The sequence below is a fragment of the Desmodus rotundus genome, chromosome X (genome assembly GCF_022682495.2).
Source record: "Desmodus rotundus isolate HL8 chromosome X, HLdesRot8A.1, whole genome shotgun sequence".
NCBI lineage: Eukaryota > Metazoa > Chordata > Mammalia > Chiroptera > Phyllostomidae > Desmodus > Desmodus rotundus.
Genome location: NC_071400.1, coordinates 61,945,106 through 62,089,284, shown reverse-complemented (window position 1 = coordinate 62,089,284; position 144,179 = coordinate 61,945,106). Strand labels below are relative to the sequence as shown.

The window sequence follows — 144,179 nt, the reverse complement described above, 5'->3', positions numbered from 1 at the left end:
CCCGCGGGGTTCGCGCCGCTCTCGCCCCGCTGGAGCCCGGGGCCGGGTTCGGCCTCTTCCCTCCACACGGGCCCTGCGGCCTGGCCGGCGCCCGGGGTCTCCACGTCGCCACCCACCGGGTCCAGCAGCACCAGGAAGAAGTCTCCGCCGCCGCCGCCGCCGCCGCCGCCGCCGCCGCCGGCCGCCAGATCGGGCCTCGGCGCCAAAGGGCTCGGGCCCGAGCCCGGGCCCCGGGAGGCCGCGCGGGCCTCCTCGCGCCGCCGCCCGGGCCCGCCATCTTGGGGGCCCCGGAGCAGCAGGAGGCGGCGCGCGGGGGCCTGGCCAGCCCGCGGGTCAGGGCCTCCGTGGACTCGGCCGCCGCCCGCGGGGCTGCCAGCGCCGCCGCCCTGTCGCATCCCGCGAGCCGGGAGCAGCCTCGGGATTTCCATCTCCGCGTCTGAGAGGCTCTGCTGGAACCAGAGCCGCGGAGGAGGTGCGACCCCGCCCCCTGCCGCGGGCCCGAACACGTTCCTGAAAGGAAAAAAAAAAAAAATGTGCAATGCGCAGAAACTGGCCCTATCAGATATTAAAACGTGTTTAACGCCACAGTGATTTAAATATTGTGGTACTGGGTCTCTGGAACAGAAAGAAAGCCCAGAGGCAGAGCCTGGTATGCATAAATAAATTCCACACTTAACAGGAGGAGGAAATCCAGCGGATCTTCCCAGGGAATGGGGAAGAGACGGTTCATTCGGTAAATGGTGCTGGAATACCTCCATGGCCATCTGCTAAAGGCAACTGAAATCCGTACCTCGCCGTATACACCAAAGCAAGCACCCCCAGCCCCTCCCAGTGCTAAGCACGGTGCTTAGTACTGCTCCTGTGTGCAAAGTCCTTGGCTGGCTGGCTGGCTGGCTGGATTGATCCATGAGAGACTATGCCTCAGAGAATACAGTTTGGGGCAACGTTACTCTACCCTGCCGCTAGGACTTGCTACTGCAAGTGATGTCGTCGTCGTGGTGGTTGGTTGTTTTCCTGGCCAACTTCCACATCCAGAATTGTCTTGCGCAGGAAAGTGTGGCACATACTTAAATGTGTGTTGTTCTGCCCATGCAGAAATTACAACCAATAAGAGGCGGGGCCAAAACAGACTAGCACTGTTCAGCCTAGAAATGCAAAGCCTGAGGGATGGGACAATGTCTCCTGAGATCTGGAAAACCCAACTGTAACCGAAGGCGGGCCCGGCTGCCTGCGGCTGCGGAAAGCCCGTACTGGAGAGACAGGTGCTGATGTAAAGCAAAGTGGCTTATTTGCAAGAGCTGGCTCTCCGGGAGATGGGGGACTCCTGTCTCAAAGCCCATCTCCTGGAAGATAGGGGACTCCTGTCTCAGAGCCCATCTCCACCTCTGAGTGAAGGCCGAGGTGTTTTATGAGGAGGGAGAAGGGAACAGAACCAGGAGATCAAGGGAGGGGGTTGCAAAGTTCTCTACGTGCAGAGGAGCACGGTCCGTTCCTATAAGGCAGGTGGTGGTCTGGTGTGCATCATCCGGTTTAGTCATGCTGGCTTCGGGGCCCTGGAGATCCGTGGTTCAAGGTCAGCAAATCCCCCAGAGCTGTGATGCCTGAGGGTCGGGGTCTGTAGCTTTTGAAACTAGTTCCTAGGACTCTTATGCAAACATGCCACATATTGGAGTCAGCACTTACAGGAACACCATCAAAAGAATGGTGGGGTGGGTTACAATTTCCCACTGTTACAACACCACTGCCTGGTTCTCTCTATACAGCGCACAACCTAGGCCAACTCTGCCCTTCCACCGGTGGTTGCTGCACGGACGTCTTCTGTCCAGTCTCACAGCACAAGGAGGACAGGCCTCAGCTTTCGCTAGATCCTTGAGCACAGGGAGGTCTCTGGGTGGAAGTACCACTTAGATGTGGTAAGGCTAAGCCCTGAGTCACTGCAGTGAAGTCTCCTGAGAAAAATGCACAGGTGACCATGTGCAATGCACCCCCCCTACCGCCACCCCGTGAACCTGCCTGCATTTAGTTGTGGTGGCCCAGTCTCACTGCGCTGGATTTGGCCTGTGATGCCTAGTGATCTTATCATTGATGATGTTGATCCTCCAGTCTGTCGTCATCAATAAGTTGGGAAGTGATGTAAAGATAGGGTGAAATGCTAGCAAGACATGTTTAGAGAGATGACTTGATGATGGGGTACCTGTAGTTTAAAGAATCCCCGCTTCCCCCCGTATTCAATGACTATGTATACTTGCTGATCTGTTGATTAGAAGATCACGTGTTTCATCCATAACGATTCAAACCTCATCAAAATTTCTACCTCACATAGTTTTCTTTGTAGTACATTTATTTGAAAGGAGCGTGTTTCACATCTGCGGTACAGAAGATTGCATAAAACGTATGTGCCAGGTTTAGACACTTTATAAAAGCAAACACCCGTGTAACCGGGACCAAGGTCAAGAGATAGACCATTGCCAGCCTTCCAGAATTCCTCCCAACCACGTCCCACTCCCTCTCCTATGCACAGAGTCATTGTCCTGACTGTGTGATGATCATCTCAGTGCTTTTCTTTATGGCCACCCCATTTTATGTGAAGTTACAGCAACAGAATTATAGCACGTGCTTCCTCTTCTAGCTCCCGTCTTTCCTTCTGTGTCATAACTGAGAGACTCCTCCATGTCGTTCATAGTAGCTGTGGGTCCTCTGTCTCCGTCGTTGACTAGAATTCCCGTGTATGACATTAGCAAAGAGACAAGGGTAGGATTATGCCATCTGTAGTAGATGGACACTAAGGGTTGTTTTCAGTTTTTGGCCATCGCTCTGAACAGTTGAATGCTGCAACTAGGCAAGAAAAGGAACTAAAATCATTCCGTTCAAGAAGAACGCTGTGAAGCTATGTGTTTGGAGATGACGTGCTCGTGTATGTAGAAAATCTTAAAAACTCTTCACCAAAAGTATTAGAACTAATAAATGAATTTGGTGTAGTTTCCGAATATGACATCCACATACAAAATCCAGTTGTACCTAAACGTTAACAACCTACTCTAAAAAGTAAAAATAAGGGAATAATACTATTTACAGTAGCGTCAAAAAGTACACGATATTGAAGACTGAAGTTAGCTAAGGTGGTGTACATGGAAAACTACAAAACGTTGATGAGAGAAATTAAGACAAAAATAAAGTGGACAGATATATTTATGGATGGGAAGATTTAATGTAGTCAAAGCATCCATTTGTGAAATTGGACCCTTATCTAACAATCTAACATCATTCACAGGAATTAATTCAAAATGGGCTAGGAACCTAAGTGCAATACCTGAAATTGTAAACCTCCTAGAAGAAAATATTAGGGAAAAGTTCTGGGCATCAATCTGGCCAATGATTTTGTGCGTGTGGATATAACACCAAAATCACAGGCAAGCAAAAACAGAAATAGGCAAATGTGGCTACGCCAAACTACAAAGTTCTGTGCAACAAAGGAGATAATCAACAGGGGGAAAAGACAACCCATGGAATGGAAGAAAGTGCTTGGCAACCATATATCTGATCAGGGGATAATATTGAAAATACATAAGGAATTTCTCCGACTCTGGAGAAAAAAATAACTGAAAATGGGCAAAGTACTTGAATAGACATGACTACAAAGAAGACGTACAAATGGCCAACAGCTCTGCGAAAAGATGTTTAACATCACTAATTACCAGGGAGTTGCAAACCAGAACCACGATGACATATTGCTTGTTTGTATACCGCAATTAAAAATTTATCCATGCATTTCCTGACTGGGGGTGGTAGGGGGAAATGGAGACAAGTGTACTTGAACGACAATAACAAATGTTTTAAAATTTATTACAAAGATATAAGTATTGATGAGGATGTGGAGAAATCGAAACCTTTTCCACTGTTGGTGGGAATGTAAAATGGTGCAGCTGCTATGGAAAATAGTGTGGAGGTTTCTCAGAAAATGAAAAAGAAAACTCTCCTGCCACATAGCAATCCCCCTTCTGGGTAAGTATCCCCAGGATTGGAGTGAAGATCTTTAAGAGACATTTGCACCCCCATGATTATTGCAGCCTTGTTTACAGTAGCTAAGATGTGGAAGCAACTTCAATGTCCGTCAACAGACAAACCGATAAGGAAAATGATGAACATGCAGACAAAGGAATGACATTCAGCCTTAAAAAACACGAAAATCCTGCCAGGTGGGACACAACAGATAGCCTTGAGGACATTATGGTAAGTGAAGTAAGCCAGTCACAGAATAACAAATGCTGTATGATTCCATTTATATAGAATGTAAAATAGTGAAACTCATAAAGGCAGGTATTTACTTCTATTGAGACTTGACTTTTTAGGGCAGCCTCAGTTTCTCCGTAAAGTTTATGGCCACGTACAGACATTTCCTATAAACCCTGCCGTCGTGCGTGCAGTCTCCCCCGTTGTAAACATGGCCCATCAGATGTACATTTATCACAACTGATGAACCTACTTTGACACTTTAGAGTCACTCAAAAGCCGTAGTTTACATGACAGTCCACTCTTGGTGGTGTACATTCTCCTGGTTTGAACAGAAGTATGAGGACATATATCCATCATCGTGGTATCATGAAGAGTATTTCACTGCCCTAGGATTCCTGTGTCCTGCCTATCTACCCCTCCCCCCAGCCCCCGGCAACTACTGACCTTTCTGCTTTCCCCATAGTTTTGGCCTTTGTTGAATCGCATTTAGTTGGAACCCTACACTATGTGGCCTTTTCAGACTGGCTTATTTCACTTCATAAATACATTTACAATTCCCTGGTGTCTTTTCATGGCTGGATAGCTCATTTCTTTTCAGCCCCAAATAATTTTCCATTGCTCGTAGGTATCATAGTTCACTTACCTGCTGAAAGACATCTTGATTGCTTCCAACGTTGGACAGTGATGAAGAAAACCGCTTCTTAGAAAAGTGTGCAGGTTTTTGTGTGGATATGTTTTAAAGCTAGTTTGGTAAATACCAAGGATCGTGATCGCTGGATACTATGGTAAGAGTATGTTTAGTCTTGTAAGAAGCCACCGAACAGTCTCCCAGATGGGCTGTGCGTTTTTGCACTCCTCCTACCAGCAAGGAACGAGAGTTCCTGCTCTTCCACATTCTCGGCAGCATTCCACGTCACTAGCATTGTGGACTTGGCTTTTCTCATCGCTGTGTAGTGGTATCTTATTTTGTTTTAGAAGGCAAGGTTTTAATGGTGTTTGCCCGGTGCTAGTCAGATGGGGAAACGGGAAATCGCTTTCAACATGTACAGAGTTTTAGTTTTGCAAGATGAATCCACTTTTAGAGATCTGTGTGCCTATAGCTAACAATAATGCATTGCACACTTTCAAATTTGTCAAGCGGATAGGCCTCCTGTTAAGAGAACAGTTGATGCTTGTAAAATACCATGAATGTGGCTATGGCACCGTGTAAGCCCATGGATGGTAGTATTTGCAGAAGCATCGCATGCAGGGAAGGCGAATTCTTCTCCAGAGTAAGTGTCTACTGTAGTGAGCACAAAAAGCTGCCGTGACATGATGGAAGCTGTTAAATGTAATCAACCTGCCAACAGGCCCATCACCCGGGGAATAATACTGAGCTCGGTACTCTGTGTTGGTCCGTGTCTTTGGCAGCCTGGGAATTCAGCAGTGGCTGTAGCCAGGTCTGCCCCGTTGGGAGAAACTTCATGTTGCTGAGACTGCGTAATCCATATCTCTGCTATTATGTCCGCTGTGTTCGTAAGCCCGTTATACAATGACAGAATGGCTGGGGAAAGGGGTGGACAGCCACAGAATGGGTCATCCTATTCATTTACTTATTAAAATCCTCCTTTAAATACATCACCATTCGGCAGGCACTCACATGGGATACAAATACCTTCACTAATGTGGCCTATTCAGAGTGGTTGGTCTACCTACATGTCTCCTCCTCAGACCTCCTTGTCATTCATTTTCTAAACATTTTCCTTCCAAGCTTGGCCTATTCATGTAGCCACACTCTTGGTGGCAGCCATAACTTGGGATGCGATTCCACGTGTCGCCATTTCTTTTCACAAACAGAATGAACAGTCCAGTGCGTTGTTCTAAGTTGTGCCCACTGGAAGGCTTTTCCTTTAAAGTGTCCTTCATTGGTATTCCATTACAGTTGTCTCAATGTGCCCCCCTCCGGCCACCCCCCCACTCCCACAGTCAATTGCCACACTGTTGCCCATGTGTCTGGGTCATTCTTCCATGTTCTCTGTCTAGTCCCTTCCCCTTCGTTCCACCATTGTCCCCTTCCCCCTCCCGTCTGGGCACTTTCAGTCCGCTCCATGTTTCACTCATGCCTGTGGTTCTGTTTTGTTCGTTACTTTATTTTGTTCATTAGATTCCACTTATAGGTGAGATGCTATGGTATTTTTGTCTTTCACCACCTGGCTTATTACACTTAGCATAATGCTCTCCAGTTCCATCCATGCTGTGGCGAAGGGTAGGAGCTCTTCCTTCCTTCCTTCCTTCCTTCCTTCCCTCCTTCCTTCCTTCCCTCCTTCCTTCCCTCCTTCCTTCCTTCCCTCCTTCCTTCCCTCCTTCCTTCCTTCCTTCCTTCCTTCCTTCCTTCCCTCCTTCCTTCCCTCCTTCCTTCCTTCCTTCCTTCCTTCCTTCCTCCCTTCCTTCCTTCCTTCCTTTCTTTTTTCTGCTGCTTAGTATTCCATTGTGTGCGTGTACCAGTTTTTTGCTCCATTCATTTACTGATGGGCACTTACGTTGTTTACAGCACTTGGCTATTGGAAATAGTGGTGCTATGACCATTTGGGTGCATGGGTCCTTTTGAATTGGTGACTCGGGAGTCTTAGGGTGTATGCCCAGCATTGAAATCACCGACTCAAAGGCAGTTCCCTTTTTAGTTTTCTCAGGAAACTCCATAGTGTTTCCCACGGTGGCTGCACCAGTGTGCATTCCCGCCGCACTGCACTAGGGTTCCATTTTCTCCACGTCCTCGCCAGCACTTGTTGTTTGTTGATTTATTGGTGATGGCCATTTGTGACAGGTGTGCAGTGATATCTCATTGTGGCTGTAATTTGCATCTTTCTGATGACGAGTGATGTTGAGCATCTTTTCCTAGGCCTGTGGGCCTTCTGTATGCCCTCCCTTGAGAAGTATCTATTCAGATCCTTTGCCCATTTTTTCATTGGATTGTTTGTCTTCGTGGTGTTGAGTTGTATACGTTCTTTACATGTTTGGAAGACCAAACCCTTGTCCGATGTACCATTGGCAAATATGTCTTCCCGTAGAGTCGGTTCCCTTCTCATTTTGATGATGCATTTCTTTGCCCGTGCAGAAGCCTTTAGTTTGATGTAGTCTCATTTGTTTATTTTTTCCTTTATTTCCTTGCCCTGGGAGTCATATTGGCAAACATATTGCTGTGTGGGATAGCGCAAATTTTCCTGCCTGTGTTTTCCTCTAGAACTTTTATGGCGTCACAGCTTATATTTAACGATAAGGAGTGATTAAAAAAAAAAAGAAGAAGAAGAAACAGCATTTGCTTTGCTTGGCTATACATCCATTGTCATCCCATGTATCCAAGGGACCCCAGGTGACACACAATCTCTACCCAACCTTCCTGCTACATTCTCTGCTCTCCAGCCACACTGGCCATTGGGGCTTCCATCCCCAGCTTCTGCTGAGCCATCTTTTAGAGCTCAGCTCCAGTCACCGCCTAGGGAAAGCTTCCTCTCATAAAACCCCTTTACTCGCCCTGGCTGGTGTGGGTCAGTGGATTGAGCGCCGGCCTGCAAACCAAAGCATTGCCGGTTTGAATCCCAGTCGGGGCACATGCCTGGGTTGCAGGCCAGGTGCCCGGGGGTGGGGCGTGCGTGACAGGCAACCACACATTGATGTTTCTCTCCCTGTCTTTCTCCCTCACTTCGTGTCTCTCTAAAAGTCAATAAATAAAATCTTTGTACAAAGGAAGCTCTTTACTTCAGCTTCTTTTGTCTCATGCTCTCAAGTATTTCGTGAATGTGCTTGATTCATGGACACCTATTCACATTATTATTTTCTCCCGCTCCTACAAGACCTTAAGCTCCACTTACAAATTCACATTATTTTATCTTCCTTATGGTAGAACCATACCTGAGGGTTGGTTGAATAAAGTCATGAAGATATCCAAAAATAAATAAACTGCCCTTCAGGAGTGCTCCCAATAGAGGCTGTGTATCTCAGCTGTCCATTTGGGGATTATGCCTGCATATCACACAGACTCATATGAATCGGTGCCAAGTGTTGTGACCTGTAATCTGATGTAGGGGATGGCCCATGAGTCCACACGTGCACCAGGAAGAGGAAAGGTAATGTAGCAGGAGTGGGGAACGTGGACACTTGGGTCATTTCTTCATGTGAATTACTGGTGTCTTCGGGGCATGCTTGAACCTTATGTAGTTTATCCCGCCGCCATTTGATGGTGGAGTTCTGTTGTGAGTAACAAACTTTATGTCTGAACGGGTCAGACGGCTACAAGTTCATGAGAGGTAGTTCAGGTGGGTTACCTGGTGGTCCATGGCCAAGAATTCAGTCTCTACTAAGGCCCACTAGCAAGCCAACAGAAGTTTCTCTAAAGGAGAGTAGTAATGCCCCGCTGGTGACAAGACTTTGCTCCAAAATTCCGAGTTTCTTTTCTGTCAGTCACCTGTAGGAGACTGCTGAAGGTTCCAAAGAGCATTCCTGTTTAGCACTGACTCCTTAAGCACTTGGATCTGCTGGATCCTACGACACAAATTGCAAAAGCAGGCAACTTTCATGACAGCTTCGACCTTCTGCAGGACCTTCTTTTGATCTGGATTTGGGGGAAAACCAGCAGATTTTCTTATTCCTTGGCAAACAGGCCAGAATAGTACAAGCCAGTGAGAAATGTAGAGAGGCCCGCTCATTATTGTGTCACTTCCTTGGGTGCAGGAGAGCCCAATACAACGGTTCGCCCTTAACCTTAGAAAAGCTACCTAGGCATGCCCTAGATCACGGGAAATCTGGGAGTACCTCCGAGGCAAAAGGCCCCTATGTTTTCGTTGGGCTTATTTTCCACCTTGTGATAGGCAAATTCCTTACCAATACGTCTAGGACAGTTGCTACTTCTTGTTCATTAGACCGAGTCGACATCATTGTGTGGAGCCAGTGTCGCGTGTTGTTGTGGAAGGAAAAAACAGCCCAGATGCCTGTGAACTGAATGATGACACAGGGCTGGGGACTTAACACACTGCTCGGCAGAACGCCGAGGTCAGGTAGCTAGCGTTGCCAGCTGAAAGAAAGCTGCTTTTCTAGACGGTGGCAAACTGTTTGGTGTAGCGGTTGTGACAATTTCCTATCTTAACAGCAGCAGAGAGAGTTCCTGCTGGTACACATCTTCACCTTCCCCACGAATTGCCAGAATTTAAGTCATTGTTTACTTTTAATATTAAGCTATTGCGTGCTCTCGTGTCTCTTAGCCTTTTAGACTTTTCTCTCCTGTGAAAGGTCTGTTCAAATTCAACTCTCACCCGTGTCTCTGCTGTTTGACATCGTGTACTTACTGATTTAATGAATTCTTTATGTGTTTTAAATGCCGGCCCGTTGGCGGTTATATGTTTGGCCAAAAGAGTCCCTTGCTGTGTTGTTTGTGTTTTCGTGTGCTTTGTGCAGCGCTTTGGGAATAGAAGGTCTCAATTATAATATAGTCTAGTCCCCCCGTCTATGGTTTCAGTTACCTGTGGTCAATTATGGCCTAAAATATGAAGCGGAAACTTGCAGAAATGTATAACTTACAAGTTTTAAATTCACATCATCCCGAGTAGCATGATGAAATCTCACGCTGCCCATACTCCTTCCTGCCCAGGATGTGACCATCCCTTTGTGCAGCGTATCAAAACTGTGCACAGAGTCCGGAAAGATATTTTCGGGGTGTGGGGGGGGAGAGAGAAAGAGACCACATTTGGGAAACTTGTATTACTCTGTATTGTTGTAATTGTTGTATTTTATTAGTGGTCATAGTTGTTAGTCTCTTACTGTGCCCAATATGTGAATTAAACTTGATTGCATGTATATACGCATGTATTTATGTGTAGGAAAAAACGTAGTCCATACAGATGTTCAGGCATACTCTGGGTGTGTTGGAATGTATCTCCTGCGGACAAAGGAGGACTACTGGAGTCAAATCTGTCCATCTTCCCCTTATGGTGAGCGCTTCCTGTTTTAAGAAATCTGCCCCAGTCCTGGGGCCATAACACTGTTCTCTATAGTGTTTTAAAAAACACTTATGGTTTGGCCTTTCCCAGTGAGGTCTTCATCCACTTGCAATTGTTGTGTGTGTTGAGAGGGGTTCTGTTTTCTTTCATCCGGATACCTGGTTGTCTGAGTAAACCATTTACGGAAAAGTCTGCACTTCTCCAGCTTACTTGCGGCACCACATGTATCATAAATCCTGTGTCTGCGTACGTATGGGTCAGTCTCGGTTCATCTGCCCATTTGAAGTGCCGCACATCAGTGTTAATTACTACAGCTCTATAGCCAATCCCGATATTTGGAGGAGGCCAGTTAACTCCACCTTGTGGGTCAAATCGTCTTGGTTATTTTCAGCCTCTGTTGACTCCATTTAAATTATTAATCATTAGAAAAAGTTCAACCATCAGCTTGTTTGAAGTTCTAATTATGCTTGCGCTGAGTTTGTAGATTTGACTTCAATATTGAATGTTTGATTAATGGAGATGGTCTGTCTGTCCATTTACTAGCACTACTTAATGTGTCCCAATAATATTTTCTATTTTTCCCATAAGCGGACATTTTACCCTAGGTACTTCCTATTTTGAAAAGAATATTCTTTTGAAATTTTTATTTTCTAAAGTTTTTGCTAGTCATTAGAATGCAAATGGCTTTTATATGTTGATTTTTGTCCTCAAATATCCAAATACTTTTATTGAGTTCAACATTTTGTCTGTAAATACCAGGAGAGTTGAATGTACACAATCACATCATTTACAAATATGCCAGTCTTACTTACTTGCATTTTGTCTTTCTTTCTTTCTCTCTCGCTTTCTTTCCTTCTTTGTTTCCTTCCTTCTTTCTTTCCCCTTCCTCCCTCCCTCCTTTCCTTCCTTCCTTTCTTTCTTCCTTCCCTCCTTTCTTTTTGCTACTGTCTCTGGGTGATAGTGGACATCCTCACCTGATGCAGCTCTCAAAGAGGAAGCTTTCAGTAACTGCAAGAGTGATATTTGTAATAGATGTGTTCTGGAGCAATCACGATCCAACCAGGAGACAGAAAGTACACACCGGACACGGGAAATTCAACATAAAGAATTACTAAACTGTGACAAATGTATAACTTATAGGGTATAATAAAACATTACATGGTATTTCAGGGCTGAGGAAGAGTCCCCAAGGAAAGACCAACTTGCAATGGGGGCCCCTCCCCAAGGATGGAGGTCACTCCTCCCTGGAGAAGGTGTGGGAGATGCCACTGCAAGGCAGAGGAGTTTGCTGGTTTGCCCGTGCCAGAGCTGGAACTCAGAACCATAGCTGGTGTACAGTTGCAGGGAAGCAGGAAGCAACCCTCTGGAGCATATCAGTGTGGCCATGCCATAGCTAGTGGCCAGTGTGTGGACATGTAGCAGGAATAGGGGTCCTGGTGGAGCTGGAGGCCTGGAGATAACACTGTCATGTACACAGAATCAGGAGGGCCTTAGTGTTGGGAGGGCTGTAGCACTGGGAGCACTACAAGAGATAAGGCTGGTATTGGTAGGGGTGAGGCGGGAGAGCAAGCAAGCACAGGGAAACAGTGAGTAGGTGGCTTGGAGCATAGGATATCCCTGTAAAGAGGGCCACAGAAAGCTGGTCACCAGGCCACATCAGGACTGCATGTTCAATGACAGGAGAACAGTGGTTATGGGCTCCTACCTGTGAAAGGGCACCCAGGATATCCTCCCACCCACACCTCCAAGAGCCAGATGTCACAGGAGAGCCACTTCCTCCTTTAGTGTCCCTCTAGCCTCTTGTATGGCCAAGTCCAGCATCACACTCACTTTGAAGAAGACATACTTGAAGGAACTTGCCCATTATCTGACAGCACATATTGAAGGGTGGATTTAGAGCAGAGAGGCAGTACACTGATAATCAGCTTCATATCCTGTATGAGTGTAGGGGAGACCCTTCCATTCTCAGTTTGTGTGAACAGTAGACACCCTACCTGCCAGGGTTATCGCCAGCTCGCCCAGGGAAGAGTATCTGTCATCCTGTTGTTTCTCTGTACATTCTTGGGTTGGCCAAAGAGTTTGTTTAGTTTCTTCCATAAAATAAAAGATACACGTTTCATTTTTCACCAATAACGGTATTGGTTTGGATAGTTTGAGTGTGTCGGCTATCTCCTTTGTGGTATAATGTGGATTGTTCTCCATTAATGTCTCGATTTGATTGCTATCCGTTCCAGCTGGTCTACCCGGCAGAGCATCGTCCAGCGAGGAATCTCCAGCACGAAACTGAGCAAACCACTTTTGACACGTTCGCTCAGTCACAGCGCCTTCTCCATACACTGCACACATCTTTTTGTGTTTCAGTTGCTTTTTACCTTTCTTGAAATGATGAAGCATAATCTGCCAAAAGTGTTGCATATGTTCTTCATCTTCAATGATAAAATGGCTACGCAAAAATTCGCCAATTTTGATAAGTTTTTAAAACTGCATGCTGACCATGACAGCTGTCACCATACAGTCTAACAAAATTGTGTCGAGTCAAGTTAAAGACAACTAAGTGCTACTCGAGCCATTGTAGAGAAAAAGAACAAACCAAGTTTTGGGCCAACTCAATAATAATTAAAGGAGCAGGACTGCCTCTTTCGGGAGTTTTAGTGGACTGCTTCGGAACGTCGGCGGCCCCTCGGACCCCTGACTTCAACCGAGTTTTGCTGCAAAACACAGGCTCTGGCACAGAAGCATGTCGTGGTGTCAGGTCAGGGAGCCCGTGAGCCCTGCACTGAAGTGTTACTCAGGGCCTGCTTGCTGCACCCTGAAGGAGAGCCTTGGTGTGTGCTGACGTTGCCTCTTCCACCATGAGTGTGAGTAGCTATCTTTTCCCTCAGGAATAGACTTGTTTATACCTGGAATGCCTCTCTGCTCTCCTGGTAGCTGCACCAGAGCTAAACGGGGAGAGAAGATCCTTGGATTTCACTTAAAGTCGTGCCCAGGGGAGCCCTGCCAGTGGAGGAGCAGGGCAGAGGATTCCTGTGTTAGTCTCACAACGTGTATACTTTTACCAGTGTTGGCAATCTGAGTGCTGTAATTGCACTTTTCTCAATTTCAGACTCCAAAGCGCACAAAAAAACTGATGGGAGAAAACGGCACATATTTTTGCCCTTCTTAAGTGGCAAACCATCCACGCTTCAGTGATTGAACTGCCAACTTATACTGAGAAAGATCGACGTTCTAATGAAAAACTGCTTTTGGTGTGTCTATATTCAATACATAGAATGTGATATCAGTAAATCAGGAGAGAAAAAAACATTACTAACAGTGAAGAAAAAAGTACATTCATAGCATCTGAAGTAATAGTTGGGAAATCTGACCCCAGACGCAAAAAGAGCACCGCACATTAACATAAACAAATAGGATGCACGGTGCCAGGTGGTACTGGGAGGATCGGGGGCAGCACTCAGTAAAGCGTCCCTCCGAGTGTCTGGCCACTCTGCTGCACGCCTGAAACTAATACAGAATAATATGAGTGTGAGTTGCAATTGAAAACAATTAAAAACCAGTAGAGAAAATATGTTTGGAAGTCTGATTTACTATTCACTTTAAAGAAAAGCTAAGTGGCTAATGAACTGCCAAAGAATTTTCAAGCCAAGAAGTTCTTTGTTTCCAGAGATCTTCGGTTCCATGTTTTTCTGTCTCTTACACCTAAAAAACATCCCTCTGTGTACTCACGAAGCCCTTATCACCATCAAAATAGTGGCCGTAACCATCACTTTCCAGAGTTTCTTTCTTCTCCTGTGTATTGCTTTCTTCCCTGCCCACCCCACCCCATCCCTAGGCAAACCGCTGCTTGGCTTTCTCTCGCTAGACAGAGATTAACTTGCATTTTGTTGAATCTTATGTAAATGCAATCATATACTATATTCTCTTGTTTGTCTTTTTTTAACACAACACAATTATTTTGAGAATTACCCATGCTGGTATTGTAAGCAACGATTCATTTCTTTTTGCTGCCCTGCCATATTTCAGTGTATGGTTGTTGGGTTGTTTCCAGTTTTTGACTATTACAAACAGGGCCGCTGTGAATATTCATGCACAAAACTTTGGACGTATGCTCTCATTTATCTTAGATGAAACTCAAGAGCAGTAGGATGTTAAGCGTGTTTAACATTGCAAGAGACTGACCAAGTGTTTGCAAATGTCCCAAACCACATGCAGTCTTATCACACGCTCGTGGACCCTTGATATGGTCAGTCATTTTACTCTGAGTCATTCTAGAACATGTGTTGTGGTATATCATTTTAGTTTTAATTACCATGCCCCTAATTACGTATAATGTTGAGCATCTTTTCATGGGCTCAGTTGCCCTCCTTTTATCTTATTGGGTGACGTTTCTGTTCAAATATTTGTCTGTTGTAATTGTGCTGTTGCTTTCAGGTTATGGATTTTCTTTTTTTCTTTCTCAAGCATTTTATTTTCTTCCAGAAATAGTTCTTTTATTGTATTTGTTTTCCATTACCATTTAGTCTCCTTATACCCCCACCCCTGCAATCCCCACACTGTTGTCCATGTCCACGAGCCCTTCTTCCCTTTGCTCAATCCCTCCCCCCACCCCTGCCCTCCCCCCTTAGCTGTCATGTGCTCTGTATCTATGACTCTGTCTTTCTATTGCTTGTTAGTTCAGTATGTTCGTCAGACTCCACAGATGAGTGAAGTCATATGCTATTTGCCTTTCTCTGACAGGCTTATTTCACTTAGCATAATGATCTCCAGGTTCATCAATACTGTCGCAAAGGTTAAAACTGTCTTTTTCACGGCCGAGTAGTATTCCACCATGTAAATGTCCCCTAGTTGTGTTATCCACTCGGCTACTGATGGACACTTGGGCTGCTTCCATATCTTGGCGATTGTGAATAACACTGAAATGGACATAGGGGTGCTTATGTTCTTTTGAATTAGTGTTTTGCATTTCTTAGGATCTATTCCCAGAAGTGAGATCGCTGGATCAAAAGGCAGATGCAGTTTTAATTTTTGGAGGCATGTCCATACTGCTTTCCACAGTGGCTGCACCAGTCTGCCTTCCCACCAACAGTGCAGAGGGGTTCCCCTTTCTCCACATCCTCGCCAGCACTTGTCATTTGTTGATTCATTGGTGACAGCCATTCTGACAGGTGTGAGATGGTGTCTCATTGTGGTTTTCATTGGCATTTCTCTGACGATTGGTGACATTCAGCATCATTTCCTATGTCTATTGGCCATCTGTATGTCCTCTTCGGAGAAGTGTCTATTCAGGTCCTTGGCCCATTTTTTAATTGGGTTGTTTGTTTTTTTGGTATTCAGTTTTCTAAGTTCCTCATGCATTTTTTATATCAGCCCCTTTTCAGATGTATTGGCAAATATGTTTCCCATCCTGTGGATTGTGTTTTTATTTTGTTGATGTTTTCCTTTGCCGTGCAAAAAGTTTTAGTTCGATGGAGTCCCATTTGCTTATTTTTTCTTCTGTTTCCCTTGCCTGGGGAGACATATCTGATCCAATATTGCTATGAGCGATATCTGAGATTTCGCTGCCTATGTTTTCTTCTAGGATTTTTAAGGTTTCGGTTCTAACAGTTAAGTCTTTAATCCATTCTGAATTTATTCTTGTGTTGTGTAAGAAGGCGGCCTAGTTTCATTTTGCTGCCCGTATCTGTCCAATTTTCTAAACACCATTTATTGAATAAACTGTCTTTAGCCCATTGTATGTGCTTGCTTCCTCTCTCGAATATTCATTGAGTGGAAAGGGGTGGGGTCATTTCTCAGCTCTCTATTCTGTTTCTGTTCCATTGATCTCCATGTCCGTTTTTATACCAGTATAGGCTGTTCTGATTACTATGGCCTTTTAGTATGGTTTCATATTAGGTAGTGTGATCCCTCCAATTTTGTTCTTCTTTGCTGTTGCTATGCGGGGCCTTTTCAGGTTCCATATACAGTTTTGGAATATCTGTTCTAGTTCTGTGAAATATGTCATTGGAATCTGGATAGGATTTGTGTTGAATCTATAGATCGCTTTGGGTAATATGGACATTTTAATGATGTTAATCCTTCCTATCCAGGAACACAGTGCTTCCACTTATTTGTATCTTCTCCAGTCTCTTTCTTCCGTGTCTTATAATTTTCTGAGTACAGGTCTTTGACATCCTTGGTTAGGTTTATTCCTGGGTATTTTATCCTTTTTGAAGCTATTGTGAATGAGATTGTTTTCTTAATTTTGCCTTCTGTTACTTCATTGTTGGCATATAAACATGCAACTTATTTCTTGATATTCATTTTGTATCCTGCTACTTTGCTGGATTCATGTATCAGTTCTAGCAGTTTCTTGGTGGAATCTCTGGGGCTCTCTGTGTACAGTATTGTGTCATCTGCCAATACAGACAGTCTTACCCCTTCCTTTCCAATTTGGATGCCTTTTATTTCTTCTTCTTGTGTGCTTGCTGTGACTAGGACTTCCAGTACTTCGTGAATAAGAGAGGTGAAAGCGGACATCCCTGTCCTGTTCCCGATCTTAAGGGGAATGCTTGTGGTTTTAGCTCGTTGAGTATGATGCTGGCAGTGAGTTTGTCATATATGGCCTGTATTATGTTTAGGTATGTTCCCTCTTCTCCCACTTTGCTGAGAGTTTTTATCATAAATGGGTGGTGGATTTTATCAAAGGCTTTACCTGCACCCGTTGATATGATCACGTGGTTTTTATCCTTCATTTTGTTTACGTGGTGAATCACCTTTGTTGTTCTGTGGAATGTTTTACTAACCTTGCGTTCCCAGAATGAATCCCACTTGATCGTGGTGTATGATCTTTTTGATGCATTGCTGTATTTGGTTTGCTGATATTTTGTTGAGGATTTTAGCATGGATGTTCATCAACATACACGGTTTTGCCTATAATTTGGGCCTATCAATTTCTTTCGTCGTAGTGTCTTTATCTGGTTTTGGAAATCAGGGTAATGCTGGCCTCATAAAATGAGTTTGTGAGCCATCCCACCTCTTGAATTGTTTTGAAATAGTTTGAGAAGGGGAGGTGTTCATTCTTCTCAGAATGCTTGGTAAAAATTTACCTGTGAAGCCATCCAGTCCTGGGCTTTTGTGTGTTGGGACTTTTTTTGTTTTTTTATTACTGCCTCAATTTCAAGGGAAGCCTAGGTGAACAGAAGTCTTATAACCAAAGATTTATAGGAGAAGCCCCATCTAGACTGGTAGGAATGGCAGAGAAGCAAAAAGTGCTGGCCCTGCAGCTACATGCCACAGCTGAGAACCCACAGAGAGATTTCCCCTGCAAAGTTCCTCCCTGAGGAGAGAGGGGTCTGAACCTCACACAGGGCTCCCCAGCCTGGAGCATCAGAGCTATAAGGAGGTGCTGACATAACATCTGGATATGAAAATCAGTGGGGATTCTGTCCCCCAAGGAGGACAGGAGTCTGCTGAAACCCAGTCACCCTCTTAAAGGGCCAGCACACAAAATCTCATGCATAGCCACTCACCCCAGGCTCCAGCAGAGGGAAGGTGTCTCAGAGTGAACTGGAGTCATACAAGGGGAGATTGGGTTGTGTGGCTCTTGGGAGAGGGCTGGAGGGACAGCCACCAAGGTCCCTGTGCTGAGTCCCTCTCCCACACCATTCAAAGATGTCATCTTCCCTGAATGGAGCACACCCCTCCATAGAGCATCAGCCTGGGGGAAGAACTAGCCCCACGCTCCTTACTCCCCGTGGCCCCGCTCTGCCGAGCTCACACCTCCTGGAGGAGTCTGTTGCGGTGGCCAGACTGGGCCCATCGTGCAGATTTTCTTGGAAGGCTCTCAAGGAGGTCTGGGCAGACTCTGGGTGGCAGAGATGAGCAGGAAAAGCCCGAGCTGTGTGCATCCAGGACAGGGGCCGTTTTTCCCTCACATGTCCGAACAACTCCACCATTCCTGTGCAGAACCCTCTGTCTGTAAGACCAAACCTTTTAGCCTGGTGAACTCTGCTGGCCTCACCCTGATGACTCCCTGAGAGCCTGCCCTACCACGAAGGTACCCTGGCCCCTGGTGCCTGGCAACTGGCCTTGGTATATGTACCCTGAGACTTTTGTTGAGTGGCCTCAGACCTAGCACTGGCGCTGAGTTTGAATCTGCACCAACCTGGTGAACAGCACTTGCCTCTACCTGGTGACACACTGAGAAATGTAAGTTAAATCCACCATGAGACATCACCTCACACCTGTCAGAATGGCTATTATCAATGAATCAACCAACAACTGCTGGCGAGGGTGTGCAGAAAGGGGAACCCTCTTGCACTGTTGGTGGGAAGGCAGACTGGTGCAGCCACTGTGCAAAACAGTATGGATTTACCTGAGAAAAATTAAAAATGGAACTGCCTTATGACTCAGTGATTCCTCTTCTGGGTATATACTCAAAGAAACCCGAAATACTAATGCGAAAGAATATATGCACCCCTATGTGCATTGCAGTGTTATTTACAATAGCCAAGATTTGGAAACAGCCGAAGTGACCATTAATGGATGAGTGGGTGAGAAAGCAGTGATCCATATATACAATGGAATATTACTCAGTCATAAAAAATGAAATCTTAGCAATTGCACCAGCATGCATGTATCTAGAGGGTACTATGCTAAGTGAAATAGGGCAGGCAGAGAAGGACAGAGAGGATATAATTTCAGTTATGTGAGGGATCTGAAGATCAATATAAACGAACACACAAAACAGAAACTGGCTCGTCGATGAAGAGAATAGACTGGTGTTTGCCAGAGTACAGGGGGCTTGGGGGACTGGTGCAGAAGGTGAAGAGATGGAGAAGTACAGATGGGTAGTTTCTTTCTTTTTATTGTTGTGCAGTCCAGCTCTCGTCTATTACAAATTAAGCCATTATAGACATTCATCTACAGGTCTGTGTGGGCATATGATTTTATTTATCTCTAGGTGAAAAGTTTACAGCGATCATATGGACTCTTTAAAAAAGGATTTTATTCATAATTCCTTTTTAAGAGAGAGGGAACGGGAGGAAGAAAGAGAGGGAGGGAACATCAGTATGAGAGAGAAACACCTGTTAGGCAAACCGGGAATCGAACCGGCGACCTTTGCCTTTGTGGAACAATGCCCCACCGACAGAGCCACACCTGTCAGGGCCATATGGGTTTTTTAAACGGCCTTTTTGAGGAATAATTCACATGCCATGCAGTTCGCCTATGGAAAGTGTATAACCTAATGCTTTTTAGTATACACACACATATACATGCATGCAATCACCACCACAGTCAACTTTATAACATTTTCATCGCCTCCAAAACATGCATGTACCACTAACCCCTCCTGCCCTTCAGCCCTAAGAAACCACTCATCACCATTCTGTCTCCATATGTTCCCCTACTTTGGAATTTCTAATGAATGGAATCATAGAAAACATCGTCTTTTGTGACTGGCTTCTTTCACTTAGTATGTCTTTAAGGTTTTCCTAGTTCTATACGTATCTGAATAACATTTCACTTAATCATATACAACAATTTGTTTTTTCTAATTGTCCCTGATGAACATTTAGGTTATTTTCACCTTCTGGCTCTTTCTCTGAATAATGCAGTAATAAGTACCTGTGTACAAGTTTTTGTGAGGACATGTGCTTTCAAAACCACTAGAGTGAAATTTCTGGGTCATAATTTTAACTTGCTGTTTAATTCATTGAGGAACCATTCCCGGAGAAACCCTGGTTCTTCTCGCCAACGCAGTGAAGAATGACACCTCAGTGAGCCTGTGGGTGTGAGCAACGTTTATTAGTGAATGGGAGGGCAAAAGCAAGGGTGGCTACAGCAAGGGTGGCCAGAGGCCTGGGTGGCCAGCTCCCAGGTGGCCAAAAAAGGGTGGCTAGGGCCTGGTGGCCTGAGGCCCCACCGGGTGGCAAGAGAGCCACAAGCCAAGAGAAGAGCGTGAGTCCTTTGTTCTGAGGACTTACCTAGTTGGCGGGATGGACGTGAGGGAGTCACGTTTTGATTGACGGGTAGAGGTGTTGTCAGTTTTCCGTGGAGATGTGACTGCTTAAACGTAGGTATCCGTGGGGGTCTGTTAGCCGCAATCCTTATCTTGCTTCAGACTGCCTTTGCTCATTTTGTGAGGGATGGAAGGCAGGTAGTTAACCAAAGTTGTTTATGGGCTTTTTCTTTTGAGCACTGTAGTCCCCCTCCGCTTCTCTCTTCCAGGCCTAGGGATGAACCCACAGTCTCAAGGTTTTCCTTTTCCCAGCTAGTGGAGATGATACACACAGACTTTGGAGGGCTTCTCCCCACCCGCCCCCCATCATAGGTTCCTTGTGTTGTTAGGGATTCCTGGCAACCTTATGGGACCAGGCTCACGATTACCGGGTCCTCGTTTGAGCTTTTGCTTTGAGCCTCCCGTATGAAGTTCTGTGTTAGATTGTAATGGCGAGGGCCCTGCCTTTATTTCCCTTCTGGCCACTCATTCCTAGCTGCTACCTCAGCGTTAAAAGGCATTTCCTGGCACCCAGGACGCTGGCCACCAGCCAGCAACAGTAGCACAGTCTCGGGATTCTTCCTATGCTGTCTCCTGCAGCAGCACTGCAAGACTCTTTCCAAAATGGCTGCAGCATTTTAAATTCCTGCCAGGAGTGTACGAGAATTTGTTTTTGCCTCCACATCTCACCAACACTTTTTCTCATCTGACTTTTTGACAGTAGCCATCCTTGTGCATATAACATGGAATTCATTGTGGGCTTGAATTGCATTTCCTTAATAACTAATGATTAAACGTCTTTTTGTGTGTTTACTGAACATTTGTACATTTTCCATGGCTAAATATCAATTCAGATTCTCTTGACATTTAAAAATTATTTCTTTTTCTTACTTGTGTTCTTTACGTATTCTTGATATGTCTCTTATCCGATACGTTAACCTCAAATAGTTACCAGTATTCCCATTGGTGGGTTGTCTTTTCACTTTATTGTTGGTGTTCTTTGATCACAAATGTTTTAATTTTGATTAATTCTAATTTATCTATTTTTCCTTCATTAGTCATGCTTTTGGTGTCATCTATAAGAATTATTTGCTGAATCCAAGGTTATAAACATTCACCCCAATGTTTTCTTCTAAGTGTTTTATTGTTTCAGCTCTTACATTCATATATGGTGTTAGTTTCTGACTTCCTTCTTTTCCCCACGGCTATCCCAACACCATTTGTTAAAAAGACTATTCTTTTGGAACTTTTGGATTATCAGTTGACTTTAGACTTTTGGGTTGCGTTCTGTGCTTTTATTCCATTCCATTTTCTATATATCTATCTGTTTGGTCCATACCACACTGTCTTGAATTACCATTGCTTTGTAGTAGGTTTTTCAATCAGGATATGTGAGTCCTCCCCCTTTGGGTTTTTTTTTTTTTTTTTTCCAGGATTTTTAGCTATTCTGGGTCCCTCACAATTCCATACACATTTCGAGTCAGTTTGTAAAATTATACAAAAAGTAAGCTGGGATTCTGAATGAGGTTGCATTAAATTTGAAAGTTATTTTGGGGAAGTATTGTGATCTAACAATGTTACATCTTTTGACTGATGAACCGGGTATGGGTTTTGGAAGGACAAAGCCAGCCCCATCTGCTATTGTGGCACCATTCGCCTAGCAGGCAGTTAACCATGACTGCCATTTCACTCTGCTGAGCTTCTGCCCCCAGGACTGGAAATTACTGGAAAGCAAGAAGAGAGCGTAACTGCCCTCTCCCTACAGCCACAGGCAGGAGATAACCCTGGAACACACTGCAGCTTCCTGTTTCAACTCCCCAACAGCCCAGGGCCACACAACAGCAACCCCCACCCTTTTTAACCCAATTGCTGATTATAATCCAATGAAAGCTCAAAGCCCCCACCCTTCAATGCTGGGGTGTCTCTCCACACCATGCTCCTCTCCTTTCTTGAAGAGTGAATGCAAACTTTACTCTCTCCACTTTCTTGTCTTTGTGAATTCTTTCACAGCCTGCGCCACCGACCACCCTAACAGTTTTCCCATCTATTTAGATCTTTCATTTCTGTCAACAGTCTTGTGTAGTTTTAGGTTATAAGTTTACCACGTGTTTTGCTAAGTTTATTTCTGAGCACTTAAGTCTGTTTATTGCGAATGTAGGAAAAGAAAGTAGATTTTTGTATATTGATCTTGTGTTTGGTAAACTGCTTACCTTGTTTATGCGTTTTTTTGATAGTTTTAATTGATTTCCTTAGGTTTCCTATTTACACGATCATGTTACCTGTAAATACAGGGAGTTTGACTTCCTGCTTTCTAGTTCGAATGCCATTTCTTTCTTCCTTTTTTGCCTTCCTCCCTCCATTCTTCTCCCTCTCCCGTTCTTCCTCTGTCTCTCTCTCTCTTTTGTGTAGTCCCCTGACTAGACCCTCTAGTGCAATTGGAATAGAATTGGTTAGATTAGACATCCTCATCTTCTTCTTCCTGATCCTAGGGTGAAAGCATTCTATTTTCATGAGCAGTTATGACTACTTGGGGTGATCCCTTTGTAAGTCCCATACGTGTCTAAGCGCTGTGTTGCACACTTGGAAGCAGTCTCGTATTTATGTCAGCTATATTTTAAACATTTCTAAAAACTCGTTTCATTGAAAACCAGCACCTGAAATCTGAGACAGAGAATACAGTTGATATCTGCTTACCTAAAGCAGAAACTCTTAGGTTCGCAAACTGCTAGAAGCATTTAAGTGGCATTTTGATGATTGCTGGAGGCTACTCAAAATAAAGTCAATAATAAGGTCATACTTCTCTGTGTCATCATACATCATCATACAATGAATCTGCATACAAGCCCTTACCATTTCTCTAGAAGAGGTTATAAAAAACCTTGCGTGATATTTCCTTTCCCCAGTGTCCCATAACTTAAGTACTATCATGTGAAACTAAGAATATTAAATGATATAAAGTCAGTATACCTCATGTTACAAAGGGGATAAGAGGTGAAAAAGAATATATTTGCTTAATTACACAAAGACATTCAAAGCAAAATTAGGGAGAATCCTCATGACAATTACAGTCCTAATTCCTGCAACTGCTCACATGGTTTTATCTGGTCTTGACTACTACCTTCTTTCACTCTTCTCCATATTACCATGACCTCAGCAAGCGCCTCAACCTCACTGTGATTAATTGTTTAAGGAGGTGACCTAAACCTTCATTCTGAAAGATCTTAGGCCATTAGTAGTACTGCATTGGGTCGCTGTCTTTCATCGATTTAGTCACACATCGTGGTAAAACTAAGAGAGGCCCTAAGATCTTCTGTATTCCACACACACTTCTTACCACCACTGTATGGTAGCAGTCCAATTTCTCCTTGGTAGTTAGGAGTAATCACATCAGCCAGCACAGTAACTCTGTTTTGACCTACGGATTTAGAGGTAAGAAACCCAAAGCGGCAATGCGGCAGTGTTTGTTTCTATTATATTTCATTGTTTACGCTATTACACTTGTCCCCACTTCCTCCCTCTTTGCCCACTTCCACCTAGTCGCCGCCTCCCCCTCCCTCAGGCCATCACCACGTCATTGTCCGTTTCCTCGGGTCATGAAGTCATGGGCCATGGGTCATGGGTCATGGGTCATGCATGTGTGTTCTTTGGCTAATCCCTTCACCTTCTTTCCTCCAGTCCCCACTCCCCGCCCTGACAGCTGTCAGTCTGCTCCATGCATCCACACCTCTGTTTCTATTTTTTCATCAGTTTATCTCGTTCATTACATTTCACATATAACTGAGATCATACGGTGTTTGTCTTTCACTGCCTGGGTTATTTCACTTAACATAATACTCTCTAGATCCACCCATGCTGTCGCAAAAGGGAAGATTTCAGAGCTCTTACCTTTTGCATCGTGACAATCTTAGTTTCTATTTCCAAAGAATCGTTGTTTTCTCTTCTGGTGAAAGCATTTCTCCATTGGAAACAAAGACTTCTAGGCCATCAGTAAGGTCATGAGGACAGGGAGCGAAAACTGTCTTAACTAGCCACTAGGGGTAATAATGAGAGCTACTACTCCCATTTCCACTCCTTAATACCTGGACTGTTGACTCCTGGCTTTGCTAGAGATTGCACCATATATTAAGCTCTCATTAAGAACCTCCTAGAGAACCCTGTAAGGTATTGGCACTAGTGTGCGGTTGCCTCTCGCACACCCCCTACCGGGGACCGGGCCTGCAACCCAGGCATATGCTCTGACGGGGAATTGAACTGACAACCCTTCGGTTCGGAGGCCAGTGCTCAGTCCACGGAGCCACCCAGCCAGGGTGAATTCTGTATAACTTTTAAGTAAACAAGTTCTTTCCTTTCCACCTAACTCAGGCATTGGGAGTTACGTTTTCAGCGATGGGCCAAAGAGCCCCAAACCTGTTTCGGAACTGCAGAGACCAACGTTCTGTTATACTTTGACATTCCAAAGGGGATGTTATCACAGATGCAAAAAGACAATAGACAGCCTCAAAATGAAGGTAAAGATTGACTTCTGTCAAGGAAGATTCTAGCCTAGGACATGACTACGCACCATGAACTGCTTTTTACTTAAAAACTTTCATTTCAGATCATTCCATGTGGTTACTTTGGTCTCTGAGTTTGTAAGGTGGCCATGCAGACCTCCCTGAGCTTGTCAGGTTTGGTATGTGGCCCCTTTTTGTTCACAGTTCTGAACCTGGAAACACTGAAGCTAAGTTTCCTCAGGGCCTCAGTGCCTGGAGGTGACTGTGGGAGGTGCCTGTGGAGATTGCTGTCCATTGCCAAGGACTACCCGCCACACCCTAAATACTTCTCTTACTTGCCTTAGGGTACTTATTCTAAGCATCTCCACTCATTTAACCTTCTGACAAGGGGATCAGTGGTTTTCTTGGAAGAGAACCAGAGAAGCATCCACGTGTGGGAGAAACATTGATCGGCTGCACATCCCCCAACTGAGGACCTGGCCTGCAACCCAGCCCTGTGCCCTGACCAGGAATGGAACTGATGGGGGACACAAAAGTTGAAAAATTTTAGTTTTAGATAATAGTCAATAAATTTAGTAATTAATGTACATAAAACACTATTGTTTCAGGAACTGAAGGTATGACCCACCCTGACTCCAGGAGTCCACAAGCAGTTCCACCTTGTGCCCCAGGAGGGCTGCAAGCGATGAAGATGGTGTCTGAGTCATTGTGTGAGACATCCACCCCCTAGGACACATAGGAGACCACCTCCCAGGACACAGATAAATAGCACAGTCCAGTACACAGATAAAGAATCACAGGTCAACAGATGAAAGAATTCTGCAGCTTTTTATCTGATTAACCTTCTCCCTGAATTCCAAACCCCTTACCTACACTTTTCTTCTGCCTATAAACAGGGTTGATTTGAAATGGAATGTAAGACGGTCTGTTAGGGAATGTAACCCACCGTCTTCTCAGATTGAAGGCCATCCGAAGAAAGTGCCCATAAAGATTCAAAAACTAAAAACTAAAAGAAAAAAAATAAAATCTTTAAAAAAAGAAGTAGAATTGCCCATGGTTTCCCAATAATCCATGGTACTCTCCCATAAACTGCCTATTTGTTTAATAGATATTACTGCCACTTATTCCTAAAGTTTCTACTTATTTGTACACATGGACAAAGAAGTTAACAATAGCATTAGAAATATATCATTGGCATGCTTCTTATTTTTCCCACATAACTCAGGATCATTGCTTTGTGAACTCTGCCAAAACCAAAACATGAGTAAACCTGTAAATAATTTAGGTCATATCTCAACCCTCTCGGTCTCTATCTGAGCCTTCAAGGAACTCTTACTCCGTTCCCTGTAAGTTAACTCGTAATGAGTGTGTTCCACTTCTCATGACTGGTTTTCTGGACAAATGGAACTCTATGCATGCCCAGAGTTAATCCTCAACCTCAGGAGATACCAACTGGCAGATGCACTCATTTCCCTAGATAGATTGGAAAATACGTATGTCTCAAAATTTTGCAGATTCCATACCATCTCCTTCATCTCCGGAGTGGAGAAACCATTGAAAAAAAAATAGAACATGTAGAAAAGTTAGATAAAATTCACCTTTTCAATCTAAACACATTTCAAACATATGTCATTAATATTCATGATGTAGCCCTGGCTGGTGTGGCTCAGTGGATTGAGCGCTGACCTGTGAACCAAAGGGTCCCTGATTCGATTCCCAGTCAGGGCGCACACCTAGCTTCCTGACCAGGTCCCCGGTGTGGGGCGCATGAGAGGCAACTGCACATTGACGTTTCTCTCCCTCTCTTTCTCCCTCCTTTCCCCGACTCTAAAAATAAATAAATGAAATCTTTAAAAAAAAAATTGTGATGTAAGTTATTGCGAAATCCTTACACTTTTTGAGGACGTGAGGGCCTTGAAAATAAAAACGGAAAGATGGCTATGGTAAGCACATTAAAATGAATTACTCCTGACTGCATGCTTGGTGCTCAATTAGTAGGTGATATAATCGATATATATGTTCATAGAAACAGGCAATCATCGAAGCCAACATAAGCAGCATTTCAGGTACTCTAAAATCTTTGAAAGTTTTGCCAGGTACTGGACAGGTTGACCCTCTCTTCCTGCATCGGGGACTGCTTGGAAGACATAATTTTAGAAGGATAATGTTTATCCTATTGGTTTCTGTTTTGAAATAAATGTCACCTTAAATCCTCTGCGGTCAAGCACAACAAACTCTGGTAAAATGGAAAGTAAACCAAATATAGGCACAAATAAAAAGGAAAGATACTTTCAAATTATTCATATCTGTGTATCCGTAGGAATAACTGGTTTTTATGGAAATAGATTTTACATTACAGTGCCTATTCAGCCATTAAAAAATTCATTTTTCTTTGGTCTTTGCAAGTAATAAAAACATTTATTTACATGTAATTTTTTTAAATATATTTATTGATTATGCTATTACAGTTGTCCCATTTCCCCCCCCACTCCACTCCATCCTGCCCACCCCCCTCCCTCCCACATTCCCCCCCTATAGTTCATGTCCATAGGTCATACTTATAAGTTCTTTGGCTTCTACATTTCCTACACTATTTTTACCCTCCCCCTGTCTATTTTCCACCTATCATCTATGCTACTTATTCTCTGTACCTTTCCCCCTCTCTCCCCCTCCCACTCACTTAATGACAACCCTCATGTTCAAACTAGTTGTTTGCCTAGTTTGCTCTCGTTTTTGTTTTATGTGTGGCCGTTAATAACTGTGAGTTTGCTGTCATTTTTACTGTTCCAATTTTTGATCTTCTTTTTCTTAGGTAACTCCCTTTAACATTTCATATAATAAGGGCTTGGTGATGATGAGCTTCTTTAACTTGACCTTATCTGAGAAGCACTTTATCTTCCCTTCCATTCTAAATGATAGCTTTGCTGGATACAGTAATCTTGGATGTAGGTCCTTGCGTTTAATCTTGGGTAATGTAATTATGATGTGCCTTGGTGTGTTCCTCCTTGGGTCCAGCTTCTTTGGGACTCTCTGAGCTTCCTGGACTTCCCGGAAGTCTATTTCCTTTGCCAGATTAGGGAAGTTCTCCTTCATTATTTGTTCAAATAAGTTTTCAATTTTTTGTTCTTCCTCTTCTCCTTCTGGCACCCCTATAATTCGGATGTGGGAACGTTTCAAGGCGTCCGGGAGGTTCCTAAGCCTCTCCTCATTTTTCCGAGTTCTTGTTTCTTCATTCTTTTCTGGTTGGATGTTTGTTTCTTCCTTCTTGTCCACACCGTTGATTTGAGTCCCAGTTTCCTTCTCATCACTATTGGTTCCCTGTACATTTTCCTTTGTTTCTCTTAGCATAGGCTTCATTTTTTCATCTGTTTTTCGAATAGATTCAACCAAGTCTGTGAGCATATTGATAACCAGTGCTTTGAACTGTGCATCCGATAGGTTGGCTATCTCTTCGTCGCTTAGTTGTATTTTTTCTGGAGCTTTGAAGTGTTCTGTCATTTGGGTCTTTTTTTTTTTTTTTTTTTTTTGTCTTGGCGCGTCTGTTACTTTAAGGGGCGGAGCCTTAAGTGTTCACCAGGGCGGGGTAACGCTGGTCGCTGAGCTGTGACGCTATACGAGGGGGGGAGGGGCCGAGTGGGAGCAATGGCGCCTGCCTCACTCTCCTCCGGATTTCAATCCTTCACTACCATACCCACAATCAAACTGGGCCACTCTGGTGCTGGTTCCCGAGTAAGTGGGCCTGTGCACACTCTAGGCCCCTGTGGGTCTCTCCAACAACCTCTTCTGTGAGGCTGGGAGTCTCTCCTGCTGCTGCCCCAACCCCCAGGGGCGCCTTCAATCAGAGGTTTGAGGCTTTATTTCCTGGAGCTGGAGCCCTGGGTTGCATGGTCTGCTTCGTTGCCCGCCGTTCGTCAGGTTTATCTGTGGGCGAATTTGGTGCCGCCGGGTGCTACCCGCTGCTCTGCCTGCCCCGCTCTCCGCCCCTCTGAGTCCGGCCCTCTGGGTTTATCTGCGCAGATGTGGGGCCGCGGGGTCTGCTAGTGCTCGGACTGCCTGCGCCATTTGTCCCACACTCCGCCAGTCTCAGTCCCGCCACAGCCACGCGAGTCCTCTCCACCCCGGTGCCCGCCTCCGCCCCTCCTACCAGTCTGGATGAATGGTTATTTTCTATTTTCTTGGTGTTGGTCCCCCTTGCTGTTCGATTCTCTGTCAGTTCTGGTTGTGCGAGGAGGCGCAGTGTGTCTACCTACGCCGCCATCTTGGTTCTCTCCCTATTTACATGTAATTTTATATCTTCTATAAAAGTGCATCTAACCCTATGATGTATTTTATCTGTCAGTATATAATTATAATTATACCTATTTTATAACACACATTTTCTGATATACATGTTGATGTACTATATTATAATACATAATATCGATACTATATAATGATATAATATGTATGTATATTCTTTAATCCATTTTTCCACTCTTTAAGTGTGGAAGAGATACACAGTTTTTTTCCAGATAAATAGTCAGCAATACAAGGTCTCCAAACCGTAGAGTAAATGGGCCACGTGGCAAATTAATTGTAAAATAACACTACATTATAGAGCAAGTACGTAATGTTAACAACCCTGCGATCGTCTGGCTATTTAAAACTGTACATGATTGACTCTTCTCCTGCACTATTGCCGCAGTCAAAGGCACATTTGCACAACAATTTTAGCAAGGAAGAGAATTCTTTATTTTGTCTCAGTGTTAGGGTAAAATTCATCTAACTAGTTAATTTATTTTGATTCCTTGGACAGGTAGTCTCATTTCTATCTGGAGCTGTCTGTTGGTGACAAATGAAAACCAAGAGATGCCAACAGCAATCACTATTTGGCTTCACAGATATTTTCTTGAAATTTTTTATTCTTAAATCCATAGAAATAAAACGAAGATAGTCACTTATGACAGTTTTTACATTTTGAAAGATTTCACTTCTGTTACTGGTCATCTTTGTCGTGGTTAAGAGGAGGGCCAATAAATGACGTGAATCATCAGAAGTTTTCAAAATGCGAATGTATCCTAATTGGCAAGATGACTCTCATGGATTTTCTAATGGTAGAAACAGGAAGTTACAGAAGACGTATAAAGGGAATCTCAGAGCTCTGCTGTCCAGCTTCATTACCAGTTGTTCCTCGTCCTTTTGAAAGGTAAGGAGTTTATATCCAGTTGTTTTGTGGAAACTTATCTTTCCACTAGAATTGAAATATACCAACGTTAATCGGAACGCAACATTTCTTAGAGGTTGTAGACAATCCGAGGCATCACGTGGCTCAGGGAGCGTGTTTTGCTTGAAAATGACATAATGGCTGGTGAAGATGACGTGTAAAGGAAAGCCAAAATTGAAACCTGACCACTTCCAGGAGTACCTCCCATCCCTGACAATCATTTTACCGCACCGCATGCTACATTCTTCGAGTTCGTTTCCATTGATGTGTCGGGGCCCAACTTGCCTGCATTGTTGTGCTCTAAGCAAGGTAAACCACTGCTGCTTATAAACAGGTGATAACCATTCTGAAGGTATCAGAGCATCTCGCTCAATAACTCTTGTGGAGGCCGGGTCACAGATGATATGCTGGAACCTCAAGTTTTTAAAAACTGATTGAAATGCTCTGCCTCGTTTGGTTTCCAGGAAGGCGATGCAACCGGCACATTCTCTGTGCCTGGAAAGCCACTTGTTCGCGTGAACCAGGAGCTCTTCTATCGATCCTTTCCAAGCCGGGTTAAGACGAAGGAACATCCACTGTTTAAGTGTGGTGTATACATCTATTTCCTTTTGCATTACTAGTAGATTAGCAGAAGAGACGAGCAGATTCATGAGATCTATTCTGAGTTCTTTGTACAGCTCAACACTCGGATGTGTCATCAGATTGTGGAGAAGCCATTCGAAGCACCCTGTCTTCACAGAATCTAAAGCATAGGTTTCCGCTGCGGCATAATAGCCACAAACAGTTTTCCCATTCATTGTGTCCTCCATGGTCTGTTCACACTGCCGAATTAAGTCCTCTACTTGAAGCAGGTGTGCTGTTGCCAAAACTCCTAGAACTCCAAGGGGCTCCCTTAGGACGTATTTGTCCCTGTACAACGAGCCTAGTACAAAGTGTAGGGATTCTGCATCTACATTCTGGTCATTAATCTCCAGGTCAATAATCTCGTTGTGAGAGCCTTCCGAAGAACCTGTAAACATCATAGCAAAGTAACCCGACTGACATAAAAACTTTTTGTGTAAGCACCATACTTTCCCCAGAGCACGGATTTTAATGTCGCTGGTTTCCCCACTCAAAAATAAAGTTTGGTAAGCACACTCGGATGTGATCTTAAGCTTTTTACCATGGTTTGGTGGGACGACTTGCTGTAGCTCCTGGTCCCGATCTAGAGACCCGGGGCTGTCCTCAGACTCTGGGCCCACGGATGGCCTGCTCCACTTGCGTTTGCGGTTGCCAGTGACAAAGCTGGGGCCTGCTTGGGCTTCTGACTGATGCGGATCAGTTAGGGCTGATTCTCTGTAGCTCAGGATCCGACTGCCCGAGGACCCCATGGACGAAGACTCTTAGAGCTCCCAAGGAGACTGACTGTTGGAGAGACTTAGTTGCCATGGCGTTGCTGGGTCCTGACACCTCCGCCTAGGCCCTATTCTCACTGGGACCCTATGACTCAGTCCCACACGTCACACAGGAGGCCCTGCATTCTTCATCGTTCGCCCTGCCCCACAGTCCCTGTGGCCCCGCCCCCTGCCTTCAGTCTTCCAGGGAGCCTGGCCCCTTGCCTGAGCCCCAGCCGCAGGCTTTCCTAGAGAATGTTTCTCTATGAGGGAAATGACTGAACCAAAGGCTTTTTGATCAGAGGGTTAAGTATTGTAACGCGTTCACACACTCCCAATAGCAGCGTAAGAGGGAATGAAGTGTCAGCAGTCCTGAACACAATCCTTTACCCACCACTCGTAGCAATTTAAAAGGTGCACACTGGTATCTCATTTTATTCGCCGTTGATTACTAGAAGTGCAGGGAGAGACTTAAACAATTTTCCAGTAAGCTACATCTTCATAGTCTTTGCAGACTTCTGAAAGGTTTACATATATTTTCTCCTTGTGGATTGCTAGAAGCATCTTTTAACAACTTTAATTGCCATTTAATTTTTAGGGCGTTCTTGTCTGTATAACATGTTCATTTTTAAAAAAAGATTTCATTTATTTATTTTTAGAGAGAGGGGAAGGGAAGTCGAAAGAGAGGGAGAGAAACACATCCATGTGTGGTTGCCTCTCATGCGCCCCCTACTGGGGACCTGGCCTGCAACCCAGGCATATGCCCTCACTGGGAATTGAACCGGCGACCCCTAAGTTCGCAGCCCGTGCTCAGTCCACTGAGCTACACCAGCCAGGGCCAGCATGTTCATTTGTAAGAAGCTGAATCAGATTTTGCAAATATCGGCTTTTGTATCTCTGCTTAGAAAGCCTTTCCTTATCTGCAATTAGATAAATATTGTTCTATATTTCCTTGCTGAACTTCCATGGTATTATTTAATCCTTTTTAACTTCTAAATACTAACGTTTAAAGCATTTGGAAATTGTCATAATTTCAAGTGACAGAATCAATACACAAAAGAGTATGTACTTTATAGGACAAATTTTTACAAGTAGAAAAGCACACGTACAAGTTATGCACAGGGAAGATACTGAAAGTAGTAGACAAGATCCTACCGTACAGTACCTTTGGATATGGCTAGTACGGGTAGTATCAGAATGAAGCCCACGCAGCAGGTACAGTGGGGCCCATCAACAGTGAGTGACGGGCTGCGTGGCGTTCTCCATCCTTCTTAGCTGCAGATTGTGTGGGTCTTGCTTTCTCTTCATGCAGTGCCAGCTCCTTTACTTCATCCCAAAGCAAGACACTTCCTTTCCCTTCCAAAGAGTAGGAGTGATAGATTTGGACAAAGACAATGAATTGTCCCACACTGGTTTTACAGAGTGACTTTTGTCTGTCTCATTCACTGTCTGAACCCCAGCTGTGGAGAAGACCTCAGAAGCGATGTGCTGAAGCCATCGGGCCCGAGGGCTACTGTCAGGACTTATCTTCTGAATCAAGAAGTTGTAAGGATCCACTTCTGAGGCCCTTTCCAGGGAAGACAAATGCATAAATTAGTTTTCAGCGCAAGGAAGATGAAGTTCCCCCTGTCTTTTATGCAGGGTCAAATCCTCAGAGTGACTGCTCCCCCGACACAGCTGAAACCTGGGAACTGGGGCGTGACAGCCTTGCCTCTGAGCCTTGCACCACTTAGAGCTGTTCAAAGCTTTCATTTTTAGGGTCCAGTTGCTGGGAGAAACCAAGAAACTACAAAGAGGCTTCCAGCAGTATCTCTTTGGAAATTGTCTCTTGATCAAGTGTCTTAACTTCCCGAGAGTAGCAGTAATTGTTTAGTAGATTTGAAGAATTTAGAAGCCAGCGGGGAAAAGGCAAGTGTTTTTTCCCGTTATATTAAGATGTAATTGACATAAACACTATATAAGTAAGTGTAGTGTGTACAGAATAATGACTTAACAGACACGTATTGCAAAATGATTACTATAGGTAAGTTTAGTTAGCATCTGTCACCTCTTACAGTTACTAATTTTTTCCTTGTGATGAGAACTTTTACGATTTACATTCTCAGCAACTTTCAAATGTACCATACAGCAGTGTTAACTACCGTCTTCATGTTGCACGTCCCATTCCCAGCACTTATTTATCTTACAACTGGAAGTCAAAAGGTACCAACTTCCATTACAAGGCAGGTGCTTTTGATGGGTTTCAACAAAATGTATCATGGCATAAAGCCCAACAGGCTTAGAACTGAAAACTAATTCCAAGTGCCGTACGATCCCACTCAGATGTGGAGTCTACTGAACAAAATGAGCTGACGGACAAAATGACTAAGAGGCATGAGTACATGGAAGAGACTGACAGATGTCAGAGGGAAGGTGGGGAGGGGGCACTGGAAGGGATTAGCTAAAGAACACGTGTGCATATATGGGCATCCCAGGGACACGGCCAACAATGTGGTGAAGGCCGAGGGGGCTGGGGCTGGGTAGAGGGGCCAAAGGGGGGAAGATGGGGATGTCTGTAGTAGTGTTAACAATAAAAACTAGAAAGAAAACTAATTCCATCACTCCCCAGCAGTGAAGTTTGAGCAAGTTTGTTAAGCTCTCTGGTCCTCGGTTTACTTGTCTTGTGAAGATCAGCTGTCTTTAAACTATTAATTGGTAGGCAGCAAAATTTCTCTTTTTTAACAATACCTTACAAGGTTACAATATTCCCACAATCTATGCAATGTTACGATGTCATCGCGCCCTGGTATTGCAGATCTAGAGTAATGTGGTTAAGGGAAAGGATTCCTATTACTAGCATTTTATAAAAGGGGAAGCCAGAGAGAAATGGCCAAGAGGCAGATGTGCTGTTCACATAGGGGGACAAGGGGAATGTCATAACCCAGAACTCAGAAATAAGGGGTGTTAGGTTGCTCCCTAAGGTTGTGCTACAATATCAGAGCAGAGACATGTAAAGTTGTTTTAAGGAATAAGACTGCTTCCCCCATCTGCAAAACATCTAGTCTTGACTAAAGGTATTATAAAAGCTACAGACAGGCCTGGCTGGTGTGGCTCAGTGCACTGAGCACCGGCCTGAGAACCAAAGGGTCTCAGGTTCGATTCCCAATGAGAGCACATGCGTGGGTTGTGGGCCAGGTCCCCAGTAGGTATGTTACAGAGCAAGGCATGGGTGGTTCCTTCACGATAAATTATTACAGAAAGGATTCCGCCTTTCTGTCTCTGGAGGTTCCTTCCCCCACGCCTCTACCTGCTAGGTTCGCAATGCCCGCCGCCAGAGGAAGGACGTCTCTCAATGCCAGAGACTGGTGAAAAGGAAAGGAATTGTTTATTTAAAAGTTACACAGACTTAGAGTAATGGCCTAATGTCTTCAATAAGATACTAAAGTCCTCTAGAATACCCACAGATGCACAGTCCTTCCCTCTCCCTGTGCCCAGTCCGGGGTACCGTGTCTCAGGAAAAGATGTAGAAGTCCGTGATTCAGGCTCCCGGCACCATCCACTGTGTGGCTGCTGCAATCTCCAGTTAATCCAAAGCCGTGTGGCACCTTCTCATGGCCCACCAGCAAGAGTCCTCTCTCCCCTTTCTCTATGGCTGCAAAGTCTCTCCTGCTGCCTAAGCCGTGTGGCAAGAAGAAGCACTCCAAAACCTCGTGGTCCTCTTCCTTTCCCTCAGAATCGCGGGGTCTCTTTTCCCCACTTCAGAACCACATGGACCTCTATCTATCTACTTGCTTCAGAGCCTCGTGGTTCTCCCATTTACTTCAGAGCCTCGTGGTCTCTTCTTCTCTCCTAAAACCTTGTGGTCCTCCCCACTACTTTGAAGCCGTGTGGTCTCTCCTTCCCTTCAGAGCCGCATGGTCTCTTCTTCTCCCCCCAAAACCTTGTGGTCCTCCCTACTACTTTTGGAGCCGCGTGGTCTCTTCTTCCTATGGCTGCTGGGCCTAGGTTTAAATCCCAGCACCCATCTTCCTTTGCAGCCCATTTCTGACTCCTCCTACAGTCAGTTACACCTGCCAGCATCCCTGTATTCTTCCAGCTTTACTGGGCTGCCATAGTAAGTCTGGGCAGGTGTGGCCCCATGGCGTGGAGCCAATCATCTCCACGCTCTCATGCAGGCCCTGTAACCAGGGGGAGTTACTTCCCAGTCCCATCCTGGGTGGAATTTTGTCCCATCCCCCTGGCTCAAAGCAGGGCCACAGCTACTTAACACATCCATGAAACCAGTTAAAGGTTATAGATATGTTAAATGACTGTGCCAGGGGTTAGCTGCAAAGCTCTTGCTACCCAAAACAACTCTGAATGGCCCTGTTCCATGTGTCCCATCCCCCCTGGCTCAGGCCTGTGGGGGTGAGGACATCCTACATACATTTTTCTAATATTTCCTGGACACCCTGAGTCCTGGACCCCATTACAAATCCCTTCTTGGGGCCCTCCTCTTGGCTGCACCCTGCTTCAGGTAGGGGTGTGGGAGAGGCAACCACACAATGGTGTTTCTCTCCCTCTCTTTCTCCCTCCCTTCCCCTCTCTAAAAACATACATCAATAAAATCTTCCATCAAAAAGCTACAGACAGAATTTGTCAGTCTGATGGAGGATGGTTGGTCAGCCCTGGAATAAAACATGGGTAAGTCTCGACCAAGCACTTGCAAGGGACGAGTAAATAGAGGCCTAGGGATGTTGAATTTTTGTACTTTCAGTGGTTAAGCTTTTCAGGCTGTTGCCATCAGACACTAAACAACATGTGAACCAGATGTTAGCTCTCCCCACCCTCATCTGTCTTTGTGTTACCACATGCAACAGTGTGTTTTTACTGTGTCAGCCTGACTCTGGAAATGGGCTCTCCTTCCTATACGCACACATACACATACCCACAGCCCACTTGCTCACATCAGCGCTGTTTTCTGCAGTGGACAGTGGGGTTGACGCTCCCACGTCCCTGTTACTGCAAAGTCATTTGTTGAAGCAAGTCAAGGTAATGCCATTCTTATTGTCAGTGAGTAGTGCATGTTTGAATAACATTTAAAATGTTTTCTGCATCTTACGATGTTTCGGCATCTTCAAAAAGCCATTTGGCTGCCTCTCAAATGCAAGCTGTGTACTTGACTAGAGGGAACCGGTCCGTGTGGCTTGGGGAAGGTGGCCCAGCCCTGGTCTGGAAAACTGACAGGCACAAGGCAGCACACAGGAGCCAGCGCCACAGATCCGCTTTCCGTGGGGAGCCAGGCCTGCATTGTACCTGGGGTGCTCTGAGGCTTGCTTTTGCTAAAAGTCTCTCACCCTGAATTGAGGCAGCAAATGTTTTCTGCATATCTTTAAAGTAACTTCCTAAAGTCTGTGTTAATCCTCCCAAGGATGGAGCGTAACCAGTTTGGCCGCTTTTCCCCTTGCCTTTGCAACATCCTTTTCTTTGTTATGTGTGAGAAGTAAACAGCAACATCCTTTTCAGTGCATAATAAATGAGGACCTTCCTTGAAGTAATGCTCCCAGAAAAGCAATAAAAGCCTGTCCAGGTGGGGCGCTCTCTCACTCAGAGTGGCCATGCCCTCCCTTTTCTCCACAGGACCTCTGCAGTCTGTGTGGATTTGTCTGCTGCATGCACGGCACCCCTGACACCTCTGGACCCACATCACTTTACCCCGCCTTGCCTTTTCCCTGAGAAGCCCCATAAAGGCTTTTGGCCTAGCCTCTCTCCTTGTTCCTTCTGCTTCCTGGCCAAAACTGGGAGTTCCTTGTGTGGTCCTGCATGGTGAGCTGTGTCTCTTGTTTCTAGGGGAACTCTGAGTAATGTCAGATTTTTCTTCCAACGACACTGACCCCTCCATGTTGTCACTCAGTCTCTTGTATAAATTAAGACCAGGCACAGAACAGTTCAGGAATGAGTGTGTGACCCATCGCTGCCCAATGTGCTGATGGGTGATAGCTCCTTGAGAGTTTACTGCCAGAAAAGTTTCCTTCCCCATAAAAAAGAGAACCCGGAAAAGATGGTCCTTTCTGTCCCTGAACATTACCTTACCTGGATATGAAGGCTGGATCTGGGACAGCCATTTGGGGACCAGCCTGAAGAGGAGGCTACCACTGCGGACAGCAGAGCACGGAGATTGAGGAGACCTGGGCCCTTGACACCATTCCCAATGCACTTTATAAGCAACTTGTCTGGACCTCACCCTACCACTGGAATGCCTGTTATACAAGGTTGTACGTTAGTTTGAATCAAGGTGTTCTGTTGTTTGAAGACAAAAGCGACTTAACAAACACAATAAACGACGTAGAGTTTTCTGAGGGAGGTAGCTACTCTCTGGATCATAGGACAGACACTTTGCCACTTACAGGCTGTGTCATCTTGGACAAAGGATTAATTCTCTCTATGTCTCAGTTTCCTTACCTGTGAAGTGAGGACAATACCTGTACTTCACATCGTTGCTCTTGAAAGCTTTAAAGAAGCTAATGAGTGTCCAGCTCTTTATCACTATTATAAAGGTATCCTGGACACAAAAAACAACATCAAGTCAGTCATATTTGTATCCTGTGATATTTCCAAGGTTTTATCCTTCTACACTGTCTCACATGCAGCAAACCCCCTCACCTTGCTCCCAGCCCCACCCTCATAAGAATAAGGGTGCTCTTTTACATAACTACAGTGTAATTATAAAATTCAGGAATTTCCACAATGACACATTATCTGATATAAATCCCATACTCATCCTTTGCCAATTGCCTTACTGTTGTCCTTGCTGTCACCTTTATTTTCCCATCCAAGGTCACATACAGCACTGAGATATCACATGTTTTCCGTCACCTTTAATCTGGAAGAGTTTCTCAGCCTTCCCTAGCCTCTGATTCATTTTATTGTTTTAAAGAATGTGGGTTACTTCACTTAGCATAATGCTCTCCAGTTTCATCCATGCTGTTGCAAAGGGTGTAAGCTCCTTCTTTCTCTCTGCTGCATAGAATTCCATTGTGTAAATATACCATAGTTTTTGGATCTACTCGTTTGCTGATGGGCATTATGCTAAGTGAAATAAGCCAGGTGGTGAGGGACAAATACCATATGATCTCACCTTTAACTGGAACATAATCAATAGAAGAAAAAAGCAAACAAAATATAACCACAGACATTGAAGTTAAGAACAATCTAACAATAGCCGGGGGGGGGGGGGGGGGACAGTAGGAAGAGGGGATTACAGGAACTACTATAAAGGACACATGGACAAAACCAAGGGGGAGGGTGGAGGTGGGGGAGGGAGGTGGGTTCAGCTGGGGTGGGGTGGAGTGATGGGGAGAAAAGGCATACAACTGTAATTGAATAACAATAAAAATTAAAAAAAAAAAAAAAGAATGTGGGCCCTTTATTTGGTAAAGTGTCCATAAACTGGGATTTGTCTGATTCTTTTCCTCCCTCCCTCCCTTTCTGTCTGTCTTTTATTTATTTATTTTTGGTTTCTTTACCAAACCAGGAGAGAATGGATTGGAAGGAGTGAGAGTTCACCGAATGGTAAGCAGAGCTGGAGAACAGCACCACAGCCAGGGCGGTGGCTCTGATCTGGTGGCGGAAGTGAATTGGCGGCCCCCTGGAGCTCTGCTGAGGACGTGACTCAGCTTCTCTATTTTCCTCCCTGTGACTTTCAGGAATCCAGTGGGCAACGGGCCTGGCTTCATGGGCCTGCAGCTACGCATCAAAGAGCCCCGGCTTGATTTAATGCACTGCTGTTGCCATCCCTAAATTATTTTTCAAGAGTTTGATTGTATTGCATCTTTGAAAATTGCTAAGAGAGTAGATCTTAAAAGTTCTCATCACCAGAAAAGCAACTGTAAGTATAGAAGGTGATGGGTGTTAGCCAAACCTGTAGCGCCTGTACTCATATACCTATATCAAATCATTCTGTTATGTACCTTAAACTAGTACAATGTCATTGTCAACTGTGTCTTAATAAACCTGAAAATGTTTTCTTAATTTTTAAATTAAAAAATCGACTGCCACAAATGTACATTAAAAAGTGCTTAGTAAATGTTATTGCTCTTTCCAATTAAGAAAACTAAAGGTAAAGTCACTTAAAGAATAAATAAAGATTGCCATTTATTGATTTTTAGACAGAGGGGAAGGGAGGGAGAGAAACATCACTGAATGGTTGCCTCTCACATGCCCCCTACTGGGGACCTGGGGTGCAACCCAGGCACGTGCCCCAACTGGGAATCCAGCCTGTGACCCTTTGGTTCACTGGCCGGCTCTCAATCCACTGAGCCACACCAGCCAGGGCTCGAAATTCTTAATAATCTTCAACCCTGCATTTTGATTTTATTAGGACTTTAGTTTGTTTTAGCGCTGTTTTAGGTTCACAGCAAAATGGAAGAGAAAGTGCAGAGATTTCCCATGTACCCCCTGTCCCCACACATACATAGCCTACCTCTAAGTGACACATTTTTGGAAGGAACAGCAGGGAACGAATGACATATCCCTTTCGGTGCATTTCACCAGAAGGCATGTGATATTAATTTTTCTTAGCATTGTGCATGTGAATTTTGATCATTTGATTAAGGACATGTCACCCACATGTCTCCACTTGAAAGTCAACATCCCCCACTCTTGAAATGAGTAAGATTATACAAGAGATATTTTGAGACTGAAACAGTTTCCCAAGAAGTGTTCCCTAAGTTTTATCCAATGGTTTTAGCATCCATTGCTGAGTCATGTCTGAATTAAATATTTTTTGATAGTTGTAAGATGATGACTTTCAAAGTCTATTGTCATGTAGTTTTTCCTCGTTTTTCTTTTTTAAATATATTTTATTGATTATGGTATTATAGTTATCCCAATTTTTACCTCTTTCTCCCTCCATCCGGTACCCCCATTCCCTCCAGCAAAACCCCTCTTACTTCATGTCCATGGGTCATGCATACAAGTTCTTTGACTACTCCGTTTTTATACACTTCTTATCACCCTTCCCCCCCATCTATTTTGTACCCACAAATTTGGGCTTCTGAATCCCTGCACCTTTCCCCCCATTTTCCTCCTTCTCCCTCCCAACTGATAACCCTCCAAATGATCTCCATAGCTATGATTCTGTCCCTGTTTTGCTTGTTTGCTTAGTGTCTTGTTAAATTCAATTATTGATAGTTGTAAATTTATTGCCATTTTAATGTTCATCCTGTTGATCTTCTTTTTCTTAGGTAAGTCCCTTTTGCATTTCCTATAAGGGCTTGGTGATGATGAACTCTTTTACCTTGACCCTGTCTGGGAAGCACTTTATCTGCCCTCCCATTCTGAATGATAGCTTTGCTGGATAGAGTCATCTTGGATGCAGGTCCTTGCTTTTCATCACTTTGAATACTTCTTGCCAGCCCCTTCTCACCTGCAAAGTTTCTTTTGAGAAAACACCTGACAGTCTTATGGGAACTCCTTTGTAGGTAATTGTCTGCTTTTCTCTTGCTGCTTTTAAGATTCTTTCCTTAACCGTTGGCATTTTTAATCATGATATGTCTTGGTGTGGTTCTCTTTAGGTCCATGTTGTTTGGGATGCTCTGTGCTTCCTGGACTTGCATGTCAATTTCATTCATCAAATTAGGGCAGTTTCTTTCATTATTTTCTCAAATAAGTTTTCTTTTTTTAAAGATTATATTGATTTAGTTTTAGGGAGAGGAAGAGAGGGAAAAAGAGGAGAGAAACATGAATGTGTGGTTGCCTCTCGTGTGCCCCCTCCCCACACTGGTGTCCTAGCCCACAACCCAGGCATATGCCCTTACTGCGAATTGAACTGGTGACCCTCTGGTCCGCAGGCCAGTACTCAGTCCACTGAGCCACACCAGCCAGGGCTGAAATAACTTTTTATTTTCTTGTTCTTCCTCTTCTCCTTCTGGCACCCTTATGATTTGGATGTTGGCATGTTTAAAGATGTCCCAGAGGTTCCTAAGGCTCTCCTTGGTTTTTTTGGAATTCTTTTTTCTTCTTGCTGTTCTGACTGAACGCTTTATCCTCCTTTATGTTCCAAATCGTTGATTTGATTCTCGGCTTTATCCTCTCCACTGTTTGTTCCCTGTAGATTTTTCTTTATTTCATTCAATGCAACCTTCATTTCTGCTTGGGGCTTTTTATGGCACTGAAATGCCCAGTGAGTTCCTGGGGCCCCCTGATAGCTGCTGTTTTGAAGTGTCCCTATGATAGGTGGCTTATCTCCATTTCATTCAGTTCGTTTTCTGGGGTTTTGTTCTTTTCTTTCATTTGGGTCATATTTCTTTGTCTCCACATTTTGGCAGTCTCCCTGTGTTTGTTTCTGTGTATGAGGTTGAGCTGCTTTGACTCCCTGTCCTAGCGCACCTGTTAAGTTGTATGGGGCAGAGCCTTAAGAAATTGCCAGGGTGGGGCAATCCACGTCACCTCTCTGTGGCTCTGTGTGGGGGAGGGCTTGCAGAGGGGACAATACTGCTGCCTGGCCTCTGGAGTTTTGCTCCGGAGGAAGCTGTCTCCCCACTTGCACTTCATTTTCTCCCCAGACGCCACTGGTGCCCTTCCTGCTGTTACCAGTTGTTGCATGCCAGACGGGGGTGTGTCTGTGTGAATTTTAAGCCTGTTGCAGGCCCTTTCAGAGGATGCAGTTTCTTCCACTGCCCCAACCCCCACTGGCTTTTGCAGACAGAAGTTACAGGGACTTATCTTCCTGGCACTGGGACCCGACTCTGGAGGTGTCCTTCCCGTTTTTTATCCACCTATGTGTATCGGGACCACCCATTCCCATCTCTGCACCTCTGTGCACCACTCCACATTTTCACACCTCTATGCATCTCCACCCTTCCGAGCTTCTGGATGAATGTGGCTTCTTTAACTCCTTGGCTGTTGGACTTCCATACAGCTTGATTTTCTGACAATTCTGGGTGATATTTGTTTTGCGGTGTAGCTGTATTTTTTGCTATACTTGTGCACAGAGGTGACGCGTGTTTCACCTACGCCTCCGTCTATTGTTACGTATTTCTCTTTTTGAAGTATATTTTATTGATTATGGTATTACAGTTTTCCCAATTTCTCCCTTTCTCCCCCTGTTGTTATGTATTTCTAACCCTACACTATTTTATGGTTATATTACATATAACCATAAAATAGTTTTATGAGTTATGTGCATTCATTTTATTTATATTAATTTATGTTTATATTATATTTATAAAATGTTATATAAACACACACTTTATGTATTTATAAAATATAAACATATATAACTTTATATATAACTCTATTGCTTGATATATTATTTATTGTTATACATAACAGGCCTTAGAAATTCATTTTGTAACTATCAAAATATACATCATGTATGTCTACTTCTACCTCAATACCTAGATCTATATCTATTTTTCCGCACCTCCACTCCCATTTCAGTTATAGCCCGTCACTGTTATTCACATTGGTATTCAAATTGCCCCAAGTTTGGCCAGTGAGAACCTCTTTAAAGTGGTCCTGTGCCATTTTGATACATTGTCCTTCAGGTTTCTGTACTTCATAACTTTCTAGCACAGCAATCTCTTCCAGGCTCCTCTTACAGTTTCCCTCTCTTAGTCCTAGAATCAGCTTTTCTCCAAGAAGTTCTGGTTCTTTTCATTGGGAAGAGGTATTTGGAAATGACGATCTAGGTGCTATATTAGATTATTTGTGCCAAGATGGCACTGATTTCTAGACCCTCTTAGTGGACAGACCTACGACATAGACTTTTTCTGATAATGTTGGAAGAGGGTTTCTTGTTGCATCTTACCTGCTTCCATCCTCCTCTCCAGCTCCTCAGTGTTCATACTAACTCACACGGACATGAATTCACTGTGTGGCTGTCATGACTTCTCTTTGTCACTAATGCTCCTAAGTGGAATTCCCTCCCTTCGTGGCCTAGCTGGCAAACACATAACCATGTTTCAATCTCTGTTTCAGATTTTGAGAGAAGATGGTGGCGAGATAGATGGGAGCAGAGTTAACTTCCCCCTGCACCTGGGTGAAACACCTACCCACTCTACTGAGAAACAAAGCAAACAGCCAAAAGCAGCCCAGCGTTTATGAAGATAGGAAACCAAAAAGTACAGAGGACACTGAGAAAACAGAAGGTAAGGGGATTGTTTCAGGACAAAAAGGTCCCTGGGACCAACGCAGGGACCAGGGCAGCTGCAGCCCCAGGCCTGCCCTGCCAGGCCTGCTGCAGGACTCCTGGGAGAGAGCCGGATTAACGGCCCCCTCCCCTGCCAAACAAGGCCTGAGCAACACTGTGAGAGACGTGGTTGCCTGAAGTCGCAGGGAGGGGAATAAGGACAAAGTGGTAAACCCAGGGAGACCGCGGGCGCTGGCTGAGGAGATTTTGAAAGTTGGGCCGCCTGGGATCCTGGCCCGGACAGTCCCCGGCCTAGCAGGAGAGGTGGGCTGTGTGAGAGGACAGGCCTTCCTTGTACGGAGAGAGCCACAGGAATGAGCGGGGGATTTTTCCCAAAAAGAAAAAGGCCCTCTAGGGCACTTTGAGGAATTCCCCTGCAGCAACAGCTCCAGTCTCCTCTCCACCCCGCCACCCGTCGGGGGACTGTGCGCACCTCTTCTCAGAGGGAGCTGAGACTACAGACACCACCCGGGGTAGGGTGCCCAGCAAACAGGAGTGCACCCAGCGACCAGGGAGTGTGCCCATCCACTGGGGAGTGTCCACACCTCATTTCAGAGGGAGCTGAGACTACAGGCACCACCCGGGGGAGGGTGCCCAGCGACCGGGAGTGTGCCCAGAGACTGGGGAGTGCCCGAACTTCATCTTGGAGGGAGCTGAGACTGCAGGCACCACCCGGGGGAGGGTGCCCAGCGACCCGGGAGTATGCCCACCCACCGGGGAGTGTCTGTACCTCATCTCAGAGGGAACTGAGACCACAGGCACCAGGAAGAGTGTGAATCAAGGAAGGCTCTGCACGCACACGCATAGCCCGGAGAAGTCCTATCATAAAAAAAGATGGGGTAGAACTTGGGAACACCAGGATTCCTCCTGGAAGAGGAGACCCACCAACAAAGGAAACACCAACAGATAAGAAGAGAAGGAGGTGAAGGAGGGAGGGGAAGCCACACAAAGTCAACCCAGGACCTATCTGAAAATACAACTAAATAGTGAAGAAATTACTAAGAACAAACAACTGAACAAGAGCAAGAGAAAAGCCTCAAAACCTTGTACACATGGAAGAACCAGCTCCAACACTACCTACCAACACCTGCACAACAGAAGATAAGAGGTGGGGGACAGACTGACCCTCAGATAACCAGCTGGTGGGAAAGACCCACCAAAGAAAGACCCAACAAGAACCAACAACCAATGACATACACAGAGCCAACAAAAACCACAGCCCAAGATCAGTAAGATGGGGAGATCAAAGAGAATGTACACTGAATCTCATAGGTATTCCACCACAGAAGTTTACACCAAAAACTCACGCAGAATTACCAAAAACTACAGGGAAACTACAATGAACTCACTGCAACCTGTATCAACATGAAAAAGGAAATAGAAACTATCAACAAGGAACAAGAGGAAATAAAGAATAAAATTTCGGAACTGAAGAACAGTAGAAGGAATCAAAAGCAGGATCGATGAAGCAGAGGACCGGGTCAGCGAACTGGAGAAAAAGGTAGAAAAAAACACCCAGAATGAGCAAGAAAAGGAAGAGGCTCAGAAAGAATGAACAGGGGTTAAGGGAAATGCAGGAAAACATGAAACGCAATAATATCCGTATAATAGGGATACCAGAAGGAGAAGAGGAAGAGCAAGGGATAGAAAACCTGTTTGAAAAAGTAATGATGGAAAATTTCCCTAATTTGATAATAGAAAAAGTCATACAAATCCAGGAATCACAGAAAGTCCCAAACAAGAGGAAAACAAAGAGGCCCACTGCAAGACACATCTTAATTAAAATGGCAAAATTCCAAGATAAAGAAAGAATCCTAAAGGCAGCAAGGGAAAAAAAGGAAGTAACATACAAGGGAGCCCCAATAAGGTTAGCAACTGACTTCTCAGTGGAAATGCTCCAAGCCAGAAGAGAATGGTAAAAAATATTCCAAGTAATGAGAACCAGAGGACTGCAACCAAGACAACTTTACCCAGCAAGGCTCTCAATCAAGATAGAAGGCCAAAGAAGGAGTTTCCCAGACAAAAGAAGTCTAAAAGAATATACCTCCACCAAACCAGCTCTGCAAGAGATGCTAAAGGGGCTGCTGTAGGACAGGAAGGAAAACAGAGAAAGAGGGAAGAACACAAGTACAAAGAATCGGCAATGAATAAATACCTATCAACAATGACCTGAAATGTAAATGGATTAAATGCTCCAATCAAAAGGCATAGAATAGCTGAATGGATAGGAAAGCATGACCCAAACGTATGCTGCCTACAAGAGACCCATCTCAGGACAGAAGACCTACACAGACTGAAAGTGAAGGGCTGGAAACAAATATTCCAAGCAAAGGGACAGGGAAAAAAAGCAAGGGTAGCAATACTCATATCAGACAAAATAGACTTCAAAAAAAGGGCCATAAAGAGAGACCCAGATGGCCACTTCATAATACTCAAAGGAAAAATACAGCAAGAAGACATAAACATTGTAAATATATATGCTCCCAACATAGGAGCACCCAAATACATAAAAAAAATCTTGGAGGACTTCAAGAAAGATATTGACAGCAACACAATTATAGTAGGGGATTTTAATACCCCACTGTCAAACATGGACAGATCTTTTAAATAAAGTATCAGCAAAGATTTTGTGGCATTCAACAAGACCTTGTATGAAAGGGACTTAACTGATATATAGAGAGAGCCTTTCATCCCAAAGAAGTGAAACACAAATTCTTTTAAAATGCACATGGAACATTTTCAAAGATAGACCACATGATAGGACACAAAGCAAGCCTCAACAAATTCAAGAAAATTGAAATCATATCAAGCATTTTCTCTGACCATAAGGGATTGAAACTACAAACAAATCTCAAGGAAAAACCCCAAAACATTAAAAAACATGGATATTGAATAGCATGCTATTAAACAATGAATGGTGAAAAATGAGATCAGAGAAGAAATCAAAAAGTTTCTGGAAACAAATGAAAATGAACTCACAACAATCCAAAACCTATGGGACACAGCAAAGGCAGTCCTGAGAGGGAAGTTTATAGTGATACAGGCCTACCTAAAAAGAATAGAAACAGCTCAAATAAACAACCTAACCATACACCTACAAGAACTTGAGGAACAATAACAAAGACAACACAGAGCAAGTAGAAGGAAGGAAATAACCAAGATCAGAGCAGAATTAAATGACATAGAGACTAAAAGCACAATTGTAAGGATCAACAAATCCAGGAGCTGGTTCTCTGAAAAGATAAACAAAATCAACAAGCCCTTAAGCAGGCTCATCAAGAAAAAAAGAGAGAGGACCCAAATAAACACAATCAGAAATGAAAGAAGAGAGACTACAACTGATACCACCGAAATACAAAGGATTAAAGAAATTACTATGAGGAACTGTATGCCAAAAAATTTCAAAACTTAGATGAAATGGACAAATTTCTAGAAAAATATAACCTTCCAAAACTCAATGAAGAAGAAGCAGAAAGCCTGAACACACCAGTAACGCCTGATGAAATTGAAACAGTAATGAAAAAAGCTTACGACACACAAAAGCCCTGGACCAGACGGTTTCACAGGAGAATTCTACAGAACATTTAAAGGGGAGTTAACCCCCATCCTCCACAGATTATTTCAAAAAATTCAAGAAGATGGAAGACTCCCAAACTCGTTGTACAAAGCCAACATCATCCTAATCCCAAAACCAGATAAAGACATAACAAAGAAAGAAAACTTCAGGCCAATATCACTGATGAACATAGATGCTAAAATCCTCAACAAAATAATGGCAAACCGCATCCAGCAATACATTAAAAAGATCATACACCATGACCAAGTGGGATTCATCCCAGGGATGCAAGGATGGTACAATATTCGCAAATCAATAAACACAATACACCACAAAAACAAAAGCAAAGACAAAAACCACTTAATCATATCAATAGATGCAGAAAAAGCATTTGATAAGATACAGCACCCATTTCTGATAAAAACCCTCAACAAAGTGGGAATAGAGGGAGCATTCCTCAACATAATAAAGGCCATATATGAGAGACCTACAGCCAACATCATACTCAATGGACAAAAACATAGAGCTTTCCCAATAAGATCAGGAACAAGACAAGGATGCCCTCTCTCAACACTCCTATTCAACATAGTACTGAAAGTCCTAGCCACAGCAATCAGACAAGAAAAAGCAATAAAAGCCATCCAAATTGGAAAAGAGGAAATGAAACTGTCACTGTTTGCAGATGACATGATAGTGTACATGGAAAATCCAATAGACTCCACCAAAAAACTACTCAACCTAATAAATGAATTTGGCAAAACAGCTGGATACAAAGTCAATACTCAGAAATCAAAGGCATTCCTGTATACCAACAACGAAACTGCAGAAACAGAAATCAGGAAAAAAATCCCATTTGATATAGCAACAAGAAAAATAAAGTACCTAGGAATCAACCTAACCAAGGAGGTAAAAGACCTGTACTCAGAAAACTACACAACACTGAAGAAAGAAATTAAGGAAGACACAAACAAATGGAAGCATGTACCATGCTCATGGATTGGAAGAATTAACATCATCAAAATGGCCATACTACCCAAAGCGATTAATCGATTCAATGCAATCCCTATTAAAGTACCTATGACGTATTTCACAGATATAGAACAAACATTTCAGAAATTTATATGGAACCATAAATGACCCCGAATAGCGGCAGCAATTTTGAGAAAGAAGAACAAAGCAGGAGGGATGACAATACCTGATATCAAACTGTATTACAAGGCCACTGTAATCAAAACAGCCTGGTACTGGCATAAAAACAGGCACATGGACCAATGGAACAGAACAGAGAGCCCAGAAATAAACCCAAGTCTTTATGGTCAATTAATATTTGATAAAGGAGGCAGGAGCATAAAATGGAGCAAAAACAGCCTCTTCAACAAATGGTGTTGGGAGATCTGTACAGGTACGTGCAAAAAAATGAAATTCGATCACCAACTTATGCCATACACAAAAATAAACTCACAAAATCAAGGGGGATGATGGGGGAGGGAGGGGGTTCAGCTGGGGTGGGGTGGAGGGATGGGGAGAAAAGGCACACAACTGTAATTGAATAACAATAAAACAATTAAAATTAAAAATAAAGACTTAAATATAAGTCATAACACCATAAAAGTCCTAGAGGAAAACATTGGCAGAAAGATCTCACACATTCCACGCAGCAACATCCTCACAGACACATCTCCTAAAGCAAGGGACATAAAGGAAAGAATAAACAAATGGAACCTCATCAAAATAAAAACCTTATGCAGGGCTAAAGAAAACAGCATTAAAATGAAAAGAGAACCAACAGTATGGGAAAACATATTTTCCAAGGACACCTCAGACAAGGGCCTGACCTCCAAAATATATAAAGAACTCACACGATTCCACTCCAGGAAGACAAACAACCCAATTGAAAAATGGGCAAAGGACTTGAACAGACACTTCTCCAAGGAGGACATACAGAGGGCCCAGAGACATATGAAAAGATGCTCAGCATCACTAGCCATCACAGAGATGCAAAATAAAACCACAATCAGGTACCATGTCATACCAGTCAGAGTGGCCAACAGAAACAAATCAACCAACAAATGTTGGAGAGGATGTGGAGAAAAGGGAACCCTAGAACATTGTTGGTGGGAATGCAGACTGGTGAGGCCACTGTGGAAAACGCTATGGAATTTCCTTAGAAAACTAAAAATGGAACTGCCCTTTGACCCAGCAATTCCACTGCTGTGATTATACCCTAAGAACCCTGAAACACCAATCCTAAAGAACCTGTGCACCCCAATGTTCATAGAAGCACAATTTACAATAGCCAAGTACTGGAAGCAACCTAAGTGTCCATCAGCAAATGAGTGGATCCAAAAACTATGGCACATTTACACAATGGAATTCTACGCAGCAGAGAGAAAGAAGGAGCTCATACCCTTTGCAAGAGCATGGATGGAACTGGAGAGCATTATGCTAAGTGAAATAAGCCAGGCAGTGAGGGACAAATACCATATTACCTCACCTTTAACTGGAACATAATCAACAGAAGAAAAAAGCAAACAAAATATAACCAGAGACATTGAAATTAAGAAAAATGTAACAGTAGCCAGAGGGGAGTGGGGAGAGGATTGTGGAGAGAGGGGTCTACAGGAGCTACTATAAAGGACACAAGAACAAAATCAAGGGGGAGGGTAGAGGTGGGGGAGGGAGGTGGGACTGCCTGGGGTGGGGTGTAGGGATGGAAGAAAATGCAGACAATTGTAACTGAATAAAAATAAAACAAATAACAATTAAAAAAACAAAACACAACAAACAGATCTCAGTTTCAGCATCATCTACTCTATGAAGTTGGTTGTGATTCTCCAATTCAAATTGAGTATTTCCTTATGTGATCTCCTTATTGTACCTAAAAAAGACACCATCACAGCATATTGAAAACTTTATTGCACACATTCATTTACATGCCTATCTCCTCCAGTAAACTGAGGGCAGGAATGAAGTATGACCACATGAAAGCCAACAGTTACTGAAGGAAAGAAGAGTGGAAAGAATACCTAAATAGGTGATAATGTTACAATTGTGTTTACTTGCTGGCTGGTGCTTGATCTCACCCAGCTTATAGAAATACACACACACACTCACAAACTGTGAGAAGGCCATACTACAACTTTCCAGGACAGACCCAGCCCCCAAAACTTTTCTCCAAGTACTGGGCCACAGCCAGGGTCAGGTGATCATTAAAGGGTCCAGCCACGACCTGGATACCTAGAGGAAGTCCTTTGGCATTCAGACCCAGTGGGCACTGGGTCACAGGCAAACCCAGGGCATTGAAGACACCTGAATGAAACAAACGAGAATAATGTGAGAAGACAGGTTCTTAAAAACTTATTCCTCCCCTCAATTGTACAATGGTGATGATCACACTTAAACACCTACAGAGTTTCCAATCTGCTAAAGACTCCTCTAGAGACCCGATGTGTATGAACCATTTGAATTGTCACAACAAAACCCATGAGACAGAAACTACTAATTATTCCTATGGTGCAGGTAAAGCAACTGAAGAACAGAGAAGTTAGATAACATATCTACAGTTACTGTGCGAGTAAAGTTTAAATTAGGATGTGAATGCAGAAAATGTGAACGAGAGCTAGCACTGTTTTCTGATACGCTACTCCTAATTTGCCCTGTGTAATTCTTTCAGAAAAAAAAAAATAGAGTAAATGCTAACTGGGGGCAATATCTTCTTGCATTACGAATTTTCTTTTTACTTATGCGCTATTTGTAATATACCTTTGTGGTAGTCTAGATTTGAAAAGTTTGATTCTTTGCATCATTCATAGAGTATGTTTATAGTTAATGTGTGAGAGGACTATGATTTAATTCTTTTCCATGCAGACATCCAGTTATCACAGCCCCATCTATTCAAGAGCCCTTTATTTCTCCATCGAATTGTCTTCGAAGCTTTGTAACAAGTCAGTTGAACATAAATATAAATATAGGGACTTATATTTGTACTCTGAATTCTATTCCACTGACATATATATTCATATTTGTATATCCTTATCCCAGTATCACAATTTATTGATTACTGAACTTTGCTAATTGAGAAGTGTATGTACTCCACCTTTTTTCTTCTTTCAAAAAGGCTTTGTACTCTCTGACCTTGTTGAATCGTTTACTAGTTTCAGGTTTTTGAACATTTCTTAAGATTTTGGAATACTAATTCTTCCTCTGCCATTGTATTTGGTGCCTTCTTTTGAAACCCTCTGGTCATATTTGTGTCTCCTACTAAGAGAATGTGTCGGAATCATCTCTCTAACCCCGGTGCACACAGTGTGCTCTCGGTACACGTTTAATAAAGATATGGTTATTCTAGAGTGTCAATGAAATGTAGTAGTAAAAGGCGCTACCACTTCCTGAACACTGAGTCGGGCAGGAGAACAGGGAAGGAGGGCAGCTGCAGCCAAGCAGACCTGTGTTTGAACCATAACCGCCTTTACTGCAGAGCTGAGGAGCCCCGGCAAGCCTCTTCTTCCTCCTCTGTGTAGTGAACTAACGTACAAACTCTGAGATGGGGGGGCCTGGGTTCAATTTCCACTTCCAATACCACCTCAGCTATGTGCCTGTGGAAGTGTGTTTGAAGTTCTTTCATCTGTGAAATGAGGGTAATGATAGTTTCTTGCTTTCAGAACTGCTGTGAGTATGATATTAGACGAGGCCGATAAAGCTATTAGAACAATGCATGGAACAGATAAATCAAGGGGAATATATAGAAAATGTATGAAGTAAAACAGATATTAATATTGCCTAAAGTCAACATATACATATGCATGTGTTCAATACATTGTAATATCACCATTATTATTAAAACTTGTAAGGCAGTTTATACACATTCTCACACATAATCATTCTTCCAACGGTGCTGCAAAATACATGAGGCATCTTCATCGTCACCATAAAAAAATCACGGTGGAGAAATTAAATATCTGACTGCATTTACCCATCTTGTAAGTATCAGGCAAGTATAAAAATCTTATACTCCCTTGAGTAGAAACTAACAAGAGTATTGCCTCATAGGAAAAATAAAAACACAGCTAAACACTCAAGCTATTTGGCACCCCACAATTGTATGTCATTGACAGACGGCCTCCAAGACTGGTAGGTTTTCAGCTTCAGTGGTGGAGAGAAAAGCAAACCAATACTAAGTATCATCGACCCCTGCATAGAGTGGAAATCACACTGGCTTTGAAGTCAGACAATTCAGAGCTGGATTCCAGTCCTGACTCTGCCCCTTAAGTCCCTGTTTCTTCAGCTCTTTCACAGGCATGCCTGTGCCTGCTGTGGAGGGCTTCTGGGAGCCTTAGATGAGAAAATGTAGAGCATTGCTAGCTCCTAGTACCTGGCACATAGCAGATACCTAATCAACACTGCTCTTATCTATCATGGATCTTGTATCCATAGTACCTGGCTCACAAGACTTAAATAGAGGAAAAAGTTCCCAGTTGTGGATGACTTCAATCTGAGGAAAATCCCTCCAAAAAGCTGTAAGTTTGTTGTTCTACATAAAAATTACATGCAGTGGCCTAGGCCATAGTTTGTTGCACATTCTTGGGGTATCCAAGCAGAAATGAATGAACACTCCATAAGCAAATTAGAGAAAGGAATTTAAACAACATATGCATAGATGATTTCTAATGTATAACCTTGGCATTCAGTATACAATGGACAGGATATAAAAATGCAGAGAAATTTTTAGACAGAATAGTTTGAGGCCAATTTTGTACAAAATCATCCTTTACTTGGTTTCGGCTTACTGAATAACCCCTGAATGGTCCAATATTGGTTGGTCCATGAGCTGAGACTGACAAAACCATTAGAAGGTAGGGTAAGTTTTTTTAGGTAACTATTGTTAGGACACAGGAAGAGTTCTGGAATAAAAATTGGGAAGGAGGGCTGTGACTTTTGGTGTGAGAATTGACCTTACAGTGTCCTTAACTATAGAACAGGAGTCAACTTTTCTTATTTATTCTTGGAAGCCTTGGGTTACACGTTGTGCTTCAAACAGCCCCCGGACACAGATACAGTAAATTACAGAAACACTTTGTGGAGCTGTGATGTGTATTATCAAGGACGAGTTCCTTCTGAGCTTGAATTCCTTAGTTGAACAGATTTCTGGATGAATACAAATAATTATTATTAGATAGGAGGCTGCCAGTTGCCATGCCTCACCAAGAAAACACACTCCTCCCACATCCCCTTATTTTCTTCCTGGGAATTTTGCCAGAAGGGCTGGGAGCAAGTGTTCGTGTTAGCAAGTAGAGAGCAAGTGGGGTTCGTTTTCTACTTCTGTAAGGCCCTGCAGGATGTATTGGTTCTCCTTCATCTGTAACATCCAACAAACGTGGGTCTAACAGACTGGGATAAATGAACTATGCAGTGCCACGTCTCCTGAGCTGTCTTTGTTGATAGGGAGGCCAATGGCATTAAATGGGCAAGAGCATTTGCACTGTGAAGAGTGGGAGGTTTCTGGGACTCCTGCCTATGGAGGCTGTCGGGAGGGGCAAACATCAGAGCGAGGGACACGTGGGAGCCCACGGTCTGTCCTTTTCTGTTCTTATGCTATTAGACACCTACCCAGGAACCCCTGCCATTGCCATGATTTCAGCCATCGCCTAGGAGCAGAGGACCTTCCCATCTATATTCCCTGAGCCACGCTTCAGACCTATGCAACCAAATTCCTATTTGACATCTCCATATAGATATCACAGAGAGACCTCAAATTAAAAAATAAATAAAAAGAGATAAAACAGCCTGGCAAAATAACCTCTTTCCTCATGGGATGCAGTCTACACAGAGAGTTAAGACACAAACATGAAAAGATTGCTAATAAAACAAGAAGAAATATTCTCCAGAACCAGCAAAATAGTGATTTAGATAAAGAGTGATAGAGAATCTCAAAAGATGGATCTTTCTCTGTGGGCTGCATATGGCAGTGGTCAGAGTTGAGATGTGAACTGGGTTTCCAAACGTGAGCTGGTCTCGGTCTAAAATTCAGGCTGAGTTGCCCTTGGTAATCTCAGGGAACAGCGGACTAGACTAATCTCCGCTGTTAGTTAACAATTGGTGAGCAAGCTGATAAATGACATATAAACGTTTATAAAGATATATGACATAAAAGTAAAAACAAAAGCAGAACAAAACAAAATCAAAAAGCTGTAACTGGTAACTTTCTCTTTAGGTTCTTCCCTGCAGACAATGATGCTTCCTGTCTGCACAACTGGAGTAGCTAGGTGAGAGAAACTTAGGCAGAAACATGTTTCAAAGATTCAAGGAATTGGAAGTAACTGACCAAAGCCAAGAATTAGAGTAAAGGTGAGAAAATGCTGGGTGAAAACTAGTATTGGATACCCTCTCCCCCTCATCCTCCACAACCCTCACGCCAAGTACTTTAATTGCATTATTTACTTTACCTTTTTCTTGACTGCTAAAAACAATTATTTTATTTCTTGGTTGAAAACATTCAAAGGTAATATATGCTCCCAATACTTTGAAAAAAAATACCAAATTATAGGAAGTAAAAACCAAAATCCCTTACCCTCCCTCCCAATCCTATTCTCAGGCAGTAACCAGATTTAACAAATAGCTGTGTTGTGAACATGACTTTCTTTAAAAAAACTTTTAAAAGATTTATTTATTTAGTTTTAGAGAGAGGGGAAAGGAGGAAGAAAGAGAGGGAGAGAAACATCAATGTGTGGTTTCCTGCCACGTGCCTCCCATGATCCCCCATCCATGGACCTGGCCCACAACCCAGGCATGTGCCCTGACTGGGAATCAAACCTTTGGTTCACAGGCCGGCACTCAATGCACTGAGCCACACCAGCCAGGGCTAAACATGCCTTTTGACAGCAACAGAGCAAGGTACAGATCACCCTTTATTCCTACAGGAGGAACAAGATTGAGAAACAGTCAATACCTTGCTCCAGGAAACACAGGTAGAAAGTAATAGAGCCAAGTACGTGAACTCAAATAAACCAAGCTCCAAATTCTAAGTGAAAGTGGACCACAGGATTATAGAATAGGCAAGTGTATAGTGCGGGTCCCTGGGACAGGCCCTGGAGAAACTATAGAAACTGACTTAGTATTAGTACATTTCCAGGGGCCTTTGAGCTCACATGACCATGGTCCAGACACAGCTCCCAAAGCAGCTGAACCTGAAACAAATTAATTGGGTGAATACTAGACTGACTCAAACTCAGAAAAGATGATAGCTAAGGCAAAGAAATGGCTATCCTGGAGAATTATATTTTGTAGTCGCATTTCTGGGGAAGCCACACATCCTGGAAAAAAAAGCTGACTTGGCTTTAGCGTGCATCACAATAGCCAAGGCGGCCTTTGGATTGGGTCAGTTCACACTGTGTTACTGAAGACTTCGCTGAACCTCCCTGAACCTCCCTGAAGCTCAGTGCTCTAAACTGTGACACTCATACCCCCTGCAGGGCTCTAGGGCAGGGTGCAGATACTAGCAAATTATCACCCACGTGTGACAATAGCAACTGCTTTCTGGAATTTTTTTTAAATTACACATCCTTTTTGGACAGGCATGTATCAAACTTGTCCAACGGCAAAAGGAAATCACACTTTTCTTGGAAAATACCTCCATCTCTTTAAGATTAAAGACTAAAAGAAGTACAATTAGTTACCTGTGTAAGCAAAGTTGAAAGGCCTGCTCAGAGGAACATGATGCTTGGGAGCCACTGTGGGATGGGAGGGGTATAAGAAGACACCATCATCCCCTAGCATCTCCACCAATTCTTTCTGCAGGCTTTCCTTCACCGCCATAAACTTCTTGTATTTCTCACTGCTGTATTTGAGCTTTTCTTCCAACAAGGCCAGTCCTACAGGATGATAACATGAAACAAGTTAAGGTATGAAATTTCATTTTCAATTCTAGTGTTCCAAAAAAATAAATAAATTCTAATGTTCTTTAGTTTATCTTTTCTTACTCTAGAACATCAAGGAAATAAGAAAGTGATGGAGAAGAAACCTTATCACCTTGCCACCCATACGTGAATATTGTTGACCACGCAATGCTAAGTCGTAGTCTTTTTCGGTAACGCTGCACATGGGGTTCCCAGCTTCCCCACAGACTGTTACATCGTAAGGGTTTTATGACTGTGAAATGTATCATAGTTTTGTCTTTAACTAGCCCATGATTGGCGGGTATATGAACTTTTCCAAAATGTAAATGTTATAATAAGCACCCTCATCCATGTAATTCTTAGAAAAACTTTACAATAGAGTTATAATTGAGAGGATTCTATCCAATGTATCTTCAAGTTTTAAACTGTTTTACGAAAAGATCATTAATACATGCATATGTATACATATTTTGCACATTAGTTACATATGCATCATACGTGCTTAATAAGTCATATTTAGTATTTAATATGAATATTTTAATAGAGATTACTGATTTATTTAAAAATAAGTTCATTGTTCCTATTATGAAAGGAACACATAAGTGTAATAGAAAATTTAAAAATTCAAAAGATTACAGTGGAATAAACAACTCACCCAAAATACAATGCCTGGGGGAAATAGCTGTAAATGTGTTAGTACACTTAGTTCGTGTACTTTTCTATGCAAATATTATGTCTTTGCTCACCCTGTGTGTTAAATTTTCCACATTTTCCACTCACCGTTTTAACATACATTGATACACGTTATAAATACATCTTCGTGACCTTGGCCCTGAGTGCCGGCATACAATTTCTCCTGTACATGAAGGATAATTCACTACCTATTCCTCTGTTGTTAAACATTTAGGATGCTGATAAGTTTTTACTATGGTTTGATATATTTTTATCTGAAGCGTCTAGCTTCTGGCCAAAATCCTTCTGTGATTTTTCAGGTGTGACCATCAGCAATTACAAAAGATTTATCTGGCAGGACGCAAGGGGGCAAGCTGCCCTCCCCAAACCACACAAGGTGCATAGGTAGTGTCCTGAAACTTCCATGGGGTGTTGCAGTCAAGGGCTCAGGCCCCTCTAGCCTGTGATGTCCTTGTACATATTTGCATTCTTAGCCAAGGCACCTGAATGTCTTTATCTGAGCACTTTGGCAGAGGTCTTCCTCAGGTGTCTCTGCTCAGGCTTCTTTATGGGAGAGGTCGAGGAAACCTTGAAGACACTTTTCCCCACTCTGCCTCACTAGTCAGAACTTTTCCACTCCTAGCTCTCTCCCTCATCTTACTCCTGACCTCGGGGTCTGCAAAACGGCTGGAGCCTTTTGTTCAGGTCTCCTCCAACAGTGAGAAGGTCTCCACACTCGTGCTGACCCATTTGACTGGTGTAACTTTTCACAGGGGAATGGAAAGGGAAGGAGTTGTTGTTTTCTCCACTTTTAGCCTCCTGCTTACGCTATGGCTGTGACTAAAGGCTTTACTGTTACTTTTATTTTCATGTGTTGCTTTAATTGGCTATCTCAACACATGACAGCTCATCTAAGCCCCTGACATTACCTAGGATGATAAAGTCTGATTTATTTTGCATGAATTGAGCTGCCATAAGACAACCCAAGAGTTCCTTAAGGCCTTGATATCAGTATGCCTCTGTCCTTGAATTTTCACGGCCATGTACAAGAAAGAGCACATCAGTGGCCAGAATTCTGTGAAGATTCTTTTAAAGAAAAGTAACTCTGACAAAAATTTGGCAACTCAGAGCTTCGAGTGATCACTTTCCTTAAAATGATCTTCCTGATGACCTGAGAATATTATAGCCAGTGAAAGCACAGTGTCTTTTTGCAACAATAGAGCAATTTCCGATGACAGAGTCCTCGTTAGTAGAGCTATGCAATAATAATGACAATGATAAAAATAGCTTCTGTTTGTTGACTCTTTATGATGTTCCACGATTTGTGGTTTTATCTCTGTAAACTCGGAGTTCCCAGTATGTGCATGGTTAGGTTGTATCTCATGTGCTTTAGACGCCTGATTCATTTAACTAGCCAAACAATGCAAGGCAACACATAATCCACTCAATCACATCGTCAATACATGCTTTCATTAATTCCCTTTTCTGGATGAGAAAAATGAGTCACTGACAGCATAAACAACTGAATGAAGGTTAAGCAAGTAGTATCTAGAAAAGTTAAGATTGGACTCCAGTTTGAAATAAATTAACCAATCTCTATTTGCCTCAGTTTCTCCCTATAAAGAGGTAACAGTACTTATATATACTATCAGACTGTCTTAAATGTTTAAAGGGATAACACGTGCAAAAGTACCAAAAACCTAATGTCTGGCACACAGGCACTCAATGAGCATTTGTTTATAGTAACGACCATGTCCAACTCTGCAACAAAAGTGCATAGCTGCACTAAGTTCTTTGGAGAGGTGCTTCGACTACACTTACTCTACACGACCAATAATTAACATTTTAACAGGTTAATTCCCCCAAATATTCCTGTATGGGCCTATCCTTAAAGTCAAATATTTTGTCTAAATATTCCATTGAGATATTTAAATACAATACATGACGCAAGAAAGCATCCTAGGTATTTGAGTTTGTAAGATAAACATTTGAAGAGCACCCTTAACTCGGCACCCATCTAACCTTTATGAATTGAGGTTTCTAAACCTACAAAATGGGCATCGTGACAGATACATTGCAAATCAATGGGATAAAATTCACAGGACAGGGCTTGGCACACAGGGACATGTCAGCGAATGATGAACCTAATTCATTATTAATATTTCAGCACTCTCAAAGTGTTGCAAGTGCTCCTTATATTTTCGGTAAGATGTTCTTCTCTCCCCTAAAGACATCGAAACAGAGAAAAGATGATTTATATACCAATGGCAGGGATGGTGTGCACCGATAGGCCCAGGCACCATTTGACCAGCTCCCACAGGGCGTTGATAGGCTTCCCACGGTCACTAAGCAGATCCACGAATTTCAGAGGTTCCTGAGATGAAAGAAAATTTTATTACCCAATGTCACACCAATAAACCTGATTTTAGAAAAGAACTGGGAAAGGAAGAGATTAAATGTAAATGTGAAAATAAACATATCAAACTGCTAAAACAAGAAATACAAGTATTCTCTCAAAGGTATGTTTAAGACAAAAATATGAATAGGAATGTTCACAGCAGCACAGTAAATAATAGCCCCATGACAACCAGCTGATGAATAGATAAACACATTGTATCAATTCAATAGAATATTATTCAGCCATAAAAAGAACTAAGGTACCGATACAAGGTACAACATGGATGACATGCAAGAAATATTAAGCTAAGTGAAAGAAGACCGTAACAAAACACCACACAATGTACAATCCCCCTTATTTGAAACGTCCAGAATCAGCAAATCAATAGGTACCGAAAGCAGATCAGCTTTTGCTAAGGGTGTGGATCGGGGCAGTGAGGATATTCAATGTGACCGATAATGAGTATGGGTCTCTTTTTGTGGTGATCTCAGGAAAATATTCTAAAATTGATTGTCGTGACGGTGGCACAACTCTGTGTTTTAGAAATCATTTAATTGTATGTTTAGATGGGTGATTTGCATGATGTACAAATTGTAATTCAACAAATCTCTTAGAATAAAGCAACAAAATCATTATAAACAAGTATGGCTGAGAAAATGGCCACATCCTTTTCCCACAGTAAAAACTTCAAGTACCAACCATATAATGTACTTGTGCCTAAGGGATGAACCATTACTGAGCAACAAGGTAGAGCCTATGAATACTGGACCTGAGTCGGGCTTCACAATTCAAGGTGAGAAGACACCAGGTTTTTCACCCTCTTGTCTTCTTGCAGGTTTTGAATTTTAGGACCAATTTTAACATTCAGCACCTATGTTAGGAGTTTCTCCAACTTACTCAATACAAGAGAGTACCTCCTGCAAGTGCTCGGAATAAAATTTTTGGTACTGATCTTTGATTTAGCTTTGTTCTCACACTCTGATTATGAACCTACATCTCGGAGTCAAACATTTAAGTTTGTGGATTTACATGGACTTCCTGTTCTGAGATATTTCCAAGGTGCGTAGATAAGAGAAAAAAATGTATGTGTTTCTTAAACATGAGTATAGTGACTGATAACTTATTTTCCTGGAGGTAGAAAGGGATTGTGAAAGTGTTCCTTTATTGAAGGGCTATAAATGTTAGACACTTTACTAGATATATTCTTAATCCAGAAAATAATCTTGTAACACAGCTATCAATAGCTTCATTTTCCAGATGAGTAGAGTAACGAATAAACAAGAACTCTCTCACCAAAAAGAAAACAGAGCTAAAAAGTGGCTTGCAATTTGAATATGGGTCTGTCATACTCCAACATACGCATTCTTAATGGCCACCATATGTACAAGAGTTAAGAGACTTGAAAATAAGTTTTCTATTTCTTCATAATATCAAATTTAACTTATTGTTCTTAAAGAATTCATATTTAAAATTTTCAATGAGCCCGAAGAAATCATAAGTAAAGCATCTTTCACAAGTACCCACATCGCTTCCAAAGTTAGCCAATAACACGAGGGTGAGATACATTGCGGAAAAGCAGATAATTGTGTGCATGTCTGTAAAAACCTCTGATGGGGGAGGCGAACTGTGATGTTGCCAGTTGGACTTAGCTGACCGCTTCATGCTTTACTGAAGCCTGAGCGCTCTGATACCCAGCACACGCTACACCGGGATCAACCTCATGCCATTGTACCCGTGTTCATAGTGTCACCTCTGCTTGCAACACCTTTTATAACTTCTTCACCTAGTGAAGGCCTCCAAACTATGCAAGTATGAGGAAATAGCAATCTTACACCAGGAAGCTTGTCCTGACTCCACCTAGAGATGGGCCCTCCCTCTGTGATCACACACCAGTATAGCACTCACTAAACTGTGTAATCCCTATGTATTTAACTATGTCACCTATTTGCTTATGAACTTCATTCCCATATATCTAGAACATACGGCCCATGATACAGGGTCAATAAATATTTGCGAAAGGAAGAAAAGTAGTGAACATACCTTCCCATCATCATGTGCTTTCGTTGACATCATTGTCACCCATAACTGAAAAGAATACTTCATTTGCTTCAGTTTAACGTGTTGAACGGAGGCTCCTAGCATATTTTCCAGGTGAGCCACCACCTTAGATAATGAGATAGAACAACAGATACACATGTGTAGGAAAAAGAGATGTCATTGGAGAGTGTTGTCAGCAAGGTGGCTTACAAGGAAGCTCCAGGCCCTCATTTCTTCATGGAAACACCAACATACAGACCAAAGTAGCTTGGTGAGACCTCTGAAAACTAGTTGAGAAGCTGCAGCAATAAAACAAATGACCAAAAATGAAAAGCTGCCCTCAACATGCTAAGAAATCTCTCTCATGTGACCTTTGCTCATTCTTCTCCTATCCCCTTCCTGGCACAGCGCAGAAAGATTGGGAGGAAGTCACCGAACTCACTACTAACTTCTACCTTAGGATGGAAAGAAAAGAGTAGAATTTGCTTGCAGAGTTCTGGCTAATATAGGGGCAGCCTGGAGCACTGGTTATCTCTTGCCTGTCAGGGAACACTGATGGGCGGAGTAGAAGCATAGTGTGTCTGTCAGGTTGGAAGCCATCAGCAGCACTGGTTGGAGCTGTGGCCTGAGAGAGTTGCATGGTTACTGCAGACCTGCAGGTGTCTGCGTATAAGATATTACAGACAGAGCTACAGTATATCACAATCAAGGGCTTGAGAAGAAATAAGGACAAGACACTTAGGGAAATGAAGACATTGGAAAGTAGTTATATGTATAGAGGAAATGGAATTTTAAAATGTGCAGGCTCAAAAAAGACCCATCTCCAAAGGTTTTGACAGAACACTAAGTCTTAGGCCAGGTTAACTAGTAAAGGACTTCCTCTGCACAAAGACAGTCCACAAAGATGAGGAGAGGTTGATATTATTTTAAATATCTAGTTTTTAAAAAGACAACAAGGCATGCAAAGAAACAGGGAAACACAGTCATTCAAAGGAACAAAACAAATCCCTACATACCAATCCCCTTGGCTTACTTTACAAAGCTTTCAAAAAGACTGTCTTAAAAATGTTAGTGGGTTAAAAGACATCATGGAAAAACATAAATCAGGAAAATGACAAGAAAAAATACAATATAAATACACAGATATAAATTGTAATAAAGAAACAACCAGAAAATTCTGGAACCAGAAAATATAATAGGTGAACTGAAATATTCACTGAAAGGGTTCCACAGAAGGCTAAGACATGCAGAATAATAAATCAAGAAAACAAAGTTGAAGACAGATCATTGGAAAATACTGGGGGGTCAGGGGCAAAAAGAAATAATGAAAACATGTGTAAAGAGAGCAAGGTATTCATAGGATGCCATCAAGCGTAATAATACATAAATTATGAGAGTCCCAGGAAAAGAGAGAAAAAAGTAGACATAGATGTTATTTGAAGAAATAATGGCTCTTCACATTTTGCCAAGGGACCCAAGAGTTTGCAACATGCCCGTGCATTCAAAACCAACAAATGGAACCTAGATGGGCCTTCAGATCCAAAGGAGCCCACCCAGTTGCCACAACCCCAATCTCGGATATTGGGAAGAGACCCGGACAGTACAAAACTGGATAGATATATGTGAGTGACATTATTTGTGTAAGACCAGCCTGCCTGAAGGGAGATTCAAGCATGACACTGGAGAGAGACAAGTTTGAAAGCAGAGGAGTGGGAGGAATTTGCCCAGGCAATCCTGCTCCCTGGGGGGACACTGCAAATGCTGAGGCTTTTGACAGCAGCAAGAGCAACCTCCCTGGTATGTTGGAATTGAGCCATAGCCTTTATCAAATGCATTTAACAGACACACATAGAACATTCCATCCACCAGCAGCAGAGTACACATGCTTCTCAAGTGCATATGGAGCATTCTCTGGCAGAGATCATATGATAAGATACAAAACAAGTCTGAGCAAAGTTTAGAAGAGTGGAATGTTTACTATCTTTTCTGACCACAATGGTATGAAGCTAGAAAACAAGAAAGCTGGGAAAATTTACAAATATGTATAAACAACACACGTGTAAAGAACAAATGTATCAAAAAGAAATTAAAAGGAAAATAAAAATTGTCTCAATCCAAAAAAAACCCCCATAACATATAAAATTCCATGGGATGCTGCTAAAGCTTACTTAAACAACATTATAGACCACAAATACCCGAGCTAAATTCAGAACACTCTAACAGCATTATACCCCTTCTTCTCAGTGCACATGGAACATTTTCCAGTACAGACTATTTGTTAGACCACAGAACAAGACTTGAAAAATCCAACAGGGTTAAAAGCATGCCAAATATCTTCTCTGACCACAATGCTATAAAACTAGAAATAAACAACAGAAGAAAAACTAAAATACTTACAAATACATGGAAATTAACAACCAGTAGATTAAAGAAAAATTTAAAGAGCAAATAAAAAATCATGTGATAAACAAAATGGAAACATATTATACCAAGTAATGGGAAGCAGCAAAAAGAGTTCTAAAAGATAAGTTCAGAGCAATTAAAACATGCATTAATAAATAAAAAAGATCTAAAATAAACAACCAAATTATAACCCTAAAATAACCAGAAAAAGAAAACAAACTGACCTGAGAGATAGAAGAAAAGAAATAAAGATTAGAAACATGCAATTTACCAAGACCAAATCCAGAAAAAAGAAAATATGAACAGACGAATTCTACTCAGAAGATTTAACTGGTAGTGAAAAATCTCCCCAAGACAGCAAGAAACACAAAGGATTGTAAACAAATATAACAAGCAAATGTATACCAACAAGTTGGACAACCTGGGCAAAATGGGTACATTTTTAGAAACATAGAATCTTCCAAAACAGAATCGGGTAAAATAAACTGTGAAAATACCAATTACATGAAATCAAAGCAATAATCAAAAAACTCCCAGAAAATAAAAGTCCTGGAATGCTTCACAGGTAAATTTTACCAGACATTCAAAGTAGAACTAACATATATTCTTTGCAAACTATTCCAAAAAATTCAAGAGAATGGAATACTTCCAAGCTATTTTTATGAAGCCAGCATTATTCTATTTCCAAAGCCAAGTAAAGACACTATAAAGAGAAAATTATTGGTCAATATCCTTGATGAACATAGATGTTAAAAATCTAAACAAAATATCAGCAAAACAGATCCAGTGATACATTAAAAAGATCCTACACCATGATCAAGTGGGATTTCTTCTGGCGATGCAGGGTTGGTACAATACATGCAAATCAATAAGCACGGTATATCACATGGATTAAATGAAGGAAAATATCACATGATCATGTCAATAGATGCAGAAAAAGCATTTGATGAAATTAGCATTTATGATAAAAAAAAAACTTTAAATAAAGTTGGAATAGGGGGATTATACCTCAACATAATAAAGGCCATATGTGACAAATCCACAGCCAGTATCATACTCAATGGGCAAAAACTGAAAGCGTTCCCGTTGAGACCAAGAACAGGACAGAGATGCCCACATTTACCACTCTTATTCAACATAGCCTTGGAAGTTCTAGCCACAGCGATCAGACAAAAAGAATATAAAGCATCCAAATTGGAAAGGAGGAATAAAACTATTATTGTTTGCAGATGACATGATACTGTCTATATAAAACCCCCCAAAACTACTAAAACTGATAAATAAATTCAGTAATGTAGCAGGATACAAAATAAATATTCAGAAATTGGTGGCATTTTTATATGCCAATAATGAACTGTCAGAAAAAGAAAGAAAATGATCCCATTTACTATTGCAACAAAAAATAAGATATCTAGGAATAAATTTAATCAAGGAGGTAAAAGACCTGTACTCAGAAAATTATAGGGTACATAAGAAAGAAACTGAAAAAGATACAAATAAGTGGAAGCATATACCATGTTCATAAATAGCAAGAATTAAAACATATATACTACCCAAAGCAACCTATAGCTTCAACACAATTCCTATTAAAATATAAATGGCATATCTCACAGTTCTAGAAAAAAACATTCCAACAATTTCTATGAAACCACAAAAGACCCCCAATGGCTGGAGCAATCTTGCAAAAGAAGAACAAAGTTGGAGGCGTCACCATACCTGATATCAAACTGTACAACAAGTCTAGAGTAAACAAAACACAATTGTGCTGACATAAGAACCTGCACACAGATCAAAGGAACAGAATGGAGAGCCCAAAGTAGACCCATGCCTTTGTATTCCATTAATACTTGACAAAGGAGGCAAGAGCATACAAGAGGGTGAAGACAGTCTCTTCAAAAAATGGTGTTGGGAAAATTGGACAGATACATGCAAGTAAAAAACAGAAACTAGACCACGAACTTCCACCATACACGACATAAACTCAAAATTGATTAAAGACTTAAAAATATAAGTCATAAGCCCTGGCTAGTGTGGCTCAGTGGATTGAGTGCCAGCCCATGATCTGAAAGGTCGCTGGTTCAATTCCCACTCAGGGCACATGCCTGGGTTGTGGGCCAGGTTCCCCACTGGGGGCGCGCAAGAGGCAACTGATCAATGTGCAAGATGTTTCTCTCTTTCTCTTTCTCCCTCCTTTCCCATCTCTCTAAAAATAAACAAATAAATATTTTTAAAAATATAAGTTATGAAACCATAAAAATCATAGAAGAAAACATAGGCAGTAAGATCTCAGACATTACTCTTAGCAATATTTTTGCTGCTATATTACCTAAAACAAGGAAAACAAAGGAAAAACTAAACAAATGGGACTACAGGAAACTAAAAAGCTTTTGCACGGCAAAAGAAACAATCAGCAAAATGAAAAGGCAACCCCCTGAATGGGAGAACACGTTCACTAATGACACATTTGATAAAGGGTTAATATCCAAAATATATACAGAACTTATAGAACTCAACACCAAGAAAACAAACAATCCAATTAAAAAATGGGCATAGGACTGGAATAGACATTTCTCCAAAGAGACATATAGATGTCCAATAGACTTATGAGAAGATGCTCGACGTCTCTAATGATTATTAATGATAGCCATTCTCAGAAGCATGAGGAGATATCTAATTGTGTTTTTTTCTTTATTTTTAAATCTAATCTTTATTGTATTTTTTCTGGAAATATATCTGAAGGAACCCAAAACACCAATTTGAAAGAACATAAGCACCCCTATGTTCATTGCAGCATTATTTACAGTCACCAAGATATGGAAACAGCCCAAGTGTCCATCAGTAGATGAGTGGATAAAAAACTATGGGACATTTACACAATGGAATGGTGCTCGGCCATAAAAAAGAAAAAATGTACCCTTTGCAACAGAATGGATGTACCTGGAGAACATTATGCTAAGTGAAATAAGCCAGTCAGAGAAAGACAAATACCTATGATTTCACTCATCTGTGGAATCTAATGAACAAACTTAAGTAACAGGCAAAACAGAGACAGACTCATAGATAGAGAGCAGGTGACAGCTAGTGGGGAGCAAGGTTAGGGGGTAGAGGGATTGAGCAAAAAGGAAAAAGGACTCATGGATCTGGACCACAGTGTGGCTATTGCCAGGGGGCGCAGTATAAGGGGACTAAATGGTAATGGCAAAAATACAATAAAGATTAAACTTTTAAAAAGGGGTAAATCCCACAATTAGATATCTCCTCACACCTGTGAGAATGTCTATCATCAATAAATCAAAAAGCAACAAGTGCTGGTGAGGTTGTGGAGAAAAGGGAACCCTAGTGCACTGTTGGTGGGAAAACAGACTGGTACAGCCACTGTGGAAAATAGTGTGGAGTCACCTCAAAAAATTAAAAATGGAACTACCTTTTGACTCAGTAATTCCAATTCTGGGAATTTATCCAAAGAAACCCAAAACACTAGTTCCAAATAATATATGCCCCTTTTTGTTCATAGCAGTGTTATTTACAATACCCAAGTGCTAGAAACAGCCCAAGTGCCTGACAGTAGGTGGGTGGATAAAGAAGAGCTGTGGTAGATTAATACAACAGAATACTACTCGGCTATAAAAAAGAAGGAAATCTGACAAAAACTTAGAGCTTTCCCACTAAGATCAGGAACAAGACAAGGATGCCCTCTCTCACCACTCCTATTCAACATAGTATTGGAAGTCCTAGCCGCAGCAATCAGACAAGAAAAAGCAATAAAAGGCATCCAAATTGGAAAGGAGGAAATGAAACTGTCACTGTTTGCAGATGACATGATAGTGTACATGGAAAATCCTATAGACTCCACCAAAAAACAACTTGACCTAATAAATGAATTTGGCAAAACAGCTGGATACAAAGTCAATACTCAGAAATCAAAGGCATTCCTGTACACCAACAACGAAACTGCAGAAACAGAAATCAGGGAAAGAATCCCATTTGATATAGCAACAAGAAAAATCAAGTACCTAGGAATCAACCTAACCAAGGAGGTAAAAGACCTGTACTCAGAAAACTACACAACCCTGAAGAAAGAAATGAAGGAAGACACAAACAAATGGAAGCATGTACCATGCTCATGGATTAGAAGAATTAACACCATCAAAATGGCCATACTACCCAAAGCGATTTAGAGATTCAATGCAATCCTATTAGAGTACCCATGACATATTTCACAGATATAGAACAAACATTGCAGAAACTTATATGGAACCATAAACGACCCCGAATAGCTGCAGCAATTTTGAGAAAGAAGAACAAAGCAGGAGGGATCACAATACCTGATATCAAACTGTATTACAAGGCCACTGTAATCAAAACAGCCTGGTACTGGCATAAAAACAGGCACATAGACCAATGGAACAGAACAGAGAGCCCAGAAATAAACTCAAGTCTTTACGGTCAATTAATATTTGACAAAGGAGGCAGGAGCATAAAATGGAGCAAAAACAGCCTCTTCAACAGATGGTGTTGGGAGATCTGGACAGCTACGTGCAAAAAAGTGAAACTCGATCACCAACTTATGCCATACACAAAAATAAACTCAAGATGGATAAAAGACTTAAATATAAGTCGTAACACCATAAAAGTCCTCGAGGAAAACATTGGCAGGAAAATCTCAGACATTCCTCACAGCAACATCCTCACAGACATGTCCCCTAAAGCAAGGGACATAAAGGAAAGAATAAACAAATGGGACTACATGAAAATAAAAATCTTCTGCATGGCTAAAGAAAACAGCATTAAAATACAGAGAGAACCAACAGTATGGGAAAACATATTTGCCAATGATACCTCAGACAAGGGCCTGATCTCCAAAATATATAAAGAACTCACATGACTCCACTACAGGAAGACAAACAACCCAATTAAAAAATGGGCAAATGACTTGAACAGACACTTCTCCAAGGAAGACATACAGAGGGCCCAGAGACATATGAAAAGATGCTCAGCATCACTAGCCATCAGAGAGATGCAAATTAAAACCACAATGAGGTACCATCTCACACCGGTCAGAGTGGCCAACATAAACAAATCCACAAACAAATGTTGGAGAGGATGGGGAGAAAAGGGACCCTAGTGCACTGTTGGTAGGAATGCAGACTGGTGAGGCCACTGTGGAAAACAGTATGGAATTTCCTCAGAAAACTAAAAATGGAACTGCCCTTTGACCCAGCAATTCTGCTGCTGGGATTATACCCTAAGAACCCTGAAACACCAATCCAAAAGAACCTGTGCACCCCAATGTTCATAGCAGCACAATTTACAATAGCCAAGTACTGGAAGCAACCTAAGTGCCCATCAGCAAATGAGTGGATCCAAAAATTATGGTATATTTATTTACACAATGGAATTCTATGGAGCAGAGAGAAAAAGGAGTTTATTCCTTTTGCAAAAGCATGGATGGAACTGGAGAGCATTATGCTAAGTGAAATAAGCCAGACGGTGAGGGACAAATACCATATAATCTCACCTTTATCTGGAACATAATAAATAGAAGAAAAAAGCAAATAAAATATAACCAGAGACATTGAAGTTAAGAACAATCTAACAATGGTCAGGGGGGAGTGGGGAGGGGACAGTGAGGAGAGGGGATTACAGGAACTACTATAAAGGACACATGGACAAAACCAAAGAGGGGGTTGGAGGTGGGGGAGGTAGGTGGGTTCAGCTGGGGTGGGGTGGAGGGATGGGGAGAAAAGGCACACAACTGTAATTGAATAACAATAAAAAATTAAAATTAAAAGAAAAAGAAGAAAATATTACCTTCTGCAACAGGACCTGGAGATTATTATGCTTAGTGAAATAAGCCAGTCAGAGAAAGATAAATACCATATGATCTCAGTTATATGTGGGTTGTAATAAATAAAATAATTTAACAGAAAAAAACCCCAAAGCATTGATACATAGAACAGACTGACAGCTGTCAGTGGAAAGGAGGTTGGGGGGGTTGGGTGAATAAAAGGTGAAGAGATTAAGAAAAAATATATATGTAATGCATAAGCACAAACAACAAACACTTTTCTTTGGGTGATGGGTGTACGATGCAGTATATATTGCACCTGGGTGTTGGACGCAGAGTACCTGGAAGCAGCAGATGAGCATAGGATAGGGGATGGATCAGGAGAGTTTAGTTAGTCTGGCATCCAAGAAGGAGAGAATTTCAAGAAGAGGGGATCAGCCATGACTACTACAGAGAGATGAGTACAAGTAGCCTCTGGAGCTTCTGCCATGGTGTGGTTTTAGTTGAATGACAGGTACAGATAATGGCTTACACTGAGTTAATAAGAGAATAGATGGTGAAAAAATGAAAGATAACAGCAGGGGAATTTCTAAAGTGGGAAACCTGGTGGTGGAAAAAAGGAAAAGGAAGAAATGGCCAAAAGGAAGACACTACTTTTGTTAGTGACAGGTGAACATATTGTAAACACAAGGAAAAGAACCAGTACTGAATATACATGTGAAGATACGATGATTGGTTGGTTGGCTGAAGTACTTTGGGAAGGAAAGGCAATAAGAGCTAAACCTGAAACTCGACCGTTAATTCCAAAGAGAAAATAGTGGAATGAAGTATGAGTTCAGCTTATCTTCTAACAAAAGAAAATAAACCATGAACGATCCTCTCTTCACACGAACACGCATTCGCTCCTGTCAGGGTAATGTTAACAGACTCTATAGGAAGAAAAAAAGCTATTTAAAAAGAAAAAAATGATACTGAGTTCTGGTTTCTCCTTAAGACATTATGCATGTGCATTATTACCAATTATTTTTGCAAAAGCCTGATAATATTCTAGACAAATACATTTAACTAAATTAAAATTAGAGTACATTTTGAAGCATAAGAATGAATTACATTGTTTTCTAAATGCAGTAATTAAATCAATGAAGTAAAAAAGCCCCAAACCTCTCAAAACTTAGATAAAATCCAACTATTGAAACCTCACACTTTTTGTTACAACAAATCCACAGGCTAAATCACAGATCATATTCAATCTTAATCATCTTAATTTAGTCCCAATAATTTTGGCCAAGGATGTTAGGAAATCCTTTTGCATGTGAAATATCAAATTTCCGGGAGGTCTTGTTGTCTTTTTTCAATTTTTTCTTTCTCTATTATTTAAGAAGAATGAGCCTCGAGTACAAAATGTCCATGCATTGTTTACTAAGGTTTTTCCCCCTTTAATGGAAGCTGATATTGGTGGTGATATGGGCAGTTCAAGCGTCTAAAGGAACATGATAGAGTACAACTGTTATTGCAAACTTCACAAAAACCAGGAAGGTAAGCTTTCCCTACTGTGGGACACATAATTGCCTTGTTAAATGCTCTTTAGGAAAGTAATGAATATGCACTAGAAACTGAATCATGAATGATACTGTATAGATGAGCTCTCTCTGCTGACTACTCATGGCCAGACTTTGGCTTTAAAATTGAATGTCTTCTTTACCCTGGCTAGGTGGTTCAGTTGGTTGCAGTGTTGTCTTGTGCTCCAAATGGTTGCGGGTTCAACCCCTGGTTGGGGCAGGTATGGGAGGCAACCTACTGTCTCCCATCCTAACAGGCAGAATGTCAGATAAAAACGATAAAAAAATGCTTCCATAGTCAAAAGACTATCAATGCCAGAAGGTGACCAAATTAGGGAAGCTTTGACTTGGTGCTTCTTTAAATATTTCACAAGATTATAATGAAAAGGTGACACCTATTTGAAAGATATGGTTTAATATCTACCCAGTAGGAAAGATGAGAAGTTATTTGCATATCTCTTTATTATTTTAAGTGTTTATTTTTTCTCATTTTAATGTGACCAAAAAATTACTGCCTGTGACACCTAATATACATAAATTATAGGGCAGGAATACACAGGTCCGACTGGTCCCAAACCACTGACCGATTTTAGCCTGAGCCCTTCAAGTTGACACTTGGAGGCTGTGTTGATGGTAATGCCTTCCCCTGCAGCTCAATCCCATCCTCTCCAGGTACCTGGCTCCACACCCCTCCCAAGACAGGCCCTGGAAGACCCTAGTGGCCAGAGTGCAGAGTGGAGGGTGAGGAAACTGGCTAAGAGTGTAAACTGTACCACCACAGTGATAGGGAAGCCACTATGGCAGTGGCAGGGATGACAAAAAAGGCTGATCCCAGGGGAAGGGCCAGGAATGACAGACACCCAAAGTGTCCATGCAGAGATGGACCACAATGGCAAGGGCTGAAAAAATAAATGGTCAGAGGTTGACAGAGAAGAAGGCCATGGGTGCTTCAGAAGAAGAGCCCAGTGTAATCGGAGAATGTCAGAAAGAGACCAAGATTAAGGAAGGATAAGGAGGGTCAAAAAAAAGTGCCAAAGCTGGTGATGCTGAATAGGGGTGAGGAATGGCACAAAGCAAATATTGAATGACAGAGTAAAGAAGTGATAGGGAGGAATCGGGGTTGACTAGGAGTAGGAGCTTAGCTTTGGCAGAGAGTGAAGATGTGGAATGAAAAGAGGGAATCTTAAACCTCGTTTGTGGAAACAGACATTGAGAGAGAGTGATGGAGACGGCCACGTGGTGATGGAAAATGACAAATGTTGATGGAGATGATCTGACAGAGAGGGAAATAATGGAGAATGTAGGGTGTGAGGTATTGAGCTGTTTCCAGCTTATGGTTGTTGACTGTGTCTGGCTGCCCTAGGGGTTTGGGATCTCTTGGGGAAGTCTTAGCTGAATCTTCACTGTTTTCCCAGGGTTTCCATATACCCCTTTAGCCCCTCACCCCACCACCAGAGCCTGATGTTCCCACACCAGGCCATTCCTCTGAACCTGGGAGTGGCTGCAGCCTTGAGCAAGACACCCTCTGACAGGGCAAAGCTGATGGACTCTACCTCAACCCTCCACACAGGTCCAGCTCCCACAGCTGTGCTGGAAGGGAAGGGGGGCTCTTCCAGAAAAGCTGCCTAAGGAGCTTGATGTTCAGCTCCTCCTGAAAATGCTGTACCTGGAGTTCAGTCCCCAGTGTCCCTTCAGCCCCACACCCTAGGCCAGTGCCTGGGGTTCCTCCACAGCCTACCTCTCCAGCTCTTTCTAGAGACTGCAATCTGGCTTGTGAAGGCCTCTCTGTGCTCTTTTCATACCCAAGCTTTCTGCTATCACATCTGGGTTCCATTTGATTAGGTCCTCATGGGCTGCCTCTTTTACATGCAAAGTAAATCTTTTCTTCTCACCTCACTGCCCCCAGATGCCATGACTTACACAGGCTTTATAAGCACACTATTAGTTCAAAAACAGCCCGAGGGGAGGGTGGCAGAAGGCATGCATAGGTAAGAAGGCAGTTGACTTAGGGTGTGCCAAGCCCTGCACCAGGTTTCACCTAGAGGACTCCACATTCCAGTGGGAAGCTTCCAGGACACAAATGACTGAACCTGGGGCATGGCCCAATGCCTGACACATTCTTTGTTGGCTCAGGAGCCTTCTTACTCCAGTGTTATTCCCATGGTGCACACTAGATGACAGAAGAGAATAACTTTTCCTCGTTATGTCCTCTCTGGTGTTATTTCCAAGATGTACACGAGATGGCAGCAGAGAAGAGCATTTCCCGCCTTATGGGCTCTGCCAACTTAGCTTTAAAATGGGAATCTATTTTTTGAGGTACCTCCATACTGCTTTCCACAGTGGCTCCACCAGTCTGCATTTCCACCAACAGTGCAAAAGAGTTCCCTTTTATTCATAACCTCTCCAGAACTTGTTGTTTGTTGATTTGTTTACGATGACCATTCTCACCAGTGTGAAGTGATATCTCCTCATTGTGGTTTTAATTTGCTTTTCTCTGCTGATTAGTGACATTGAGCATTTTTTCATCTGTCTATGAACCATCTGTATGTCCACTTTGGAGAAGTGTCTATTCAGGGTCTTTGCCCATTTTTTAATTGGGTTGTTTGTTTTTTGGTGTTGAGTTTTGTTAGTTCTTTATAAAGTTTGGATACTAACTTTTTTCAGATGAATCAGTGAATATGTTCTCCCATTCCATGGTTTCTCTTTTATTTTGTTGATGGTTCCCTTTGCTATGCAAAACCCTTTTAGTTTAATGTAGTTCCATTTGCTTATTTTTTCTTTTGTTCCCCTTGCCTGAGAATATATATCAGATAAAATATTGCTATGAGAAATGTCTGAACTTTTACTGCCTATGTTTTTTTATAGGAATTTTATGGTTTCATGTCTAACAGTTAAGTCTTTAATCCGTTTTGAATTTATTCTTGAATTTATTCTTTATTCAAAAGAAGGATCTGCCTTTTGACCCAGCAATCCCATTTCTGGGAATATATCTGAAAGAACCCAAAACACTAATTCAAAAGAACATAAACACGCCTATGTTCATTGCAGCATTATTTGCAATTGCCAAGACATGGAAGCAGCAAAAGTGTCCATCAGTAGATGAGTGGATAAAACAACTATGGTTCATTTGCACAATGGAATACTACTCAGGTATAAAAAAGGAAGACAATTTTACCCTTTCCAACAGCATGGACGGACCTAGAGAACATCGTGCTAAGTGAAATAAGCCAGTCAGTGAAACAAGCAAAATAGACTCATAGAGAGCAGGATGACATCTAAGGAGGTGAGGGTGTAGAGGGTTCGAGCAGAAAGAAAAGAGGACATGGACAACAGGGTGCTGATAGTGGCAGGGAGAGGGTATAAGGAGATAATGGAAAAATACAATAAAAACATTTTTTATTGTTTTAAAATTTATTATTATTTTCAAGGACAGTTATCTCCATTTTTTTCTATCCCTTCCCCCCACCCCACCCACCCCCACCTCCCACCCTTAATCCTACCCCCCTTTGGCATTGTCCATGTGCCCTTTACACACGTTCCTTGACCTCCCTTCCCCTTCTTTCCCCCGTTATCACCCTCCCCTCTCCCCTCTGGTTACTATCAGTTTGTTCTTAATTTCAATGTCTCTGGTTATATTTTGCTTGCTTGTTTGTTTTGTTGATCAGGTTCCGTTTATACATGAGATCGTATGGTATTTGTCTTTCACCGTCTGGCTTATTTCACTTAGCATAATGCTCTCCAGTTCCATCCATGCTGTTGCAAAGGATAGGAGCTCCTTCTTTGTTTCTGCTGTGTAACATTCCATTGTGTAAATATACCACAGTTTTGGGATCCACTCATTTGCTAATGGACACTTAGGTTGCTTCCAGCACTTGGCTATTGTAAATTGTGCTGCTATGAACATTGGGGTGCATAGGTTCTTTTGAATTGGTGTTTCAGGATTCTCAGGGTATAATTCCAGCAGTGGAATTGCTGGGTCAAAAGGCAGTTACCTTTGTAGTTTTCTGAGGAAATCCCATACTGTTTTCCACAGTGGCCTCACCAGTCTGCATTCCCACCAACAGTGCACTAGGGTTCCCTTTTCTCCACAACCATCCAACACTTCCTGTTTGTTGCTTTGTTTATGATGGCCATTCTGACTGGTGTGAAGTGGTATCTCACTATGGTTTTAATTTGCATCTCTCTGATGGCTAGTGATGCTGAGCATCCTTTCATATGTCCCTGGGCCCTCTGTATGTCCTCCTTGGAGAAGTGTCTGTTCAGGTCCTTTGCCCATTTTTTAACTGGGTTGTTTGTCTTCCTGGAGTAGACATGTGAGTTCTATATATATTTTGGAGATCAAACCCTTGTCTAAGTATCATTGGCAAATATATTTTCCCATATGGTTGGTTCCCTTTTCATTTTGCTGATGTTTTCTTTAGCCATGTAGATGCTTTTTATTTTGACGAGGTCCCATTTGTTTATTCTTTCCTTTATGTCTCTTACTCTAGGGGACATATCAGTGAAAATATTGCTGTGTGGAATGTCTGAGATTTTCCTGCAGATGTTCTCCTATAAGACTTTTATGGTGTCACAACTTATATTTAAGTCTTTTATTCATCTTGAGTTAATTTTTTTGTATGGTGGAAGTTGGTGGTTGACTTTCATTTTTTTACGTGTAGCTGTCCAGATCTCCCAACACCATTTGTTGAAGAGGCTATTTTTAATCCACTTAATGCTCCTTCCCCCTTTGTTGAATATTAATTGACCATAGAGACATGGGTTTATTTCTGGGCTCTATTACGTTCCATTGGTCTGTGTGTATGTTCCTATGCCAGTATCAGACTATTTTAATTACAGTAACCTTGTAATATAGTTTGATACAAGGTATTGTGATTCATCCTATTTTGCTCTTCTTTCTCAAAATTGCTGACATGGACAAAACCAAGGGGGAGGGTGGAGGTGGGGGAGGGAGGTGGGTTCAGCTGGGGTGGGGCGGAGGGATGGGGAGAAAAGGCATACAACTGTAATTGAATAACAATAAAAATTTTTTAAAAATTGCTGAGGCTATTCAGGGTCATTTACAATTTCATATAAATTTTTGAAATGTTTGTTCTGTATCTGTGAAATATGTCATTTGTATTTTAATAGGGATTGTGTTGAATCTGTAAATTGACTTGGGTAGTATGGACACTTTGATGATGTTAATTCTTCCAATCTATGAACACGGTATATGTCTTCCTTAATTTCTTTCTTTAGTGTTGTGTAGTTTTCTAAGTAAAGGTCTTTTGCCTCCTTGATTAGGTTTATTCCTGGGTATTTTATTTTTCTTGTTGGTATAGCAAATGGAACTTTTTTCCCGAGTTCTGTTTCTGATATTTCATTGTTGATGTACAAAAATGCCTTTGATTTCTGAATATTGACTCTGTATACCGCTATTTTGCCAAATTCATTTATTAGGTCCACTAGTTTTTGGTGGAGTCTATAGGGTTTTCTATGTATACTATCATGTCATCTGCAAACAATGTTAGTTTTGCTTCCTCCGTTCCAATTTGGATGCCTTTTACTTCTTTTTGTTGTCTGATTGCTGTGGCTAGGACTTCCAGGACTATGTTGAATAGGAGTCGTGAAAGTGGACATCCTCGTCTTGTTCTTGATCTTAGTGGGAAAGTTTTTAGTTTTTGTCCATTGAGTATGATGTTGACTGTAGGTCTCTCAAATATGGCCTTTATTATGTCGAGAAATGCTCCCTCTATTCCTACTTTGCTGAGTGTCTTTATCATAAATGGGTGCTGTACCTTACCAAATGCATTTTCTGCATCTAGTGACATGATCATGTGATTTTTGTCTTTCCTTTTGTTTGTGATGTATTACATTTATTGATTTGCAAATATTAATAAACATGTTTAAAAATTTTTAATGAGAATCTAGCCCTGGCTGGGTGGCTCAGTTGGTTGGAACATCACTGGGTACACCAAAATGTTGTGGGTTCTATCCCCGGTCAGGGTGCATACGGAAGGCAACTGATAGATGTGTCTCTCTCACATCAATGTATTTTTTCTCTCCTCTCCCCTCTCTAAAATCAGTAAGTATATCCTTGGTGAGAATTTTTTTTTTTTAATGAGAATCCAGAACCTCAGTATTAAGCTCACGTCGGGATACATAAGGCTTTAGGCCCTTCACATGCCTTATCTCACTTATTGCCACCATTTCCCATTTTACAGGTATAACATTTAATCTGAAGACTGATTCTAACACAGTTCAAAGTCCAGAGCCAAACCTAAATGGGCCAAGGTGGGCCTCAAGAACATGCACACACAGTATCCTGGACAAATAAAATAATCCAAATAGTACTTGAAGGTTTGGATTGAATTTTGGTCATTGTACTTCAAGAAAACCTGCTGGTTCAGTTTTCCTTGCACTCAAATTGATTTATGGGGTGGGACTAGGGCAGGAAGCTGGGGATGGGGACAGATTCAGATTCCTATAACAATGACTTCTCAAATTCTACACCCTGCCTGTCCTCTGGCCCTTTCAGTCCAGAGCACTGGTCTGCTGCTACCACTGATCCCTTCCTTTGAGGTCTCAACTAATAAGAGCTTCCTAGATGCTCAGAATGGAGTCTAGAGTGGAGGTTCCCTTATAGAGGAGTGCCTGAGCCACAGACAAAGAGCTGACTACTGGCCCTACCACCCATTAGCTGTGTGACTTCAGGCAGAGAAATGGAAACTCAGTCTCCTCATCTGGCACATGGGATAACTGCTCCCTCTCAGGATGGCTGAGAAGATTCAGTGAAGTAGTGTATGTTAGCTCCTGCCCAACATGTGATCAGCACTTACTCTCCCTCCCTCTTCCCTTCTTTGTCCTTTTTTTTATTTTGTCCTTTGTCCTGTATTATGGGCTGGATAAGTAAAAAGAATTAGCAAATAATCTTTTAGCAGAATGAGCTCTCCTATTGGTGTCCAAATATCCAAAGTCCACCTGGGTACTAACTCTTGCATCTGCGCTAGCTTTATCCTCGGGATAGTATTAACCACAGCCTCTCCCTGCTCTTCATAGCCCTGCTCCTCTCCAAAGTCACAGTCCCTGTCTCAGCCCAAGCCAGTATCACCTGTAACCAGTCTTCTCAAGGTCTTTGTTTCTGGTCCCTCTCTCATCCATCCAGTCCAACCTCTACACTGTGACCAGCTTGATCTTTCTAAATTAGGGATCTAGTCCTGTCACTTGCTTTGTACAGAACCGCTAACAGCCTCCCCAGACCTAGAGAACAGTCTCTATCACCAGCACAGTGTTGAGACTCTTTATCAGGCCAGTTTCTTCTCCTGGTCTCATTTCCTATCATAACACCACAATTCAATGACCCACCAGGTACCCCAGCTGTCAGCGTTAACGTCTGTGGTTGGATGATCAGTGAGGGGTTTAACAGATAGAGGCCCCAGCACTGAGACTGCCTGAACGCAGGAACCTGGACAAAATGTACAATTTAGTGAATAATAATACATCAATACTTGTTCATGAATTGTAACAATTCTATTTAAAAACTGGAAAGAGAGGAGAAGTTAAAAGTGAAATAAGATAAACCCATTGAATCACTGGAAACGTAGAAGAAATGGGTGATTTCCTAGTAAAAATAAACATTAATAATATGGGTCCTAAAATAAGGGAAATATGAACAGATAAATTATCCATCCAGGGACCTCTTTCCTCTGTGGGTTCTCCTCTCATTGTTCTGGGGTTTCCCTGTCCCAGGACAGGGGAGGAATAGGGACAGAGCTGTTCAGCAGCTCCCCTAAGATCCGACCCTACGCAGGCCTCCATCTCTCCCAGCTGCGGCCTGCCCAGGGCGACACTGTGCTGGAGGGAGTCTCAGGGATTAGTCAGCTAGGACTTTTTCGATTGCTAGGAACTGGACACATTTACTGAAGTAAAATAATCATTTTCTATTGTTGACTCTATTACGGATGTCCCCCACTTCCCCCCACTTTGCCCCTCCACCAAGCCCCACCTTGGGCTTCACCACACTCTTGTGTGTCCACGGACTATTCATATGCACATATGTTCTCTGGCTAATTTATTGCAGTCCGCCCAAGCCCTTTCCCCTCTGACTTGTCTGTTCCATATATCTGGGCCTCTGGTTTTATTCATATTAGATTTCACATATATTCATACTTGCAAGAGGCAAGTTTAAGAGTAAGTTTAGAACTGGCAGGTCCAGCTTCTCACACTGTTGCAGTGGGACCTGGTCCCTCTCCACACTCCATCCTGCTAAGTGCCTTTGGGTGGCACCAGTCACAGGCACAGTCTCTCTCCCTGCAGCTAGAGCCTCCAGCAACTCGGGCTGACGCCCACTCACCCATCATTCTAAATGGGAGGGACTCTCTTTCCCTTGGGTTCCATGAAAAGTCAGAGCTTAAAAATGCTAGTCAGACACTGAAACTATCAGGGAGACAGTGTGTCAAGTATATGATTGTCTAACCACTATGCTGTACACCTGAAATAATATTAAATGAGAAACATAAAAATATCAAAAATGCCTTTGGCCTGGCTTGGTCACATTCTCATCCTCGAACCCATCCGAGCACCCAGAGGATGGAACATGTGATTGGCTAGACGTAGGGTCAGCCCTTTGGAACTGTTTGGACTGGGAACAGGCGAGATGAATTCCCAAAGGAAAGCTGAGGCGCTGGACTGGGCAGATGCCGGGCCGGGGAAAGCAGCAGATACACAGCACCGAGGCCCACTGCACAGCTGCGGGATCTGAAGTGCATGGAAGGAAGGGGGTCACTCAGGGTCAGCAGCTGCAGCCACCCGTTCACTTCTCTTGCCATCCTACAATGACAAGAAGCAATTCCACTTGCTGAAAGGGCAACATTATTGTTAGTGGTAAATTCATAGCTGCTTCTTGTCTTTGGAAAAGAGATATAAAACATCACAACATATTCTGGATTTAGATAATGCTCTTGTTTATTAAACAGCACGAATCCAAAATAATTTTGTACACTGTATCCTGACCAAAAGAATGCTTTAATTTAATAGCCTTTCTCCATAAGATAAAGCAGTTAAACTGATCTAATGAATGATCTGGGAACAACGTGGCTTTCCTGGACTGACACCGTAGCTCTCATCAGAAGCTGGGAATTTCATAGAAACCCCTTTCCCTATACACTTTTAGGATGATGTTTCGCCAGCAAAAAGAACTCGTGTTGAGACTTGGAAAGCAGCAGAGGGAAGTGGAGGCCAACACCCTGACGGTCAGGGCAGTCGGACATGAAGATGCGAAGGTGCCTGGTGTACCCCAGCTTTTCCTCAGTCTCCACTCCACAGCCAGCCCATCCTCCTGATTACTGGCCCTGCTCACCAATTTAGGCACAAGTTAGGTCCTTGGCATCAGGTTCATGGAGGCTGTGGCTTCAGCAGAAGTTGCCGCATGGCAATCTTCACACCCACTTTGGCAAAGAGATGCGTAGGGACTGTCAGGTTTCTCAGCAAGCTCCGTCCTGTCCACAGTGCCGGTGCTTCAAGTGCACGTGCTTAGGGCAGCCGCTCTCATACCTTGGTGCCTCCCTTCTACACCTTCCTGTCCCAGTTTGTCATATACCCGCGTAAGCTTGAATCTTGTATTAAGCCCCTTGTTTCCTCACTGAATTCAAACTGAATCATAGGCCAACTACTGCCACCATTCCACCCCATTTATTATTCTTCAAAAGAAAGAGCTGTCAGAAAGGGACCTGCTTCTAATGTAGAACAGTGGTGTGGGGCGGGGGTCTTAACACTGCTATTATTGTTGTTACACCTATTTCCACCAGGATACCCTGGGAAGCAACCCAATTTAGCAGAGCTAAGCAAGGAGAAACCACTATGTGATTTCTCCATCCTTTCTCCATAAGGAAAGGTAAGCCATATCCTTTCATTGTGACGGAAACTTATGGACTGTGACACTATTTGACCTTGGGGGCATGCATCTGAGGTAAAGAGGTAAATACCTACAATCGCTGGGGTTCTTTTTCTGTCGTCTCAACCCTGGTCTCAGGATGATGGTTGTGCAGGTGTGTGGTCGTTTCAGGATCTTCCATTGCTTTCAGCAGGACCTATATATGTTATTAAGTTCTTTCGTGTCTTTTGGTTTTGAAGAAATTTTATAAACCTAAGACAATGCTATTGCTCTTTACTGAAAGGCTGCTGAAGTTACACTTCTTAATGTCTTTTCAGCATAAATACTTTTGTTCTGTAAACTATGGCAAAATGTCATTGGAAGGAATTAGATTCCAGGAAGAAATTCTAAAACAAGTAACCTGCTGTATTACTCTTAAATTTTATTAATGCCTTCAGTTTGTGCATCACTTAAAACAAGATTATATGATTTAAAAGAGCATTCTTATACATAAACAGATCAAAGGATCAGTAAGTAATTTATCCCTAAAACATGCACATCATTTTTTTTTTCAGTTGTGTATAAGAAAGGAAATACACTTTAAGTCTTTTTCTTTGGATTAAAGACATTTACAAATTATGATTCAGGAATGCCAAGTGTTTTCCTGGAACAAATGTGTTTTCCAACAGGAAATGCTGATGTAATGAAAAGGCATTAGTGTTGATAAACAAAACTGGAAAAACGTTTGCACTATGCATGGTCGCCAGGAAAAGAGTTCCATCCACTGCACATGTCAAACAAATGAATCCGGCAGCACGAATCGAAAGGCTCTGACTGAAGAACAGGTAGCATTAGCCAGACTGGGACATATAGATTCAAGGCACATGACTAGGCTAAACAGGTGGCTAGTTTTTATTGACTAATTTTTTTCTTTCATTGGGAAAATAATCAAATGTCACTTAATTTCCACTTACTGGCACTTACTGATAAATAAATGCAATCAGATCTAGGGCTGCAAATGCCTTTCAGATACACACTAAAACTACATACTAGCTGACAGATGCCAGAGTAGCCAAAGCGGGATGATTACGCTCCACTTTTCTTACAGTGCATTTAAGTGAATGTTAAACTGTCTTGTATTGTTTCTATACATCGCACTGCCTACTCTTCTTTCGCAAAAGAATTACTCAAAACTAGGCAGTTAAAGAACCTATTAAACCAAAAAGGACTCTCAGACTATTATTCAACAGCAGCCAAACCCAAACCCTGGAGTTGACCGTTGACTGTATTCTGTTTGGGCTTTTCCCAGACTGGTAAAAAAAATTCCCATGCTACCTCCCTTCGTACAGCTAAAAAGCCAGCACGTTCACCGTGATTCTCTCCTTTTTCTTTGGTGAGCCAGAGGAATTTGCCTCCTCACTCCCTCCAATACATATTCTATTAACTATACAATTGTCCTAAATATCAACTGAAGAAAAATATATTTAAAAAAAACATAACCTTCAATAATAAACCAGCCTCCTCTCCAATTAACTGCAAGGGGGAAACAGAAGGTACCAAACTCTGCGAGGTTTGTAAATGGTCAAAATGTTCTTCTTGAAAGTGAATCCTAGGAGGTCAAAGATAACTCCACGTGCTTCTAATGGGCTGGCAAAATGTTCTCCATCTGACTGAGCTAAAATGTCTAATACTTGTTCTGCTTCGGCTCCTAGAAGCGAGCAGCACCAACAATTTAATAACCATTTCCCAAATAACAACGATTCTCCACTTACATTGTCTTCAAGCACCTAGAACTCTTCAAGAACAAAAAACAAAGATGAGATGTTACCTACACTATCTGCTTCTTGAATACTTTTGTGTGCACGTACAAAATTCACCTACGGTCACACTAGATCGCTCAGAAGAGCGGGGCTTTCCACCCTGGTGATAGCTTTGTGCAATCACAAACAAAAATGTTTCTCTACGTAGATGACAGTAGTTAACCAAACAGACAAACAAAAAGCTTGGTAAAGCTACTGCTGCAGTGAGTGGTTCAATCTGACGTGTACTGGAATAAACTGGCCGACAGGACAAAGACCAATATGGACGCACAGTATAAGATTAAAAACAGAAAAAGAAAGAAGGTTGAAGAGACTGGCAGAAACCATCTGTCGGTATTAAAAGGCTTAAATCACATGGAGTTTCAACCCCTTGTTCTCTCATATCCTTGGTTAGCGACAACTTTTTCCTGTTTATTTCTTCACACAGCTTGGCCATGTAAATCCGCCGCAGAGAGGTGACACAATGATATAGATGAACACCTGGAAAGAGGAGACAGGCGATCTTATTTTCTTGAATCTATCACAGGCTCCTAAATAGTATGTAAAGCAGTATAAAGACCTAGTAAACAAATACTGGTTCCATCAGAGCAGCGGTTGTGTAACACACTAATTTAGTATGTTCAAAGATGTTAGTTGAATAAAATGATCCTTTCTGATATAATTCTCACGGATTTTATGCAAATCTGTGCTTTCCTCACAGAAAGCATAATTCTACTATGCTTTATTCAGCGGGAAAGAAAGCAGTGGGGTTGCTTCTCTCCACTGGAAACTAGAAAGAATTCAGCTACAGGAGAAACTCTTACTGATAATATCATTAATAGTCATAAACATCACAAATTATAATTCCTTTGAAGTATTATTTTATTATTAAGTACATTGTTAAGTTTTACACATGGATTAATTTATCAGTATTAGGATAAAAATTTTAAATGTACAGTAGAAACTACATTTATATTAACCGTGGGCAAGAATGTTGCCACTAACCTTTCGGTAGGTAACGACACGCTAATTACAATTTTACCAAATCAAAGGAAAGCTGATGGTAAAAGAAAGACAGCAAGGATAGAGTACATTTGTTAACAAGTACAAATTCCACGAAAAAAAAGGTTAAACTATGTATAATGAGAGTTCTTAAAAATTTAAAACATGGTTATGATAGGTAAATAAATAAATAAATAAATAAATAAATAAGCGAGCTGGACAGCAGAATAAACAGAGCTGAAAATAAATGTACTTTGCTGGAACAGTTAGTAGAACGAGTCTCTCAGAATGAAATGCGCAATGGAGTTTAAACACGCTGAAAGGGTTACTAGACGTGCAGAATAGTTCGAAGAAGCCCAGTACCTGTTTACACATAGGTACCAAAAGAAGAACAGCATCTCAACTAATTCATACTTATAGATAAGAAAACTACTAAATCAATATTAGGAAATTATACTTATCATGCATTAAAAAAATACTGCATAATAACCTCTAAGTATTTATCCCAGAAATCATAGTTAATAATAGTTATCCCAGAAAAAATAGTCAATTATAAAAGCATTTATTAATATAATTCAATACATTAATATGAAATGTAAATAGTCACATTATCAATTCATTGGGTGGAGAAATATCATTTCCTAAAATTAAATGCTTATTCCTGATAAAATGTTTTAGCAATCTAGCAATAAAACTGCCCTGGCTACACAGCTCAGTTGGTTAGGGCATCATCCTGATACACCAAGGTTGTGAGTTCAATCTCCAGTCACAGCACATACAAAAATCAACCAATAAATGCATAAAAAAACAAACTGATGTCCCTCCTCAAGTCAATACATATTGAAACAATAAAAAATATAGAAATAAAATTTGTTTAACTTGACAATAAAAATCCAACAAGAATTCAGAGTAAATGTCACTCTTCTTTAATTTTTTTAAACATTCTCTTTTTTTAAAGATTATTTATTTATTTATTTATTTTTAGAGAGGGGAAGGGAAGGAGAAAGAGAGGGAGAGAAACATCAATGTGTGGTTGCCTCTTGTCCACCCCCTACTGGGGACCTGGTCCACAACCCAGGCACGTGCCCTGACTGGGAACCGAACTGGTGACCCTTTGGTTCACAGGCTGTCACCAATCCACTGAGACACACCAGCCAGGGCTAAATATCACTCTTAAAAATGAAATACTAGAAGTGTTTCAACTAAAACTGGGAATTAAATAAAGATGCCCATTGATATCATAATTATTCAATACTGCTAGTAAATATAAGAAAAAATATGTAATTATATAAAATTATATACAGTGTGTGTGTGTGCATTTGATGAAGTTAACATTTTTAACAGAGGGTATTATAAATTTACCACTATAGCAGGGGTCAGTAAAATATAGCCCATGGCCTATAAGCTAAGAATGGTAAAGGGTCGCTTAAAAATAAGAAGAATAGCCCTTCTTATTTTTGTGTATTATTATTATTGTGTAGCTCAGTGGATTGAGTGCAGACGTACAAACCAAAGGATCACCAGTTTGATTCCCAGTCAGGGCACATGCCTGGGTTGCCAGTCAGGTCCCCAGTAGGAGGTGCTTGAGAGGCAACCACACATTGATGTTTCTCTCCCTCTCTTCCTCCTTCCCTTTCCCCCCCTAAAAATGAATAAATAAAATCGTTAAAAAGAAATAAGAATATGTGACAGGGTATGTGGCCCACAAAGCCTAAAATATTTATTATCCAGCACTTTCAGAGTGTTCGCTGACTCCTGACCTATAGCATACAGAAGAATAAACTGTTACAACTAATAAAAGTTATGCAAATTTTCCAGACACAAAATACATCAGTTAGAGAAACCAGCGATAAATAGAAAATGAAATCAACTAGAAAAGAGAAATATAATTAGAAACTATGGAATCAATTTAAAAACACAATATTGAAAGAATCCAATTTCAGTAGCAACAAAAACATTACATATCCAGGAATATCTGGAATGGCCTGCACATCTCCTTACATCTAAGGATTCTACATAGGGATATGGGGTTTAAGTAGAGATAATATTTCAATGTGACTTGATGGGAAAGCCACTGCCTGGTCATGTGTTTCACCATTAAAAGTTATATGTAGCTCACTGTAGAGTGCTAATTATTAGAAAGAATTCCAAGCCCTGGCTGGTGTGGCTCAGTAGATTGAGCACCAGCCTGTAAACCAAAGGGTAGCTGGTTCAATTCCCAGACAGGGCACATGGGTGGGTTGTGGGCCAGGTCCCCAGTAGGGGGCGCACAAGAGGCAACCATGCATTAATGGTTCTCTGTCTCTCTTTCTCTCTTCCTTCCCCTCTGTCTAAAAATAAATAAAATCTTAAAAATAAAAAGAATTCCAGCCCCTAATTTCTTAGAGATTAAAACATAAAATCACACACAAAAAGGATAAAAACTTACAATTGATACGATGATGATGATGATAGTAAGTTTGAGATTCTTCATACACATGGCTCGAGCAAGATTTCTGCTGGTTGTTTTGAAGGTGACAGACTAGGAAAAAAACCCACACATTTGTTTGATTTCTGGCACTGACTACATGACTGATTTGCAGCACTACCTGCAAAACTTTTACTTTCATTAATGCTGTTAAGTTCCAATGTTCTTTACCCCTTCTCTCTCTTCCTTGTAGAGATGGCCATTCGTACGTAATCCCTAGTCCCCAAAAGCAGAACTCTGCCAGGTCTACGGCAAGCAGTATTAGCCCATTGGAAAGGCTTCCCTCCTTTTTCTTCTCCACCATAGCCATGCACGTAATGTCAAGCACCAGAAGTGATTCTTCCTGTTAGTAGAAAAGCCTTATCCTCTTTACGCTTCTAATAAGAAAGGCTCCTTCTAAGCCAGCTGGCTGCAAACGCATTTGCCTACTCTGCCCAGTATAATTCTGGGATTTCGCATAACACTCGTTCAATTTCCATAGGAAGATGTGTATGTGCTTGCACTTCTTCAGTTATCCATTTTCTTTTGAAACATCAATTTCTCAGTATCTATTGAACCATTCCCAGCAGGACAGAAGCAGTTCAAAACAAGCAAACAATAAAATTACCTAATTGCCCAACAATTCTACTCCCAGGTATGTACCCAAAAGAGATGTATGCACGAGTTCACCAAAAGACATGTACAAAAATATTTCCAACTGTACTATATGACTTATCTCCAAAGTGGAAATGACCCAAATGCCTATCAACTGTACTATGTAGTGAAGAACTTAAACTTGTCCCAAAGGGGTGTGACTTTTGCCTGCAGCCCCTGGGAGGTGAAATCTTCGCTTGCCTGGGGTATATGAGCTAGCCAAGTAGTAACAATGCGATTTAGGGTGGGGCTTATTCACTACTGAGACCAACCGTATGATTTAGGGTAGAGGCTTTGGGTCACACATAGAGAAGTTGGAGTCTGGAGCCAAATCAAGAAAGTAGGCAATCAGTCAATTGTGCCTGCATAATAAAGCATCAATGTAGACTGAATACCAAGGCTTGGGCAAGCTTCCCTGCTTGACAACACTCTATGCACGCTGTGACACATCTATCCTGGGAGACTGACATGTTCTGACTCCATGAGGACATGACAACACAAGCTCTAGGTTTGGTACCTTCCCAAACTCCCCCGTATGTGCTTCTTTGCCTTGGTTGAGCTTAATCTGTATCCTTCGCCTGTAATAAATCATAATGATGAGTATGACGGCTTTCATGGAGGTCTGTGAATCCCTCCAGTAAATGCTCAAACCTGAGGGTGGTTTTGGGAACAAATAAACTTGCAGTCGGTGTCAGAACTGACGGCAGTCTTCGGGACTGTGCCCTCTAAACTGTATAGTTTGTAAATTTCTCAGCTGTCTGAACTCTTTGAAATTACTTACAAACTAAATCACAATAAAGACTCCAAGAAATAAGAAGATAATGTGGATAAGAAAAAGCATCAGCAATGAAACTAATAAGACTGAATAGAGTTATGTCATTCAGTTGGTTGGGGTGGAAATTCCTCCGCAACCCTCAAGTCAATATTTGAACATTGACAAATCATCTACTTATTTTATCTTATGTATTTTCAAATTAAATTTATTGGGGTGACATTAGTTAATGAGATTATGTAGGTTTCAAGTGAGTGATACATGAACTGTTTACTGCACTGTGTGCCCACCACCCAAAGTCAGATCATCTTCCATCACCACGTCTGTCCCCATTACCCTTTACTACCCTCCCACACCCCTTCCCTCTGGTAACCACCATACTCTTGTCTGTGTCTATGAGTTTCAGTTTTATGTCCCACATATAAATGAAATCATACATTTCTCAGCTTTTCCTGACTGACTTTTTTGCTTACAATAATATTCTCAAGGACCATCCATGTTGTCGCAAATGGCAGTATTTCACCTTTTCTCATGGCTGAGTAGTATTCCATTGTATATACGTACCACACTTTCTTTATCCAATCTATTGAAAAACACTTCGGTTGTTTCCATGCCTTGGCCACCGTGAATAATGCTGCAATGAACATAAGGCTGCAGAGATCTTTGCGAATAAATGTGCTCCAATTTTTCGGGTAGATACCCAAAGGAGGGGTTGCTGGGTCATATGGTAACTGCAGTCTTAATCTTTTGAGGAATCTCTATACTATTTTCCATAGTGGCTGTACCAGTGTACACTGCCACCAGAAGTGAATGAGGGTTCCTTTTTCTCTACAACCTCTTCCACACTCCTCATTACTTGTCTCGTTGATAACAGCCATTCAAACAGATGTGAGGTGATATCTCGTTGTTTTGATTTGCATTTCCCTAATAGCTAGTGAAGCTGAGAATCGTTTTATATATCTGTTGGCCATTTGTATGTCCTCTTGGGAGAAGTATCTATTAAGGTCCTCTGCCCATTTTTTAATTGGATTGTTTGTTTGGTGTTGAGTTGTAAAAGTTCTTTAATATAGTTTGGATATTAAACTTTGTCTTAGCTGTTGCTTGCAAATGTCTTCTCCCATATAGCTGGTTGCCTTTTTGTTTTGTTGGTGGTTTCTTTCATTGTGCAGAAGTATTTTAGTTTGTTATAGTCCCATTCATTTATTGTTGCCTTTACTTCCCTTGTCGTTGGGATCAAATTCATAAAATGCCCTCTAAGACCAAGGCCCCTAAGTTTAGAACCTGTGGTTTCTTCTATGTAATATATTGTTTCAGATTTTCTATTTAGGTCTTTGATGAATTTTGAATTAATTTTTTTACATGGGGACACACAGTGGTCTAGTTTCATTCTTTTCATGTGGCTTTCCAATTTCCCAGCACCATTTATTGAAGAGCCTTTCTTTTCTTTGTTGTATGTTTTTGGCTCCTTTGTCAAAAGTTATTTGCCCATATGCACGTGGTTTTATTTCTGAGCTCTCAACTCCGTGCCATTGGTCTGTGTGTCTGTTTTTCTGCCAATACCATGCTGTTTTGATTACCATTTGCTCTGCAGTATAATTTGAACTCACGTAGTGTGATACCTCTGGCTTTGTTATTTTTTCTGAGGATTGCTTTGGCTATTTGGGGTCTTTTGTGGTTCCATATAAATCTGACTATATTTTTGTTATATTTATTTAAAAATATCCTTGGAATTTTGATGAGGACTGCATTAAAATCTGTATATTGCTTTGGGTAATATGGATATTTTAACTACGTTGATTCTTCCAATCCATGAACACAGAATATCCTTTCATTTCATTGTGTCTTTTTCAATGTCTGTTAATAATGCTTTGTAGTTTTCTGTATACAGGTCATTCACATCCTTTGTTAATTTATTCCTAAGTAATTTATTCTTTTTGTTGTGATTGCAAAAGGAATTGGTTTTTTTCATTTCCTTTTCCAAGTATCATTGTGAATATAAAGGGATGCAGCGGATTTCTGACGAGATCGGGTGCGTTCAGGGTGGTGTGGCCATACACGGGATGCGGCGGGTTTCTGTTCACTGGTTTTATATCCTGCAACTCTTCGCTGTATTTGTATATTGTTTCTAATAGTTTTTTGGTGGAGTCTTTAAGGTTTTCTATATAAATCATGTCATCTGAAAAAAGTGACACTTTTCCTTTTTCATTCCCAATTTGGATGCCTTTCATTGCTTTCTCTTGCCTGATTTCTCTGGCTTGGACTTCTAATACTATGTTGAATAAGAGTGGGGAGTGGGGGCATCCTTGTCTTGTTCCTGGTTTTAGAGGAAAAGCTTTTAGTTTTTCACTATTAAGTATATTAGCTTGGGCTTGTCAAATATGGTCTTTGTTATGGTGAGGTACTTTTCTTCTATATCCATTTTATTGGGTGTTTTAATCATAAATGGATCTTATCAAATGCTTTTCTACATGTATTGATAAAATCATATGATGTTTATCCTTTGTTTTGTTAATGTGGTGTATCACACTGATCAATTTGCGTATGTTGAACCATCAGTGTGCCCTGGAATGAGCCCTACTTGATCATGATGTATTTTTTAAATGTGTTGTATTCAATTTCTTAATTTTTTAAAGGATTTTTGCATCTATGTTCAGAGATATGGGTCTGTAGTTTATTTTTTGTTTAATCCTTGCCAAGTTTTTGGTATCAGGGTTATGTTGGCCTCATACAATATGTCAGGAATTATGGCCTCTTCTTCAGTTTTCTGGAAGAGTTTGAGAAGGACAGGCATCAAATATTCTCTGAATGTTTGGTAGAACTCACTTACAAAGCCATCTGGTCCTGAACTTTTATTTTTGGGGAGGTTTTTGATGGTTGTTTCAATGTCCTCACTGCTGATCAGTCTATTTAGATTTTCCAATTTTTCATGATTCAGTCTAGGAAGGTTATATATGTCTAGGAACTTATCCATTTCTTCTGCGCTATTATATTGGTGGCATATAATCTTTTATAGTATTCTAGTGTGATTCTTTGTATACTGTGATGTCTGTGAAACTTCTCTTCCATTTCTGATTTTGTTTCTATGAGTCTTTTCTCTATCTTTTTAAAAAAGATTTTATTCATTTTTATACAGAGGAGAAGGGAGGGAGAAAGAGAGGGAGAGAAAGGTTAATGTGTGGTTGCCTCTCACACGCCCCCTACTGCGGACCTGGCCTGCAACCCAGGCATGTGCCCTGACTGGGAATCGAACCAGCAACCCTTTGGTTTGTAGGCCAGTGTTCAATCCACTGAGCTACATCAGCTAGCATTCTATGAGTCTTTTCTCTTATATTAGCAATAAATATTAGAAAATGAAACTTAATAATTTACAGTAGGATAGAAAAGCACGAAATTCTCAAGGGTAAATTTGAGAAAATATGTGCATGACCTGTACACCAAAAACTACAAAACACTGTTGAGAAAAATTGAAGAAATCCTACACAAAAGCAGAAATGTGCCATGTTTATGGGCAGGAAGACTTAGTGCGGTCAAGATACCAATGCTCCCTAACCTGACCTACAGAGTAAATGCCATCACAATCAAACATACACGGGGTTTTTAAAGATGGAAAATAACAAGCTTATTTTGAAATATAAATGGAAATGCAAAGGACCTAAAACAGTGAAGACAATCCTGGAGAAGACTTAGTGAATTCTATAAAGCTATAGTGATCAATACAGTGGGGTATTGGCATAAAGGTAGATAAACAGATCAATGAAATAAAATAGAGAATCTAAAATTGGAGCCCTACAGAGAAGAATGTTTAGACAAATTTTGGCAGGTGGATTTATACAGTGGAAGAGAAGGAAACAATAAAAAAGAATAAACTAATACTACAATGTGGATGAATCTCACAGGTATAATGATGAGCAAAAGAGGCCAGACACAGCAGAGTACGTGACATATGATTTCATTTCTACATATTTTAAGAACAGGCAAAATATTGTCCAGGGTGGTACAAATTAGGAAAATGGTTTATTGGGGACTATGGACTGGAAGGGGCATGAGCCAGCCTTCTGAGGTGTTCGAAATGTTTTATATCTTGATCTAGGTGGTGGTTACATGGGCATAGACATATACAAAAATAACTGAACTTTACAGTTATTAAAAGTAATATACTTGCTGTACTTTATTGTATGTTTGTTATTCCTCCAGAAAAAGAGACACCTGTTAGTTCATGAGCCCCTTTTTTGTGCTGGGAAATGTACTCAACTGAATTAAGAAGACTTTTATTTGGAAAGTACAAACTATATTAGTACTGATCAAACACAGACTATTCTAACCTTAATTTTAGGATTAAGAATTTCTACGAGATGGGCCTGGCTGGGTAGCTCAGTGCATTGGAGCACTGTCCTGTACACCAAAAGCTTGTGGGTTTGATTCCTGGTCAGGGCACATACCTAGGTTGTGGGTTTGATCCCCAGTTGGAGTGCGTATGGGAGGCAACTGATCAATGTTTCTCTCTCCCTCTCACCCTCCCGTTCTTTTTCCTCTAAAATCAATAAACATATTCAGGTGAGGATTTTTTTGTTTAAAGCTAAGAGAGGGACTGGAAGTGCCAAAGAAATTAATCAGCCTGCATATCCGGGATCAGATACTTCTTTGTCCTCTTCACATCCTAGCAGTGGGTTCCGGAGTGATTCATTATAGAACCCTGGGGTTTTGACTTCCTGTATGGTGCCACCCTTCCTCCAATTACCACGCTTTGATGAAAAAACTGTTATTCTTCTAAGACCTACTGTTAACAAATGTCCCTGTAAAACTAACAATGACAATAAACATTTAAATAACTCTTACTACGTATCAGACATTGTGTTGGGCACTTTGCATGCATTATCTGATTTAAGCTTCAAAACGCTAATGAAGTACACACATCTCCGTTTCACAGATAATGACTGAGGTATAGTTAAGTAACTTTCCTGAGGTCACACAACTAATAAGTGGCAGAGATGGGATTCAAGCCTAGGTAACCCAACTCTAGAGCTTGTGCTATTAACTACTGCAATCTAGCTGCCAGTGAAAATGAACATGAGCGCTCACTGATCTATTTCTAAGTGTGAACTTTCACTCTGCATTTAAATCTGTGATTGTGTAGACTCAAGGTGTAACTGATCTCTGCCCTCTTTCTATTCACCATCATCTTTCCTCAAAACTTCCATCTGCTAGCCAGATGGGGAATGCAATGACACACTTAAATGTAGCAGAAGTACGTGACAGGGACACACTGACTCCTTTAAGTCTCAGTGGCCCTTCCCCGTCCGTGTCTCTTGCTTGATATAAGGAGAGCTCAAGCTGTCACGGTAAGCAACAAAATGATTGAATTGTCCAGGTTTCAGGATTCATACTGGGTCACAGTGGCCTGAAAATTTATTTTTCTCATGTTTTACAAAATGAACAGAGAAGAACAGACCGGTATGTGCAGCTGAGGTGCTAAATTAATCGGCATCAATCCAAAGCTTTAAAAAACCTGTTTCTGTACTGAGTATGTTTTCCAAACCAAAGCTTCCTTAATGGGTCATGGCTTTTTGTCTATGCCTCGTTGTTATGCTTCATAATCAAAATGCAATCACATAATGGAGGTCAGAACCAAAAAGACTACAGAATTGAATTTAAGACATTTCCCTATTAAGTTACCCATCAACCAGTTTCTCTACTTTACATCCTGCAAAATGTCATCATATCCTGCACTTACCGAGTCCACGAGATTTTCTGTTTTATCTATCAATAATTCCAATCTTTCTCCTCGTTGAGCTACCAGATCTAAAAATGAAAAACAGAAAATATCATGTTTATATTTAAAATGTGATACTTTTGTCTTTAAGTCAAATCTGATTTTAATTATATTTGCTACTCTTGACAACATAGAGAAGCACCTCTATGTTTAAGTAATAAAAGACGTTAGTTAAAGCTTATCAACTGATGTAGAGGATGGCAGGGTTTTTTGTTTTTTTTTTCCTGTAAAGGGCCAGATACTAAACATTTTAGGCTTTGTGGGCCAATCTCAGTTGCAATCATGCAACTCTGTCAGACACAGACAATATGCAAACAAATGGGCATGACTATATTCCAAGGTAATTTTATGTAGAAAAATAGGCCAGATTTGATTCAAGGGATGTAGTCTTCAAACCCTGAAATTAAGGGGATAATCTGAGAGTGACAAAAAGGAACCGTCAAAATGAGTGCGAGTTGGACACTCCAAGAATTGTGGTGTGAGGCGCTCCACAGACCCTCTCTCTGACAAAACAACTCTAACAGGTAAAAATGATAAAAACAAGCAAACAAACAACTACCACCATTTAAAAAGTCTCTGAAAACTGTGAATGTCCTAAAGACATAGAGCAAACAAGAAACATTTATACAAGAAAATCAACTAATTCTCAGTAAGAACAGTGAGAGTCTATGGCATTTAAGCCATGACCGGCTCCATACCTCAGCTCAGTGAGATGGAAGCTCTACTCCTGGCAAGTAAAGCCTGGGGGTTGTCTTTCCCCTCAGGTCCCAGTCAAAGACTATGCTTTCTCCCCTGGAAGGGCAAGCTGGGGCAAGTCATTACCATTTCATGTCCCACCCACCCCATCTGAGGCTACATGATGCAGAAATTCTATACCAGCAAGGCATGGTTGAAAGGTCTGGGGCTCCCTTTCCGTTACCCTAGCTTCAACACATAAGGCAGAAGCTTTACCTCAGGTGGCAGGCCAAGAGTTCTGGGCCCTGAGCGCCCCTGCCCTGATTTACTCATCAAGCAGAGGTCCCATGCTGGAAGAGGCAAGCCAAGAAGGCCACAGTTACTCAGCAGTCCTTAGGCAGAGCAAGCATGTCACTCAAAGAGAAGCAGTCCACTGTCACTATCCATTGCTCTAGAGCAGTGGCTGAGAGATGGTTCACAGGTGAAGAAGGTGGCCTTAAGAACAGAGATTTCCAACCTGGCTGGTGTGGCTCAGTGGATTGAGCACCGACCTGTGAACCAAAGGGTTGCCAGTTCGATTCCCAGTCAGGGCACATGCCTGGGTTTCAGGCCAGGTCCCCAGCTGGGGGCACACAAGAGGCAACCACACATTGATGTTTCTCTCCCTCTCTTTCGCTGAAAATAAATAAATAAATCTAAAAGAACAGAGAAGTTCAAGCCTAAGAGTGCTGTCAAAAACAATAGAGATCTTGGAGATAAGCAACTAAGATGAGGGTGGTAGCTTCATGAGAACTGCAAGGCCAGCTAGAAATTTAACAAGAGTACCAGGGAAAGAGACAGCTAAGAAGAATCCTCCTGAGGTCAAAACAAATATCTAAGACTGGCCACAAAGACAAAGGGAACTCAAATCTAATTAGATGAGACCGGGGACATTTATGTCTGGGGAACTGTTGGAAAAAATAGAGCAATTAGCCTACAATTAGTGACGGCTAACAGCTGGGTGAGATGCCAACAGGGCCAGACCAGCTAGAAGCATAACACAGAAAACAAGAGACAAAATGAGACATGTCATTTCACGGTGACTGTGTGCATGCCCAAGGTTTTCTGAGAAGTGACATTAGAGGCTGAACACTGGGAAAAAGACTTAAAAAATAAAGGACACATGGACAAAATCAAGGGGGAGGGTGGAGGTGGGGGAGGGAGGTGGGTTCGGATGGGGTGGGGTAGAGGGATGGGGAGAAAAGGCACACAACTGTAATTGAATAACAATAAATTTTTTTTAAAGCCCAAAAGAACCAGTAAACAAACAAGCAAACAACAAGCTCTGGGTGTTGGGAGTCAGTACCCAGAGTTTCTAAAATATATTATCTAAAATGTCCAGTTTTCAACCAAACCGTGAGATACAAGTACAAACAGGAAAGTGTGAGCCATGCACCAAGAAAAAGAGCAGAGGTTAGAAATTTACTTTTGAGGAGCCTTCACCTAAAGGAAGGAAATACTATGGATCAGAGCAGAAAAAATTAAATGCAGAACAGAAAAACAATAGAGAAAAATCAATAAAGCCAAAAGTAGATTTTTTAAAAAGATCAACAAAATTGACAAATCTGCAAAAACTAACCAAGAAAAAAGAGAAAAGACTCAAATCACTAAAAGAATTACTATCAACTTCACATAAATTAGAGGGATTCTAAGAGACTATTATGAACAAAAGTATGTGAACACATTAGGTAACTTCTATGAAATAGATATAAGACAGACACAAACCACCAGACTCAAGAAGAAACAGAAAATCTGAATTAGATCTACAACAAATTAAATACAGAACAGAGGTTGAATCAATAATTATTAAATTTTGCACAAAGAAAAGCCCAGGCCCAGATGACTTTGAATGTGAATTCCACCAAACATTTCAAGAAGAATTAATACTATTTTTTCACAAACTTCTCCAAAAATAGAAGAGGGGGGAACATTTCTCAATTCATCCTATGAAGCCCTGATTACTCTGGTATCAAAATCAGACAAAGACTTCACAAGAAAACAACAGATCAACATCTGTTATGAATAGAGACATAAAAAAAATCTCCAATAAAATACTAGCACAATGAATCCAGCAATATATAAAAAGAATTGCAGGCCAGGTCCCCAGTAGGGGGCGTGTGAGACGCAACCACACATTGATGTTTCTCTCCCTCCCTTCCTCCCTCCCTTTCCCTCTCTAAAAATAAATTTAAAAAATTAAAAAATAAATAAAATGTTAAAAAGAAAAAAAGAATTGCAGACCATGATGAAATGGCACTTATTTTAGAAATGCAAGTTACTGTAATATACTGTGTTAATGGAAGAAAGGACAAACATGTTTTGATCATTTCAATACATGGAAAAAAGTCCTTGACAAAATCTGACACCTTTTCATTATAAAACCACTCAACAAGCAGGAAATAGAAGGGGACTTCCTAAACTTAATGAAGGGCACCTATAAAAGTACCACAGCTAACCATATGTAATTGTGAAAGACTCCCTAAGATCAGGAATAAGAGAAGGATGTTCGCTCTTGCCATTTTTATTTGACATTGTACTGGAGGTTCTAGAAAGGGCAACTGGGTAGGAGAAAGAAATGGAAGGATTCCAGATTATAAAGGAAGAATTAAACCTATCTTTATTTTCAGAATATCTGATCCCATATACAGACAATCACAAGTAATCTAGTAAAAAGCTATTAGAACTAATAAGTTCTACAAAGTTGTACAAGATTGGTATACAAAAATCTATTGTATTTCTCGATATAAGTAATAACAATCCAAAAATGGAGGAGAAAAATTTCATTTACAATAGCATAAAAAATAAAATCCTTGAAAACAAGACAAGAAAAATGTTGGAAGAGAGATACTATTAGAGAGATTATTCTGACACTTGTTAAAATGGCAAGGGAGATGTTATTCAAAACTATAGCAATAGGGGAACTATCACAAGAGGGGGAAAAAGAGACTGAGCTCAACTCTGAATATAACAAGTGGGTAAAGTCGGCGTCATGGCAGCCCTGTGATAGACTGGCACCTCACCAGGGTGGATTCCTGCCTTGCACCCCGAGCTGGCCGGACAGGCTCTAACCACATGCAACCCTGAACTGGAACAGTGGGTTGGAAAATAATTTTACTTGGTTTTATTAATCTTTCTTAAGTACATGTACAGCTTACACTGATCTCAAGGTTTAATATTAGAAGTCTTTGGGGTGTTTATTTAGAAGTTTGGTGATGTTTTTGTGACAAATACTGTAGGAACTTAACTCTTGTTTATATCGATTAGCCTATGGTAAAAACTGGTTTTCATTAAACTGGTTTGTCTTCAAGTAACAGTTTCCAAGAATCTATTCACGACATGAAATGAGAATTTACTGTGCTATACCACTCAACAAATTAACTCAAAATGGATTAAAGACTTACATTTAAGACCTGAAACCATGAAACTCCTAGAAAAAAACACGGGCAGAAGGTCCTTGACGCTGGTCTTTGCCATGTTGCGTCAGGACATGACAACAGACGCACCAGCAACAAAAGCAAAACTCAACAAGTGGGACATCAAACTAAAAAGCTTCTGAACAGCAAAAGAAACAATCAAAAAATGAAAACATGAAACGGAATTGGAGAAAATACTTACAAACCATATATGGGATAAGGGGTTAATATCTAAAATATATAAAGAATTTGTACAACCCAGTAACAACAAAAAAAAACCCAAACAAGCCAATAAAAAAATGGGCAGAGGAACTGAATAGACATTTTTCCAAACGCACACAAAAGACCAACAGGTACATCAAAGACACTGAGCAGCACTATCATCAGAGCCAAGCAAATTAAAGCCACAAGGAGGGGAGGGGAGGGGAGGGGAGGGGAGGGGAGGGGAGGTCGCAGGTGGAGCTGGAATGCGGTGTAGCTCCAGGCTATCACAGGCTGTGCTCAGACTGATCAGTTGGAATGTGTTCAGTGCAGGCTTTGTGCCACAAGCCACGTAGGCCCCTCCTGTCTCCCTCATGCTACTCCCCCACGCTCTGGGCCCCTCTGCTCTCCAGGTCTCATCTCACACAGCTCAGGGGCAGGGAATGAGATTTGCAGACACAAAGCAAAGTCAATAAAACCACCTCCAGCCTGGAAAGAAAGAAAAGAAAAGAAAAAAAGTAAAGAAAAGAAAAGGAAGAAAGGAAAGGGAAGGAAAGGAAAGAGAAAAGAAAAGACACAAAACTCATACCTGCTATAATGGCTATCAGCTAGAAGACAGGACGTAACAAATGTTGTCAAGCATGTGGTGGGGAAAGGAACCTTTTTCCTCTGTTAGTGGAAATGTGAATTGGTTCAGCCAGGTTTCTCAAACAATTAAAAATACAACTAGCATATGATCTAGCAATTCCACTTCTGGGTATATATCCAAAGGGAATAAAAACAGGATTTTTAAGAGATATTTGTGCTCCCGTGTTTACTGCAGCACTATCCACAATAGCCAAGACATGTAGACAACCAAGTGTCCATCAATGGATGAGGGGATAAAGATGTGATATGTACATGCACACACACACCCACACACACACAGTGGAATATTGAGCCACAAGAAAGAAGGGAATCCTGCCATTTGCAACAACATGGATGGATCTCGAGGGCACTATGCTTAGGGAGATAAACCAGACAGAGAGAGAGAAATATTGTATATTAATTATATATGGAATCTAAAAATGCCAAACTTGTAGAAACAGACAGTAGAATGGCGGTCACCAAGGGATGGGAACTGGAAAAGTTGGGGACATGTTAAAGGCTACAAACTTGCAACTAGAAGATGAGTGAGCTGCGGAGATCTAATGCACCACACACAGATTACAATCAACAACACTGTATAATATAGTTCAAAACTGCTAACAGACTAAATCTTAGATGTTCTCACCACAAAAAAAAAATGTATGTAATATATGTTACCTAAAGCTAAGGTGGCAGTCATATTGCCCTTTATAAATGTATCAAATCAACATATTGTACACCTAGCACTCACAGGATTTTCTAAGTAAATTATATCTGAATAATGAAAAAAAGGACAAATGCGGATTTATACCCAATGAGCAGAGTGAGGGGGTGGTCAGTGGATGGAAAATTACTAGAAGAAGGAGGAATCAAAGGTAGGAGAATGTTGCTGAACTGGCCTAAAGGATCTCTGTAAAAGCAGGCCAAACATTTACACATCAAAGGTAGGGGATGAGGAACCTGATCGGCTATCAGGGGTGATCAGATAGCAAGGGCAGGGAATTGACTGAGCAGGATTCTTTGCTAAGACTGGCTTAGGCTGGCCAAGGACAGAGCCCAAGGATAAACCCTGGTCAAACAGAGTGCTCAGAGGAGCCTGTTTAACCTTTGGTCAAGCATAGAGTCTTTGTCATATGGGGCTTGTGCACTGAAAACTACAAACCATTGTTGAAAAAAACTTAAAAGAAGGCCTCGGTAAATGAAAAGGCATCTCGTGTTCCTGGATCAGAGTTTAATATTGTTAAAACTGGCAATACTACCCAAACTGATCTACAGATTCAACACGATGCCTATCAAAATCCCGGCTATTTGTTTTCAGAAACTGACAAGCTCACCTTAAAATTCTTACGGAAATGATAGGTACTCAGAATAGCCAAAGCAATCTTTAAGAAAAGGACAAGGTTGGAAGACTCATACTTCCTGATTTTAAAACTTACTACAAATCTGCAAAACTCGCGACAGTGTGGTCACTGCTGTGAGGACAAACATACAGCATGGGCACAAAACTGAGCGCACAGATACACCCGTACATCTATGGAAATTTAATTTTTGATAAGGTGCTAAGGCCATTCAATGGGAAAATAAGAATCTTTTTAACAATTGGTATTAGGACAACTGGATATACATTTAAGAGAATCAAATTGGATCCCTTCCTCACTTGATACACAAATAATAAAATAGATCACAGACCAAATGTAATAGCTAAAATTATAAAACTCTTAGAAGAAAACAAAGGAGTAAATGTTTGTGTCCTTGCCTTTGGCAATGGTCTTTTAAATATGACATCCAAACAACAAGCAACAAAAGAAAAAATAAATTGGTCTTCATCAAAATTAAAAACTTCTGTGCTTCAAAGATTACTAACCAGAAAGTGAAAACACAACCCATAAAATGTGTGAGAATATTTGTAAATCATGTCTCATAAGGGTATAGCATCCAGAGTAAACAGTGATCTCTTATACCTCAACAATAAAAAGGCAACCCACTTAAAAATGACAATGGATTTTGAATAGACATTTTTCCAAAGATATACAAATGGCCAATTCACATATAAAAAGATGCTCAACATCATTAGTCATCAGGGAAACACAAATAAAAACCACAATAAGATACCACTGCACATATACTAATTTGGCTCTAATAAAAAAAGACATCACAAATTTTGCAAGGATGTGGAGAAACAGGAATCCTCACGCACTGCTATTGGGAATGCACTGTGGTGCAGCCACTTCAGGGAAGTACGGCCTTACTCAAAATGATAAACTAGGAGTTTCCCTGTGACCTAGCAATTCTACTCCTAGGTATGTACCCAAGAGAACTGAAAACATATGCTCACACAAAAACTTGTATACTAATGTTCACAGAAGCATTATTCATAACCAAAAAGTAGAAATCATCAAAATGTCCATCAACTAATAAATAAAGCAAATGTATCAATACAATGGAATATTCAGCCATAACAAGGAATAAAGTACTGATACACGCTACCGCAAGAAATTCAAAATCATTATGTTAAGTGAAAAAGCTAATATTAAAAAAAAGGCCACCAGAATAGGCAACTGTATACAGACAGAAAGGAGTTTAATTGTTGCTTAGGTCTGGAGTTTGAGGGGAAAGGAGGGGTGACTGTCAGTGGGAACAGGACTTCATCCGGGTGGTGATGAAAATGTTCTAAAACTGTGCTGACGGCTGTACAACTCTCACAGTAAAAACCATTGGACTGTCTACTTAAATAGGTTAATTGTATGGTATGTGAATTGTATCTCAATAAAGCTATTTAAAAAATCAGAGGGAGATGATTAGAAGTGTTACATTTTTAATTTTCTGCTTCTGTTATTCTAAAATAAAGACGTCATTTAAAAGCAGTTGATTAAAAGGTTTCATTTTCTGTAAACATTATGAATGTGCAATAAAAAATACTGTAGTAGTTGGATGCTTCCACTTTCAGGCAAAATGAACACATTCGGTGACAAAAAAAAAAAAGATGAAAAACAGGAACCTATTTTTTCAATAGGTTCTCTCATCTGCATCTAGACATATAATTAAAACTAAAAGTCAATGAAAGGAAATCACTTCAAATAGCCAAGACACACAAACAAATGTTTCTGCCTTTTGATTATTAATCCCATTCCTAGGAATTAATCTTAAGAAAATAAGAAAATCGTAATAGCCAAAACACATTTATAACACAACTGTTACTGTAACACAAACCTCTAAATCAGCACTACTGCTTTAAGTCTCTAAACACACTGTTCAGTCCAAGTGAGATTTTCACAGTGAGACATTCTTGCTGAAGGAAGCACAGCACCGACTTACATTCTGAAGCAAGCTCCTTATCTGGTTGTAAAACAGCACTCTGAGTGCCACTGCTGTACAGAATCAAAGTCTCCAAAATGAGGCCATGATTGATAGCCTATGATATAACTCAACAAACTACTGTATGAACATAAAGGAGATTAACAGCAGCTAACAATCATTCAGCTTTTACTATGTGCCAGGCACTGTACCAAGTGCTTTACATACATTATTACCTCTTTTATCCTATTTGCAGATTAGGAAATAAAGCCCAGAGAGGTTAGAGAATTGATCAAGGGCTAACAGCAAGTAGGAAGTGAAACCAGGACTCATTCTCAGGCATATATGACTTCAAGTTTGATCACTATATTACACTCTCTCCATGAAACTGAATATAAACTATGATTACAAATATGTATACATGTGGATAAAAATTTAAAGGAACGAAAATGGAAATAAATTTTTAGGATGGCGAGACCAAGAATAAATTTTTTAAATTGTCTGTTCTCAGTGTGTAACTATTCTAATAATATAAAAAATAATTCACATAGTAAATCCAAGATTGTAAGTGAATAGATATTTATGCCATTGGACAATGTCTCAATTATATATAAATATATATGAAATCCTTTTTGTTCAATGTTATAGAAGTGATTGTCTGTGAGATATTGCCCTTAAAAGATACATATAAAAGAGCGGTTCTCAAAACGAAGTGTGCGCTGGAACCCTCCAGAGGGCTTGTGAGAACGCAGATTTCTGGGCTGTAGTCCCAGAGTTTCTGATTCAGTGGGTCTGGGGTGGGACATGAAAATTTGCGTTTCTAACAGGATGCCAGGAGATGCTGATGCCGATGGCCCAAGGACTCCACTGTGAGAACCAGTGCTTTTAAAAAAAAAATAGCATCATCCCAAATCTAAATACCATTGAATAATCAATTTAAACATAAACCTTATGAATTTCTCTGGATTATTTTAATGTACTAAATAGGTTCCTGACAACATACAGGCTGATAAAATCTATATACGAGGTCTGTCCGGAAAATATCCAGCCATCATTAATATAAAGAGGCTGTTTTGCATGACATTGATGTAACCTGGCAGCCAAGGAGAGTGGACTGGAATACACATGTGTGAACAATGACAACTTCACTGTACTAGTCAGTGGGGGCAGTAGATGCCATTGAATGAGCATGGGTACTGTGTGGCCGTTGCATTCAAAATGATCTGAGCGAGTACAGCAATGAATGTGCTTCAAATTTTGCATTAAGCTTGAAAATTCCTCCACAGAAACTATTCGGTTGATTCAGAAGGCCACAGCTATGGGCTACTGGTGATTGGCAGCTTCATCATGACAATGTGCCCACTCACGCATCACACTTCATGCAGAGTTTTTTGGCAAAACATCAAATCACCCAGGTGACTCAGCCCCACTACAGCCCAGATTTGGTGTCCTGCAACTTCTGGCTTTTCCCAAAACTAAAATCACCTTTGAAAGGGAAGAGATTTCAGACCATCAGTGAGATTTAGGAAAATACAACAGGGCAGCTGATGGCAATTGGAAGAACAGTGTGAGGTCCCAAGGTGCCTACTTTGAAGGGGACTGAGGCGTCATTGTCCTGTGAATGATGTTTCTTGTATCTTGTATCTTCTTCAATAAATGTCTCTATTTTTCATATTACATGGCTGGATACCTTCTGGACAGACCTTGTATATCATAGTTCATACTGCTGAAGAATATAATAGTTTTGGGTCCAATCGTTTCTTTCTCTCAATCAAGAGCTACAAACATTCCAAGGAGGTTAAATAGTTAAACTTTAAGTTATCTACTGATAATATCAGCTGCGTACCTCCAGCCAAAACTGACTAAATTATGCTAAATTGCTGAACTATTGTGAGGGTCTCAGAATTAAAAAAAAAAAAATTTTATTGTTGTTCAAGTACAGTTTTCTCCATTTCCACCCACCCACTCCTCCCTAGCCCCACCCACCCCCACCTCCCACCATCAATCCCACCCGCCTTTTGCTTTGTCCATGTGTCCTTTATACATGTTCCTTGATGAGGGTTTCAGAAATTAATCTGGCTAAGTCAATCAACAATTTTAGAATATAGAGCAGTCGTAAGTACTAAAAAGAAACCATTCATACAGTAGATACTACCATAGGTAAGTAATCTCCATGTCTCAGCTGACAATGAGCTTCCATTAGTAAGAACAAGGAGGTCCTATTTCAGTCTCTTTAGAATAATTTGACCCCTGGTAATCTATCAACATTTTTGCCCATATTCACGCGGACTATGCCATGAAACGTACCTATGTTTCTGACCATGATTCCTTTCAGTTCATCCACTTGCGCTTGAGTCTCCATCACTTTGTCAAGGCCCTTATTCTCAGAGTGATGTTTCTGTAAGAAAGTAATACTTAACTTATGATACCTAGGCATTACTTACAGTAGGAAAATAAAAAGAAATGACATTGAGAAATGCTCTAAAATTATGTCTCTATTGATACAAAAAAAGGTCACTTCATTAAAAATTGTTACCAGACCTAGGAAAAAATATAGACAGCATAAAAATTCCACCATATGAAAAAATGCGTTACAGTATAAAATACCACTTTATTTTACATTAAGTAGAACTAAATGTATTATATCAAATATACATCTGAGACTTTTGGAGCAGAAGTAGGGGGTTCAGACAAAGAAGAACAGGAGACTATAGTTGTAGCAGGGGAACAGGACAGGGAAAGGGTACACTAAATTGTTCCCCATTTCTTGGGTATGATGAGGTAGGAGGTAGCCCAGCTTCCAGGCATCGGTTCTTATACCATTGGGATGAGGGTATGTGTCCTATTTTCATTGGCTTTTTACAGGATCTAGAAATGTAATACACTGATAACAGTACATATTTTGAAATTAGTATCCATAGCTAACAATTACGGAGTGCTTAATACATAATATTCCAGTCACTTCACTGTGTTAAATGTTTCAAATAGGGAATGTTATTTAATTCACCCAAAAATTCTATGATGAAGATGCCATAATTATTACCTCCATTTAGAGATGAGGAAGCTATTCAGAGGGTCACACAGAACTGAGGCTAATGACAAAACCAGCTAAGTTGCAAGTTTGCTGCCAGCTGTTTACTTTGACTATGCATTGGTGTATTTTTGTTGGTGATATTTTATATAGTTTCACATATGAGGGAGGACCCCTCAAAAAACCCCAGAAATTATTTATAAAAAAATGTGTATTTATGATGCCTTTTAGTGCTTCTGCCATTTTTTGTTTTACTTCTTCCACATTGGCAAAACATTTCCCTTTGAGGACTTTTTTCATTCAGGGAAACAAAAAAAAAGTTGCTGGGGCAAGATGGAGTGACTGTGGAGGGTGGGCATAGGGGTCATGCCGTTTTTGGTCAAAAACTGAACACTCATCATAGCGTGGGCAAATGCAGTCATAAATCACCCATCATGACCTCAAAATTACAACTAACTAATAAAACAACCATCACTCAGGTCTGCCAGAAATCGAGTTGAATGGAAGTCTGACCACTACAGAATTGAAGAAACCATATCCATCCAGGCTCATAGGAGGCACAGAGACACAGAACAGGCTGTTCCCACACCCACACGTGGTGGATAAATTCGGGAGGGGTATCTCAGGAGCAAAGAGTCCCAGCCCCACACCATGCCCCCCAGCCCAGGGCTCCAGTGCCAGGAAGGTAAGTCTCCCTAACTTCTGGCTGCAAAACCCAGCGGGGACTGAGTTGGCAGAAGAAACTTCTGGAGTCTTAAAAAGTTCCTCTTAAAGATCCCACACACATATGCTGTGGTTGGTACGGCTCAGTGGATTCAGCACCAGCCTGGAAACCAAAGGGTCGCCAGTTCGATTTCCAGTCTAGGGCACATGCCTGGGTTGCCGGCCAGTTCACCAGTAGGGGGCGCATGAGAGGCAACCACACATTAATGTTTCTCTCCCTCTCTTTCTCCCTCCCTTCCCCTCTCTCTAAAAATAAATAAGTAAATAAAATTATTTTTTAAAAAAGATGCCACACAAGGACTCACCTACTCAGACTCACTCCCTCTGAGCTCCAGCACCAGGGAGCAGCTTGAAAGGCAGCAGTGACATATGGGGAAGAACTGAAGTGTCTGGCGTCAAGGCGAGAGCAGGGGGACAGCTTTCTCCCAGAGAGAAAGGTGGGCAGAGGCCATTGTCCTTTTTCTGAACCCTCCCCTCACAGAGCCCCAGAGTCAGCAGCAGGTGCCATATCGGAGACTATCAATCTGGTTTTCCCTGCGCCGGAGATCCCAAGACTCTGCCCACCCAACTTACAGACCCACCCAAGCTTTACCATATGAACAGCTGGTCGTGGCTCATGTTTCACAACTTCCTAAATCCTCTCAAACAAGTAGCAGCTGGCCTCAGTGATCTCCCAGCCCCCGTACCTCTTGCTAAGTGGCCCCCCCACACCAGGCACTAGTCACAGCCACCCTAGATTCACAACTTGGCTTTGCCTGGGAATCCCCAAGCCCAGCATAAGTAGCAGCCATCTCAGATTGCTTTATAATCCAGGCAGGGTGTCCCTGGGCAAAACACAGGTGGGGGCTGATCTTCACCTAGACCACCTGGGAAACCCCAGAGTCTGTGCACCCAGTGGACAGCTACAGACCACGCTGGAGCACCACCACCCTGCCCCTGCACAGCTGATCCTCTACAGAGGGCAGAGGTTGGTGGTCAGTGGTCACAGTTAATCCTTGCAGCTGACTGGCCTGGGGAAGTCCCTCCCACTGATCTGCCAATAGCAACCAAGGCTAAACTACAAGAGGAGGGTGTACTCAGCACACACAAATGGTGCACCTCAAGTACCCAGCTTGGGTGTTAGGGAGGCTGTGCCACTGAACACTGCAGGACACCTACTACATTATACATTAGGCTACGCTACCAAGACAGGGAGTCAAAGCTGCTTTACCTAATACATAGAAACAGACACAGGGAGGCTGCCAAAATGAAGAGACAAAGAACCATGGTCCAAATGAAAGGACAGATCAAAACTCCAGAAAAAGAACTAAATGAAATGCAGGTAAGCAATCTACCATAGGCAGAGTACCAAACACTGGTTATAAGGATGTTCAAGGAAATTAGCGAGGACCTCAACAGCATAAAAAAGATCCAGTCAGAAACAAAGGATTCATTCATTGAAATGAAGAACAATTTACAGGGAAACAACAGCAGAGTGGATAAAGCCTAGAATCAAATCAATGATTTGGAACATAAGGGAGCAAAAACAAGCAATGAGACAACAAGAAGAAAAAAGAATCCATGAAAATGAGGATAGTGTAAGCAGCCTCTGGGCAACTTCAAGCACACCAACATTCACATCACAGGGGTGCCAGAAGGAGAAGAGAATGAGCAAGAAATTGGAAATCTATCTGAAAAAAAAAGTGAAAGAAAAATTCCCTAATTTGGTGAAAGAAATAGACATGTAAGTCCAGGAAGCAGAGAGTCCCAAACAAGATATATGCAAAGAGGCGCACTCCAAGACTCATCATAATTAAAATGCCAAAGGTTAAAGATAAAGACAGATTTAAACGCAGCAAGAGAAAAGGTATTAGTCACCTATAGGGGAGTTCCCATAAGACTGACAGCTGATTTCTCAAAAGAAACTTTGCAGGCTAAAAGGGATTGGCAAGAAATAATTCAAAGTCATGAAAAGCAGAGACCTACAGCCAAGATTGCTCTACCAAGAGAAGCTATCATTTAGAATCAGCGGGCAGATAAAGTGCTTCCCAGACAAGAAAAAGCTAAAGGAGTTCATCATCACCAAACCATTATTATATGAAATATTAAAGGGACTTATTTAAGAAAAATATCAAAACTATGAACAATAAAATGGCAATAAATACATATCTATCAACAACTGAATCTAAAAAACAAACTAAGCAACAAGAAGAACAGCGACAGAATCTTGGATATGGAGAGAGTTTTGATGGTTGCCAGTGGGGGAATGGGTAAAGAGGTGAGGGGATTAAGAATTACAAATAGTGTCCTGAGTGGTGTGCCTCAGTGAAATGAGCGCTGGCCTGTGAACTAAAGGGTCACGGGTTCGATTCCCAGTCAGGGCACATCCCTGGGTTGCTGGCCAGGCCCCCTGTCAGGGGTGGGGGGCGCAAGAAGTAACCACACATTGATGTTTCTCTCTCTCTCTTTCTCCCTCCCTTCCCCTCTCTCTAAAAGTAAATAAATAAAATCTTTTTAAAAAATTACGGAGAGAGGGGGAAAGGTACAGAGAATAAGTAGCATAGATGATAGGTGGAAAATAGACAGGGGGAGGGTAAAAATAGTGTAGGAAATGTAGAAGCCAAAGAACTTATAAGTATGACCCATGGACATGAACTATGGGGGGGGAATGTGGGAGGGAGGGGGGTGGGCAGGATGGAGGGGAGTGGGGGGGGAATGGGACAACTGTAATAGCATAATCAATAAATATATTAAAAAATAAATAAATAAAGTCAATAAAAAAAAAAATTACAAATAGTTACAGAATAGCCATGGGGATGTAAAGTACAGTATAGAAAACTGAGTAGCCAAAGAACTTATACACAGGACCCACCGACATGAACAATGGTGTAGAAATTGCTGGAGGGAGTGGGGGGTACTGGGTAGACAGGGACAAAGGGGTAAATATTAGAACTGTAATAGCTTAATAAAATATAGTTAAAAAAATAAATCACCCATCATGAAATGGGCAAAGGCATTGAAAGAGTCTTCAAAAAAACTCACTGAAGCCAAATGCAGCCTCTCACAACAATGCCAGCTGGTACACTGATACAGTCAGGTTCCTAGAACACTCACCTGGTGGGGGAAGCCTGTACTACAAGGGGCCTGCCCTCCCGAAGATAATTCCAGTTATTTTGGGGTACCCCCTGACATATGAATGTTTCCTAGTGGGAAGTATAAAACAAATCAACTAATTGAATAATAAAGATTTGTAACTATTTAAAGAAACTTCATCGCCCAAAGTAATGCATTTTTAGAAGTATAATACTCAAAGAGAGTATTAAAAAGAACACTTACAGGGGAAGTGAAAAGGAAAGTATTCAATTATAGTCAGTTTTTTCTCATTCACAACACACTCATAGACAGAACTTGCGTCGTTGCACTCAGCAAGTTGCACGAATAAAAGGTAAGCATTTTTAAAGGTCTCAGCACCATTAGTCCTCAGGAAAATGCTGATTAAAAGCATAATAAAATATCACTAGATACCTACCAGAATGACTAAAAGTAAAAAGATGGACCATAACAAGTGTTGACAAGGAAGCAGAAACATGGAACTGCTGGTGAGAATGTAAATGGTGCAAGTACTTTGGAAAAAGTTGGTGACTTATTATAAAATTAAATAACACTCATCCTATGACCCAGAAATTCCACTCCTAGGCACTGTATTTTGCCATGTATAATGCACACCCACATTTTTGGAGCATAAGCATAAGTAAAAGAATTAAGAACATTTATATAGATAAGGAATTAGCGCTACCCATGTACAATGCACATCCTTATTTTCCCCTCAAAAATTTGGGTGAAAAAGTGTGCATTATACTTGGCAAAATACAGTATTTACCAAAGACAAATAAAAACATACATGCACACAAAGACTAGTACATGGATATTCATAAGAGCTTTGTTCGTGATAGCGGGAAACAGACAGCATCTGAAATATCCAGCAACGGGGAATGGATAAGCCAGCTGCGGTATATGCATGCAGTGCCGCCAGGCAAAAGAAGGGAACTACTGATTTATACACATGGATGAATATCAAAAGCCTTACACTGAAGAAAAGAAGCAAGAAACAAAGGAGTACATAATTTATGATTCCACTTACATGAAGTTATAGAAAAGACAAAACTATAGTGAAAGAAAATAGAGCAGAGGTTAGCTGAGGCACCGTGTGAGGGAGAGGACTGAGTGCAAAGGGACCCGAGGGAACTTTTAGTGTCCTGGAGTGTTCGCTATCTTGCAGAGGGTGGTATTTCACAGGAGTATACGTGTGTGAAACTTCACTGAGCCAACAATTAGGTACGTATACAGATAAACAGACTTTCAAATGGCTACTTTGAGCTGTTCGGAAATTAAATTTGTCTCATGGAACAGAAGGTCTAGGAATAGGTTAAGAGGCCATTTGGCATGTGGAATGCATGTGTGCTCCTGGATCGTTTAAGTAGATAATCTTTAATGTCTTTTCCAATCCTGAGAGACTCTATCATTAATAGAGAATATCACCAACTATTAGCTTTCTACCTTAAAATGATCCCTTCAACTTTTTTATCAGGGAAATTTTGTTATGTTGGCATGTAATAACACAGTCAGCAAACTATACTGAGTGCAGGGTCCTCTATACTCACAGTGCTTTGAGGTACTAAAGGCGACATGAATAAAAATACTATATCCTGAGAAAGATCTTACCAGCTGTGCAGCCAAGACACTCGAGAATTCACTATTCATGGCGTAGGGGAGTGCTGTCTGCGCTCTTGAACCGTACGTAGTCTGGAACCTCTTCTTTATCTCATTCAGAAAATTAAAGGCTCGGGAACGTTCAAAATCCTGAAAAGAGACCAACATGGAGTTCAAAAGCAAACAAAAGATGTCATGGATGATTAACAACAACCATAAGAACAGCTAACATTTACTGAGCAATGACTCCGTGAGCAGGAACTAACACTGACCTCATTTTACAGAGAAGTAAACAACATCTCTGGAAAGGTAACTAACTAGCTGAAGTCTAGATAACTAGTAAATGAGTGAGCTCAGAGTCCAATCCAAACATGTTCGATCACTGCCAACCGAAGACAACAGAATGTAGGTTAGTTTCTTAAGAGCAGGAATTGGGTTTTACTTCCCCCATATCCTTCATGGGATCTACGAGATAGCCCAGCACAAGATGTTCAGCAAATTCTAACAACACTATAGTCTTTCACACACAAAGATAACACTACTGACATAAACGTAGAATTGATTTTTTTCAATAGTGGTGATACATTTGAAAAAAATCAAGTGACGTACTCTTGTCTAGCTCCAGCTAGTCAAAAAGTATTTTTAAACACACACACGCAATTATAGATCAATAAATATGACTCAACTCTGACCGTCCCAAAGTTAGTGGGATTTATTTCTCATCTACTCCAAGGCCTTTCACTTTGGTTGTTTTAGATATAGCTGACTTAAAAAAAATAATTTTTAAAAAATCCTGTGAAACCAGAGATAAAAGTCCCTATGAGGGTCACTGTGGCTGACACTCATCTCCATTCACCTGAGGTGAATGTCTAAGCCAGGGGTTCTCCAACTGGGGTCCGTGGTCCAAACTCAAGGGGCGGATGTACTTGGATGGAAAAAAAAACTATGTTGTTATTTTCACCAATCTTTTTTTTTTCACACTTACTTTTAACAGATTTATTGAAGTACAACTTATAGCAATTACCCATTTTAAGTGTATAATTTTTTAAATTGTATTACTGTTCAAGTACAGTTTTCTGCCTTTTCCCCCACTTCTCCCCTCCACCCCATCTATCCCCACCTCCCTCCCCTGTTTCCACCCCCCTTGGTTTTGTCCATGTGTCCTTCATAGTTGTTCCTGAAAACCCTTCTCCCTTTTTAACTTATACCTCAATTGTGAATGTAGGTAGCAAGCCCGAGTAGTATTATTAGATGGCACCGAGGAGTCTGTCACCAATAGAAATCTTTTTTCATATGCCATCAGTTACAGACACTTCAAAATGCTGTTTATTCTCATCACCACTTCAAAATTATTATTAGTTATTAGATCCATGACTAGATCCCATTAATGAATTCATAAAGAAACATATATACATCACTATGTCAATTTTTAAAATACTGTGAATACTGTCTTTCAATATACTTGGTTTGGTTTAAAGTCATGTACTTTACTTCATATTTTATAATGTGTCTTCACAAGACTTTTCTTTCCTCTAGGAAAAAAGTTAAATTTGCACTGATACTGCTTAACTCATGATTCTCCCGCACCCTGTCAAAACAAAGTGATGGACCGGTGCTCAATAAAGGTCTACATCATAAAAAAAAAAAAAAAACATTCTGGGAGGGGGACATGAGTGTCAAAGGGGTCTGTGACACAATAAAAGCCAGTAACTGTCCTGGCTGGTGTGGCTCAGTGAATTGACCAATGGCCTGTGAACCAAAGGGTCGCTGGTTCGATTCCCAGTCAGGGCACATGCCTGGGTTGCTGGCCAGGCCCCCTGTGTGCAGGTGCGCAAGAGCAACCACACATTGATGTTTCTCTCCCTCTCGTTCTCCCTCCCTTCCCCTCTCTCTAAAAAGAAATAAATAAAATCTTTTAAAAAATAAAAAATAAATAAAAAATAAAAATAAAAAAGCCAATAACTCATACCTATGGTAATCATATCAATTCCATGTCTCTTGTCAGTAATCAATTTAGAAATAAAAATGCAGCCTCGTACTAGCCAATATGACATGAAAGGAAGTCCACTGTGAAAGCAGACGTAGGGGAGAGTGTGCGTCTGGGAAAACTTTCCTCGTTCCTACAGTAACAGACTTGAGAAGACACAGTCCGTCTTCTCTGGACACGAGCGTGAATAAGCGTGTGGCTGCTTGCAGCCGTAAGGGGAATGGGGAATGTGTCTGGGAAGAAGCTGACACTACGGATAGCAGAGGAGAGAAAGGACCATGGAGACATTGTCAAGTTAGTGAGTATTTCGAGTCTAGGATCTACAAATACTTAAAACTAACCTACCACTGTGAACCACAGGTCTCCAAAGCTGATCGCAGTGCACTGTGATTTTCCCAAAGTTCATACACATTAGACAATTCACTAATTACTGACTAGAGGAATGAAATAATTTAGTATTTCAGATACATTTTGAGAGGGCTTGATAGCAAAGTGTGATAATTATGAATACCGATTCTTACTACACAATAGGATAAATGTAGAAGTTGCAAGAAGTTAAGCTAAAACTCCACCAAAACCAAGCTGATTTGCATATACTCAGATAACGACTCTTGTCACTGTTGCTCTACATGATAAATGGAAAGTATAGAGAAATATTCCCAGCTATGGACAGCTATATCCATGTCACCTCTACCCACCGAAGATATAGATAATTAAGAACTGACTATTATTAACAGTACACACAGTTAAATGGCAATATATCTCCAAGTTACTTACATCATCCGTGATACAGAGGTATACAATCCTGTCTTGGCAGATGTAATGAAACAAATAACTGTAGGATAAAACATATACAAATTATGTGGTTATGAGTAATATGTCTTTCACTTCTATCTTCTACGTATAAGCAAATTCACACTGCTAATATGACCATTTTTTTTACAGATACTGTCTATTCTCTCTCTTCACCTCCAGTATACATACATACCTGTTTCTCTCAAATCAAACTGATAGGAACAAATAAAAAATTAAGAGAATGGCTCTACCCTAGCTATATAGCACAACAGTGTGCACATTACCCATTAAAATGAGAGCTGCATAAGCATATCATTTGGACTCTTAAGGCCTGGACACGAGATGCCATCTTAGGAGGGACATGTAAGTAAAACTAGCCCCCAGTGAGCCATGTGGTCTTCCTTGCACTCTCCTAAGATCTCAAAGCAAACACTTTTTTCCTACCAAATACTTAACAATAACATTTGTTTGGTATCTGCTTTGTGTCGGTTGCTGGGCCGGGTGCTGAGGATACAAATAAGCAAAAGCACTGGTCCCTGTCTTCGCAGAGATGGCAGTGAAGGTAATTACAGAGCAGCATGGTAAGCAGGAGGAGGAGTTAAAGTCAGTACACGGTAGTGTAGGGACCTACAGGAGGTACCTAACAGAGTTTGGCTAAGGGTAACTGGAAGGATATCCTGGAGCAAACGATATCTAGACTGAGACCTGAGGAATGAGGAAGAGAGGGCAAGGTAAAGGGTGAGCGAAGTATTCCAGAGTGAGAGACCAGCAAGCTTAAGGTCTTCAAGGAAACAATGGGTTTAGGAAAGTAAAATTAGTTCATATGATTAGAGTATAAAATGTGAGGGGGAAAAACTGACTGTACAGATGAGGTGGCAGAAGTAAGCAAATACCGGGTTACACAAGGCTTTAAAACCTCACTATGCATGAGCCTAAGAACAGTGAACAAGGGGAGTGTGTGATCAGGTTTGCAATATAGTGAGATGCTTTGGCTAGAGTGTGGAGAGCCGACTGAAATGAGGGCCGGACAGGAGACTCTCCTGCAGGTAAAAAGCCATGAGGGAAATAAAGCACTATAAGGAGAAGAAGAAGGGACAAAGAAATTGAACAGAATCTGATGATCGGCGACTGGGGGTGAGGCACCGGGATAACTTGACTTTGCCTCCCAGATTTTTACCTTGGGCAAGGAGTACCTGTTGAATTATATTATTAATGTTCACGTAAAGCACAGGTGGCAAACACAAGGCCCGTGGGCTGAATCCGGCCCTCCACCTTGTTTTATCCAGCCCGGCACCTTGTTTCTACCCGGTGGCAGCACCGAGCTCTCGCTTAACTGTTAAGGAGTAGTTACATGTGCACAGCCCTAAATTACATTTGGCCCTTTGAAGGCAACCGCGAGGCTGATGTGGCCCCGGGTGAAAAGGAGCCTGACGCCCCTGACATAAAGGCTTGATGTGAATTACAAGGAGGTATGGGAACCCAGACGCCTTCCTCCACTACTTGGAAACAGTTCACATCAATCCCAACAATGACTTCCACATCGCCATATCCAGTGGTTCTCTCTCAGACGTTTAACAGTGTTGGCCACTTCCTTTTTTCAGGAAAGGGTTTTCTCTCCACTAGATTTCTTGACACCACGGTTGCCTAGATTATGTTGTTGTTTCTTTTCTTCTTCGGTGATGTTTTCCAGCATATGTAGCTCCCTGCTTTCTTCACACGCACTCCCCGAAGGGCGGCATCCACTCTCACGTTTTGTTGTTGACGTTTGTTCTCAGCTACCACAATTACAATGATGAGCCCTAAATCTAGATCTGACCTATGTCCTGAGTTCTCGGCCGGCATAGGCTCCTGCCTGCTACACCACAGACCACTTCAACACACGTCCGACATGGAAGTCATGCTTTTCCCTACCAAATTTATTTCTCCTAAATCACATTTGGGAGTAACTTGGAGAAAAGACAACAAAAGTTAATGAGGGATGGTCCCTGCCACCAAGGTGCCTACAGTCAGGGGACAGAGACAAAAATAAAGACTGCAATTATAATGCAGTGCAGGGAGTGCTATAATATGAACAAACCGAGGTTCCTAGGCAGACACATAAAAAGGGGGCACCTGGCCCATCGTGGAGTTCAGGGGTTTTTCTACAAGAGGGAACATCTTAGCTCAAGCAGAGGAAGTTAGTGTCAGGATGGGCGGGGTAGGACAAAATGGCAGGCAGCCGAACTACAACCGGGAAGAGACGGCTGACGTCAAACCGGGGAACCACCAATGACGGATTGCCGCTTTGCTCAAGGAGACCAATCCCTCGCCCCCACGAGGGGAGCCAACCAGGATTTGGTGCATAAAACCCCGCCACATTCCCTGCTTGGGCGCAACTTCCCCCCTGGCCCCGCTCCGGGGACCGGGGAACCTCGCCCGGGTGCGCAAACCCCGATAAAGCTCTGTACTGCCTGATTGTGTAGCTGATTGGCATTTCTTCCTCAGCGAAGCCTAAGAAAACCTTTCAGTTAGGTTTTTTAAAAGTAAGACAAACACATTCCAGTAAAAGATACTAGCTATTGCAAAGGAAGAGAGAAAGAACAGGCACTGGAACGCAAATAGCTAAGTAGATAGAGAATAAAACTTAGGGCTAAAGTAGTGAGAGATGAGGTCAGAGAAGGGAGCAGGGGCAGATCTTAAAGAATCTTCTGTTAAGTCCTGTTAAGGAACTTTAGCCTGAAGGGAAGGAGTTGCTGCTCCTTCCTGTTAAGGAACTTTAGCCTGAGGGGAAGGAGTTGCTGCTGCAGGAAAGGACAGGAACAGAACTGCCCTTTTAGAAGGACTAAAATGATAATTAAGACAGTATTTCATTGGAGACCTGTAAAATGAGCAAAACTTTACCAGGGGGCCCAGGAGGGGAAGGGTATTCCAAGATGCAAAAGCATGGAAAAATATACTAAAGCTTGAAGTAATATGGCTGGGTCGGGGAAGGGCAAGGGGTCCTATAGAAGTAAGGATAGAAAGGTCAGGAATGAACAAAATTGTGAAGGCCAAGTTTGGGCTTTATTCTAAAAGTCACGGGTTTTAAGCAAGGAAGTGTAATCAGAAATGTGAAATACGAATTTAAGGAGACAGCAGAAAAACCAGTTAGAAGGAGGCTATGAGAAATGAGAAACCATGAAGGCCTGAACTAACACCATAATAAGCGAGGGTAGAGGAGAGGGAATGGACTGAAATACCTCTTTGTGGGAGAATGGGAAGGATTTGGTAAAGAAGTCAAATGCGTCTCTGAAGTTTTGGGTTCAGCCAGCTGACTAGCTGGTGACGCTCCTAAAGAAGAGCCAGGAATAGCAAGTGGAAGATCAGATTTCAGGGGGGAGGGGGAACGATTGTCCTACAGTAAAATGGACTTTTTTCTTTTAATACACAGTAATAAAAGATATTTTTGATCGGGATGATGGAACATGATTATAGCAAAGACACCAATTCTGAAGGTTAAAGGGGAAAACACAACTCACTGATGGAGCCTTACTGCAGAGGACGCTAGGCAGGACTGCATCAGCATGCAGGTGGAAAGGCTCTGCAGATGCTAATGTTGCCTTCTTGTACCATAACCACACTGTCATTGAATTACATATTCTAGCTTACCTTGTAGCTAGATATGGCTGTGTGAGTGGGAGGGATATGCCCTACTTCCTGGTCTTGCCTGTAAAAGGATTGCAAGTGCTGTCCCTGGGCGTTTTCCTGCAAACTGACTAGAAACACACAGAGAGTAAGTCTAATAAATTTCGGAAGAAACTATGAAGCCATAATCAGAAGCAGCTGGCTTTATTTAACCCCTCAGGCAACCTGTAGGCCTCTAAACTATACCAGCGAGCAGAAGACTACAAAACCTACACGGTTGCCAAAGATGACACACTCTCTAACACCCATTTTGAATGTGGCAAGAGAGGATGATGGAGAGTCCTGGCAGTGGGAGATCTGCGAGGCGCTGCTACGGCAGCCATAGTCAGGTTTGGTTTTTGTTTACTTATTTCCAAGTTTACAATATTACCTGTTACGTTCTAGGTGCCGTTGTTTGTGTCAAAAAAAAAAAGATCAGCTCTCAGTCTTATTATTGCTTGTTTGAAAGTGAGACAACAAAACCTGGAGTGCTGAAAAGACTAGAGTTAGACCGTGTTAAACCCATAAACGTCAGCTCAAGACCAGTGAGCACAGGAGATTAAGGAGACAGCACCACCGAATCCCATTGGCATTCTACCATAGAAGTGCATACCATAAACCCAGGGAGTCAGAATAGAGCAATTTAAGAAGCAGAGGCCAAGAAGAAGAGTCTCACAAACAATGGGAAGACAAAGAAACAATTCCCAAATGAAAGGAAAGGAGGAAGTCTCAGAAAGAATGCTAACGGAAAAAGAGGCAAGTCAACTATCAGATACTGAGTTCAAAGCAATGGTCATCAGGAAGCTCACTGAGCTCTCTGAGCTCAAAGAGAACTACCAGAAACTACAAGGAAACTACAATGAACTCACTGCAAACTATATCAACATGAAAAAGGAAATAGAAACTATCAACAAGAGCCAAGAGGAAATGAAGAATACAATTTCTGAATTGAAGAACACAGTAGAAGGAATGAAAAGCAGACTTGATGAAGCAGAGGATCGGATCAGCGAGCTGGAGGACAAAGTAGAAAAGAACACCCAGAAAGTGCAAGAAATGGAAAAGAGGCTCAGAAAGAATGAAGAGGCAATAAGGGAAATGCAGGACAACATGAAACGTAACAATATCCGTATAATAGGAATACCAGAAGGAGAAGAAGAAGAGCAAGGGATAGAAAACCTGTTTGAGAGGATGATGGACCAGGAAGAGCCTCCTGGAAAACAAAGTCAGGAATCAGGGAGAAAAGATGGGGGAATTTCTCTAACAAACGAGAACCACTAACCATTCTCTGGTTACAACAGGGGATCTTTGAAATTGCTGTGAAGTAGTTATTTTAATATTGCTAGGCAGCAGGGCTTCTACGTATTTCTTGTTCTTCCTGTTTCTAAAAGGGAGTTTGTAACTTCCACTGTGGCGGTGCTGTTAGTATTTCACCATTGTCTATTTGGTGGGGCTGGAGAAACGGAGGGAACGTACGACTTGTCTTTAAGCTTATGGTCAGTGGGTCACAGGAACCAGCCCTGGGCCTGATGGAGAGGACTGTGTATCACCCAGACTCTCTGTGGACTTGGAGCTGGACATAACCAGATGAGTCTTTGGGGACACCTCCTACCAAGAGGAGGTGTGTTCTATCTTGGGAAGAAGAGTATACTCGGACATGTGGGTAGGGCAGAACAGTAGACTGCAAGATTGCAAGCTGTCTCCTGATCTCCCAGAACTTCCTCCGGAGTAACGGAGTTTTAGCTGAGCATATGGCTGCCCAGCTAGAAATGACACATCCTAGTTTCCCTTCCACGTACATTAGCTACATAACTACAGGGCAGATAATAAAATGTGAGCAGAAGCTTCTGAACAGTAAAGTATCAGGCCATTTCTGGGCTTTGCTTTTAAAAATACTGGGCAACCACAGGGAGGTCACAAGAACTGAAGAAGCTGCTTTAGCCAAAGTTGGAAAGCCCTAAATAAAAACGGTTGAGCCACCCCACCAGCCCCGAAGTACTCACCTCTTGGCTCTCTAATTTCAGTTAACACTGTATTTTGGGGTCTCTCTCTTATAGTAATATAGACTTGATCCTAAATTATAGGATTTAGCCCTAGTAAGCAATTAAGGATCTCCTTCTGAGATAAGAACTAAGAAAATGAGCATAGGTTAGGTAACAAAATTTTTTTAGGTATTAATGAAGGAGGTTTAGGCACTTTTAAAGTCATTACTAAGACTGCCCATCCATGCTCTGTCCACTCCCTTCTCCAGCCAGTCACCACAGCGATCTTCCTAAAGCAAAGCCTCACCACGCCAACCCTGGCTGAAAGCCTCCAGTGCCTTTCCACTGCCCAGGGTGTACCGTCCAATCTCTTAACATGGCCTATAACACCTGACATGACTTCTACCCATCTCTCTAGCTTTATTTTCACCACACTAGGCACCAGTCACAAAAAAAACAAAAAAAAACAAAACAAAAAAACCAAACCTGCATTTCCCTAAACATGTCCTTTGATGCGATGCCTCCGTACTTCTCTACTAGCTGTTCCGTCTACCTGAGATGCCCTCCAGCTACCCACCACCTCTCCCACTCTCCTTAATTATCTATGCATCTGACTGTCTCCTTCATTAAACTGTAACCTCCAAGAGGGCAAACACCGTGCTTTTTGTTGTATCCCCAGCACCACGCAAAGCAGTTGGCGACAGTCGAGTGCTCAGTAAATATTTACTAAAAGAATGAAGAAGTATTATGCATTTTATCTGTATCAAGTTTCGCATATCATAGAGCTCTATAGCAAAATCAGTTTTACATCTCACATTTCCATATCCTTCTTTAGAAGATTAATATCACTTCAAATGACAGAACAAAATAATTACAAGTTAAATTTATAGTTAATAACACTAGACACATTCTAAGCTGGCAAAGGTTACTGTTCTGTCAGCTTATTCACATTATCTACCAATGAGTTTCTTTTTTAGTTTTATACTGTCCTGATTATAATAACAGAATTCATTTCCTTCACCCTCTACCCATGCAAAGCAGAACTCACTTGCCATGTGAGTACGTTAGTTTGTTATTTTCAGAAGGTATCTTAGCCAGAATCTGCTCGGTCACCTCCAGGAAGTTTCCTCCACACCAAGCATGTTTGGCGAGGATAGTGGTTCCCCTGGCAACAACAGCAAAAAGAATGGCCATGGCTTCAATCTATCAAAAGGAAAAGAGACACACAAGACTTAGAATACTTCTTTGATGTGATCTTTCAAAGGTAACTTACTATCATTTAGCGACATCTACCTGGACACAGAACTGACCAAGGCCCTCTAGCATCAAGTGTAACAGACGTAGTTACAGGTTTAACAAGTACATCGCAGTCTTGTATAAGCTTACAACCCAATCATGCCGATATGTGTACACATAGAGACATACCAAATACACACACATTCATACACACACACACACATATTTATATGTGTGTGTGCGTGTACAATGATAGATAGGTTGCAGTTATAAATTATACAGCACCAACTCCTATCACCCTTTCAAAAGCAGTGACGTAAAGACATCTTCATCCTCTAGTGCAGGAATGCCATTCTGAAAATTCATCCTTGGAAATAATTCAACAGAAGTTAGACTCTAGATTCGTAAAGATAGCTATTAACAATAATAATAGGCCATATTTACTAAGTGCTCATTATGTGCCAGGCATCATTTTAAGCATTTTTCAAATATTAGCTGATTTAACTCTCATATCAATAAAGTTATACACTATTATAATACTCACATTAAAATGAAAAAACTGAAGTATAGACAACTTATATATAGTTTGCCCAAAATTACACAGCTAGGAAGTGATAAAAGCCAGGCTTTAAACCCAGGGAGGATGGTTCTAAAATCCACAGTTTTATCCCTGTATGTATACTGCCTCTACCAGAAAGGCATTAATTACCCAAAATAGAAATGAAGTGAAAACAACCCAAACCTCCCACAAGAGAGGGATGATTCTATAAATGGTGGCAAGATCCTTCATAGAACATTTCTAAAAACAACGCAGCATGAGTTTGAGATTATTTTTGTCATGTTTATGAATTTGTACCATTGTTTTCCTACATATCAGCCCAGTCTGTCTTATCTAATGATATACACTTATTTAAAAATATGAAAAAAAAAGCCTTCCTAGTCCTCCACTAACTCTTCAACGTAATGTTATTTGTTAACATGTTCCCTTTCATCCAATAAGTCAGTGGTTCTCAAACTGTAGTGTGAATGAGTCATGTTAGGTGGCAGAGTCAGAGTCACTTATTAAAATTGCATATTCTTGGCATCATCCCCTGAAATTCTGATTCACTAGGCCTGAGGTGGGGCCTTGAATATGTATTTAAGACAAGCCTGCCTGGATGCAGATGACTCACGCAACCACATTTTGTGAAACACAGCAACAGATAGAAAGTGCCTGAGGTCAGGGGATGCACCGATTCCCTTTTGGAACGCTAGCGCTGAAGGCCAGCGCACAGGGAAGTGCCCGCCTGTCTCTGGAGCTGAATGCCTCTCGTTCCATTCTCTAAATGAGGGTGTTCCCCAGAGTTCTGTGTTCAGCCACCTTCTTTCTGGATTTCTCCTTACCCATTTGTAGCAAGTTACAATTTCCAAATCACTTTTCATACATTACAGTCCTTGATTCTAAAGCTTCAACTGCCCATGTAACATGCTCCAGGTACTGCCCCATTTCTTAAAATCATCATCTGGAAACACTCTCTGCTTCTCTATCTCCTTTTAACTCAAGTTACTATACTCTGGCTTTTGTCCTGAACACTCCAAAAAACCATGCTTGCTGAGCTCGCCAACAGCCTCTCTTGCAAAATTAAGTGGTAACTTCTCTATTTTCACCTTACTAGACCTCTCAGAACTGTCAACACTGCCAACTAAACCTTCTTTCTTGAAATCCTCCTGCATGCCTACCTCTCCTGTCTTCTTGCTGAGTCTTCCTCCCCTAGTTCACCTCTAAATGTTGAATTTCCACAGGGATTGGTTCTGCACTCTTATCCTTAGATGAGCTCATCTAGACCTGCCATTTTAAACATGATTTATTTGTGGCAGGTACATTGCATGCAAAGATACAAAACAAAGCAAAAAAGAAGCAAAGGCACACCCAAACTGGGGGAAAACCAAAGGTAAAACCCAACGTGCAACCAACAGTTGAGGGAAAGAAAGGGAGGAGAATAGGGAGACACAAAGAAGACTGAGAAAGGAAAACCAGAAGAGTGTGGCGGCCTGGAAGCCAAAGGGAAAGAAAGCTTCAAGGAGGAACAAGTGTCGGGGCCTGGCTGTATTCCCTGATGCATGCTGTGATGATTCGAAAACAGGCACTGAAATTTTACAAGGAAGGAGGTCATTGGTTAGGGTCAAAGAGACAGGAAGTGGAGTGGAACAAACACACAAAGAGAAACAGAGATGAAAAATCATGTGGTTCCTGACACAGAGGTGAAAAAGTAGTAGCCTCAGTCCCTCAGCAGCGTGAAGAATAAAACTGAGTTTGGTGACAATACAAAAACATCTAGTGTCTGAGTGGACCATAAGTTCATTATGAACTGAGGTAATTACTTAAAAAGCTTATGTAATCTTAAATTACATTAAGAAACAGGGTATCTTGTCTTGATCTCTTTAAGAACTACTGCCATTATACTCTGTGGTGGTTAGAACACAACTGGAACACTGAGTTCAACCCTGGGTGTAGTATTTCAAGAATGCACAGAAAGGCAACAGTATGGGTGAGAGGCCTGGAGATTGTTATCATTTGAAGCATGGCTAGAGGAACTTAGAAACATTTAACGTGACAAAGAGAAGACTTAGAGGGAATGTGACAGCAGTCTTCGAGTTTACATAAAACAGTCACCTGGAACAGGGTACATTATTCGGAATATAACTAGGAACAATGAATATAAATTATAGGGAAGCAGCTTATTGTTCAATTAAAGCAGCCCCCAGTTGAAAAATGCCTGACTGTTAAACATTGAGCACATAGCAACAAAAACTTTACTTTCCTCTCAGATGTCACTAATAGGAATTAATTAAAAATCCCACCTACAATCAAGTCTCACCTGCCCCCACTGTAGATCTCTCCTAATAGAATCTGTAATGTCTTAATGAGTATCGGGGCAATAGAAACAACTGTGGTATAAATAATACTGAAATCAGAAATAGTTGAAATCAGAAAGCCTAGCTCTTCTAATGATTAGCAGTATATGAATGTCTAATAGAGTGCTATACAAATATAATATTCAAGAACAAGAATGAAAAGATAAGCCACAGAGAGAAGAAAAAAAAAAGATAATGGAATATAATAGAAAGCCCTGTCTCAACACTGTTCTTCCCTGTCCTCTTATTCACTGCTTGCTTGGTCCCAGAGCCATCATTCCAATTCTACTTCATTCCTGCTCAGAATTGTGTATGAGTTTCTTGTGGCTGACATTTTTGAAAAGTACCAAAAGCCGCAAGGCTTAAATCAACAGAACTATACTGTCTCACAGTTCTGGAGGCCAGAAGCCCCAAATCAAGATGTTGGAAGGGCCATGCTCCCTCTGAAATCTGTAGAGGAGAATCCTTCCTCACCTCTTCCTAGCATCTGGTGGTTTGCTGGCAAACCATGGCATTCCTTGGCTTGCAGCTGAAGCACTTCAGTCTCTGCTTCCAGTCAGTGCTCCCCATGTGTCTTTGTCTCCACATGGCATTCTCTGTGTCTCTTTTCTTATAAGGACACCTACTGCAGTATGACCTCATTTTAACTTACATCTTAACTTATATCTTAATGAACACATCTGCAAAGACCCTATTTCCAAAAAAGGTCACATTCACAGGTACCAGGGGAGAGGATTCAATATATCTTCCGTGAGGACACAATAAACCCCCATATTAGAAACTAACTGGTCCTCCCAATTCACTCCTACTCTCCCTTCCATATATTAACATCACCCCAACTTGCCTCCCTCTACTCTCCAAAACCTCTATCCCAATTCTTTCCTTACTCATTTAAGAGTCTTCAGCAGTGGGCCAGAAGGGCAACCTCCCATAGCTTGGAGTTAATAAAGGCCTGTTTCTATTGCCTAGAAGTTTCCAAGAAAAGGACATTTTTGTTCCAGTTTTGGGGATTCCAAAAGAAAAGATATGCTCTTGGGGAATCCAAAGGAGCAATCTGGATGCAGTTTCTTACAGAAGAATTATTGTAAATTGTCGTGAAGGTCTTTAAGTCCATTAAATTAAAGGTTAAGTAAGATGCTACTGGTTGACGTAACAATCAAAAGGTCATACATAGCATAATTTATAGAAGAAACTGCATCCAGAGTGTCAAACTATAATCTTACGAAGGAACCTTTGGAATATATCCATTTGTAAGGAAGAGACTGCCTGTATTTAAAAAAAGTGCTAACAAAATAGCACAACAGTGATGCAAACGCTCCTCCTCAGTGGAGGCATCTTCCAGTGCAGATTGAACAGTTTCAGATAACTGATTGGGGGAAAAGGCCAAGTCAGTGTTTCTCACACTCCAGTCTACGTGTTCTGAAAAATTTTTTAATTCTGTATTTTATTTTGATAAAATTGTATAATGTTCATCAGGGGTGTCCAACCTTTTGGCATCTCTGGGCCACACTGGAAGACGAGGAGTTCTCTTGGGCCACGCATTGAATACGCAAACACTAACAAAAATTGACGAGCAAAATAAGGTTTTAAGTAACTTTACGATTTTGTGTTGGGCCGCCTTCATAGCCACCCTGGGCCGCATGTGGCCCGAGGGCTGGGTGCGGCTTGGAAACCCCTGACTGTGTATGAACATTCTGGATCATCCGCACGTATAGCTTATAAATGAGGGATGACACACAATTCAGTGCTCCATTTCCACTATGAAACCACAGGTACCAAAAAATTCCCTAAAATGACAATACTTAATTTTTTAATGTATTAGAAGCATGTCTGGCTGCTCTTAGGTTGTCATATTCTAAAATCATAATGACAATCATAACTCAAGTACTCTGTATTTCTGTCATGTTTTTGCTCAGTTATAAAGATGAAATTTATCTTTTATAGTAACAACTTACAACTGAAAGATATCTTCATGGAAAAAACTTTTATTTTAAAAAATTGAGATTTTTATCTGACATTCTGAAAGTGACAATGTGGCAGAATGACATGAGCACATACACTATCTCAGGCTAAGGAGAAAATAATATTTAAAGATGTGTTTGTACTAAGTGGAAACCAATGACACCATAATGTGCTGTATGATAAATAAAGGCTGTGCGACTGTTCCAAAAGGAAAAAAACTGGAAGAATTAACTCATTACATAAAACATGGTAGTAATAGTCAATGCAAAATAAAAAGTATTCTGTATCATTATTTATAATATTGTAAGGGAATGTATTATGCTAATCCTTGCAACAGTTCACCGGCAGAATGTTTCACTGGAAATCCGCGGCGGGTATTAAATTTTTCCCACCCTTGTGTCATGCGGCATACTACTAAACTGGCCCATTAAATTAAACGGTGGGGCACGCAAGGTACTGAGCAGAGAGATTAGAACTAATTTGAGGAGGAAGCTATGGAACAAGAGAGGACGCAGAAGTGAGAACAAGCTAGGGAAGATAAATAAGCAAACCTGACAAAATGGAATGGTCCACATTTGGTTAATGGGAAGGTGTAGGGATAAGCCCAATGGCCTTATAGGAAGAAAGCCTTGTATAAATTAAGTAATTTGGATTGGATCAAATAGTTTTTCTATTTCAGTTCAACACATATTTTCTGAAGGTTTACTATGTGGTAGTCAATATAGTAGACACTGAAATATGAAGACCAGTAAAAAGCAGACCTCTACACTCAAGGAAGCCATGGTACAATGGGGAAGACAGACACAAACAAATGCAATAAAATGAAATGAGTGAATAACAGAAGAACGTATGCAGCTGGTCAGGAGATTTGCACTTATCTCACCTTGAATGAAGAAAAAAATGTATGTGTCAGCTTATATATTAGGAATTTTCTCAGTATATGTTACAACTATTTCTCCTTGGAAAAGAAATCAATGCATCTATTTTATCCTCAGTAGGTTCCCAGTGCCTGGTACAGTGCCTGGCACATACTATTCCCTCAAATATCTGTTGAATAAATGAACGGACATTGAGCATGGTTTGGTTTTAAGTATACTATAAGTGATACATAACTTTACTAGTAGGAGCTGGCAAAAATAATATTTCGATCATCAACTATCTCCCTAAACAAGATAAAGCAGCTGATCTGAGAATAATCCATTCCCCAACTCTTCTGTCTGGGTCTTAGGAGGAAATAAGCCAACAACAGATAAGCCACCGATTCTGATGTAATAACCTTGGAAGAGACAGAAGAATGAAGAACATTGATATGACAGAAGACAAGAAGTATTTATGAAAAGCCTTAAGTCTGGTCGTACAGGACTGTTCTTGCTGGTATTGCAAATATTCTTTTTGGGTGATCCTCTTAGGCCCAATCCAATCCCTCTGACTTTCTCAGAATAGTGGCCTACTCTGTCAAGTCAGCCACTTGTTTTACTTCACATTAACTACCACTACCTCATATAACGTGATCTTGCATTCCTCTTTGTTCCCACACACAAACATGTAAGCTACTGAGAGCAGCGATTTCCTGCGTCTTGTTTCCAACTACATCTCATGCAGTTAGAAAAGTGCCCAGCACATATTAGCTGTTCAGTAAGTGCTCTCACACACAGCTATTCAAAGGGAAAGAATGTCCCAAACATGACAGTATCCTCTGGGACCAAGGATGGGACAATGGAGGTGCAGGTAGTTGAAAACAATTAGTAAGACAGAAAAGGGTTTTATAACTGATTGTAGGTGTTATGGGAGAGGGAGATGTAAAGCATGTACCAAAGAATATATTACATGGTCAGAGTTTGTTAAATTTTGGTCAATAATAACAACATTATACATGTTTGGCATTGAGAAAACAGGTCTGGGTGCAAACAGAGTTTCTATCCGAACGGAGGAAGAAGGATGTCAACAATGAGCGGTGGAGGAAGGGCACGCAGAGGACTAGAAACCCACGTAGGGGCTCAGAAGGAGGGGAGGCAGACGGTGACGTCATTCAAACATGAGCGTAGAGAGGAGTTTTCAAAAGACTCAAGAGATTTAAATGCTATAGAAAGGTCTTGCAGAATGCCAACTGAAGGAAAGTTATCATTTTTTCCCTCCTGTAAGTGACGCATTCTGACACTCCTTAACTCCAGGCCTTTTCAGGGGCATAAAACTCACTTGGCCAAAACTGCACCTGTCCGACAATTAGGACCGTCGACAACAGAGAAAGCCCAAGTCATCCTCGCACTGCCTCCTCGTTCTACCCCGGCGTGTTCAGGTCAACACCTCTGCCCTCCCTCCGCCGACGTTTCCCCGCCTTCTGCCGACCGCACCCCGCTCCATTTACCTGTGCGGACACCCGCTGAGAGAGCGCGGGCTCTGGACTGAGGGGCGTGGGTCAGCTGGGGTCGCTAACTGCCCACTCCCAGAGAACGCTGGGACCGGACGGCGCCAGCTTCCGGGTACAAGCCCCGCCCGCGCGCGGACTCCTGGGAATGTGAGCACTCCTCCAATGAGTGAGGCAGGAGGGGAGGAGCCTGTGCGTTCCCAGCCACCGCACTTCCCAGGTGCGGCACTGCATTCTGGGATTGGTAGTTCCGACTGGCGTATAGTGTAGTCTGTCACGCTTCAGTCAATAACTCTTGTAAGCATCGAGCATTAGTCCTGCGGGAAAACCAGAAGATACAGGGCCACAAAGACTTTACCAGCGTTAAGTTGGCGGGGTAAATGAAGAACCGATCGTGTCCCACCATCTCCCTTCTTAGTCTCAGCAGATAATATTGCCTGTTAACTTCACACACAAAATAGAATTCATCTGGAAGGAACTCCCTCTACTTTCGCCACGAAATTTTCTAACTTCCTCAGACTCCCCATAAATCTTTTCTCCCAATCTTTTGCAACAACAACAACAACTACTACTACTACCAATCTACTTTGATCTAAGCTCTCTCATCTGCTTTACAACCCCATTCCCTTTTGCCAACAGAGTCTAGCTCCACTGATGAACCCCTCTGTCTCCTGACTTGTCCAATGGCTTCCTGCTATTTTTGCTTTTTATTATCAGCACTTAAAGATGGTCAAAGCTTCTCTCATCTAAAATATTCCAAAATCATCTTTCTCAGCCCCACCCCCCCCAAACCCCTCACCACACACAGACTTAATTTAACCTTGTGGTCTTTCTTCCACCTCTCCTTTCCAGTCAAAATTCTTCACAGTGTTGCTGAAACAAATAGACACTTTTCAAGCATTGCCGTACTTCAATTCTGCAGGATTTTACATTGATTATTCCCTTCCTTCTTGAAAACTTCTGTCTTAGTTCCAGCTGCTTTAACAAAATACCACAGATTGGATGGCTTAAACAACAGAAATTTATTTCTCACAGCTCTGGAGACTGGGAAGTTTCAGACCAGAGTGCCAGAGTGGTCAGGGTCTGTTGAGGACTTGCTTCGTGACTTGCAGACTGCTGCATTCTTTCTGTATGGCACAGACAGCATCCCTTTCTCATCTTTTATAAGGGCACTAATCCCTTATAAAAGGGATTCGTGCGAGCTCCATTGTCATGGCCTAATTACTTCCCACAGGCGCCACCTCTAAACACCATCACTTGAGCATCAGGGCTCAAACATAAATTTCCGTGGGGAGCACATTCACTTCATAGCACTCTTTAGTCTCAGCCCTTTTTAAGATGTTGCATTCTCCTGGTTCCTTTCTCACTTCTGTGGCAGCTCCTCGTTTTCCTTTGAAATGTTCATGTTCCATAGGACTCTGCCCTAGACTCTCTTCTTTTCTTAGTCTTCACCCTTTGGTGGGGTGGTCTTCACCATTGCCATTGCTTTAGTTGTCATCAGTGTGCTGATTATTCCCACATATAGGAAGTCCAGGTAGGACTCCTGTAACTGAGAGTGAACTATCTAATGACAGCTGGACCTCTCTTTCAGGCACCTAAAATTTAATTTAGTATTCAGTTAGCCTAATACATTTTTACCCTCCTGTCTCCCATAACCTGCTCCTCCCCCTCTAATCCCATTTCAGTGACTGGCACAACCATGCAATCAGCTGCCCACACTAGAAAACTGAGTATCATTTTGAATGTGCTTACCCCTTGATGCTCACATCCAAACAATTACCAAGTCATTAATTCTATCTCCTAAATGTTTCACTTTCAAGCTTCAGTTTTCTCAACTTTAAAGTTAGGATAATAGCAGTATCTGTATTTAAGGATTATTGCAATGATTAATAAGCAGTAGTACCAGGCAGAGAGTAAGCACTCAAGGACAATAAGTATTTATTGAACAAGCATTGTGTTTTTTTAAAATATTTTATTTATTTATATATATTTAGAGAGGGGAAGGGAGGGAGAAAGAGAGGGAGAGAAACATTAATGTGGTTGCCTCTCACGCGCCCCTCACTGGGGACCTGGCCTGCAACCCAGGCATGTGCCCTGACTCTGAATCAAACTGGCGACCCTTTGCTTCGCAGGTCGCCACTCAATCCACTGAGCCACACCAGCCAGGGCAGCATTGTGTTCGTTATTAGTTCTCCTTCATTAGATCTTAATAATTATAGCTAGCATATACTTTTATTTAATTTATATTTAGAGAGAAATAAAGGGAAAAAATAAACAAGAAATGGTGAGGTATTTTGTGCAAGTTACCCCTACTCCATTCTTCAGTATTTTTCCGAGTATGACACAATATATTGTAGTACTGGTCATGAAGCACTATACACATGGTTCTACTCTAACATGTGCAGAATATACTCTACCTTAGTTATTGGTATCAGCTCTGACTGGGCTATAGAGAAAGACACTGAAATATACTCAGAGAATCATGACTAAAATGATCTGGGCACTAGAAATCAGAATTAATGTCTCTGTACACATTGTATGTTCTTCACCATCCCCTCTTCTCACTTGAGATTGCATCTAAAACACAATCTGATCACTTCAAACTCCTACTTAAAATTTTAGTTGCCTCCCCATTATGTAGGGAATAAAGTCTAAGGTTCAAGGCCTCCATTAACTGACCTCTCTCTATCTCTCCAGCTTTATACTCTGCTTCCCTCATCAACACAGCCTGTTCTCAAGCTTGCTTCTGTATGGTGATATTCACCCACCCATCCATTCATCTATCCATCCGTTCCTTTAACAAATGTGTACTATGTGCTTACCATGGGCCAGGCCTGTTCTGGATACTGGAGATGCAGCAGTGAACAAGAAAGACAATGTCCTTGCCTACATGGAGTTAGCACTTCAATACCGTGCTCATCCGTGCCTCAGTGCCTTTGCACATGCTGCCTCCCCTGTCTAAATCTTATTTATTCTTCAAGACCTATCTCAAATATCACCTCTTCATTTTCTAGCAAAGCGTATGCTTATTTTCTCAACTTTACCATCCTCTGCAAAGGCTTACTTTACATATTAATATTATTTTTATGCAATATACCTACTCTTTGAGAGACAACATAGTATCTTAGAAAGAGACTGAGTTTTGGAGACTAAATTACTCATTATTCTCTTCTAAAATGGTATCATCTGAGCTCTACAATTTGTGTATCTAGCATAAGCTTTTACATTGGGAAATCAGAGAAGGTCTCTTTGAGGAAGTAACATTTAAGCTGAAACTAAATGTCAAGGAGGAATTAACCATAAGAAGATGAGAGGGAACAGAAATAAAACCAAGGTGACCGATGGCAGGGTAAGAGAGGGAGAATTGTAGGAGCGATCACACTAGCCCTCTTTCTGTTCCTCAAACATGTTAAGCTCCTCCCTATCTTAGGATCTTTGCACCAGTTCTCTCTGCTTGAAGTTGTTCCCTCTTTTCATCCTGTAGCCAGAGGGTCTTGAAAGGCTGTGTAAACTGGGATAAGGAGTTTGGATTTTATTCTAAGAGCAATGGGAAAAAATTAGAGAGGTTCAAGCAAAGGAGTGATATGATCTGATGTATGGTTTTTTTTTAATTTATGACACTTTTTTAGCATGACAATACGTTGTCTATTTTGTCAGTAAATTAATATGTACAGCTTTGAAGATATGTGGGTTGGTTTCCAAAAAAATGCTTCTGGATATGTACACTAAAGTATAAATGGAGTTATTTAAATAGGTGGCTTTACAATTTTATAATTTTCAAATTTAGGAGCCCTGTTGACATATCATCAAGTTACTAAAGCACGGCAGCTCTTTCTTCATAATCTATGGTGGTAGATAGTTTGAGTTTATGGAGTAAAGTTTCCAATTTCCACTTTAGCTCCTGCCTAGAATTATAAAATTTATGGTTTAGATAGCCTAATCCAGTCTCCTACTTGTACACATGAGAAGTGTTCTGGTCTTTTCTAAAAATTATGTTTTATTGATTATGCTATTCTAGTTGTCCTGATTTTTTCCCCTTTGTAGTAGTAGGTGTCCTGAAGGTTCCAGTAGCACAGCCTCCCCTATCACCCAAGTTGGGTACTCAAGGTGCACTATTTGTGTGGGCTGAGTACATCCTCCCCTTGTAGTTGAGCCTTGATTGCTGTTGGCAGGACAATGGGAGGGATTTACCCAGGCCAGTCAGCTGCAAGGACTGGCTGTGACCACTGACTACCAACCTCCACCATCCGTGGAGAATCAGCTGTGTGGGGGCAGGGTGGTGGTGCTGCAACGTGGTCTGTAGCTGCCCACTGGGTGCACAGGCTCTGGGGTTCCCTGGGTGGTGCAGGCCAAGGTCAGCCCCCACCTGTGTTTTGTCTGGGGCCACCCTGCATGAGCTATGAAGCCATCTGGGCTTGGAGATTCCCAGGCAAAGTGAAGCTGTGATTCTAGGCTGGCTGCTGCTAGTGCTGGGCCTGGGGATCAATGAGGCCAGCTGTTGCTTGTTTGCAAGGATTTAGGAAGTTGTGCAGCTTGAGCCAAGAACAGCCATTCATATGGAAAAATAGCTGGTTTGGGCCTGTAAATTGAGTTTGGCAGAGCCTCTGGGAATCTCCAAGTTGGGTCAGTGTTAGCCAGCTGATGGAGTCTTTCGGATATGGCACCAGCTTCCTGGCTAACTGGCTTTGTGGGCGGGGGGGGGGGGGGGGGGGGGGGGGGGGGGGGGGGGGGCTCAGAAAAGGGACAATGGCCTCTGCTCATCTTGATGCCAGACACCCCAGTTTCTCCCAGTATGCCACTGCTGCCTTTCACACTGCTACCCTGGTGCTGGAGCTCAGAGGGAGTGAGTCTGAGTAGGTGAGTCTATGTGTGGGTTCTTTAAGAGAAACTGCTTGTGGCTCCAGCAGTTTCTCCCACTGACTCAATCTCTGCTGGATTTTGCAGCCAGAGGTTATGGGGACTTATCTTCCTGGCACTGAAACCCTGGGCTAGGGGAGCCTGGTGTGAAGCTGGGACTCCTCATTCCAAGATATCCCTCCTGAATTTTTATCCACCACATGTGGGGGTGGGACCAGCCTGTTCCATGTCTGCGACCCTCCTACCAGTCTGGATGGATATGGTTTCTTTAATTCTGTAGTTGTCAGACTTCCATTCAACTCGATTTCCAACGGTTCTGAGTGATTATATTTTCATTTTAATTTTGACGTGGTTGTGTGAAAGGACAAGACTTGTCTGCCTACGCCGCCATCTTGATTGGAAGAAATTTTCTGATCTTGACAAAGATTACAAAGCTAAGAAGAGATTAAACCTATGTTACAAACCAGCTCACATGTACTAGATACTCTAGAAATGTCTGTTGGGCCCAAATAAGTTATATATATTACACAGAGCTGTGGTCACATCTGGGATACCCTGGTTTTACATTCTGTTTACCATGATTGGATCTTAATGTGTTATTTTATGGTTTACAAACAAATCCAGTGGCTGTTGCTTTAGCATCAAAATCATTGATTTTATTGCAGTTTATCACTGATAACCAGTGCTGCTTATGCTTCTTTCTCCTTGATATTTGGACTTGGGCAAATTTTCTTCCTGTTTTCAATACTTAAAACACACCTACCTCAAGAATGCCTGTTCTCCTTTGAAAATCACAATCAGCAGAGGGAGCTAACACATTATCAATATCTATATAATCATTGACATTTAATTATGGGACAGTTTGTTTCTTTTTGCAGCTCATTCCAGAGTCATCACGTGTTCTGATCTGTTCATTTAAGCCATCAGTAGTTACAACAGCTTTGGCAGAGTAGTTGTGGATTACTTCTGAGTTGTCTGTCCCACATAGCAATGAAATTTCTCACCATATCAAAACATACCATTTCTTTACATCTGCAATAGAACAATGCTCATAATGTACCAAGCAATTATAGCATCCATTTTTTTTTGATTTACCTCTCAGTCTAATGGCTACACAGAGCCATGGTGCTGGTAGGCAAAAAAACAAAACAAAGCAAAACAAAACAAAAACAAAAAAACCCACACATACACACACAGACTTGTTTTAATTTAAACCTCCAGTGTCTGTGTGCAGCTATCAGTAATAGAAAGTTCACATTCTGGTAAACCACTTTTTTCTCTAATTGCAGGAGGCGTTTCCAAACAAACTGCCAGACGTCAGTGCATTTTTTAACTTTATATACACAAAGGAAAGTTGTATATATAAAGCCAGTTTTCAAATTTCCATATAAGTGATTCTAATTTCTTGCTCCTCTTAGCACTGTAACAAAGGCAATCTGATGATCCATCTCTCCATATATATTTATTTTTATCCAGGACAACATTTTTCTGTCACAGTGTGCCTTACAGAGGTGCGTACACGTGCCCCTATGAGAGTGTCCATTCAGATTTGGCCTCCCATTTTCAAGATGATCTTCAGCAAACAGAGTTTTTGTAGATGCTTCACTTTTTAGGTGAAGTGACACGATATTGTGATCAACTCCCATCTGGAGAGCAATTTCATTAGGTTTTTCTAAAACCCAATGAGCACCCAGGTATAGAAATATCTGCTCTAATCTAGCAAAATTATTCAAGTGTTTTATTTACTAAGTTGACATATTTTGATCCTCTTATTTTATTATAAATTTTACTTCCCTTGGTTGCTTGACTTTTATCTTTTCTTAGTTCTAAAGAAACATACAGAAATACATAAGGTGATTCCAAATTTTCTGACCATTTCCTTTTTTACTTTTCTTTCTTATGCACTAACTCTAGTTCTAGAGAAATTCGGAGCTCACTATATTTTCTCTTAACTGGCACAACTTAGGCTGGATGGAGTGTAACAGAAAAGGCCTGCTTCACAGAATAAGAATATTTTAAAAAGAGATTCTTCTTGTTTGCCTCTGCTTTTTATATTGATCTGTTTTGACTCCCTGAGTTTGTGGTGTGATCCTCTATGATAGGAGGCCTGTGAGATTTGGTGGTGCAGTCTCCTTGATCTCCTGAGCTTGATACTGTTGGGATGCCCTTGATGCCATTTATGTTGGCTCTCTGGATGGAACTGGGTTTTGATTGTTGTTGGGTCTACCTTTGGTGGGTCCTTCCCTGCAGGTGGCTGACTGAGGGTCACTCCACCCACCAGGTCTCATACGCGGCTGTGCAGGTGCTGTCAGAGCAAAACTATAAAGCCCAGGGAACAAACCCACATCTGAAAAAATCTCTCCCCCACCACAATCCCACTGTCAACAGCAAATGAACTAGTATGAATAAGGGTATAAAGCAGGGGTGTCAAACTCATTTTCACTGGGGGCCACATCAGCCTCCAAAGAGCCAAATGTAATTTCAACTCCTTAACTGTTAAGGAGTAGTTCCATGTGTACAGTCCTAAAATTATTTCGGCCCTTTGAAGGCAATTGCAAGGCTGATATGGCCTTTAGTGAAAATGAGTTTGACACCCCTGGTGTAAAGAGATTAGGACTATTATAAGAAAGGAGAGAAATAAACTATAGCATAAAATGTAGTGACTTAATATGCACAAACTTGATGGACAAGGAATGAATGTTAAAAAGCTATGCAGGAAAGAAAATATTGCAAATCATGGAGAAGACCACAGTGGCTTTTGTCTTGGTAGCTTCTAGTATTTGCCACTGTTTTTCCTTTCTGGATCTGCCTCTGGTGATGTCAGATGTTGACCCAGTCTGACCTTAGGAAGCTTCCTCTGAGAGTGCCAGGGATCTACTGTGCGAGGCTGTGTCCTTCAGTTGTTAATCTAGTCGCTCTGCACTCAGCAGTCGGGTTTAAGCACCAAAGATTGGGGCAGAGTCCTTCCTGGGTGCAGGGATGTTGCTTCCCCTCAGGCTGTTGCCACTCGGAGGGGAGTGGTCTGCCGGAGCAGGATGGCTGCTGCCATTGGGGGATGACTCAGCACTGAGGGCCTGGCAGCTACTCTCTCAACTCTCTCCCCAAACCTTCTGTCCCCAGTCTCTCCTCAGGCGTCTCTGTCCCACTCTGCCTCCACCTTTGCCAGAGCCCCAGGTAAGTGGCTACACATGAAAATTTGTGCATTGGCCCTTTAAATGGCTCTTTGTGTCTCCAGCCATCTGTCTCTGGCAGAGAGCAACCCTGCCACTTTTCACCGCTGGTCGTTATCTGTGTACTTTTGGGGCTCTGGTGCTCTAGGCTGGGGACCCCAGCTTAGGGTTTAGACCTCACACTTCTCAGGGGAATCCAACCGCTTGCTTAATTATCCCTCCAGCACTGCCACCTGTGGGAGCCCAGACAGCCTTCTCAACTCTCCACTGCACTCCCTACCAGTCAGTCAGTGCTGAAGATGAGTCTCCTGTCTGTCCAAGGTTATAAGGCTACTCTCTTGCTATTGTTCAGTTGTTTGGTCTGGGTAATTTCTCCACAATTTAGTTGTAATTACAGATTGGTCCTGGGAGGAGGTTAGTGTAGCTTCCACTTATACCTCTGTCATCTTGCCTCTCCTCGTGATTAGGTTTAAGACATAAATATAGTGAAATGGAGGGAAAGAAAGCACTGATTTAAAATTATCCTCCTTTAAAATACTGATGGACTATTAAAAACACTTCCAGTTCAATGTTCTAAGCATAAAATCCAGGCAGATCCCATCTGTTCTCTCACTTCTAATTTCATGTAAAGAATCCACATTCTAATAGCAAACCACAAAGAACTGGTATCTTTATGGGAGAGGCATATAATTTGGCATTTGTTTTTTTCCCACCTTGGTTCATTCCCAATTGTTCAGAATTTTGACTCCTCAAGAATTCAGCATTTAACAAATTATTTGTTTATGAAAGGGCTGAGGTTGTCTTTCCACACACTAACTGACCTTTGTCATCAATCACCTTTATAATTACATAACATCCAGGACACATAGCTCTATCTTCTCCATTCTCCAACTCTTCCTTCATGAGAATGCAGATGCCCATGTAAGTTACCCCTACACGTGCAGTGGTAGAAATGCATCTCCGAGGCATGAGCATAGGCAAGTGCATGATTTTCACCTTGGACAGACCAAGTATGTTCTCATCTTTGAGTTTTTACACCAGCTGTTTACTCAGCATTGAATGCTGAACCTACAGATCTGTGCATATGTCTTTCTTGTCATTCAGGTCCCAGTTCATACTGCCCCTCCTCAGATGGACTCTCCCTGACCACTGATCATTATACATTTTCATGTTTTATTTTCTTTACAAAATGTGTGATAGTCAAAATAATTTTTCATTGTTTACTTGTTTATTGTCTGTTTGTCACATTTTTTTATTAAATAGTGAAAAATATTATTGCTCTTGTTCACCATTCTATCTCCTCAAGGTGTCACAGAGCGGGTGCTCAATTATAGCTTGTTGAAAGAATGCATACTAATGAGAAGGGCTAACATTCTTCTGGTACCAAACAGTATTCTAAGATAATACATATTACTACATTTAATCATTGCTGTGGTGGTGTAAAGTAATTATTATCATCAGCCTCCTTTGCCTGGATCTTGGCTTCCTGACCCAGCCCCTCTTGCATAAATTTCAGAAGCACCTTAGGAGGAAATGCAAGGATTGGTGGGCAACCAGTGTTGGTTTACTAAATCAAACAGTTTCAGACCCATACACACACAGTTTGCTTCTAACTCTAGTTCTAGAGAAATTGGGAGCTCACTATATTTTCTCTTTACTGGCACAACTTAGACTGGATGGAGTGTAACAGTACTACTCCTCCATTTCTGTTCCTGTCTCTTGGGCCATGTCTCCTTGAAAGCAGACAATTAGCACGAAGATGCCAAATTGGTGGTGGGGGGAGCCAATGTTTCACAGCATAATGATTGTAAGGCAATGAGTGAATGCTAGCAAGGGATAAAGTATTTCTGAGTACACAGACTAGGGACCTTAGCAGAAATGCCCCCAGGGCCACAAGAGCTTTAACTGGGGCTCAGGATAGGGTCAGGGGACAGGGAACAGGAAGGCCGAGGGATCACTGCTAGAGGCAGATGCTCTGCAGGGAAGTGTGTGCTGGAGGGATGGGACAGGATGTCCTCCCTGCAGTTCTCTTCCTTCCCAGGGATTATGGCTTCCCTTGGATATTGAACTTGGCCACCAAGTGCGAGCATGACCCAGGTCTGGGACATCAGTGGGAAATGAACTGAACCTGCAATCCCCTTCAAGGTGCAAGGGGATGTAACAGTCATGTAGACCAGGTTAGCTTTGGTTTTATTTTGTCTCTTTCATTGTTCCTCAAAAAGATACAGTGGGCAGTATTTCATCTCCCTCTTCACTCATCTTGAGACTCACGTGGAGCACTTCTATGAAGGAAAAGAGACTGGGGTTAAAATGATGGGGTAAAACCATGGATGGAGGCCACCTCTATAGTCTTATACAGTAAGGCTCAAAGGCAGGTGCTCTAAATCACCCTGCACTTACAGACTGTGGAGCTGGGACTACAACCTGAGGCGGCTGCTTCCTGGACCCTTGCTCTCCCCAACACATCTCAAGGATTTTTAAAATTCCCACTACAGCCTTCAGTTTTATTTCAAATCTGCGGCATGGCAGTTTCCTGTAAGGAAAGGAACAAAATCTTCAGATAACTTGCATTAAAAAGTAATGATTTTCATGTTATATTTTAAAGTATTTGAAAGCTGCGAGTCCATATGTTACACAAAGAAAATCAAGAAATATATGTATATTTTTAATTTGTCCATCTTACTCCCTCTGGAAAGTAACTGTAGAGTGTTTTGGAAGCTCTGTAAAAAAGTGGCTGGAATTCATTCACATCCTGTGGCTCACAGGATCACTGGGATACATTCAACTTTACATTGACGATGACTACAACTTCACACAGCTGTGCAGCCCATTAACTCTGTAGAGGAGTGAAGATAGTAAGAAGACAGTAAGTTGCTAAGTGTAACAGAAAGTCATATAGAAATTTAAAAGAATTGAAGCACCGTACAAACTTAGCATTTATTGAAGCCTGCTGAACTGGGTGACTACAAATAAGGATAAAACCATGTGTTCACAATCTGGTTTGGGGTGTAAAATAGAAAAATACATATGCATGATACAATGATAATTGATATGATGGATATCTTATGCCAAAGTAGCAAGAGGAAAGAAAGGAAACACATTCCATTTTATTTCTTGAACACATATTTATTGAGTTCCTGATATGTCCAAGATACTAATACAACAGTACACAAAACAGCTCCTGCCTTCTTGGAGATCACATTTGTTGAGTTCCTACTTAATGTTAGGCAAGTATTCTTACCTTCTTTTTTTTTTTAAATATACTTCATCTCAGTTAATATTCCACCAATTCTGGATAATATCATCTGGAGGTATATCTCTTGAAATTTCAGCAATAACTAGAATTGTAAAAATAATCCAAAGACATGTCCTTATATAGATATTGCGTTGGCCAAAAAGTTCATGTGTTTTATTCCATACCATGGCTCTAGTAGGGCTTACTGGTCTTTAACTTCATTCAAAACAATTTTGTTAGATTGTATTGTGACAGCTGTCATATCAGCATGCACTTTAAAAAACGTATCAAAATTGGTGAATTTTTGTGTAGCCATTTTAATATCGATGGAAGAAAATATGCAACATTTTCAGCATATTATGCTTTATTTGTTCAAGAAAGGTAAAATCGCAACTGAAACGCAAAAAAAAAAGGAAAAGAAAAAGATTTGTGCAGTGTATGGAGAAGGTACTGTGATCGAATGTGTCGAAAGTAGTTTGTAAAGTTTCTTGGTACTATTGACATTTTGGCAAAATTATTCTTTGCTATGGGGCCGTCTTATGCATTGGAAGATGTTTAGCAGCACCCCTGGCCCCTACCCACTAGGAGCCAACAGTGAGAGATAGCTGACATACTCAAAATATCCAAATCAATAAAGTTATTGGCGAAAATGAAAAAAATGTATCTTTTATTTTACAGAAAAAGCCATACAGACTTTTTGGCCAACTCAATATATCAAAGGACATGGTGAAAAATAGTGACAATACTTAGATTTAAAGAGGTTAAGTACCCTGTAGAAGTTTAAAAGCAAAGCTGAAATTCAAATCCAATGTCTATTTTGACTCCAAAGTCCCCTATATGCCTTTATACAATGCAGCCTCTTGTGGGGCCAGCCCAAACTGACTTCACAGAGAAACTGTGCCTAAAAGGATGACTGGGACAGGAATGTAATAGAGAAAAAGGTTAATGCTTATGTAATAAACCCCACAGAAGAAATCTCTTTTTTTTTCCAGTCATTAAGGCAACATGTTTCAGTTGTCCAGACTTACTGAGTTATTCATACAATTATAGCTTGCCAAATTAGAAAGGCCAGCACTCTAGGAATTTTTTAGAAGTTATCACCATGACTTTAATTTTGAGTACCTGCAATTACACAGAGAAATTCAGTTCAACAAACTTTGACTGAAGAATCATGTGCCAAGGAGAAGTATGCTAAGTACTAGAGACACATGCTCTCAAGGAATTCAAATAATATACGTAAGTGATTCATTAAAAAACATGCAAGTGTAAGTCATTGTGTCCTGGATTTTGTTACACTTCCAGTTACAATACAATTCATATGACTTTATCTTTCTGCCTTTCATCTGTAAAACAATAAGTTTGTCATAGTAGCTGATCTTTAAGAAAAATTGTTTATGATCTAACTGTACTGGAATCTTGCAAAAAATGTTTGCTTTAAGTGAATGCTTTTCTCTTTAAATTTTTGCTGCATTTTATTGTTTGATATTTGATACTGAGCAATAACACTGTTATCCTTTGCTTTCTCTTGGTTGGCAGGTGCTGGCAGTTGATACAGATAGAAAACACAAACATTTCTATTGCCCAAGGAGAAACATACCCTAAGAAACTTTCCCATTATATGATCATGGAGATGTAAGTTTAAATGTCTATCCACCGTGAATTTGGTGGTTTCTTTCTAGAACCATTGGACTAAAACACTGACTCCTTAACACCAGTGTATGGACGGGCTACGTCAGAATCACCTGAGGTATAAGCTGTATTTTTTAGAGTGGAAAATGGAGATCTGTATTTGTAGCAAGGGACCGGGGTGATACTGATAAGCTTAGAAAATACTGGGAAAACAGAGGCTATAAAACCTATTTATTTAATTCCCCAATCTCAGAATAGGATCAGATTTAATCCTAAACTGGGATCAGATTTTTCAGTTTGTAGCAGTGCCTACCAGAGTTAACAACACAAATGGTCAGATTGCTATTTATTAGATATAACCTAAATCATTCATTCTGTGGTTTCAGGTTCATCTACTGTCCCTGGTAATTGGTATCCTGTAATTCTGGGCTCAATGACTCTATGATAGACTGATACCTAAGCCTAATTCAGTCACCAGTTTGTAAAACCAATGCAAACAAAATCTGCCACTAGCCAGGTGCTATAAGCCTCATTGTTTGCAAACATTATTCAAAACCTACTTTCATTTGAAATATAAAATTTTTATAGTTATATAAGTAATACATGATCTGTAATAGAACATTCAGAAAATGAAAGTAGCTAATCAGGAAAGGAAAATATAAAAAATAACATTAATCTTGTCATTTAGGATGTATAGAAGACTTTATGTATACATGTATAGACATGTATATGTATATGTGTATAGAACTTTTTTATTATTTTTAAATTTACTGTTGTTCGGTTACAGTTGTCCCACTTTTTTCTCCCTTGCTCACCCCAACTCCATCCCCCCCACTCCCACAGTCAATCCCACCTGATTGTCCATGCCCATGAGTTTTCTATTCCTATTCCTTTGTTTGCCCCTTCCCCTTCTTTCCCCAGTTATCCCCCTCCCTCTGGTCACTGTCAGTTTGTTCTATATTTCTTTTCTTTTTTTGTTGTTTAGTTTTATTTCATAATCATAAACTTAAGTCTGCAAACCAGCTAGACTTGGAAGGGGTAAGGAAAACATGGAACCCAATGAACTGCATGGAGAGCACAAAGATTATAGAACATTCCAAGCAGATGCGGTGAAGAGGTGTTCTCCTGAGCTACAGAAGGAATGGTCTGGTGGTTGAGATAAAACACAAGTCACATTTATGAGAGTTGTCCATGGTCAGCAATGGTGATCTTCTGACTGGTCCTGCCATGCCTGGACCCATAGTGCTCCATGGCTCTCACAGTGCCATGGCTCTCATCGGTGCCTTCTTTCACCTGGTGGAAGACCACATGCTTGCTGTCCAGCCACTTGGTCTTGTGCAGGTGCAGGTGCAGGTGAAACTGGAAACTGTTTGTGTTGGGTCCAGCATTCGCCATGGACTAGATGCCACGACGAATTAACTCTGTGTGCTTCAGGACGAAATTCTCATCATCAAATTTCTCCCTGTAGATGGACTTGCCAGCTGTGTCGTTGTGGCATGTGAACTCACCACCCTGGCACATAAATCCTGGAATAATTCTGTGAAAGCAGGAGCCTTTATAATCAAACCCTTTCTCCCCAGTGCTCAGAGCATGAAAGTTTTCTGCCATCTTTGGAACTTTGTCTACAAACAGCTCAAAGGAGACGTGGTGCAAGGGCTCGCCATCAGCAGCAACGTTGAAGAACACAGTGAGGTTGACCATGGCTGGGTGCGTGAAGGTCCAATGCGGTGGCGGTGTCTGCAAGGCCTGTACTTTCTCTAAATTTTTTTCTGAGTTCTTATAATTTGAGGGTGTGTAGGAAAGCAAAATTCATTATGCCATGGAAAAGGTCACCAAAAAATGATCACTTATACAATTAATCCTCCTCAAAAATCCCTCCATGCTAAACAACAGCATCTATACCCTTCATCACATTGTTGGTCCTTTGTTGACTATTGAATACTAACAGTGCAAAAATTACAAATAATGGCAAGTTAAAATTATAAATCTTGCAAAAGATATAAGATTTTATAAAGTTGAAAGTGGTGTTGGACAACTGCTTCAACACACAAACCACTGACACATTAATTAAATCAGTTACTAACTGAAATGAAGAAAATCGACATGGATTGAAAAGTGATGGGTATTTTGATATCAAATTAGTAAAGGGTCTTGAGAAGAAACAGTGAATTGTTCAAATGTTTTGGCAAAAATAACTCTTTTTATGCTAGAATAATCACAAATGAGGTATATCATGTGATACTTTTATTGGAAAAATGTCTCAAATCCCCCAAACAATTCTTATTTCATTTTTTTGTCCATTCTAAAAATTAGTGCATAGTTGCAATTAAAACCTAAAATATTTTAAAATATGAGATTAAACAAGCTTATTTTCATAATTTTTGTTTCATTTTTCTAGATGAAGTTCCAAACAAACCTTTGTTCCATAATTTGTAATGAAATTTTATTTCCCTTTTAGGTTAATTACCTTGATATATCTAGTTAACACCCATCACCACACATTGTTAAATTTTTTTTTCTTGTGATGAAAACTTTTAAGATCCACTCTCTTAGCAACTTTCAAATATCTAATACAGTAGTATTAACTATAGTCACCATGTACATTTCATCTCCATTACTTATTTTTTTGTAATGAAGTTTATACCTTTTGACCACCTTCACCTATTTTGTCCACCACCATCCCCCACTTCTGGCAACCACCAATCTGTTCTTTATATCTATGATTTTTTTTTTCAGATTCCACATATAAGTGAGATCAGACAGTATTTATCTTCCTCTGTCTGACTTATTTCACTTAGCATAATGCTAAGTGACTTTGACTTTTGTGAATGTGCTTTTGGTGTCATATCCAAAAAAACACATTGCCAAGCGCTGGCCAACATGGCTCAGTTGATTGGACTGTCATCCTCTAAACCAAAATGTTGCAGGTTCGATACCCGTCAGGGCAGTATACCTAGGTTGTAGGTTCGATCCCTTGGTCGGGGCATGTAAGGGAGGCAACCAATCAATGTTTTTCTCTCACACCAATATTTCTATCTCTCCTCCCCTCTCTCTTTCACTCCCTCCCTTTATCTCTCTCTAAAAGCCATGAAAAAATGTCTTCAGGTGAGGATATGGATACATACATACATACATACATATATAGATACAGATAGATATATAGATATATAGATATATAAAACATTGCCAAGACCAATGTCAAGGAGCTTTTTCCCTTTGTTTTCTTCTAAGAGTTTTATGATCATATCTTACATTTAAGTCTTTAATCCATTTTGAGTTAATTTTTGTGAATTGTGTAAGATAGAATTCTAATTTTATTATTTTGCATGTGAATATCCAATTTTCCCAGCTCCATTTATTTAAGACACTGTCTTTTCCTCATTGAGTTTTCTTGGCTCTACTATCAAATATTAGTTGAATATATAAACACATATACATGAGCTTACTTCTAGGCTCTTAATTCTCTTTCATTGGTCTATGGGTCTGTTTTTATGCCAGTACCATATTGTTTTTATTATGATAGCTTTGTAATATTGTTTGAAATCAAGAAGTGTGATGCCTCTAGCTTTGTTCTTCTTTCTCAGGATTTCTTTAGTTATTGGGATTTTTTGAGGTTCCAAATGAATTTTAGGATTTTTAAATAGTCCTGTAAAAAATGCCGTTGGAATCTTGATAGGGATTTTTTGATCCAACAAGGTGCTGGGCCTCTTCATGGACTTCTGCAGTCCCACAAAATTATTGTTGTTCACGGGCAGTTGTCAAAATTTGTGTTTCTGTGGGGGCAAAGGCTAATACTTTTATTCCACCATCTTGTTGACATTATTTTCCTGACCTAGGATTTAAAACCAGGCTTGTCTCCCTTTATCCACATCCTTGCCAACACTCATTGTTTGTTCATTTGTTGAAAATAGCCATTCTGACAGGTGTAAGGTGGTATCTCATACTGGTTTGGATTTGCATTTCTCTAATGATTAATGATGTCGAGCAACTTTTCACATGTCTGTTGGCGATCTGTATGTCCTCTTTGGAGAAGTGTCTATTCAGGTCTTCTGCCCAATTTTTAATTGGGTGGGTTTGTTTTTCTGGTGTTTTCTGAGTTCTTTATAAATTTTGGATATTAACCCCTTATCAAAGGAATCATTGAAAAATATTTTTTTGTTTTGTTGTGGTTTCTTCTGCTGGGCAAAAAGTTTTTAGTTTGATGTAGTCCCATTTGTTGTTGTTTTTTCCCCTTTTGTTTCCCTCACCAAGGAGATATATCAGAAAAAATTATTGCTAAGATTTTCCTGCCTATGTTTTCTTCTAGAAGTTTTATGGTTTCAAGTCTTATACTTAACTCTTTAATCTATTTTGAGTTTATTCTTGTACGTGGTGTAAGAAGCTGGTCTATTTTCATTATTTTGCATGTATCTGTCCAATTGTATGTTTTTGCCTCCTTTGTCAAATATTAATTAACTATATAAGTATGGGTTTATTTCTGGCCTCTCTATTCTGTTCCATTAATCTATATCTCTGTTCTTATGCCAGTACCATGCTGTCTTGATTACTGTGACCTTGTAGTCTACTTTGATATCAGGTAGCATAATGCCTGCAACTTTGTTCATCTTTTTCAAAATTGCTGAGGCTATTCAGGGTCTTTTGTGGTTCTATATGAACTTTTGGACTATTTGTTTTAGTTCTTTGAAATATGCCATTGGCATTTTGATAGGAATTTTGTTGAATCTGTTCATTGCTTTGGGT

The 144,179-nt window shown here is 41.3% G+C and overlaps 4 protein-coding genes and 1 pseudogene across 4 annotated transcripts in view; all 5 read right to left on the bottom strand.

Annotated features, from left to right (window-relative positions):
- The window catches only part of LOC128779929 (zinc finger X-linked protein ZXDB-like), a 2,765-nt gene extending 2,258 nt beyond the window's left edge, over window positions 1–507 (bottom strand). Inside the window, exon 1 of the mRNA XM_053916938.1 lies at window positions 1–507. This exon is cut by the window's left edge and continues 1,597 nt beyond it. Coding sequence (XP_053772913.1) covers window positions 1–428 — 428 coding nt within the window. The 5' untranslated portion in view covers window positions 429–507.
- A 28,999-nt stretch (window positions 508–29,506) lies between these two features.
- Window positions 29,507–31,244, bottom strand: LOC112308155 (germ cell-less protein-like 2). The gene has a single exon (XM_024564331.3). The coding sequence runs from the start codon at window positions 31,242–31,244 to the stop codon at window positions 29,748–29,750; it is 1,497 nt and encodes a 498-aa protein (XP_024420099.2). The 3' UTR covers window positions 29,507–29,747.
- An 18,591-nt stretch (window positions 31,245–49,835) lies between these two features.
- LOC128779928 (fatty-acid amide hydrolase 2-like) lies at window positions 49,836–60,988 on the bottom strand. Its single transcript, XM_053916937.1, has 4 exons — window positions 60,956–60,988; window positions 58,780–58,891; window positions 55,627–55,821; window positions 49,836–50,263 (listed from the first exon to the last, which is right to left on the bottom strand). Exons 1-4 carry the CDS (start codon window positions 60,986–60,988, stop codon window positions 50,088–50,090), a joined length of 516 nt encoding a protein of 171 aa, XP_053772912.1. The 3' UTR covers window positions 49,836–50,087.
- A 19,986-nt stretch (window positions 60,989–80,974) lies between these two features.
- VAMP7 (vesicle associated membrane protein 7) lies at window positions 80,975–126,682 on the bottom strand. The gene is made up of 8 exons (XM_024564375.3): window positions 126,549–126,682; window positions 119,139–119,293; window positions 112,452–112,509; window positions 109,700–109,837; window positions 103,552–103,642; window positions 92,957–93,024; window positions 85,782–85,874; window positions 80,975–82,852 (listed from the first exon to the last, which is right to left on the bottom strand). Exons 2-8 carry the CDS (start codon window positions 119,282–119,284, stop codon window positions 82,784–82,786), a joined length of 663 nt encoding a protein of 220 aa, XP_024420143.1. The 5' UTR covers window positions 119,285–119,293; window positions 126,549–126,682; the 3' UTR covers window positions 80,975–82,783.
- Window positions 126,683–140,615: 13,933 nt separating this feature from the next.
- LOC112308182 (peptidyl-prolyl cis-trans isomerase A-like) lies at window positions 140,616–141,140 on the bottom strand (annotated as a pseudogene).
- Window positions 141,141–144,179: the final 3,039 nt, after the last annotated feature.

Excerpts from the sequence above, each read along its gene's own strand:
- LOC128779928 (XM_053916937.1), bottom strand. The coding sequence starts at position 60,988 with ATGATGTCAACGAAAGCACATGATGATGGGAAG. Across the intron at positions 58,892-60,955 it reads AAGCACATGATGATGGGAAG|GAACCTCTGAAATTCGTGGA; the intron begins GTATGTTCACTA and ends CTTTCATCTCAG. Across the intron at positions 55,822-58,779 it reads GCACACCATCCCTGCCATTG|GACTGGCCTTGTTGGAAGAA; the intron begins GTATATAAATCA and ends ATCATCCTGTAG.
- VAMP7 (XM_024564375.3), bottom strand. The coding sequence starts at position 119,284 with ATGGCCATTCTTTTTGCTGTTGTTGCCAGGGGAACCACTATCCTCGCC. Across the intron at positions 93,025-103,551 it reads AATCATGGTCAGAAACATAG|ATCTGGTAGCTCAACGAGGA; the intron begins GTACGTTTCATG and ends TTTCATTTTTAG. Across the intron at positions 85,875-92,956 it reads CAGAAAATCTCGTGGACTCG|TCTGTCACCTTCAAAACAAC; the intron begins GTAAGTGCAGGA and ends TTTTTTTCCTAG.
- LOC112308155 (XM_024564331.3), bottom strand. The coding sequence starts at position 31,244 with ATGGGGTCCTCGGGCAGTCGGATCCTGAGCTACAGAGAATCAGCCCTA.